Below are 103,810 nucleotides of genomic sequence, written 5' to 3'. Positions count from 1 at the left end.
TATAGGGCTTTTCACAATACACATCGTTTCAAAGCAGCTTTACAGAAAATGCATGAGTCTATATTACAAATTAGAGTGATCTGTAATCAGAGGTGACTGTCTAAGTTATGTATTTCAGAAATGTATAAATCACAGTAAGCTAAAAATGTATGGTACCACTTTGCAATAAGGTTCATTAGCTAACATTAGTTAGCATGGACTAATAATGAACTGTACATATACAGCATTTATTAATCTTTGTTAATGTTAATTTTAACATTTACTAATACATTGTTAAAATCTTGTTACCATTAGTTAATGCACTGGGAACTAACATGAACAAATAATGAACACCTGTATTTTTATTGACTAATGTTAATAAAGATTAGCAAATACAGCAACAAATGAATTGCTCATGGTTAGTTCATGTTAGATTATACATTATATTTGATATTACAATAACTAATGATAACTAATGAACCTTTTTGTAAAGTGTTACCAAATGTTTAAATTTAAACAATGTAATAATTTAAGCTCCTGAGCTCTTTGAAGTAATGAATGGTTGTTAACAAATGATTATGACACTTAGAAAAATGTAGCATTGCTGCATGTTGATTAAGATACTTTTAACTTGGGCATGTCCTAAGCTTGCAGTTATTTACCCGCTTATAAAGAAGGCACAACTTTGTTTCGGCTCATGCATTGTACATGTAGATCCATCTAAATCTTTTATTTATGTATAATTTGTGTCCACTATGCTGTTTGTTCAGAGAAATGGTATTTATAAATCATTTGATCCGGATTTAGCCCACATCAAGCAGCACACAACATGCTTCTGTCATATGAACGTGATTGCATCTGCTACTGGTTGTGCTAGTATTATGTTAGCTCTTACTGTGCGTTCACACCAGACGCGAATTGAGCGTCAAATTCGCGTCTACCGCGCCGCGCTCTACGCCTGATTCGCGCCGCAGGAATTTTTTACGCGCGTAACGCGTATTTGCATTGACTTAACATTGAAATTACTCGAGCTAGACGCTCTATTCGCGTCAGGTGTGAACACACCATTAGTGTTGTGTTTCACACCAGAAATCATAACATCGCCTTTAATAAGATTGATTACAATGACTTTAGTGGGCAAGGATTAAACATGTTTTGATCCCACATGTCAGACTAGTCTTATTTTGTGTGTCAATGATGTATTGTAAACACAAAGTGAAGTAAATGGAGCACCACAAGGCTTAGTCTTCGGTCCTCTTTTATTCATTGTACATGCTCCCCTTAAAATAATATTATCATGAAACAATACATTTTTATGCTGAAGTTACAGTTAGCTTTACATGCATCCTCCAGATGCAATTTCACAATTGTTCAGATGTGTTTTAATGACATTTTAAGAATGGATGTCTAAGTTTGCCCCCCAATTAAATTCTGAAAAAAAGGAGAAATTATTCATGACCAAAACTTCAAACATACACTGTTAAAATTATTAAGATGGTTGATGTTGTCATCTAGTTATGTCATGCTTGGCAGCTTTTTTTTATTTTTAGAAAACCACATTTCCAGTTTCCTAGAAAGCATTTTTCTGCTTTAGAAATATTTTATTAAACATGAAATCTCTTTAGCCAGGCAAATAATGATTTACCTTGATATATGAGTGCACATGAACTACTGATATGTTTAAGCATTATAAAATGTTCATTAATGACCTATTAATTATTCATTTTTAATTTTATCGGTCTATACAAGTAAATGATAAACCCTCCAACAACAGCACCTCTGTAGAAACAAAAAAAACAAACACAAATGCAATAGGAGATATTTGAAAAACAGTGAATTTATGAGATTTTAGTTAAACACATGACTAAGTGCGTTTGCTTATTTTAGGTGAGAAACTGTTAAATACACAATTATAAAATATAAAAGCAGGACAGATTCAGAATAAACTGAATGCAACAGGAAAGGCAGTAATGGCAAAAACTCAAACTGTTCATGTATTTGATCCATTAATAAAGTCTTTATCATTTCTTTAAAACAGTTCTTTATAATTACTCTGATTATTCGTTGATAGAGACAACCATTTTAATTAACCAATTCTTCCCCTGCAAATAATTTTTAATCTAATAATGTCTGTATACATCTGGATGGGAATTACATCAACAGTAATTTGGAACAAAAGAAAAAAAAAATACATTATAAAAGCAAAAATGGAAATATGGCTTTTATGCTTTATAAAAGATATACTTTTGATAGAAATATCAGTAGACCAAGTTGTCACAAACGCAAACATTGACACTGCAAAAAACATGAAAAGGAGATACTATTTGTAACGTTTCAAAGCTTTATTATTCTTTTCTTTAAAAAATGATATGTTTTCTCTATGAATTGTTTTAACGCAAAGTTAATGATTGCACCACTGGTCCACATTGCCACAAAAAGAAAGAAAAAGAAAAAGGGAAAAACGCTGTCGACTGTGTCAGAAGAGCAGAAGACACCCTCTAAAAGGAAAACCGAGAAAGTCCAAATGTTGTCTCGGAAAGTTTACCAGACATTACAAACACTGTTTGGCCCCTGCCATGATCACAAGCGTTCACAACTGCTGATCTAATTACTCTATCTAATGCTGAAAAAAAAATATATTTTATAGAAATTAAAAAGAACTTGCATATGTGGCATATTTCAAAATACAACAAAACAATAAAGCTGGCATGGCAATGCTCATAAAAGTGACTTTTAAAATAGACATCCTGATACATGGTTCACTTTTTACGCGTTGCATATGATGAATGATCCTCATCCTCTGGTGTGTGTGTGTGTGTGTGTAATGTCCCGGATCAGTCTCACTGCTCCTGACCGTCCTCTCGGAGCTCCGACGGCATGAACTTGTACTGTTGCTGTCGGATCATGGCCAGCCTCTTCCGGGCCTCTTCCAGCTCTCTCTCCTTCCTCAGCATCTCCTCCTGAGCAGCGATGATCTGAGGACACACACACAGACACACATCCAGATCAACATACACATTAACTAAACAACATTCATAAGATACTTCATTCACTGCATGTCTTAATCAACTTGAACAAGTAAAAACGGTCCCACTTTATTTTAAATTGGTTTAAGTACTATGTACTTGCATCGAAAATTAAGTACAATGTACAATTATTGCGTTGATGTTGTAAAACACTTAGGACAGGTGTGTGTGGTGTGGGTCGGTTTAAGAGTAGGTTAAGGTGTAAAGGATGGGTGTAATTATAAATGTAATTACATAAATGAATTACAGCTGTAATTACATGCAGGTATTTTCAAAATATAAGTACAATGTAAAAACATGTATGTACACAGTAAGTCCATTGTATCAAATTTGAATGTTAGTACATAGTAGTTAAAGCCACTTAATATAAAGTGAGACCGTAAAAACAGACAGATACAGGGAACTTAACGAGCAAACTTGCACTGTAACGTTCAATCATTGTGCTGGAAATACACACAAAACACACAGTAATGAGCCTCTAAACATGCTATCGCTGAGGTTTCACTGATGATCTCTTTACCTGAGCAATGCCGCCCACCATCTTGCTCTTCACTATCACAGCCTGATCATCTTGAGCCTCGAACGCAGCCTTCTGTGCCGCCTTCACCAGGTTATCTGATGCCCGCTTTACGGCATTACCAGCAGCCTAAAGACAAAAAGACAGCAGAGCACTCTTCTGAGCATTCAACAAAACACAAGATCCACCTCATCAAACTCACTCTGTCTGAACTTCAAATACCATTCCTAGAATATCAATACTTCAATATTAATAATCAATACTTAAATACAAGAGTAATACTAGACACACTGACTGACATTTAACAATTGTCATCTAGCTCTATATTCACAGCTGCTACAGCGTTCTTGTCTTGGTGTTCATCATGGTATATTCGCACATACACTGTTTGTCACACGGCAAACCTGTGGACATTTTAAATTGTGACTTTAAATTGTGGCTAGCAGTGAAACTACGTACACCTACTTTAATTTTTGGCTACAAGTAAACTACATTAATTCGACTACAAGTGAAATTACAAGTACGACTTTAATTTTTGGCTACAAGTACTACTACATTAATTTGACTACAAGTGAAACTACAAGTACAACGACTTTAAAGTAGTTTACTGGTAGCAAAAAATTATAGTCGTTATACTTGTCACAAATTAGTGTAGTTGTACTTGTAGCCACAAATTAATTTGTGGCTACGAGTGCAACTACAAGTACAATTACTTTCATTTGTGAACCCAATGAAGTAGCTTTTAGCAAGCAGGGGTTTGTAGTCAAATCCCATGTATCTGTTGTGTGCAGGGAAGGCTCAGCCTGTGTCTGGACTCCAGGGATGGCTTTAAAAGGAAAAGCAGCTGTGGAGAGAGTAGCCTGAACTAAACACATCCCCGGAGCTCTTCTGGCAAACGTTCCAGGAATTTTTTTTTCTTTTTTATGCCTTTTGAGGCATTGTGCATGGCTGAAGGTGTGATTTAGGGATGAGTGTGTTCAGCTGTCAGTAGTCTGATTCATCTCTGCAGGACTGGCCTGCACTTTATACACAAACTAGAATAGCTAAGAGATTCTGCATTGCTGCCACAGAAGACATTTCACATCACTGTGCACAGCTCTATTAGTACTAGGGACCAAAGGCACATATTAGACACTGGGGAGTTGATAAAAAAAACAAAAAAATTAAATGAATAACGATATTCTTTAACTGATAAATCTTCCAAGTAAACTATTCAACTGTGAAACAAACCCATTTTACAAACCTCTCAAATTTCAATTGGTCTTGTATCATAAGCAGTATTTGGTCTTATTTTGAGCAGGTGAGGAGACTTCTCATGGTCAGACAGATATCAGCAGAAGTGGATGGTGGAACGGGGAAGGAAGTATATCACAGGTAAAAATATTTTTTTTAAAAAAAGACCTGCTACATCTGAAAATGTAGTGTGGGCGGCAGCAAAGGAATGATTGGCCGGATTGATGTGGCCAGTAGTAAAAGGCGGCTCTAAGATCTGATTGGCTGGAGTAGAAAGCGGATAGAGTTGTGCTCCCGTTGTGCTGTAAGTAATGTTTCAAAATTCAAAAGATCCACAAATAAATTCCATTCCACACCATTCCACAAAATGTCAGTTTCATTGTATACTTCATTTTGAGTGAATCTCAGAATGTGGCTGTGCGCAACATAATGAATTAAACAAAAAGTAAAGTCAGATTTTTTTTTAATCTAATGCAAATGATGGCAGTCATTCCGTTGGTGAATGGATGGGATGTAGAAAGTTTGACAAATAGAGAGTCATGTACACTTTCCATATCCCTCAAAATTGTGAACTCTCATCCCACAAAATATCAGCTATTAATATTTCTCAAATTTCCTGATCCATGCACCACTGGTTGTAATCTAAATATGAATGCAAATTAATAATTATAAAGGAGTGTGTTCAAGAGCGACTTAAGTGTTGCTCTCAGTGTCTCTAGTGACAAATGATCTAATAATGTTCAATTTCTAAAGCAGATTTCTGAGGACCATTTATTAAAAAACTCCCAGCAGCCACCAGCACTGCTGTTATCACAAGCCCTCATCAGAGCATATAACAAATCCGACAGCTGGACTGTGTAAGACAAGATGATGACACTGGGTCTATTCCTGCTCCAGCATTACATTCATCTCACGGCTGCACAGCTAAAACACAGCTAAACTATAGATCTACAGTATCTGATGTTATGGGAATCTCAGCAAAGCTCCATGTTTAATGTCTGAATGTCATTTCATTTGTTTGAAAACTCAATATGTTGTCTCTGCCTATCGTAATGACTAATATATAATGGTGATCTCAGAGTTGATCAGGTTTTAACTTGAACCCCCAGCCTTCACCCTGCGCAGGACGCCAGCTGTCTCACTGGAAGCAGGAGGGGTGCGTCACTCAATATTTAAAGGCTTTGTTAAGAGGCGGACACAAAACAACTCAGACTCTTCATTGCTTATTCGTGTCAGGCCACTGCAATTGCAAATGATGAGAAGAAAATGATGATCTTTCATATTAGGATTCTGGTCAATTTGACACATTTTGATTTTTTTTAACTGTCTGTAATACTGGGTAATTATGATATTCTCCTTGAAATTTAGTGACCTTTTATCATTTATTGTCATTAACATATCTGCAAAGTGTCGACACACTGATGTGCGGTGGAACGAGCGTACAAAATTTATATGATTATGATATTTGCAGGTCACTTTAAGGGCATTTTCATTTATGGATTTGTCAGATGTTGTTATCCGAAAAAACCTACAATGCATTGAAGGTACACCCTTTTTTTAAAGTATGAAGGTATAAATCAGTTCACATGTTCAGTTCACAGAAAAAGTGCTTTTCTACACTTCTGGTTAAAAGGTTTAATTCCGTTTTTAAATATTTACAATACGGACACGATATTTACAGTGAAAACAAAAATGTTTAAAAAAAAAACTTTGTTAAAAATACAATTTATATGCATGTTCTTGTTTTTTTTGTCAATGTGTGAGAAGTGAGTATTAATATCAAAGGTCTACTGTTTTTACCTTATTCCTTTTTTTGTTTGTCATAGAAAAAGTTTAGTGAACTGTATTGAATCCACAGAGTCAATTTGACCCCACTTTTACGATCATGCACTCTTACATTGATTTGCACCAATGGTTCTATGAAGAAACTTTAGCATCCATGGAATCTTTCCATTACACAAAAGGTTCTTTATGGTGGGAAAAGATTCTTTAGATTATTGAAATGTACACACACACAGGTTATTTTAAGAGCGGATCACTGAAAGGTTCCTTGAAGCAAAAATGGTTCTTCAATGGCACCCCTGCAAAAACCCTTTTGGAACCTTTATTTTTTTTAAGAGTGTACCTATTTTTTAAACTCAATACTCGGGTCTATCAGAACATGTAACTCAAAACCTGTATGAACGTCCTGAAACACACACAGACACACACTAACCTGCAGTCTCTTCATGGTCTGGGAGTCCTGGTCCGCCTTGACCTTGCAGGCCACGAGCAGCTGAGCTGTAGATGCTGCCACCTGTTTGGCTGAAGAGATGAGTTTCTCCTCGCTGGCGTGACCCTGAACGGCGGAGTTGGCCGCCTCACACAGGTTGTTAGTGGCTGCGGCCACCATACGGGCCTAGAGCAGATGAATTCAGGAACAAAATATGTGTTAAACATCCACCTCATCAAAAACTACTTCATGCGTATATGCGTTGACATGCAACCTCTGAAATCCATCAGAAGAAACTAAGAAAGTTAAAGGGTTTAGTTCATCCAAAAAAAGGGAAATGATGTCATCATTTACTCACCCTCATTTCGTTCCAAACCTGACTGATCAATAAAATTTTGTATCAAACAACTGAAAATTTTTTCAAAATATCTTCTTTTGTGCTTATAATAGGTGTAACAGTAACAGTAAAAAATCAAATCGTACTGCTCTCCATCCACAATTCAGCATGCACTTGCACCGCGGTTCATCTTTAATATAGTTTGTTAAAAATAACAACGCATAAAACAGACGGACACAGCTCCTAATGTATGTTTTTGTTGATGGATACAACAGCAATGATAAAAAAAGGTGGATAAACCAGTCACTCTTTGTAAAATGTTCAATGCGAGAGCCTTATGCTGTAATATGATCAGTCAGTTAGGTCATCATCGAATGAGAACTTGCGCAGGAGGAGGTTTGTGTGTGCACCCATCTGAAGCACGCTCACGGAAACACGTCTCAGACGTCATGCAAATATTGATTTCAATTTCAGTAGAGAAAGGCAAAGCATGTGTACAGTATCAGTGCACTATGTCTTAAAGTGACAGCAGCCTAATATTCCTGCAGTGTTTTTAATGTTTCAAACAACAAAACATAAGGAAATCGCTCACTGCTCTTGATTTAATGGCTTTTGTAACTTTCATAAAGATTAATCTTTAATTTATAGTCAAATATACAATGTTATTTTACACTTTATTTTTTTAATTCAATTTCTGTTCCTTATTTTTGCTGTTGCTTGTAGTTTGATTATTTTTTTCTTATTCTATTAATTTATATTTGACAGTAGTCCATTTGTCCCTGAAAATAGCACATGAATCGTACAGAAACAGTGAGAAACCGTTAAACCCCAAGTATATAAATGAGCGTGAGTAAATGATGACAGAATTTTCATTTCTGGATGAACTAACCCGTTTAGCTCAATTGAGAAAGAAATCAGTGAGTTTGAAACAGACTTACAGCTGAAATGAGACCCTGAGACCACTGTCCATCATCCACCGCATTGGCTGGAATCGCCCCGACCTGAGAGAGAGAGAGAGAGAGAGATTGGGTTTGGGTAGGACTGACTTATCTTAATTAAGCTGAAGAAAGCAGATGAGGTGTTGTGTATGAAGTTGAGTGGGATGTGTGTGTTTGTGTTGTACCTTCCCCTGGGCAACCAGTTCTCTCTGAGCGGCAGACGCAGCTTTGACCAGAGCGCTGGTGGCGGCTGCGATGGATTTGGCTGCTTCCAGAATCTGCTCCTCAAAGTTCAGACTCTCATCAGCCTCCTGTTAAACACAACACAACAAACATTCATTTACATCACCGTCTCAACATTGAGACTAAACTTCAAGGTTTTTTCCACATGCGTATGAGCACAACACAATGCTTTTTTTCATTCCAGTATCCATGAAGATGACAATGACGATGATGATAGTAATTCATGCTCAATGATTGTGGTCGTGGCTACATTCATAATTCGTGTTACCTTAAATCCAAATCCAAACTGGACAATGCAAACGGGAAGAGTTATACAAATGTCATATAATGGTCAGCAACATTAGACAGGGTGTCTACAGATACAGTATAAACAAGTTGAATGTAAGACTTTTTAAGACCTTTTTGTGAAATTGAAGACCAAACTTGTGATGGAAATACACATAATATTACATACGTATATGTAAAATGTAATGTTTAACCCAAGTAATTTAATATTTGCTACTTGTTTATTGAACTAAAATCAATGTGACATTTGCAATCATGAGAATATTCAGCAAAATCGCTCCCGTCATGTTATGTTACTTAACTATATCATATGTTCTAAATAAAAAACAACATTTTGAATTTTTGCCTCAGTATGTTTCTGAGTTCTTTGAGGTTTTTTTATGTGTGCTGTTATGCTCATTAGTTTTGATTTCTCACTATAAAATCTCTCACAGTCCCAACAGCGCTACCAGAAATACATTATCATTATCAATCGCTATTTATGTAATAAAATCAGAATAATTCTCGAGATTTGATGCTTCACTGGTTATTTGACAGACATTGGGTCCGTCACACTGGAGAAATTTTAGCGGTAATGTGACCAGAAATATTTAAGACCCATCGAATCTGAATTTAAGACATTTTAAGGACCCGCGGCCACCCTGTTAGATTAAGAATATATGAACACAGTGCAGTTTCCAAGCTCAGTGTGAGATGTGAAGTAGTATAGTGTGTCAGTTCAGCTGGTTGAGTCCCGAGGGATGTGGGTAACCGTTTCCTCACCTTGGGCTTGGCTCGGGGTTTGAGCTGCTCCAGTTTCTTGGCGGCAGCTTCAATAGCAGCTGCGGCTCCCAGCAGCTCGTTTTCAGCGATGACCGTCGGGTCCTCAGGGTCCACCCACTCTGTGCCTAAACAAAGCATCAGATCCGATCAAACGCATCTCCAGGTCTTCTGTACTAAAAACTACTGCTTTATTCAAACTGTACAGTTGTATGAAAACATCATTTCACCAGAAGTTAATTGTAGAAGTCGATTCTTTAACACATTTACTCAGTACACAAACAGATTTAAAGAGAAACCAAAGCTTGGGCTTCCTCGATCTCCTTTGTATTCTTCCAATTGTTTCAACTCTGATTTGAACACTTTCTGCATTGTTTAGATTTTTTTTGTTACATCTTTACAATCTTTTTTTTAAATAAATCCTGAGGTTCTGAAAGTTGTGTGAATAATTTTACAATATATTCTACAACATGTTCACAAGTTTTTTTTTTGCAAAAAAGAAAAAAAAAGAAAAAAGAAAATAAAGTGTACTCAGTAGGTGTGACTTTCAGACCTTGAAATGCCCTCTTGGTTTCACTATTCAAAGAAACTACAAACACAACACTATACACTTTACTGAATATATAGTAAAATGTAATTTATTCCTGTGATCAAAGCTGAATTTTCAGCATCATTACTCCAGTCTTCAGTGTCACATGATCCTTCAGAAATCATTCTAATATGATGATCTGACGCTCAAGAAACATTTAGGATTAATAGCATATTTTTGTGGAAACCGTGATACTTTTTTTCAGGATTCTTTGATAAATAGAAAGTTCAAAAGAACAGAATCTATTGGAAAAATAGATTTATTTGTAACTTTATAAATGTCTTTCTCACTTTTGATCAATGTAATGTATATTTGCTAAATAAAATTAATTTCTTTACAAAAAGAAAGCAAACAAAAGAACTGACCCCAAACTTTTGAAAGGTACTGTAAAAGCACATTTTCCATATGTGCAATAAAGCTGACAGTCAAAGACAACAAACAGCAAGCAGAAATATCCTATTCTCTTCAATATCTCTTTTCTTAAATATTATTTTGCTCATATGGGCACTAGATAGGTGGAAAGCCTCAACTTCGCTTCATTTCCTTCCTTTTTATATGAATTGGCACCTATAAATCCTCCTTTAAACTCTCTCTCTCTCTCTCTCTGTCTCTCTCAGACACACCAGAGATTCTCCCCGTCTCTCATCATGTGTTAAATCAGGGTCTGGGTATTATCAGCCCGAGCTCTCAGATCACTTTCAGTGATGGGTGGCAGGGATTATCCTGATAAATCCTGCTTGGATTCCCTGCTCATGATGCAGAACTGGAAGTGGACACTGGACCTGATCAGATGGAGAGGACAGGAGAAGCCCAGGATCTGGAGAAACATGACACACACACTGTACCTTTCATGGCCTCCGCAGCCTGTATGAGCTCGGTCACTGAACCGGCCACGCGTTTGGAGTAGTTGGACAGCTGCTGCTTAAGGTCATGAGTGGGTTTATGGATGATCTGCGGATGGAGAGCACAACACTTCACACAAATGAATGTATTAAAACGGAGATTGTTAAATCAATCTGACACTGATTCAAGCGCTGTTAGTCACTCGTGTGATCAGTTTGTAGTAGTGATTTCTGAGATGTGTGTGTGTGTGTGTGTGTGTCCTCAGCGTGTCCTCCAGGGTGGTGCTGGTGACAGTGAAACAGGTGTGTGGCATTAGCAGAGCTGTTCGTTGGGAACAGACGGCTAAGAAAAGACTTGGCCATGAGGAGGAATGCTGGGAATGACATGGACAATACCAAAAACACACACACACAGACAAACATATGCCATCTGTCCGTCTGTACAAACCCTATAAAAATCACAAAGGACAGTCTGTCTCTCTCTTCAGAGTTTTGACCAATGGATTTCAATAACTGTTCCAGTCATGTAAGCATTATGTGGTGCATTTCCCTTTAAATGTCAGGTGACTATATGTGGAATAAATAAAAGTAAATGATCAATAGAGCACTACTGTTTCCAATACGATGCTCAATGGACAGACTAATGTTTCACAAAAAGTTATGGATAAAATATTTAAGAGCAGAGTAAAACTGGAAATCAACATTTCCAATATCATTTAATTACTCTATTTAATCACCCATTTATTGTCATTCGCTTCTGATGCTCTCCTCCCAAAATGTTAAATGCACATGATTCTCACACACACACACACACACACACACACACACACACACACACACACACACACACACACACACACACACACACACACACACACACACACACACACACACACACACACACACACACACACACACACACACACACACACACACACACACACACACACACACTTTTTTTTTTTAAATCTCCCTCGAGTCCTACAGGCGATCCGAGTTTGTATCATATCTCTGGAACCAAGCCGAGTTGGGGCTTCATACTCTGGGCACATGGGATGTCCATAGAGATACCATTCAAATGTTGTTTCATTCAGTATATCTGAAAACTGTAACAGAACACTGACTAATCAAGATGCCATACTTATTTTCTAGTTAAAAGGTCTCAGAAAGCATCCAACTGTCAGCTTCAGGAGACATAGATACAACTGACCCTTTTAGAGCAATCACACCAGTTACAGATCTGACTAGTGCTTCTCAAGTGGTTTTTACTTCAAGATAATGGGTATAAAGTGCATAAGAATAACAATCCATCAAATATTTGCTTCGTTCATCAAATGATTGCAGCTTTGTTTTTTGCGCCCCCTATGGGCAGGATTTCACAAAATATAGCACTCATGGTCAGAATGTCCAGCTGTAGTTTGTTGGCTGGTGAATTTTTGTTTAAAAGATCTGTCAGTTAGAAAAATGTTTTGTTTTTTTGGTCATGAAAGTGTATAGATGATACATGCCAATATGGTTCTACAGAAAAGTTCAAATGGTTAAAATAATTTAAAGACGGAAATGAAAATAAATATAGAGCTGCAACCCACCAGTTGAGACGCACTGCAGCATCCACTGTTATATAACTTTTGTCCCATGTTAAAAGACTGTGCAAATATACACAAAACACACACACACAGCAGAGAGATTCACATGCAGTCACCTGTAACTCACCGGCTATCAGTGAACCAACACATACACACACAAACACGCGCACACACACACACGGAAAAAGGAAGAGAAAACAGAAAATAAATAAGGAAATAGCAGACCAACATAGCAATGATCTGCTTTGTTACAACTAATCACAAAATCCTTCATTCAACAACTCATATGGACCTTTACAAATAAAAAAAATCCAGTTATCCACCTGTAATGTTGTATACTATTTTATCTACATTTTAAGCCCTGTTTGGACAGTAAATGTTTCTCATGAGGACGTGTGGCTCCTCCGTGATCTCTCAAACCTCGTAATGCACTATTCATTTAGTCAATCATATGTTCAACATTTATTTAAATATCCTATTTAATAAAAGGAAAAATGGACATGTAAATGGTTTTCTTGTGTTGCCTTTTAACTCTCAAATTTTCATAAGGTAAACATTTGACCTGGGCTACTTGGTTTATATTTTATATATATATATATATATATATATATATATATATATATATATATATTTATATATATATATATATATATATATATATATATATATATATATATATATATATATATATATATATATATATATACATATATATATATATAATTGTATATAATGCATATTTCAAAATTGCATTGCATACTTTTTGCTGCCATAAAATGCATAAATAAAGCATGCAAATCACCCCAAAGCTCCACAGTTACCACACGATGCTTGGCAGAGGTTAAAAAGGATTTACAAAATGACTTTTGGATTGATCCCATCTTATAAACTCAAGAGATGTGGATTCAGACCGTTATTAAATTACCACATGACCTTGGTGTTTGTCAGAAATCTAAAGTAATACAGGGAATGGTGGGAGAAAAACACTGACATTTTGGATTCGGACGGCAATAAACTCACAAACTAACCTGTGTAAATAAAAATAAAAAATGCATTATGTCCTCATGAGTAACAATTACAGTCCAAATAGAGCTTTAGAAACATTTTACAGTCACTGTTAGACCCACTGAGTGACAAACATACTGTGAGTTCAGCCACTAAGATAACAGCAACAAACGCAGCGGAAGTTATTTCACACAGTTTTAACCCCAATGACCCCCCATAAGGGAGCTCAAGAAGTGAGTGAGTGTGTGTGTTTATAGGATGTAACAGGGTGGTCTGACAGACATGTGTAACTCACCACCAGCACATGCTCCAGCAGGCCCAGGTAACCCGTGGCACACTCCGAGCCGAAGCGCAGCGCTCGAGACTGAACGTCACGCTTCACCTCCGGGTGGAAGGCCGCTTGCTGAACAACACATCACAGACATCACACGCTTACACATGGTGACTTGACTATCATTTAAAAATAATAGATCTTTCATCCGTCCTTTCTAAACTTCAGCCGTTTTTACAGTATTTTTATTAATTTAAAGGGTTAGATAAAAAAATAAAAAAAATCCTGTCATCATTTACTCACTCTCAAGTTGTTACAACCCTGTACGATATTTTGAAGAATATGGGTAACCGGACAGTTGATGGACCGCATTGACTTCCATAGTATTTGTTTTCCTACTATGGAAGTCAATGGGGTCCATTATCTGTCTGGTTACCCATATTCTTCACAATATCTTCTTTTGTGTTTAACAGAAGAAAGAAACTCATACAGGTTTGGAACAACAAGAGGGCGAGTAAACAATGACAAAATTTTGGGAAAACTGTCCCTTTAATGGGCTACATCATTGCCACAACAAACATACATTTACCATTTCATATTCAATGTCTTTGTTGCCTAAAGAGCTTAATGAAGCTTAATTGAAAAGAGCCCAGTTTTACAAAATTGCATTCCTGTTTGATTTCAGAGGATTAGTGTGAATCTGATGCGTGTGAAAGTGGAGGTGACAGCGCAGATGCAGTCGCTGATATGTCTCAGGCAGGGGGGGGTCACCTTGCAGGAGTGCAGCATGTCAGCGATGGCTCGTCTGCTGAGGTTGGCGGTGGCGATCACGTCCTCCTGGCGGCAGGAGTTCCCAGCAGCCACTGCTTTAGCCGTGGCCAGTGTGATGCCTTTGGTCATGCGGATGAACTCCTCTGGGGTGGCCGTCTTTGGAGGAGGATCTGCACTGCTGAACACCTGATGGAGTGGCACAGGACATGTGATCAACACTAACATGGAAAGCTACACTTCACTCGCTCTTCTTCATCCGAGTGGCCTTCGACTTAATCAAGTTTAATAATAATAATTTGTTTTTCCCGTTGAATGCAGTGCTTTAAATGTGTCTCACAGCCAGTTCTTGTTTGATGTGCTCTATGGTGGCCTCTAGTGCTCTCGTGCCTTTAGTGGCCTCGTCCTCCACGGCCTTCACCGTCTTCAGCAGAGACGTCACGTTCGTCACCATCACCTGATGCCAGACACACATCAAACATCAACATTGCTCAAACACTTATGACTTATGCTCTGGCTCAAAGTACTTCGTAAAGGAGAAGAACATAATCAGTTATAATAATAATATAGGGACGCACCGACACAGAAATGTTTAAGCTTAGGCACTATTATAAATCTATACTGCTTTGCCTAAGGCCTGACACAGAAAAAGAGTTGGAAACACTTTTTTTTCCCATTCAGATACTGACCTAAAAAGACCAATAAATTGAAAATAAACAAGTTTTAAAAAATCCAAATAATGGCCAGTACTGATCTGGTCATCATGTGTAGCAATAAGGATATAAAATTAAATAATACTCTATTTTTGCAATACATACATGTTTTATAACAAGATCCCATATGCATCTATTCGTGAAAAAAATATATTTTCAAAATAATAAAGGCACCTTTTCAACACAGCTTTTCCCTAAAAATAGAAGCAGACATAGTAATAACTTCCTACAGACTTTTGAAGAACACATAATAGCCAAATAAAAAGCACATTATAATTACTGCAACATTCAGAAGGTCGCTGAATTTTATATCACCAGCAAATAATCATACATTTATGATTTATTCAATATATATTGCCCAGCCCTAACCATTAGATCTATTTAATTAAGTTATTCATAAATTAAGTTTCAAGTATAAATATACAATTTAATACAATAATCTAACTTGTGCAAGTGATACGGCATGTCCTATATGAAATACTCTTTGTATTTGTTTGTGTAGATTTGTGCATCTTTGAACAATCTGAAGTCAGTTATTTTAGTATTATATATATTATAGTGTTTATTTAAATTAATTTAATCAGTTTTCATTTGACTTTTAATAAAATTTTTATAACATTTCTATTTAGCTTTAATTTGAATTAAGTTTTACAAATTTTAGTACTTCAACCTAAACTTATTTCAGTCTCATTTTCTTTTTAAGTTTAACTTAAGTTTTACCATCTAATATTAATATTACATTTATTTCAATTTTATTTCAATTCCTGAAAAACTTTTAAAAAGTTTTTCCTACAAATGTTTGATACTTTATGCTTTAGTTAACAATAATTTAAGAATAAATCAATAATGAATCCTCAGCAGTTCCTCCAGCTGACTCCTGATTTCAGGACAGCTCATAATAACCATTGAGATCAGTGTGCAGAAACAGACCGACGGCTAACCGGAGTGTGTGTGTGTGTGTGTGTGTGTGTTATACCTTAGCAGAGTTCTTGAGCTGTAACATGGCGGGATCGTCGTGAGGTTTGCCGGCCGCTGCTTTCGTGGCGCTGATCAGATCACCCAGAGCTTTAGCCACGTCCTTCACCGCGTTGATCAGAACCACCTGAGACACGACCACAAACACATGATACCACTGCTGGAAGATGCTGACATCTAGTGCTTACTAGCTAGTGTGCTCCCTGTATAGGCACCTGCCCTCAAACAGAGATGCACACTCATGAATGATACTGGTAGTCATCTGTATAGGCAAACATGCTTTGTACAAATAACAGTCCTCATCCTCAGGCCGGCTCCAGCATCCTGCAAACCTACAGAGGACAAGCGCTTTGGACGGATGGATGGATTAAAAGAAACATTGAAAGAAAAAACCTGTTGCTCCATCACTGCACCGCAAACATGGGCATAATATTAAACGTGTGTGTCACAAAACGTATGTATTAATATGATAAACATGTATCAGAACAAGAACCACACAATAAAAGGAAATGAATTCTCACAGTAAGCTGTTTAGTTTTTTTCCAACTAAAAGCTGTGTGTGTAAATATGAAGGCTAGTTAATGAAGAATCAGTCACATCATAACATCATATACCCTAACTAGCAATACTAAGTACAGAAAATGCCGTATGGATATATAAAAACAGCTGCTGCATGTGAATAAGATCTTACAAATACTGTAATGGAGATTTCACTGGCTTAAAGATAACGTTTTTATCACGTTCATGAACTTGATGCAAGTGTAATTAAACCTTGCCTCAATGTCTGCATTTCCTTGAAAGATACAGCCATAACAAGCTTTGAAAATATGCCGTGAATTATTAAGTGTTGCCATAGGAACAGCAGAAACTCAAGAATTGTTGCCAAGCACCACACACACACACACACACACACACACACACACACACACACACACACACACACACACACACACACACACACACACACACACACACACACACACACACACACACACACACACACACACACACACACACACACACACACACACACACACACACACACACACACACACACACACACACACACACACACACTCTATCTCTCTCTCACACACAAAAGACACACACACTCTCTCTCTCTCTCTCTCTCACACACACACTAACACACTAACACACACACACACACTTTCTCTCTCACACACACACACACACACTCTCTCTCTCTCTCTCTCTCTCTCTCTCTCAAACACACACAAGACACACGCACGCATGCACACGCACACAGCCCACACGCACACACTGAACTGAAGAGGCTCCTGATTGGGTCAGGACGGGGGAATCAGCAGTACCTGTGTCTCAGGGTCTTCAGAGCCCAAACTCGCAGCTCCCAGTTTGACCACATCAGCCAGTTTGGTGATGGTGTTGACGGAGGACTGCGCGGCCTGAGCCAGCTTCTCCTGACTCGCTCCGGCTCCAGACACCAGCAGCTTCGTGTCCTCCACCAGGACTTTAGCCGTCTTCAAGATGTGCTCTCTGACCAAACACATCAATATTACAATGCAGCAGCAACAAAGATATATGTAAAATAATGTGTTATAAGCAAGTAATGTGTTACATCATCAGAAGTAACGAGTAATCATTTCTTTACTTGAATTGACAATTTGGTAAATATGTTATAAATGTGTTAAAACATGTTAGCTACGTCTAACAAACATGCCAAAACATGCTAGCTAGCAAAAAAAAGAAACATGCAACAATGATTTCTGATTTTTGATTATGATCTTATGTTTAATTGGGTCAGAAAAAGTTCACTGGGGACTGAACTGGTTTTATATGGTTTCTTCTAATGAGGTCAAATGAGTTCTGAAGTGGTGGTCTGTCAGAAATGTATTTGTTGTCCTGTCTTCATCTGATTCCACTTCAGTCAATCTGACAATAAAACCTACAAACTTAAAGCTTTTAAAACTATTTCCTACTTTCCGGCCAGTCTCCGTCAAGTCAACATCAATGTTTGTGATCAAACTCTTATCTGTCGAGTTCAATTTGACATTATAATGGTTTTTATTCTGTTTTAAAACGTGATCAAAAACTTTGTGAGCTGATCGGAGCCACAGCTTAAATGTCACATACAGTTAAATGAACGATTCTGGATCTTTAATGGTTCTATTAACATCTGTGTCGATATGCAAACTGCTTCCCATCAATCCACAAAAATATCCTGGGCCCTTTTCAAATCTGAGATGTGAACGACCGGTGATATTTCATGACCTTTTTAATGAAATGGTCCATTAAATGTGGACTGGGCATCTTGGGTGCTGCTGGAAGGACACATGCAGTGGAGTACCTGTGATCCGCAAAGGTCTCTGCATTCTCTCGGTTGAGCGAGCCTGCGGTGGCAAACATGATGGTGGTGTCCAGATCTGCGATGATGCCAGACACGGCGCTGGCAGCAGTGATGCAGGCCTGAGTGCCACGATTGCCCGCCTGAAGAGCCGCCAGCACATGAGACACCTGAGAGAGAGAGTGAAGGTATCAGGAGTCTGAGGAAGACCTGTACAACAACCATGTCAGATAAGAGAAGAAGATCCGCTGTAAACCTTCTCGGAGACTTTGCGAGCGCTGTCGATGAGCTCCTTCTTGGTGTAGGAGTCGTTGGGACTGCACTGAAGCGCTCCAGCTTTACTGACCAGACCAGTGCAGCTGTAACCCAACTCGCTCACCTGCTTCTTGATGTGAGAACCGATCTGAAGAACAAACCACTCAACCTTGAAGTACATTCAGCTTTGTAATAAATGTAATAATATTTCACAATATTACTGTTTTTAAAGCATTCAAAAAATCTTAATGGTAGTGTTCATTTACTATTAATACAAACATTTATTTTTTTATTTGGAATAACGTGCACTGATGAATTGCTCTCAGTAAGAACAATAATGTAAGCAGTAAGTAAATGTGGGTCAATTTGATTTAATGTGAACTTAAAGGTTCAGTTCATCACCGAAGGCAATTTGGGAAATTAATAAAGATGTAGTGAACTGAATCTTTAAGTTCACATTAAATCAAATTGAGTCGGCAAGCCACGAAATCCAGCCAGAAGAACAGAAGATACCTCGTGGTTTTCAGCAGTCATGGCGGCACACTTGGCCTCTGACGCCAGGTCACCGAACTCTGTGGTCAGCTGATTGGCCAGACCGCCCAGCTCATCAGGGTTGACGTTGGATTTGGTAACCTGGGAACACAGCAGTTTAAAGACACACTGTCAGTCTTTTCTTTTGTTTATAAATACAGCATTATTCTCCCTACTGGGAATCATTTTAAACCATAATATCAAAAACCTTTAAAATATATACAGGGTTCAAAGCAAGCATTCGTAAGTGAAAATGACATGATGTGACCGTGGAAAATGATCTACATCTAATTTATTGATATAATACAATAAAAATAAAAATGAAAAAGTGCTCTTTGGTGCAGATGTTTTACTCTGTCCTTCTCTTCCGTCGTCAATTTTCAATTTTACAATTGACCGCCGTGTAAAAGAATGCAAAACCTGATTAGCGCCCACCTCTGTCTTTCAACCAATAGTTGAGGCAGACAGTACAAACATAATTAATATTCATGAGCAAAACCCTTCACCTTAGTAGTATTTGTACAGCAAACAGACATTACCGGCTTTAATTAACCAGCTTTTTATCAATATCATTTCAATAAGAAAAATATATTTTATTCGTTTATAAGTATTTCAGTTTTTTTTATTTGAACATTCATAAACTACTTTGTATATACAACTACGTTGTATAATGTTTATTACTGAACAATAAGTTGTTCTAAAATTTGTATTTACTTAGATTACTACTAGATTACTATCAGATGTTCCTAAGGTGATTATTCAGGGCTGCTTCACAGGTTTAACTATGATACTTTATTTATTTCCTAGCGTATCTTATATTTCTGAATTCTGTACCAATCCTTAAATCTGTTTTCAATGCATGCTTGTGCATATGTGTGTGTATTTTGATTCCCAAATCTGCAGTCACTCAGACATTACCATCTCCTGAACGGTGACAGCGATAGCTTTGGCCGTCTTCACCATCGTGGTCTGATAATCCACAAACGTCCCTTCAGGTTCGAACCCGGGCTCGTCCTCCATCTTGCTCATGGCTTGAGTGATGGAGTTGACCATTCCTCCCACAGCTCCCGCAGCGCTAGCCGCCTCCGCCAGAGTCGCAGCCAGATCGTCCACCGCCTCCTTCATCATCTGAACCGACTCCTCCAGAGCCTCCTGTGTGTGAGCCGCCTGAGGACACACAACACACACACAGGTACTAGAGCTGCCCTCTAATAGTCCACTAACCGTTAGTCGACTAGAAAATGCTTAGTCGACCAAGATTTTATTAGTCGCTTAATCACAGAAAAAATAAAACTCAAAATCACGCAGTTCGTGACGGACAGATCGTTAAGGAAATCCAAACATTCGCCTATCAAATATGGCTTATCACTAGAAACATGTAAGTAGTAGACACTTTACAAGTCCGCTCGCAATTAGGGCTGGGTACCGAGTTCGGTACTTTTAAGTTACCGACCGAATTGCCTCGATACTACCGAGTATCGAAACATGTCTTGTTTCTGTACCAAGTTTCGGTACCTAAGTGGTTAATCTCGTCAATGTCAGTGAAACAATAAACATGCAGCATGATTGGCTGTGGCGGAAAAACACTAAGTTACGCGGCTGCCCAGAGACGTGGCTCGTCGCACGTGAGGCTGTAGTGTGTGTGTGTTAAGCGTCCAACCCAGATAGATAGAAAATATGTGGAAATGATCAAAAGTGTACCTATGTACCCGACTCGATGCCATAAGCACACGCTGCAATATTTTCGACAAGATAATTGCTGCCAAGACCGGTAACATGGTAAATATGCACTTAAAAGCGCACAGAATACACTCGAGAGTAGAAAGTTTATCCGCCTTCGACTACAAGAACTGCAGCGCGTCACATATAAACCAAAACTCAGCGTATAGGATACTTGCCTCACAGACATGAGAAATAGTTCTATACATGTTCAAAATATGTCTACTTTTAAACGAAACAATTAGAAATAAATAGTTTGATTTCCTAATCCATATAGGCGCGCGCGCGTGTTCACTACTGCGGGGATGACGAGTCAGCATCGCAAATTCGCAATAATCATCTTTGCAGCCAACACGTTTAGTAAACACTTATTCATTAATAAACAATTAAAATATCTCCTTGCTATCGTTTCCCGACACATCCATAATCATTAGGCTACTTTTGCCAGTGCTTTGCGCAAGCTTCATCTGTGCTGAGCGTGAGGCATCCCGCACCCCAGTAGCCTATATTTATTTCAATTCACATTTATTTGTATAGTATTTTTCACAATACATATCGTTTCAAAGGAGCTTTACAGAAAATGCATGTGTCTAAATTACAATTTAGAGTGATCTGTTATCAGGGGTGACTGTGTGTAATGCATTTCAATTAATTTTCATTCAGTTTCATTGTTAAACAATGCATTAAGTTAAGGCAGAAACAATGAGCTCATTGAAGTAAAGAATACATGTTGTTAAATGATTAGGAAACATAGAAAACTTTAGCATTGGTGCTTTTTTACAGACTCAAAATATGAGTGTAAAAAAGTCAACAAACTGAAAAAATAAAAGTTTTTTTTTTTTAGGTAATGTTATATTGATAAAATTGGAATCGAAAAAAGTATCGTTCAGGAACCGGTATCGAAGTCAAGGTATCGGTATCGAACATTTTGTTACGATACCCAGCCCTACTCGCACTAATGTTAACCTAGATAAATGTGCACTATTATTAGTGTTTGAGTGGAGAGCGCGTTCACTGCATGACACACGCCGGTGCGATCACTTGCTTAACTTAAAATACTAATTTTTGGTCATACAGAAAAGAGTAATGCAAACTGTAAAGGATCTACTTTTATTTCTGTAAACTCACAATAACAAGAAAACATTGTGCTTTTGTAAAATAATGAAAACAATCAAAATGCGCTTTTTGACGTCTCAGTGAACTTCGAGCATGGCACAAAAATGATCTGAAACTCAGTGTACACTTGCCTCACAGACATGAGAAATATATCTAAAGTAAGCTTGCAATGTCTGCTTTAAAACGAACGAATTCAAATGGAAAATAATTATTTTCAGATTATCTAATCCATATGAAACATGCACATAGGCACATGCACTCCACTACACTACTGCGGAGATGACGAGTCAGCATCGTCGACTTAATTTCTGCAGCCGAAAACATCAAACAATTATTAAAATGTTTAGACAGTCTCCTTCTGTTTTTTTTTATGACACACTCATAATCATTACATTTGCTGTGCGCTGTGGCAAGCTTTATGTGTGCGTTTGAGCTTTGATTAGGCTATGTGTAATACATAGGTAATTAAAGGCTCATTATTAAGATTTATGGCTTATTAATATAAACGCGCAATTAACGGTTTAAATGAATGACTACTAGTCGACTAGAAAAATCTTTAGTCGAGGGCAGACACAATGAATACCATCATCATCAGTATCAGTGTCTGCTTTGCGACTCTTACCTTGTGGTTTCCTCCAGCCTCTTTGGCCGTGTAGAGCATCTGTAGCGCAGACTCAGCCAGGGTTTTGGTCTGATCCAGTACACTCATCTGCTGCTGGCTGTTATGGATCTTAGACGCTGTCCCGATGGCAGCCATGATGAGCGGCTCAAAGTAACTGACCATCTGAGACACCTGTGAGATGACAGCACACATTGAGCTTCCCATAAACATCAAGACTGCTGAGACACAGTTAGAAATGATTTTGCAGTTAGACCTTGTGTCCCAGCTGAGAGGCATCGGCGCGGGCTGCGACGGCCACCGGTTCGATCAGGTTACTGATCTCATGCACAGACGCCGCCATCTGCTCGTGAAGAGCCTGCAACACAACACAATATTACAATAATGCTTTAGCACATTAATAACAATGATAACAATCATTAGCAGGCCCACATGAAATCTGCGCCCTCAGCTTTATTCCTCTAGTTTATGACTATGACTATCTCTAGACTATGGAGGGTGGGGACCTCGCTTCCTCTAGCAGAAGTCATAAGAAAATGTTGTACATTTTAAAAGGTAAATATCAACATGTGGCACTTGGAGAGAGAAAATTAAGAGCTCCAACCCATGTTCAGTGTCCAAATTGAACGGAGTAAAAATTCTGTGCATTGACTTGTTAAAGTTGACTCAACCCTCTTTTTTAGTTATGATATAGTGTCTTGTCTACATTAGCCTCACACTGCTGTTTTGGGAAGACAAACAATTAAAATATAATAATAGTTTTCATAATTATTATTATTATGATCCCTAAAACAGTAATATATTACTATAGTAATCTAACTGCACTGTAAAATAAGTTTCAATTTAAAATGTAAATTTCAAAATAAGTATATTATTTGGTTACACTATTTCAGCGGTCCACTTTAAACATCCTACAAGCAATAAGTAACCTGTCAACTAACTCTCATTAGAGTATTAGTAGACTGTGAGGTTAGGTGTTGTAGTTGAAAAGTAACTTACAGTCGGTAGAATGTCTGCTGAGGAGCATCACAATGAAGTGTTAGCAGACATTAAGCAGACGGTCTACTAATACTCTAATGACTGGTAGATTACAAAGTTGAAGAGTTACTTAATAGTCAGTAGAATGTCTAAAGTGGACCACCAAAATAAAGTGTAACCAATTATTTTACTTCACGCAACAGTAGGAAAATTACAATACTTTTGTCTTAATTTCCTCACTTGTAAGAGTTAAACCCTCAAGCTTTTATTTTGGTGGAAAACTGCTTCTAAATACATCTCATTACGAATCCAGTGTAATCATCTGCTGACAAAAACATTGTAAATTAAACCAAAATGAAAACAAAGCATAACCGGTGCCCACAACGTTCTCAAATCTGCATTAAACTCATTGAGAGATTGAGTTCACTGCATTCATTCACTGTAAACCGGATCACCCGCTGATCACATGAGCAAAAGCGCACTCGTCACTTTGAAACATGCAGCACAAACAGACAATCCCCTTGCTGAATTAAATCGCAGTCTTTTGCAATTTAATAAGGGCACAAAGCCACAATACGCTTCCAGAGTTGGTCCATTCCGCAGATACTTTGCCAAAGCAATGGTGCAAAACGACGTTAAAGACCTTTTAATGTTATTATGAGTAGTGTAAACATATTTTGGGTTCATTATGAGACGGCACAGATTAGGTAATGAAAGGGAAGCACTGTTGTAAAGCCTCACCTCATGGGAAATGTCGTCTCTAGGCGTGAGTTGCTGGCTGATGGCTGCCAGCGAGGCCTTGTCCACCTCACGCATGCAGTTATTGAGGACCTCGATGGCCTCATCACACTCCCTCTGCCCTGGAGCCTTCTCCCTGACAACATTCACACGAGAGTGTGTGAGTATGATGCATTCTCGTTCATCAGAACGGCTCCACAGACACAGAAGTCTTGTTTCTAGCTGATCACTGAATGAAGGACATACCTCATGTTGGTGATGAGTTTCTTGATGGAGTCAGACACTGTTCTGGAGTGTCCGGCGAGCACAGACCACTTGGGCGGGTCTTTGGGGTTGACGGCCAGTGAGCGTGCGGTCTGGATCAGGCCAGTGGAGCTCTCCAGCATGCCCTTCGCCGCCGCTATGATGGGCTCCATCGCTGACAGACCCTGCACTCACAGACAACACAACATTTTCTATTTCAATTGTATATAGTCAGAAAAAAATATGGAACGGTATCAAGTGTAATGGCATTTAAGGATTAAAGTCAACTTCAAATGTTGACTACTGTACTTGAATATTTAAAATACAAAACATTTTAACAGTTTATCTATTTTGTGATAAACAGTAGAGCACAAAAAGTTTTTTCTGCTCAACATTAAAAATGTGAAATAGTATTACAATTAAAACAGCTGTTTTCTGTGTGAATATATAGTAAAGTGTAATTTATTCCTGTGATCAAAGCTGAATTTTCAGCATTATTACTCCAGTCTACAGTGTCACATGATCCTTCAGAAATCATTCTAATATGATGAGTTGATGCTCAAGAAACATTTCTTGAAAACGGTTATACGGCTTCATATTAATAAACTCTCTGGCCCCAACCTTCAGTGTAAAGTGTAGTGTATACTTGACTGAGATATAAAGTCGTACCTCCTGGCTGATCTGTGCAGGAACGCTAGCGAACTCTGGGTTTGAAGCGAAGGCAGTCAGGTTATCCACCGCCTCAATGAGCGGCCCAGTGGCTTCCTTACACTTCTGTCTATTCTCCTGGTTAAAGGCCCCATCCAGAGCCTGACATTACAGCACACACAAACAGTGTTTCATTCACCAGAACACAACCAACACAAACACAGTCGATCAGAAACAGTCTCAAGACTCACTTTGATGGACTTGACGAGGTTGGCTGTGCTGTTGGCCACCTCTTTAGCGCTCTGGACGAACTGTCTCTTAGCAACCGGGTTGGATGTTTTAGAGGAGGCGAGTCGGCAGGCATTGCACAAGGCTGAAGTATGTTTGGCAACAATAGTAGCGGCAGAGAGGACCTTGGGAAATGAAGGTGCACGGACATCAGAAAGAAAATATTCAGATGTAAAATACAATAATTAGTGCAAGATTATTTACGTCATTCTGAGTCTACTGGCAGGGACATAAGAAGCATCAAGAAAAAAAAAAAAAACTCAAATATTTTGTACGAATTATTGTATAATTTTTTTTGCGAGTTTACTAGTCGTATCGGCTATTTAAAAATCCTTATTAGTAAACCACTAATAATAATAATAATAATAAAGCAATATTATTAAGCAGGGGAGGACTGGAACGGGTACCTGGGACTGTGTGCAGGCCGGGTCCACGAGGTTCTGACAGGCCATCTGGATCGAGTGTTTGGCTCTGGCGAACTGAGAGGGGTCCACCAGACCCTTCTGCCCCGCATGACTATTCGGGTCAGACACACCCACCAGATACGCCCCCTGTGAGAGACACAACACCGTCACTGCTGTTACACACACACACCTGTGAGAGACACAACACCGTCACTGCTGTTACACACACACACACACACACACCTGTGAGAGACACAACACTGAGAGTGTAACAGCAGTGACACTCACACACACACACCAGATACACCCCTGTGAGAGAGACACACACACACACACACACACACACACACACCTGTGAGAGACACAACACTGTCACTGCTGTTACACTCTCACTCACACACACCAGATACACCCCTGTGAGAGAGACAACAGCGTCACTGCTGTTACACACACACACACACCAGATACACCCCTGTGAGAGAGACAACAGCGTCACTGCTGTTACACACACACCAGATACACCCCTATGAGAGACACAACACCGTCACTGCTGTTACACACACACACCAGATATGCCCCCTACGAGACAGACGTCAGCACAACATCGTCACTGCCGTTACACACACACACCTGTGAGAGACAACACTGTCACTGCTGTTACACTCTCACACACACACACACCCACACACACACACACCCCTGTGAGAGACACAACACCGTCACTGCTGTTACACACACACACACACACACACACCAGATACACCCCTGTGAGAGACAACAGCGTCACTGCTGTTACACACACACCAGATACACCCCTATGAGAGACACAACACCGTCACTGATGTTACACACACACACCAGATATGCCCCCTACGAGACAGACGTCAGCACAACATCGTCACTGCCGTTACACACACACACCTGTGAGAGACACAACACTGTCACTGCTGTTACACTCTCACACACACACACCCACACACACACAGACACACCCCTGTGAGAGACACAACACCGTCACTGCTGTTACACACACACACACACACACCAGATACGCCCCCTACGAGACACATGCAAACAAACACCGTCACTGCTGTTACACACACACACACACACACCAGATACGCCCCCTACGAGACAGACATCAACACAACACCGTCACTGCTGTTACACACACACACATCCCAGATACGCCCCCTCCGAGTCAGACGTTAACACAACACCGTCACTGCTATTACACACCAACACACCCCAGATACGCCCCCTACGAGACAGACGTTTACACAACACCGTCACTGCTATTATACACACACACACACCAGATACGCCCCCTACGAGACACATGCAAACAAACACAGTCACTGCTGTTACACACACACACCCCAGATACGCCCCCTACGAGACAGACGTTAATACAACACAGTCACTGCTGTTACACACACACAGACACGCCCCCTACGAGACAGACGTTAACACAACACCGTCACTGCTATTACACAGACACACACACACCAGATACGCCCCCTACGAGACAGACGTCAACACAACACTGTCACTGCTGTTGTTTTTACATAAAGGCAATCATAGAATATAAAATTAAGCTAACATTTTGCATTTTTTATTTTATTTATATTTTAAATATGAATATAAATATGTTAAATATGACTCACTGCCCATCAAACCCATTATGAATTACTTTTGCACAAGTGTGTAAGAGTGTGTTCTTAAGCCTGTAAATAACAAAAGCATGAAGGTGTGTGTGAAAGCACAAGACACTCAAGGAAGGTAAACGTGCTTGTTCATTTAATATGCTCCTGTAACGCCAGATGTTTGACGCATCATAGCACTGGTGCATTTTATCACGCACCGCCTCTTTAGGTCAAAGCAGCATAATTTAGAAGAGAGGTGTCACACACACACACACACACACACACACACACACACACACACACACACACACACACACACACACACACACACACACACACACACACACACACACACACACACGTTGGGTTTCCATGTTTTATGGGGAATTTCCATAGACAATGGTTTTTATACTGTACAAACAGTATATTCTCTCCCCTTACACTTAACCCACCCATGACACACACACACACACACACACACACACACACACACACACACACACACACACACTTTTTACCTGAGCAGCTGCCTCAGTGAGACCACACAGCGCTTTAGACGCTGAACTGACAGAGTCTCCAAACTCTGGCAAGTTACTGTTCTTGGCATTATGGGAAATGCCAGCCATGGCCTCTCCTAAAACCTGCACACAACATCAACATTACACACAGCTTTAGCTCAGCACTGGGACTCGTGATATAGGTGAAATATATAAAAACTGTGATCTCTGTGGCACCTTTGAGTTCTCCATCACACTGTCAATACAGTCAAAATAGCCCAGATCATTGACGGCTTCTGTAGGATTCTCCAGCATTCCTCCAACCGTCTGCGGCACACACACACACACACACACACACCAAACAGATGTAAGGGATGCAAGGCAGTTTTTGGTATGTTCAGATTTTAAGATTTTAGTTCTGTCTAAATTCTTGTTGAGCCTTTGCTGAAAAGTGAAGCTAAAGCATTTGATAGCCCCCTGGTGGCTGTCTGCAGTATAGCTCATAAACTCCGCCCTCTCCATGTAATCGAATGGGATGTGAGACAAAACAAAAAACAAATCATCATTAAGATGGTTTCTGTCATTTTAGGTAGTTCTTATTCATGTTCAAGTGTTTGTTTTTCCAATAAGTTTGGTATTAGTTAGTTATTTAATGCTATAAAATGGGATGTGAGGTGATGATTGACAGCTGTGTTAGCGAATGAGAGTGCAGGCGTGTGAGTGTGGGCGGGACCTTGACACCGCTGCTCCACTACTGCACAGACTCAGCCTACGAACTATGGAATCGCCGCAAGATTATAATAGTTATTTGTGGGTTTATTTGGCTTCTTTTTTCTACATTGGAAGGAAGTAGAGACATGTAGTCAATCTTTTTTTTTCTATGGTCTGAATAAAATCAGAAATAAACTTGCATTCATTAGTTTATTAAGAATCCAGTGCTGTTTAAGCCCCTTTTAATATATGAACATTTCGTAATGTGTAATCATTTAAAGTTAACAAAAAACAGAACAAAAACAAAAAAAGAAGTTTGGGGTCAGTAAGTTTTGTTTTAGTCAGTAGACAAAAAAAAAAGTAATTATTTTATTCAGCAAGGATGCAACAAATATTAAATTGATCAAAAGTGACTAAAGTGGTTTATAATGTTACAAAAGATTTCTGTTTCAAATATGAACTTTCTGTTAAAGTAATGTTCTAAGTCAACAAAAATATGAAGCAGCACAACTGTTTTTTTTTAACATTGATAATTATCAGAAATGTTTCATCATATTAGGATCATGTGACCCTGAAGACTGGAGCAATGATGCTGAAAATTCAGCTTTGATCAAAGGAATAAATTACACTTTATAATATATCCACATAGAAAACAGCCGTTATATGTTTTAATATGTTTGTGTGGCAAAAATATTTCGCTGTTTTAGCTCCATTTCTGATCAAATAAATGCAGCCTTGGTGAGCAGAAGAGACTTCTTTCAAAAACATTTAAATATCTTACAGACCCCAAACTTATAAGCGGTAGTTTAACTGGTCTTAAAAAACAAATCCGAATGGATTCTGTACGTTTTAGTTGAATTATTGTGGAAAAGAAAGATCAAAACAATGCTGCCTTTAAAACACGCACTGTTGTTTTGCTTTGATTTCCAATATCCTCCAAAAACAGCACACTGCAAATTCCTGCAGCTCAATATCAAACAGGATTTCAAGTCATGCATATAAATATATGAAAGAGGATGGTATATACAAACTAAGTATTTTTTTTCTAATGAATACTGTAATTAAACAATTTAGACTGAAGTTATGGCACAAAAGGAGTGTCATCCCTCGCCTCATAAACACTGTTCAGATTGAGACCACTGCTGAATATGAGAGAATGCAAACGCTTCATATGAGAGTGAGTCACTCACACAAACTGATGAGCAGAGAAGATGAGAAAGGAGAGGTAAAAGAGAGAGAAGAAGCACCTCAAGCTCACGGAGAGCGTTGTCACACTCCTTCTGTCCCGGAGCCTGCTGGGTACACATGCTGATCAGCTGATTAATGCTGTCTGTCACCGCGCTACCGAGAGAGAGAGAGAGAGAGAGAGAGAGAGAGAGAGAGACATTAGAGTTTGCTGGAAAGGGAAGGAATAGTGTGAGAGATCTATGAGGAACAATCCACCCACGTGTGCTACCACACACTGACACTCTCTCGCTCGCTTTCTCTCTCTCTCTGATGCTCTGTGAGGGAGTTTTAGGAATGCGAGCAGTGAAAAGCCATTAACTGTTGTCGTGTCTTTCTGTCTATTTCTCTCACACACACATCAGAGAACAGCACTGATACAAACACGTTTTGCTTTTGTAGATGCCCATTACATAACTGTGCTCATTCCAACCTAAATGTGTATAGAAGCGAGCATGCCACTTATGTAATGTGTGTCAATAGCTGTGTGTGTGTGTGTGTGTGTGTGTGTGTGTGTGTGTGTGAGTGCACAATTTCATCCTTACTATCACAGGCTCTGTTAGGATAGTATGCCATCACAAAGCGCAACATCTGACTCAAATCTCTACAGAAATGCTTCAAAACACAGTGAGCTGCAGTTTAGAGGCACTCCTGACACAAAGACAGTTTCAAACAGTAGGAGCCTGGATAACTACGTATACGGTTTAAAACAGTAGGAGCCTGGATAACTACGTATACGGTTTAAAACAGTAGGAGCCTGGATAACTACGTATACGGTTTAAAACAGTAGGAGCCTGGATAACTACGTATACGGTTTAAAACAGTAGGAGCCTGGATAACTACGTATACGGTTTAAAACAGTATAGTTATACTAAATTGTTGCAATTTACTGTGATAACTGTGATATTTAAAACTGAAATACTGATATCATGTTAATAGTACATGTTCAATAATGTAAATAAATAAGCTGGTTGACACTAACATAGTAGGTGGCGCTATTGCACCGCAACGCTGCTTGCCACCCGTAGTAAAACGTAAAAAAGAAGATGACACAGGCTGCGTCTGAAATCGCACACTCTCTTGAGTAGGAACTTATTTTGAATAAGTAATTACTTCACTACTGCTAAAAAGTATTCAGAATCTCACTAGAAGTAGTAGGAAATCGGAGTACTTTTTGCTGTGAATTCGGACATACTTCTACATACATACTACTTGTTTACTATACAGTAAGTATGTGATTTCGGGACGCAGGCACAGTGTGTTGCTACTACTGCCGCACAAAATCATGTCGGATGATTTATGGTAAGTTCATTTTGTTTGCGATTACAAACTCCTCCGTTCCCTCCGAGTCAACCTTTGTTTATTTTGTATTATCTCTTTTTTGGCCGAAGTTAAAAAGGATTTTACTGATAGCTAGCATTTTTTATTTACTATAGATAATGCAAAAACATCATTATTGTGAATTGTTTTGGCCATGATAACGGTGTGGTGAAAGTCTGATATCGTGACAGCCCTAGCATGCACCCTTCACTGCTGGACTTGTGGGAAGGCTTTCATTTGTCCTTCATCTTTTACTACATTTATGTTTTCAATGGAAGGTCCCACTTTATATGAAGTGTCTTTAACTACTATGTACTCTCATTTTAAATTAAAGGTGCAGTAAGCGATATATGAGAAACACTGTTGAATGTGGATCGGACTGAGCAGGACAATACACTTGTAGCCAATGGCTGAGAGACATTACAAAAGAGAAAAGCTCAGAGGAATATCACTGGAAATAAACGTTTATGATCAGGCAAGAGCGTTAGGATCCGCGTTAATACTAGAAAAGCTGCCCAGCGCTGGAGAGAGCTCAGCAGGAAGGCCTGAAAACGTACACTAGTGTTGTTTCTACTCCATACGCGAGTAACATTGGTTTTGCTTTGTTTCACAGAACCAAGATGTGCAGTTGGTGTAATGTTATCTCAAGGAACAGGACAGTTTGAGTGTCATTGAAGCTTCAGATATGATAAAGAACATCAAGTGTTTCTCAGAAACCCTCACTGCACCTTTAATCATTTCATACAATGCACTTGTTGTGTACATGCAGGATTTTACATTGTACTTAAATATTAAAAAAATACCTTTTATTTATTTCTGACCCTTCCCTTCGGGCTGCATGTCCACCAAAGCGGTTATTCCTAACCTGTCCTAAACTCCCCTGTATCCCACCTCAATCACGGCAAAAATATTTTGCAAAACATCAACACAATAAATACATTTTACCAAACAATTATTTTTGATGTAAGTGCATTGTAGTTAAAGACACCTAATTTAAAGTATGACCAAATGGGGTATTACCAAAGTCATCCAAACCTTTCAATCACTATTTCATATTTTTGTATGTAACCATCTATATTGGAAACAGTTTAATGTCAAAATGGTAATTGAAAAACAGGAGACAGATGGCAGAAGTCTAACCGAGCGGCAGCAGCGAGCTGGTTTTTCAGGTTTGGTGAGTTGGGGTCTGTAGACAGAACTTTAGCAGCCAGCAGGAGTTTGCTGGAGGACATGGAGATGGTCTTCAGGTTGGTGACCACTTGAGTCTGGTCCTCTTTAGACTATAGGAAGAGACGAGAGGAGGAGACATCATTCACCTATCTACTCATTCATTCATCCATCTATGAAGTCTCAAACGACTCTCTCAGGACCTTGTGCTAATGAAAGAATAGTTTAATGTAATGTAATTTAATGTATAATACACAGCATACATGTGATTGTCCAGCCATGTCCACTCCGGCCTGCAGGAAGTGGTTAAAGTCTTGTCCGAACTTCCCGGAGGCCTTGGCCAGGTCCTGTGTGTTTCCCCGGGACGCCTGCACCAGCTCATTGGCCGACTGGTTCAGGCCCGCCGCGGCCACGTTAAGATTACCCTGAGCCTCCTGGAAACTCTTCCCGCTCACTGGGAACTGAAGACACGGCACAAACATCAGAACCACTATTTATAATAGGAACAGTAACTGTAACATTAAACAGGAAACTTAGTTTTTGGAAAGCCTGGATAGGAAGTTTGAAGTAGAAGTAACTTGTGATGCAGCCTGAATCATAATCACACCGTGTTCGTGGTTTCGACTGAGCCTGGCTTCTCCCATGTTTTTTTTTCTCCATTTCTGTCACTGATGGAGTTTGGGTTCTTGTCACAGTCACCTCTGGCTTGCTTAGTTGAGGACACTTAATATATTGATCTGACTGGACTGATACTATTGGAAGAGAACTGAACTGAGCTGGGCGATGACTTTTTTTTTGCAGAGCTGCTTTATAGATGAAAATAACTAATTTAATAATTGATTATCTATACAACGGAACTGAATCAACACTAAACTGACTGTCATTATTTTCCTGTTATCTCTGTAAAGCTGATTTGAAACAATCTGTATTGTGTAAAGCGCTACATAAATAAAGGTGACTTGACTAGTAAATTGTAGTTTGAACGTTTGAGATGGACAGATGACAGATGGATAGATGGAAGGAGAGATAAACGGATGTATTGGATGCATGTCCATGGGTAGATGGATAAATTGGTGGATCAACGGATGGATAGATGAATAGATGGACTGATAGAGAAGAATAGGCGAATGGATGGATAGATGGAAGAATGGACAGACTGATGGATGAATAGAAGGATGGATGGATGGACTGATGATGGATGGATAGAAGAATAGACAGAGGGATGGATGGACAGATAGGTTGAATGATGGACAGATTGATGGATGAAATGGACAGATGGCTGATAGACGGATGGATAGATAGATGGATGGACAGATAGATGAATAGATGGATGGAAGAATGTATGGACGAACAGACAAGAGTCTGTTGAGATTTTTGTATTCATTATTTTGTTTATCAAACAGGGTTCTGGATTCTTCTTCTGATATTCACTTCTGCTTAGTCAAACAGTCTTGAGCGCCGCCAAGCTGTAGTTTTATGCAACAGCAGTTGCTCTTGGCATGTGACTAAAAGCACAAATCTCATTAGGTGGCCAGTTTTCCTCACAATAGGATGGTAAAGAGATCAGTACGCGTCTCTGTTCGGACTGACAAAAAGATTTGCATGCCGTCAATGCAACGTCTTCACAGAAACTTTTACAGCTATTCATTAAACTTCAAATGTTTGTTACAGAACAAACATGTGTCCGGGTGTGAACAGGCCTTTAGAGCTGGACAGTTTTTGTGTGAGCATGTGAGTTTGACCAGCCGACATTAATTACGTTATACAAGTCACTTTAGACCATCCAGATGACAACAATATTGCAAACTAGATTGTAAAAAAATACTTTGTGAAATGTCTGAAAGGACATTGTGAGTGTTTGCATGGCCTTGAGGACTCACTTTATCGGACAGGAGTTTCTTGCTGGCTTCTCCTACAGTTCTGATGGCATTATCCACGTCTCTCTGCCCCGGCAGACAGTTTACAGAGCGGTTCAGTGCCTGAGAAACAGCCTTAGCTACCTGAAGACACACACACCCACACACACTCCAGCCATCAGCACAACATTAAGATGCTTCTCCAGTTATGCTAATCATAGACAAACAACAGGCAATTTTCTTTTCAAAATAATGAGCGTTTTAACCTACAGCAGACCAAATCTCCCATCAGCAATTAACCCACTCTATTGAGCGTTTCTTATTAAGTGTTGGTTTAACCTGGGCCAATCTCTGCTGGGTGTCAGGGTCTCCTGGTTTGGCAACGGCTCTCTTGGTCTCCTCGATGAGGCTGGCAGATTTGTCCATGACATCCCCGGTGCAGTCCAGCATGGCGTTTCGGGCATGAGGGTCCTCGGTGTTGGCGGCCACTCCACGAGCAGCTGAAGCCAGCGATCGCAGAGCCTGAGCCACGTCACGAGCAGCCATACCTGCAAAAACACACGCACACAGACTTCAGGAGACTGAGGGAGCCCGCGGTGAGCAGATTAATGCAGTTTATGGGATTCAAACATGAGTTGTGAGCTGAGATCCCTGACCACTATGGGCCCTATTTTAACGATCTAAGCCCATGGTCTTAAGTGCATGGCGCAAGTGCACTTAGAGTAGTTTAACTAGTTTAACGACTGGAAAATTGTCTGCGCTCCCGGCGCATGGTCTAAAAGGGTCGTCCCGATTCTGTTTTCCGATTGTATGTTTTGGGCGTAACGTGCAATAAACCAATCAGAGTCTCATCTCCCATTCCCTTTAAATGCCAGTTGCGGTTTCGCCATGGCGGATTCGCTATTTACACGGAGGAATTTGCAAGCGGGAAAACTGAACGCTTTTGTCAAAACTAGACTGTGCCATTGACCAACTGAAACCTGGTCTAAAGTCGATGGCACAGTCTAGTTCAGTTGCTCAAAATAGCACCGCGCCAACAAAACGCCTGAACACACCTCGTTTTCAGACCAGCAGCCAATGGGCGCTGTAGTAGTTAGTGGTGTGTGAGGTTGAGGGGGTTTTACCTGTGTAGTTCTCATTGCCTTGGGTGGCTTCACTGAGGAGCTGAGCAATAGCAGAGCTCACGGCTTTAGTGCTGGAGCCCAGATCCTGAGAGCACTTCTCTAGCTAAACACACACACACACACACACACACACGTGTCACAAAACTGTGTTACAGGAACCCCATGTTTCTATTTCAGAAAGCATGCTTGCACAGGCCTGAGGCGAATAATCAATGATATCAGCTAAAGGAACTCAGTGATTTTTACTCACACTACATTATTACAACTGAAAATAAAGCCGAATTACATTGGATGTAAAACTACAGTACACAATATCTGGACAACAAATAGTCAGCTGTGTAAAAGCCAAGTAAAAATATCCTAATTAAAAGGCCTAATTCTTGGCTTATCCTCATATATCCAGGCTATTGTAGACTGTGGGAACCCTGGCTCTTCAAAAAATAAAATAAAAAACCTGAACTAAATAAATAAATAGAAATATATTGAATTATATTGTGTAATTGTTCAAGATTATTTCAATGGTTGTTTTGTCTTATCTTAAATCATTAAGTTATTTTGAGCCTTGGAAGTTTGCAGAGAACCACTCGTTGAAATCACTTCCTCAAAAGATCAACAGAAAGACAGTCTGAAAGCCATCAGATTGTGCTGGATAAGACCATTAAATACCCGTTTATGTGTGTGTGTGTGTGTGTGTGTGTGTGTGTGTGTGGGTGTGTGTGGGCATGTGCGTGTAGTGACTTGTGTCTGGAAGTTGCTTTTGTGACATGAAGCATCTGGTTTGTAGGTTTAGGTGTGAAAATGAACACAGATAAAGGTCATGTTTACACAGAGTTTGCACAGAGTTTGAACACACACTCATTCTTCATTACTACTGTAATAAATGTGGAGAATAGTGATAAAGTCATCAAAACATAACACCAAAGGAAGTAGGGAAATGATATAGTGACTAAAACGATCTTGGTCCAGTTTCCAGCTGTGCTCACTCAGGACATTCTCTGCTAACAGAACTGAAGGAGTTTGCAGGTGTGCTGGACTCGTGTTGGCCGCAGGTGTGTCCAAACTTTGGCTGAAGGTGAATGCATGTAGATACACATAATCTGTGTATCTATGGACTCACCGTTTCTCCAGGCAGGGGTCTGAGTTTGCCCTCAGCAGCTGAAGCTTTGGCCTCCTGCATGTCCCTCTCCAGCCCCCGTACCACTGTGAGAGCGTTATCAATCTCCAGAGGACCACACGCCTCCTGAGCCTGAGTCAGACACACACAGACAGAAAAATGAGATGAAATTGCATTTTGGCATTAAATATCAATCAGTAAGCGTGTCATTACCAGGCCACAAAGGAATCTGTACCCACCAAACTTCATAAAAGTGGAACGTCCATCATTTTCAACATGCATTCACATTTAATTTTTTTGTGAGCAAATTAGATAATCCTCACAGATGCTAATAATAGCATTTTACACTATTTTAGCACATTTTACCTCAGTTTAAATCCATTTTGTAGAATTCAACAGACTTTCCCCAAAAATACAACACAGATTCTGTCCATGTTTAATTATAATAATGTAAACGATATAAGCTAAAGGAACACTTGGATATTATTATTTCTGTAATATTATATCTTACAGTATATAAGGTTTGTCACTCCTATAAATTTTTTTTTTTTAAATGTTTTTTTTTTTTTAAAGAGCTGAATGCTCTTCAGGGATCCTCGCATTTTCAAATGCATGTTAAAAGCAACCCACATAAAAAATAAAAAATAACTTTGCACAAAAACAGCCCCTGTAACTTGTCTCCCAATGAGCCGGTGTTACCTTGAGAGCGGCCGTGCGGAGATCCGCTAGAGCGCTGGCCAGGTTTTTAGCGCACTGACTGAGCTGCATGGCAGACGCCTGGTCACCGATGGTGGGAACTGACGCTTTGGCCGCGGTCACCATTTTCGCGCCGGGCTGATGAAGAGAACAGACATCATGAGCTCAAATGAGGTTTCTAACAGGAAGTGAAGGTCTGAAGAGAGCGCACCTGCAGGAAGTTCTGGCTGGCTCCGATCAGGGCGAGTTGAGCGCTGGGACTGTCGGGCTGAGACTGACTGCCTCTCACACCCTGAACCAGCTGAGGGATCTGATCCGCCACCGCCTGTGGAGCACATACACATGTGGGATATTCCTTTAGGCCTATTAACTATTAACTGTTTGACTCACAGGATTACGTGAATGGTCACCATTTTTTCACCTTTGTTGCCATTGGCTTTTGGCTTGCTTAGTCGGGGATATTTAATTTAATATTCAACAATATTATTGATCTGCCTGCATTGACAACATTATATTAGAACTGAACTGAGCTGGACGATGACATCACTGTTTTCTCCAGAGTGGCTATATATATATATAAATGTTGTTTTACAACAAAAATGAACCATCACTGAACTTACTTAAGCTCGACTGTAACGCTATTTTCTTCTGGAAACAAACTGTTTTGCATTATTTTATATCACTGTAAAGCTGCTTTGAAACAATCTGTATTGTAAAAAGTGCTTTATAAATAAAGGTGACTTGACAGAATGATGTTTAATGTTCGACGTCTCCTGACCTCAGTTATATGAGTTTGTGAGGCACTTGCTCTGTGAAGCGCAGAAGAGGCGGTGTGTCTGTACCTTGCAGCTCTGCACGAGCTGTTGCTGGGCCGCTGGGTTCTTGTTGGAGGAGGCGGCGTTCTGGGCGGCAGCGACGGTCTGAGTGGCGGCGGCCGCGGCCTGTTTCGCTGCGTTCTGACACACACACCACACACAAACATTATTGTGAAGCCAAGAATCTTTCAAGGAAAGTCCGTTTGTTCAGTGGCCATATTTGCAAAGCCTCCGGCCAGCTATTTCGATTAAGCAAGACTTGAATGGGGGTTCTTGCCAAACTCACATTTAAACATTGTATTTCAAATCAGCAATTAAATCTGACATGAACTGACCCATTAATGATTCTTTCAATCCTCAAATAGGATAAAAAAGCCAGTGTGCATCTGAAATCTCAGGATTCAAAAATGTAAGTGTGCATCTCAGGACTGTTTCTGTGGAAACCAGGCGGTGGGACTTATTCTGCCATATTGCGTGTGGCACTTTCTCCCATTCATAAGTAATATGAGTCAACCGTCTTTGTATATGTACACTACCGGTCACAGTCTGGAAAAATTACAACTTGTTTTAATGCTTTTGAATGAAGTCTCTTCTGCTCACCAAGACTGCATTTAATTAATAAAAAATACAGTAAAAAAGGGTAATATTGTGAAATATTATTACAATTTTAAATATCTGTTTTCTATGTGAATGTATTGTAAACTAATTTATTCCTGTGATCGAAGCTGAAGTTTCAGCATCATTACTCCAGTCTTCAGTGTCACATGATCCTTCAGAAATCATTCTAATATGATGATTTGCTGATCAAGAAACATTTCTGATTATTAGCAATGTTGAAAACTATTTTTGCCGTTTAATGTTTTAAACCATGATACACAAGTTTTTTTTTTAAATAAAATAAGTTAATACCTTTATTCAGCAAGGACACATTAAACTGATCAATAGTGACAGAAAAAGATTTTAAAGCTGTTCTTTCGAACTTTCTATTGCTTACATCTGAAAAAAGTATGATTTCCACAAAAATATTAAGCAACAAAATCTGTTTTCAACACTGACAATAATAATTACGCATCTAATCATCATATTAGAATGATTTCTGAAGGATCATGTGACACTGTAGACTGGAGTAATGATGCTGAAAATTCAGCTTTGATCACAGGAATAAATTACACTTTACTATATATTCGCATAGAAAACAGCTATTTTAAACTAATAATATTCCACAATATTTCTGTTTTTACTGTATTTTTTATCGAAAAAAATGCAGCTTCTGTGAGCAGAAGAGACTTTTTTAAGAAGTTGTAATTATTCCAGACTTTGACCAGACAATAGCCAGATTATATTACTGGCTGTATGGTAATGGTTCATTCATATCACAGCTGAGTTCACAAAACAAAGGATTAGTGTTAGATCATAAGACGACATTTTTTCATTCAACTATTTATGTGTGAAATATTCATTAAAACTCATTTTAATGTTAAATTGACAAAGAAAATGTAGCGACAGATAGACAGTTCTAGTTGGTTGTTAGGGTATTTTGGTTGTATACTAGACATTGCTATGGTTTTCTAGCTGGTAGATGCTAGGCTTTTTTAGAGCTAGTTCTCTAGGGCATAGTTGGGTTTTCTGGAAAGTTACTAGAGTATTTTGGCAGGAGGCTACAGTGTTCTGGCAGTTTCCTGGACAGGAGACAGTTAGATAAAGAAACACACAGATATCACAAAGAATTAAGCAATAATTCTTCAAAGTCTTGCACTGTTCTTTTCACTGCATCTAATAATCAAGTTGAAATGCTATAAAACACAGACACGGGTCTGTGGAGTTTACAAAACCTGCAGTCAAATAGTTCTTTACTCTCACAGGTTGCAACAAGTCACTTGTGAAACTGCACCTCTGAGCTATACATACTGCAATCTGTGAAAACTTGCAGTCTTTTTCCCTGTAGCCTTTGGCAGGATTTAACCTCATGAGCTGCAAAACATCATATAACTTTACCCAAATAGGGCAGCAAAGAGATGTTATAGTTGGCAACACTTCCAGAATTCATCTCAGTACAGGCAATGATTTTCAAAAGAGAGTGTGACCTAATGTTGTCAAAGGTACCGATACCGATAATTTCGGTACTGAAATTGAAAAATTGTGATGCTTAAGAGCACTGTTGAGCGGAATCATAAACACCTCTGATTGGTCATTGTGTTCACGCGCTTACCGAATTTGTCTGTGATTGGCTACAATGATCTTCGCTTCAAAAACATGTTGTAAATATACATCAATGAGAAGAGCGTCATTGAGCGTCAAATTCTAGGCTTTCCAGACCTTCACTCTTCACCTGCTTGTGCTTTCAAACACTCCCACACACGTTTTTTCAAACACTTCCGTGTGCTCACAAACGCTCCTGTGCTTTGAACATTGTAGCCAATCACAGACATATCCGATGAGCACGTGCAAAGGCCAATCAGAGGTGTTTACGATTCTGCTCAACAGAGTCAAATTTTGAAACTTTCAGTACCGAAGTCGGTACTTTTGACAACACTAGTGTGACCTCACAAACACATCTCACTGTTGGTGAAGGTTTGGGCTTGTGTGGTTCAGTCCTCACCTCCAGTTTGTTGACGAGTCTCTTCTTAATGGCGTTCTGTGCGGCAGCATTGGTGGCCATACGCAGACCCTCGGCAGCTTCACGCAGCTTCTGCTGCTGTTCCTCACTGTCCGGGTTAGCAGCCGCTCCCTGCCGATACACACACACCACAACCATCACACTCCACTCAGACATTCAGTCTTAAAGCACACACTGAACCGTCTTCTATCCCACCTTTGCAGCTTCCACCATCTTGGCCGTGGCGTCCGCCAGGAGTTTGGCGGCAGACAGGAGTTTGCGGGAGTTCTCCAGGTCCGTCTCGCCCTCCGCGTCGGCCTTGATAGCATTGACCAAATCTGAGGTGGCCTGAGCGAGGATTCGCGCCTGCCGCACCATCTCCCCTGACACACACAGCAATGCATTTTGTTTGTGATTTATACGTACGTCAACATCTCAAAGTGAATTTAGCACAAGTCTGAAACTAAAGTAAACTGTCTGGGTCTGAGTCTGGATCATCTGCAGAGGCTAAGTCATGCTAGCTGGAAGGCTGGCTAACAAAGCATGGCAGTAGATCAGTAGATTCAGATGGCACGTCGTAGCCACAGCATTGTTTTCTTGGTACAGAATCTGGCACCATCTACCGTCAGCACTAGTCTCTGTTGTTTGTTTGTGGTGTAAAACAATTTGCTTAATGACCTAAGTCAAGGGACTTTCGCACCGGAGGAACCTTTTCATAGTTCCTAGAACTATAGGCGGAAGTTCACGGATTTTGGCGTGTTCACACCGCAGGAACTAGGAACGATTTTAGTTCTAGGAGCTCCATTTGGAGGAACTAATTTATCTTCTACTTCAGAGTCGGTCTAAACAGGCGTTATAGACCTGTTTAGCCCCTATGTAGCCCCATCCCTTTTCAGCGCTGCGATTTAAAATCTTCCCAGTCTACAGACATTTGTTAAGACATCTGCTTTAAACATTACAATGCTGATGATAACTTTCGTTAACTTTACTTTAGTAAATCCACTTTATCAGCTAATTACTCTTCGACAGCGATTCAATATTCTAAAGATGGTCTATATGAACTATCCTTGCCGTTAGTGTTCGCTTATTGGCCGAACGCATGCAAAGCACCAGCACCCGCCATTTAAAAAAGAAAGTTTTGTAAACACACAGATTATAGCCTATATATTTGCTTAAATAGTTTAAGAATGTACATATATGCCTGTATATATGTATGTATGCATGAATATGCATGTATGTGAACAATTTAAATTTTAGGGCTACTGTTAATTAGGAAAACTGAAGAAGAACATTTTACACTAATCTATTAACAACTTTTTTTTCTCCACAAACCGATGCGTTATGCTCACGATCAGACTTAGCACTATATCAAATATATGCTCCCAAATATTGCCACTTTATGTTTGGAGCCCTTGGCTAGAGAAATATGGCCAGATAATGAAGAAAAAAGCTTAAAGGCCCAATGAAGTGCCTTGGAACGCACAGCCAATAGCGTTCAGTTTACCTCAAAGACTGCAAGTCGTACTTGACAGCACCATGGAAGTAAATTTGAGTGCTGATGATATGTTGGATTCAATAGTAGAGGTGTGAAAAAATTCTAGCCATTTCATTCTTAACCAACATACAGTTGCAAAACGGAATAAAACTCGAGTGTCTGAGCAACCAAACACACACTCCCACCCATATTGCTCCTTAACGTGTCAACGTTCGCTTTGGCCAGGTGGTATTTATAGCATAGGGGGCGGAGCTTTAGATTCTAGAGAGCATTTGATTGGACAGAAGATGTGATGAGAAGCTGAAGTCCGCGGTGATGTCAAAAATCTGCGATCCATTTTAACGGAAGTGAGAGACTGTAAGTTTTCTTAAATGTGATATCTCCAAAATGTGAATTTTGTCATTGTTTTGGACCCCACCAGTTTATGCATAACCTTAAAGATAACATTCATACTAAAAGCTAAAAAACATAACATTGTGATTGCAGGGGGCCTTTAAACACGTTCCTAGTACCTGCGTCTCCCATGGAGCTGAAGATGTTATCCGTCACATCCAGGATGCGGTCGGTAGCCTCTCCGTGCCGCCCGATTGGCTGTCCCCCGCTGGCGTACTGTCTGATGTGCTGGAGCAGCTCGTTGAGAGCCTGAGTGACACCTGTGGCGGCGATGCCCACCTGTTTGAGCAGCTGCTCGTCATGAGTCGCCCCCTGCGACGCCTCAACACAGCCCTCCACAGACTTGGCCACCAGCTTCCCAGCCTCGATGAGCTGCTCCTGACACCCGGGGGAGCTGATGGTGGGAGCCACCACCTGTCACACACAGATGAAACACACACTTGAGCGTCAGGTGAGGTCGGCGAGTGTGTGAATGAATGGCGTGCGAGCGCTCACTCGTGTGCAGGCCACCAGCTGTGATGTGGAGAGGGCGCACTGGGTGGCTGCAGCAATCACTCGGTTCTGCTGAGCCGAATCTTCTGTTTTCTGAGCCACATTCTTGGCCTTTAACACCAGAGCCGCTGCTGCATTAGCCACAGCCTTCGCCAACTGCATCAGCATCTCCTGCATACACACACACACAACATGAAAGTTAAACACACATCATATCATAAATCAAGTTTTCTTTTTTCATTGCAAATGGTACAAATTATCAGCAACAATTCGAGTAAAAAATGAACTGTACAATGAATTCCAGAATTTCTTTGTATTTGTTACGTGCCCCTTGAATGACAGCTGGCTTGTGTAAAACGATACTCGGTTACTAACGTAACCTCGGTTCTCTCTAGAGAGGGAACGAGTATTGCGTAAGTTTAGCTTACGCTACGGGAAAGATTCATCTTCTCGAGATACTGAAGCCAAAAAATTATCCTTAATTTTGTATACCTTGTCAACGCAGTGCAGCAGCTAGCAGACCTAGAGCAGGCCATCTCGCGTGCTCATTGGCTGCCCTGCGGGCAACTGCTGCAGCCTACCAGTGAGCCCGGCGTGACGTCACGCCCAATGAAGGGCGCCCGCGCCTTTATAGCGTCACAGCCCGCCAGATAGGCGTGGCTTAGCGTATAAAATAGGGGCTGTAGGCTGAATTCTCTGGTTTTTCGACGACTGAAGCGAAGTCGCTCGTGGCGCGAGCACGGCCGGTTACGCAATACTCGTTCCCTCTCTAGAGAGAACTGAGGTTACGTTAGTAACCGAGTATCGTTCTCTTACGAGAGGTTCTCTCGTATTGCGTAAGTTTAGCTTACGCTACGGGAACACTTTGTCAACGCCGTGCGCGCCAAGCATCCACATGAGACCCCGAGCTTGAGGGGAACCCCATAAGTGAAAAAAATAAGGTGGCCAGCCACGCGGGCCATCACTTGTACATAAGCACACATAGGGAATACAGAGCAGCGCGCCGGTCTGTATAGTCATATGGCACATACCCTACTTAGTGCAGCTCAACCAGGAGAGCTGAGTCATGAGAGTGATCTGAGCAGGAGATCTGGGCAGAATACACCTCTTTTTCACACTGACAACAGTTTAGCCTGCAAGGCAGGAACTTCTAGGTTATAAAACCTGACAAAGGTAGACGGGGAGCTCCAGCCCGCCGCTACACATATGTCATGGATAGAAATTCCACTGGACCATGCCCACGACGAGGCCACGCCTCTCGTGGAATGAGCCCTGATGCCCAGAGGGCATTGCAGACCTTTTGACGCGTAAGCTGCCGCTATAGCGTCCACTATACATCTGGACAGGCTCTGTTTCAAGGAGGCGAGCCCCTTGGCGCGCCCACCAAACGAAACGAAAAGCTGTTCCGAACGCCTGAAGGAGGCGGAGCGCGTAATGTAAAATCTCAGCGCTCTGACAGGGCAGAGGAGATTCACATCACTTTCGCTGTCAGATGCTGGGAGAGCTGACAGCGAAATAACTTGCGCTCTGAATGGCGTGCCCATCACTTTAGGGACATAACCATGTCTAGGTCTGAGGATGACTTTAGAGTCATTTGGTCCGAACTCAAGACACGACGCGCTGACAGACAGCGCGTGCAGATCCCCTACACGTTTTACTGACGACAGTGCAGTCAGAAAAACGGTTTTTAGTGATAGATATTTCAACCCCACGGAGTCTAGTGGTTCAAATGGAAAAGCTTTCAGGGCCTCGAGGACCAATGAAAGATCCCACATGGGAACCGACGGCGGGCGCGGCGGATTCATCCTTCTAGCTCCTCTAAGGAAGCGGATGACCAACTCATGTCTTCCCAGTGACTTGCCGTGCGTCGATTCCGCGAACGCTGCCACGGCCGCCATGTATACTTTGAGCGTGGATGGGGACCTTCCCTTATCCAACAGCTCTTGTAGGAAGGTGAGCAGCTGCGCCACCCCGCATGTCCGCGGGTCCAGACCTCTGTCGGTGCACCATCCAGAGAACACCGACCATTTAGACGCGTAGAGCCTTCTCGTGGAAGGGGCTCTAGACTGCGTGATCGTGTTCATCACTCCTTCTGGCAGGGCAACGAGTACCCGTTGATCAACCATGCATGCAGAGACCAGCGCTCTGGATGGGGATGCCAGATCGTGCCGCGAGCCTGAGAGAGGAGATCTGCCCTCACAGGAATCGGCCACGGTGCTGTATGTGACAGCCGTGCCAGTTCTGGGAACCAAGTCTGATTCTCCCAACGCGGGGCTATGAGGAGCACCGAGTGGCGCGTTTCCTTGATCCTCTTGATCACCTGTGGCAACAGAGAGACCGGAGGGAAAGCATATAGCGGGAGGCTGGGCCAAACCTGGGCCAGCGCGTCCTCGTCCTTCGAGAAGAACGTCGGGCATTGAGCGTTGTCTTTTGACGCAAACAGGTCGACTTCCGCTCTGCCGAATAGGCGCCACAGTTTCTGGACCGTTTGGGGGTGCAGGGACCATTCCCCTGGGGGAACATTGTCCCTGGACAGTTTGTCTGGGCCGTCGTTCAAATGGCCAGGCACATGCGCCGCCCTCAGCGAGCGCAGGTTAATCTGTGACCAAATAAGGAGGCGTTCCGTCAGATTGCAGAGATTTCTGGATCTGACACCGCCCTGACGGTTTACATAGGATACCACAGATGTGTTGTCCGAGCGAACAAGAACATGCTGGTTCTGTATGAACGGGAGGAAGCACTTCAGCGCGTTCTCGACCGCTATCATTTCCAGACAGTTTATGTGAAAACCCTTCTCCTGGTCTGACCACTGGCCAAAGGCCGGTCTGCCCTCGAACAACGCGTCTGTCGAGATGACCTTCCGATAAGAGATGGTTCCCATCATTACTCCCTGCTGGTACCAGTCGGCCACTAACCAGGGCTGCAGAGCTGTTATGCAGGTCTGAGTCACTCTGATTTTCTGGCCGCCAGACACCCAGGCTCGGCGAGGCGCGCGAGCGTTCAACCAGCGTTGGAGCGGGCGCATGCGCAGTAGGCCCAGCTGGAGCACCGCTGCAGCTGATGCCATACAGCCCAACATCCTTTGAAATGTTTTCAAAGGGAGAAAGCTGCCCTTCTGGAAAGATGCGGCTAGGTGGCGAACACGGCGCGCGCTGTGTCGATAAACGAGCCGTCATGGTCACCGAGTCCAGTTCTATTCCTAAAAAGGAAATTGACTGGCTGGGCAGTAATGAGCTCTTGGTCCAGTTGACCGTGAGACCCAAGCTTTCCAGATGACTGAGAAGCACTGTTCTGTGAGATAGTAGTTCTGTCTCTGACTGTGCCAATATCAGCCAATCGTCCAGATAGTTCATTATGCGCAGCCCCTGACTTCTCAGGGGGGGCGAGCGCCGCGTCCATGCACTTTGTAAATGTACGGGGTGCCAGGGACAGGCCGAACGGCAGGACGGTGTATTGATATGCCTGACCGTCGAAGGCGAATCTCAAAAATTGCCTGTGACGGGGTACTATCTGAATCTGAAAATAGGCATCCTTCAGATCTAGAGAAATAAACCAGTCCCTCGTGCGAACGTGCGCGAGGATTTTCCTGGTCGTAAGCATTTTGAACGGTCTTTTTGCAAGCACTTTGTTCAAATATCTCAGATCTAGGATAGGTCTGAAGGCTCCGTCCTTCTTGGGTACGAGAAAATATCGGCTGTAAAAGCCTGACTCGCTCAGAGAAGGCAGTACCTTTTCTATAGCCCCTTTGCACAGCAGCTTTGCTATTTCTGCGTGAAGTAGGTGTGCTTCTTCCGCATTCACTATCGTCGCGGTCCGGGCTTGAAAGCGCGGGGGACGGCGAATGAATTGAAGTGTATAGCCCTGCTTTATTGTGCTCAACACCCATTCTGAAATCCCTGGGATAGTTTCCCACGCAGCTATGTGAGCCGCTAGGGGGCGAATGGCCTCCGGGTTCAGACCGCCGCCATTTGCGGGCTTGTGAAACTGAACCGGAGCCGAGAGCGTGGCGCGCGCTGACTTATGTGAGATGTCCCGATCATAAGGGATGGGGAACATACTTTTACCACACTTTGACGCGCGAGCAACGCTCTGGGCGGATGAGCTCTCTGTAAGCGTGAGCGCGCGCACGCGGGCACGAGACTTACAACTGTATCTGACGCCCCGATCATAATAGATGGGGAGCGCTTTATTAACGCCCTGTGTTTTGTGATAACACTTAAACGCGCAGGCGGGGCCCGGGGGGAGGTTTGTGTTAGCAAGCGTGAGCGCTCTCTGGCGGGCACGAGACTTACGTTCATAACCTGCTTCTTTGATCGTGTAACAGAGCGGGCAGATAGTGGGCACAGACCTGTGGACACATTTCTTACATTCAATACTCGAGCAGCTTTTCTGCGCTTTATGAGAGTGTGCTCTGTGAGTGACACGGGATTTGGGGTGCTTATGTGTAGGGGTGAACACTGGGGCGTGGGCACATTCACTACACTTAAAACACTGACGGCGTGAGCCGGACCAGACATTATACTCTTTTTGAGATTTCTCTGGGTCGCCGTGAAAACGGCGTTTGTGTGCAGGCGAGATGGTGAATAAACCGGCTCGTTGGCTGCTAGTTGAACCACTGCAGTAGCCTGTTCGAAGGGGACTGACAGGGAAATGAACTTTGACGGCGGTCCGGCCGCAGCGGGACACGTGCGTCTTTTCTCTCTCTCGCTGTTAGGAGGGCTTCGCGTGCTCGGACTTCAGCGTGATTCTTTGCCGAGGCCCTCTGGGGGGCGGCGGTCTGTGACGGCTGTCTGAGTGCGATCTAGGGCGGCCGCCCTGACGTCGCTGCGAAGGCTGAGGCTGTGCTGGACGCTGGGTGCTGGTTCGCACAGGAGGCTGGCTTTGTCTCTCGCGAGAGCGGCCTGTGGCAGAACTCGAGCGTCGCGGCAGGAAGAGGTTCATGGCCTGCGTGGTCTTTTGTACCACAGAGAAGCGGTCAACAATCCCGTTCACCGCTGGGCCGAAGAGACCAGTGGGGGAAAGCGGCGCGTTCAGAAAGGTGGCTCGCTCAGTTTCCCTCATATCCGCAAGCGTTAACGAGAGGTGCCTCTCCGTCACGGTCAACGCGGCCATGGCTCGTCCGATGGCTTGGGCTGCAGCTTTGGTGGCGCGGAGAGAGAGATCCGTCGCGCTTCTCAAATCCGTAACCGCAGCTGGGTCCCGGCCCTTCTCATCCCATTCACGGAGGAGGTCGGCTTGCAGGATCTGAAGCACAGCCATCGAGTGTAGAGAAGACGCGGCCTGGCCGGAGGCGGCATAAGCGCGGCCGACCAAGGCGGAAGTGGCTCTGCAGGCTTTAGACTGGAGGGCTGACCGTGACCGCCATCTCGCGGAGGGCGGGCAAAGGTGCGCTGCGACCGCCTCTTCCACAGGGGGAATCGCTGTGTACCCTTTCTCGGCGGCGCTGTCCACTCGGGAGAGCGACGCGGAGGCCTGTGACTGAAGTCTAGCAGAAAACGGTGTATTCCATGACTTCGTCAGCTCCGCATGAAGTTCCGGCAGGAATGGAGCGGGCCTAGTTTCTGAAACTGCGCGGCGGCGACTTTGAAGGAAGCAGCCGTCGAGCCTGTTCGGCGCGGGTTCCTTCGGCAGCGACCACTCGAGCCCGAGACGGTCAACAGCTTGCGTCAGCAGGCGCATAAGTTCTGCGCCAGCTCCAGCGCGGGTACGGGTGGATTCCTGGATTGACGAGGAGGCGGAGTGAAGCGACCATTCCTCGCTGTCTGATGCCAGGATAGAGCAGCAGTCTCTTGTGACGCGTCCCTCGGACTCATCCTCCGAAGCGACGGCAGTGAGGCTCGCAAGTGGCAGCTGCGCGTCGGTGAGGAGAGGTGGGGAAGGCGAGAGCGAGGCTCGAGGGAGGCTCTCCGGCGAGCGCGTCGCTGTGGCCACAGGTTCCGGCTGTCTCAGGGAACGGCGCTTCTTTCTGCGCGGTCCCACAGGGGGCGGAGTGACTGCTGTGGTGTTGAAAGCTTCGAGTCCAGCCCGCAGGGTCGACAGCGGAAGCTCCTCGCAGAGCTCGCAGCCCCCGGACGCGAGGGCGAGCTCTGCGTGTTCCAGGCCCAGGCAGAGAGCGCAGATCAGGTGGCGGTCTCCGGCGCTGAGCGGGGCTTTACACGAGCCACAGGAAGTGCGAGGCATCTTTAAAAAGACGCTCGCTGCTCTTTTAGTAGGGCTGCAACTAACGATTATTTTGATAATCGATTAATCGGACGATTATTTTTTCGATTAATCGATTAATCGGATAGAAATTAAATTAGATTTTTTTTTTATTATAACTAAATAAAACCGTAAATCAGGGTATTTATGTGTAAAAGTGTACTTTAAAAAGTGCAAAAGCCACACATTGAGTTTTACTAATATCAATATTTGCATTGTTTTTAATGATAATTGCTGATGGCAAGTTGACAAACATGATTATTGTTAAAAAAATGATATCCAACATATTGTTTTAACACAATTTTTGTTAAAACAAATTTACACAGACATGTTGTTCAGATGTGAATATCTGAACTAAAAACAAACTAAAAACATCTAAAATATATAATTCATTTAATTTTTATTTAAAATTAATTATATATAAGGAATATAAGGATAAAGAATATAATATATATTATATGTAATATATAAAAGAATAATATAAGGATAAATTGATTAAATAAATATAGAAAGACTGAAAACAATTGTGTGAACGTAGAGCCGCAGTAGATCGCGTTTGAAAAACAATTAAAACTTAGTAGACAAATGCTATAAAAAGAGAACGGAATGGAGGTAACGTTACCCAGCAAGCTAACAGGCTTGAGTAAAGGACAGGAGAAATTATGCATTAGTGCACAAGCATTCGCTGAAAAACACTGAGTACAGTGACTAAAAAACAATATTTTACTGCTGCTGTTATTAACTGCCTTTATATTTAATGCTTCGCTTTGTAAAGACCGTTTTAATTTAACCTATTTCTGCGGTAGCGCTATTTTAATCCATCACTTACGTTGCGAGCGAACTGATTGCGCAACCTGATGCTCGAGACAAAATACAGACATCCCAAGATCCCGGAAGTCCCGGGAGTCTCCCGCATATTGATTGCGGCTCCCTGATGCCCGCGAATTAGTTCAAACTTCCGAAATCTAGAGCGCGCAAGCAAGAGCGCGCTTGCGAGACAGAAGAGACTGCTCCAAACCGTGTAGCGCGCGCGCTCGGCAGAGCGCCTGAGGGAGAGAGACCTTGCGTGTGTGTGCGTACCAGTAAACGCTCCCCGTGACGTAAGCAGACCAACTAATCGATAATGACATTCGTTGACAACGATTTTCATAATCGATTATAATCGATTTTATCGATTAGTTGTTGCAGCCCTATCTTTTAGGATAATAAGCAAAAAAGGATACGTCGCCGGATAGCGTAGCTCGCACGGATGGCTGAAGGTGGCAAAGACGGCCGGCTTCCTCAGCGCTGTCCTAGGCTGGCTGTTCGCTGTTCGACGGCGGCGGTGGCTTCTCTCAAATCCAGCGATGCGAAGAGCTCGCTGAAGAGTCGAAAAATCAGAGAATTCAGCCTACAGCCCCTATTTTATACGCTAAGCCACGCCTATCTGGCGGGCTGTGACGCTATAAAGGCGCGGGCGCCCTTCATTGGGCGTGACGTCACGCCGGGCTCACTGGTAGGCTGCAGCAGTTGCCCGCAGGGCAGCCAATGAGCACGCGAGATGGCCTGCTCTAGGTCTGCTAGCTGCTGCACTGCTTTGACAAGGTATACAAAATTAAGGATAATTTTTTGGCTTCAGTATCTCGAGAAGATGAATCTTTCCCGTAGCGTAAGCTAAACTTACACAATACGAGAGAACCTCTCGTAAGAGAACCAGATGATTCAAGTTTGCAAGCACAGTGATTTTTGCAAGCTAAAAAGTGGTCAAAATAGTTAGTTTATAAAAAAATAAAAATAAAATTTGTTCTGGGCAACAAAAACAAGTGGTATTTTGTGTGTTTAGAATATAATTCACATTCATTTTCCAATGAGTTCCAAAAGGTTCTGATGTCACTTGAATTTTACAATGTGAAAACATGGAAGAAAAGCCACATACACTTCACAAATTTTTCAGAGTTGCAACACTCTAACTCAACAAGGTGTAGATTATTTACATGCAGGATATGGGGTCATTTAAAATATTAAAAATACAGACATGTCCCTTGAGTTTGTTATGAAAAAGATTTAAAATAAAAAAAGTAATCAAGTAATTTTGGGTTTAATTTAATTTATGGGTTTAATATAAAGAAAGTTATAATACATTGATTTTAGTCTGATCGGTGTTCTGCGATGAGATCAATGCCATCTTAGACAATTCAGCTTTTATTAGAATTAAAATGATTAAAATAAGAAAAAATACTAAAGCAAAGAACACAAATCAAGTTGATTAGTAATAATGTCAAGATGCTATTGAATACTATATATTACAGAGAGCTGTAAAGTTGTCAGATACACCACTGGAATCTCTACAAAGGTTTAAAAAAACAAAACTATAGACTATATGAATAGAGGCAGGGCAGAGCTAGAAATATCCTGTTCAGTTTGACTTCTGTTAAACATCACCTTTCTTAAATGCGATTAAGTTGTTCTGATAAGCATTCCATCCAAATAAGGACATTAAAACATGCACAAGACTGTAGCAGCTTCCCCTTCAGTTAGACTGTGTGGAGAGTGATAAGACATTCAAATAACATTAGAGCTGACGAAAGACTTCACTAACCCTGACTCTGAGAGGCATCTGTATGCTAATCGTTCAGGTTCATCTGTATGCTAATGTAATTCGAAATATTGACAAAATTAGCGTATTGAAGATGGATTTAAAGAGCCCCTATTTATGCTATTTTGAAGGTTCCTAACTTTGTTTTGGAGTCTCTAACAATAGGTTTGCATGCATCTAAGGTCAAAAAACACTTTCATTTTCTCAATATACATTGTAGCATCACCTTATTTATCAAAGAGTCAAAGAGTGAAAATGGTTTGTTCCAAACTTCGGTCTCCCGTCTTTTCAGCGAGCAAACTCTGCTCTGATTGGTCAGATGACCCAGTCTGTTGTGATTGGTCTACTCTGCTCTGATTGGTCAGATGACCCAGTCTGTTGTGATTGGTTTACTCTGCTCTGATTGGTCAGGTGACCCAGTCTGTTGTGATTGGTCTACTCTGCTCTGATTGGTCAGATGACCTAGTCTGTTGTGATCGGTCTACTCTGTTCTGATTGGTCAGATGACCTAGTCTGTTGTGATCGGTCTACTCTGCTCTGATTGGTCAGATGAGCTAGTCTGTTGTGATTGGTCTACTCTTCTCTGATTGGTCAGATGATTCAGATGCTTCAGATGCTCATTAGCATATCTGAAAACATTTTTTTTCCAATATTGTGCAGGCCTAATAACCATTGCTAGTGGTCTCCATCACTAAAATTGCTCTCTGAAAGGGATGAGCTCTTCGATCTGACTCAATGCAGTGAGAAAAAACTACACCAATTCAAAGGGAATTTAAGACATTACTAATGGTTACAGATCTGTCTACACAATTTCAGAATTTTAAGACTTAATTATGATATAATTAAATGATGAAATCTGTCATGCAGAGAAACTATGCTGATGATTGATTTCCTGAGAAGGACCCGTCACCACACCATGATCTTACACCCTACAATTATGACTATGGAATTACTATAAAACATACATTATGAACCAGGTCAAACCGTGATCATTGAATCATTGATTTGATAATGATTTGGTATGATTTTCATTTGAAAATGAAAATGATTTTCATTTGGTAATGAAAAATATTTCATTACAGAGACATTAGTATGATTGGCTGGTGGATATTAATTGTTGTTTCTATGCATTGTTACCAGCGTTTGACTATAGCGTGTCCGTCTGGAGTGTGTTAACGCTGCTGTACCTACAGACTGATGAGAACACAGGTTAATGCACTACAGTCACAGCGTCAGTGTGTGTAGCAGCAGGCAGAGTGAGTTAGTGCGAGTGTTTCACACACCTGGAAGTGCTGATCCGCGTCGGACTCTCCGATATGCTGCAGGAGTTCACCGCTGGCCTGACCCACATTACCCGCTGCTTGCAGGAGGTTCTGTCGGGGCTGAAGACATCATAACAGTCAATATTACAGAAGTATTTTCTTCCAAAAATAACTGTTAATGGAATCTGAATCATTAACCGAAACTCCTTCCCACTCCTACTACTAACAGACCAATGAATGCTCCACATCGGATGCATGCAACATTCCCAATCCCATGTTGTGACTGGCTATGGTGAGGTAATACCTCAGCGGTGGCGGGCTGAGCGGTCTTGAGCATATCAGACACGGCACACGCCAGGTTCCTGGCAGCTCCCAGCAGCTGTTGGCCATTCCCCCCCTCGTCCTCCATCAGCGCCGCCAGCAGCTTCACACCCTTGGACATCTCCGTCAGGTTGGAGGAGATGGTGGTGACGGCACAGCCCACAGCGGTGTAGTCCGTCTCTGCTGGGTCACCTGAGAGACACGCTACACTATATCACATCATCAAACTATGTGGGAAAGAACTACTGCAGGATTTACTGAAGACACTTAGCGCTGAAACGGCGTGGATACAGTTATTAGTTTGTGGCTGACCTTATTGCATAAGCATTTGCAGCAGTTTCCCTTTCAGATGCAAAATTGATAAGAAGGAGAGTTTTTATTATTAATCATGCACCAAGATTTACTAAGGTTTGCAGTAGTCAAATTTGTGGTATTTGAAGTGGTGGATTGTACTAATATTATACTTTTTACACCCCTACATTTCATAAAAACATGTCTTTGCTCGTTATTTTGAAATGAAGAAATCGTCGCCCACTCAGAGACGCGTCCGTTTCGTGAACGACCCGAGCCTTTTGCAGATCGCAGAGGACGATTCATTGGTGAATAGGAGCTATCCGATTGTATCTGTTCTCGAGTCAACAACTCACTGATTCAAATGATCCGGTCAGAGTGAGTCTCCAGTTTACAATTCACTGAATTCAACAGACTAACCCAAAATGAGCCGAGAACTGGAGATCCTCTGAGATTGATTTCACAGGAGGACAGTACGTTACGAATACCGAATATTAGGATTTAATTTTTACGCAAGGTCACGACTGTCAGTTGTTTGTGAACTAAATCTGCTGTAAAAGGGCAAGCTGTTTAAGCTCACTGTATGAAATGCTTGAATGTGGACAAGGGTTTTAGGTAAAAACCTAAACATTGTTAAAATAACGCAAATGAATCCCATGCATCTTCCCCACTGCCGTAGCAGTTTAAAATGTTGTAAAACTGTTATGATTCCATAGCGTTCTTAAAATGTTGACATCTTGTGATGTCTGTTTAAATATTGTTTGTTTATATTTGTCAACACACATTTAGTTTTTACTCATTTCTATATACTAGTGGGTATATTTTGTTATTTTCAAACTTGAATCATCAATAATTATCGGCAGTAGTTATTAGTGCATGGCAAGTTTTGGTAATAAAATAAAATGTTTTCTTACAGATCAATACATATTAAGTTTCTGCATAATCTTCCTCATTGACTAGTAATGGCTACTTGACAATTCATAATTCATAATGATGACAGACTGAGCTGTATCCTAATAAAGCTCTATCTGTGTGTCTAATACATTATACACATTCATCAGTCATTACTTTTTACTTTTAATACTTAAGTACATTAAAAATCAAGAACTTTTGTACTTTTACTTTTAAGTAAATTTTAAAAGGAGCACTTAATACTCTTACCGGAGTAATATTTTATTAGGGTATCTGTACTTTAACTCAAGTACTTAATTTGTGTACTTTGTCCACCACTGGGTATTTGCGCCATTACTTAACGCCGAAAAAAAACAATGTCTTAACCCATTCAGTGCTTGACATGCTGCCCTAGTCACTGCTAGGAGGAGGAACCGCAGAGAACAGAGAGCTGTGATACAAGGGAGAGAATTTCCTCCACTCATATTCATTACGTGGAATGCCAGAGGAACACATTGTCTGAACACTGCTTGTTTGCGATGCCCGTTTAGTAAATTGGCCCTAAGTGTCTTTTGATCCCCAACTGATCAAGCCAAAGGGATGCTGAAACAGGCTGAAGGGAACCTGTCGTTGTGAGTGTGTCACCTGCAGTCAGATTGACCATGGAGGCAGTTCCCGCAGTGATGGCGTCCACCTGAGAGTGAATCTCATGTTTGGACTCATCCATTTTGTTCTTTCTCCAAGCTTGAGATGCCTAAATGTTACAGAGAGAATGTTTGATACAAATACTGAGCACATTCAGGGATGCATGCATCTCTTTACAGCAACGTCATAAATGTTATTATCATTATATCATCTTCGCATTCAGACTTGGTTTGGCCCAAAACTTTTCAAAATTTCTTTCTAATAGTTCATTTAACTAATATTTTTTTATTTCACCTTCTGCATAGGATCGAAGTAAAAATCTGAATTATTTTAACCTCCAGACTAAGGATAAAACAAAAGAAAACTACTTTAGAGACGACATCTTGAAAATCTTAACCCTTCTTAGCCGTTTAAAATCAGAATAAGAATAAGCTTTATTGCCAAGTATGTTTACACATGAGGAATTGGTGTTGGTGACAGAAACTTCCAGAGCTAAAAGAAAATGACATCTGTTATGCTCAGATCAAAAATGCTCTCCTATTGATTTTGAGCATGAAATGGGTATGCTTTCTATTTGATACAATTATTATAAGATACGTGTCTACTGGTGCAGAGTGAGCAGGGCTTTTCAATTCATTCCTATAGAAGCCAAGCTTCATGCTCAAGCTGTGAATTGTGGGTTTGATTTGATTTAGACTTGATTTAGTGCATAAGTCATAGTGTTTACATATTACGGTTTCATTCAGATTTCTAATGAAGTTTGGACTTGTTTTGACTAGACTGGCCGGAGCACACAGACATTTTTAAGTTCAATAAAAATATACAAAAATGATATAATATTTTGGAACTTTACATTTTTGTTTTTGCAAAGTTGTGTGGAAACCATTTCCAAAAAACAAAAATATGTTTTCACGGTTTTTATGTTTCACCCGGGTCAAAAAAGACCCGGACAGAACACCAGGCTATACAAACACTGCAAAATAAAAAAGTAACTGAGAAATTTCAAAGAAATATTCATATGAATAATGTATCTCACCGCATCTGTGCCCAGTGGAGGCAGGGCATCAAACTCATCGAGAGAGGCCTGAACTGCCTGCACCGCCTGCATGCTGGAGTTAATGGTGCCAGTCAGAGCCTGCTGAGCTGATGTCTGCAACAGAGACCGAAAACACAGACACCTCACCGAACAGCCAAAACCAAGAAGAGTGATTACAACAATATGCCTTCAGAACAGAGTCGTTCCTGAAATGCTGTCCTGGCCCATGGTGTTTGTGGTAGTTTATAGTTTGAAAGGTGTTATTGTGTATGTCTATATCTGACCAGAGGGGGCATGTGTCCTCTGTGCATCTGCCCGCTGGTGATGTGCTGTTTGGCCTGAGGCATGGAGCCCATCTGGAAGCTCTCTGGACCCCCGGCACCAGAGCGGATGATGGCGGGCAGAGCGACGGAGCCCGTCTCCACCTTCCCCACCTTATTAAACTGCTGCTGGAGAACTGTTGACCTGAAGCACAATACAATCAGATCTAATGCCACAACTGAGACTTATAACAGGGAAACAGCTACTGTGTTTGGAGTAACACCAAACTACACCCCAATTAACTCTTCAAAGAGGCTTACTTTTTGGGAGACACCGAATCCTCCAACATGGTTGATTCTTCATCGCCCTCCAGGCCGAAGTGATCTTTGCTCTTTTTCTGCAGATAAAGAGGTTTTCAGTGAATTGAGGAAAGATACTTGAGAGAAGGACCTGAATGAAGCACTTTGTTTCCAGAGCAGATTGTGGCTTTCTCTGGAATGGTCAAACATCAAGGTTTGCTGAGGAATTCCTCACATCACAGAGAACCAGCGGAAGCAGTTTCACATGGACACGATACTCAACCATGAAAAATAAGACTGATATGATAAGAAAAATATCTGTTTGTATTCCTCCAATACTTAGGAAATTATCTAACTCAGACTTCTCATGATATACATTTTAACATTGATCATGGCATATTACCTTTTTGAGAATGATGTCAATGTAACCAGCGATAAGTTGTGCGATCTGTTCTCCTTCAGTGGTCTGAACAGAGTAGTAACCATCCTGATAGTCTCCAAAGTCCTGAAGAAGAAAGACATGAAACTCAAAACACAAGTCACAGTCTAAATAATACGTCAAAGTATAAAACCCGTTACAGTAGTGTGGATGATTAATTATTGCAGAAGTGCACGCTGGGAATCATAGTCCTCCCTTATTTTGCATTTAGTAATTAAAAGTGCTGTTATTGTTATACTTTGCATTCATTCATTAGGCTGTATAAAATGACCAAATTTCATCTCAGGTTAAGATAAGCAGGACACTTAATGTTTATGATGAAATTACAAAGCAGACACATGGAGTCATTGATTGAGTGTATCATTGATCAAAAAAGAAAGAAAAAAGAAATCATGTCAAGTATATTGAGTTTGTCTGAGTATGCAGTTACAAAGAGCTTGAGGACAGAGCAAACGGTCAAGTAATTATTGAATCGATTTAACATGATCATGAGTCTAAATCCTGAATTACTGCTGCGCTCCAGGATGCATTAACATCTGGTCAAATACACATCTCTCTTCCCTCTTCACGGAGCCAGCGTTCAGCACTGATTACTGCTTCAGCTTTACAGTTTATTACAGCAAACAGGAAATAATTAAAGGTCTGTCGCAGTAAGCTAGGCTTGATCTTTCCAGTCGTGTTTGAAGATATCATTGAGCGTCATATGTTTTCCAAACTGGGGTTTGTGAGGGAACAGCAGGGATTTGCAAGTCGATGAAAAGCTAATAATGAATTAAATCACAAACATTTTACATTAAAATACATAAATCACTTTTAAAACTAAATATGTCATGCGTTTACCTGCATAACATTGACTGACATCAGAGAAAGTGAACATGTTAAATTATTGAAATGTTAACTTTATGGGGCTGGTCACAACAAGAAATCAAGCCACGACCTAAATTACATCAATTTTATTCAGATGTATATTCTTTTATATAATAAAAACATTAGACCCCGGGTTCACAGTCAAGGCTTAAGCCTTGCCAGCATACCTGGACTAAAATGCATGTTTGAGCTGTTTTAACTGAAAGCATATCTTAAAATATTGCCATTGTTTTGTCTCAAGATTCACACCAGTAATGTTTTTTTAAGACACGTTTAAAAAAGCTACTTAAATGTCCTAATCGAACTAAGGCCTAATCCTGGCTTAATCTAAACCCTGTATGTGAAACCGGGCAAGCACAAATGTATACTAAGCCAAACTAAGGAACTGTATACTGTAGTTCCTGTTTTTTTTTTTGCTGTTTTTTTGCTATCGTTGCTTCATCCTACAGTAGTTGTTTTTCTAGCTATCCTTTGTGCAGAGTGTGCTGTCCTGTAATAGTTTTGTGATGTTTCCAGTGAATTGTTACTACTACAAATTACTTTATTACTTAATGTCTACCTTATGATTCAAATGTCGACAGGAAGTTTGATTCACGTCATGAAATATTTTTAGCTCTAACATCAAGGGCACAATTACACACAAAACTCTTATGATTAAGTTTGTGTATGTGACGCGAGTTACACTTCATTAATGAGCACTGGCTGTTACTAAGAAGCAGTTTTTTTCTTCAGGAAAGAACAGACCACCCTTATATCAAAGACTTTACTCTCTAAACAAGGGATTCACAAACTTTTTTGTCGGCCAAAGCCATTGCAGTGGCTTCTGAGATTTTAAGAGATTAAGGGCCAGATTAAAACTGGGTAATTTAGCATGAGAGCTCAATCCCATAAAAGCGCTGATAGAGTGGAAAGTTCAGCGCATGATCTACTGACGACTCGCAAATTAAACAGACGCAGACGGATCATTTCCATAATGACCAACACAATCTACAGTTAGCGTCTGGATTAAGGCGTGCTTTTTTTTGGGCAGTAAATAATGGCGTAAACACCAGTAAATTGACAAGCACGAACCTTAGTAAATCACCTTGCGTGATTCATTTAAATACTCTCCTCCCATAGCCTGGCAAGCCAGACCTATCAAGATGTTAGGTCTGGGAACTCACAATTGGCATACCTCAATCCGAGGGGCGGGATAAACGGTTGTCTTTCAAATTCCCTCTGCACGCAATAGGACAGCGCTACAACCAACCAGAGTAACGAACGGCTGTGGCTGAGTGAGTCCATGCGTTTTTCCACCAGCGGAGCTAGTTGATATACCGGTATTAAACTTTTGCCGTATCCGGTCATCCTGACAGTAGTTTAACGCCAAAAGAGGGTTTGCGCTGGTAAAAGTTGTTAGTAAATCTGCCCCATATGCTCTTCGTGAAAACATCACTTGACATCACATCTTCACAGGATGGAAATACATGATGAAATATCAAAGATATTAGATATTATAAAGATAGATATTATAAGATAGATATTAAATATTATAAAAGATATTATAAAGAATATTCCAAAGATGAATAAAAGTCTGAGTTTGGAACGAAACGAGGCAGTAAATGATGACAGAATTTTCATTTTGGGGAAAACTAACTTTTTAATTAATACAATCTAACCCTAAAGAGACTGAACAAATCACAGTGTTTAGCAAATCAAACCACAGAATAGCACAGAACCATGATGTAAACTATGAGAACTGTACACATCATATCCACCGTGTCAGCAGTTCAAATGTGAGTTACTATCAGAACACCACAGAAAGCAAAGCATGTGTGTGTAAGGAGTTTGTTGGTACCAAGGTGAAGCTCTTTGGAGAAGCTGCCCAGCGTTTGATGTTGGTCAGACTCCATTCCTGTATCACCTCTTTAGACTTCTCATCCACTCTCATCACACACTCTTTAGTGATGCCCAACAAACGTGGCACAAGCTTATTCTTCCCTTTCATTTTTTCCTGTAAAGGAACAGACGTTACCATTGTCACAAGGAGGCAGGATTACACTGTGCCACTTAGTTATATTAGAGCTCAAACATCGAATGAGTTTGTTACCTTGACTAAGAAGAAGGACACTCCGTAGGTTTTCAGAGATCTGGCTAGTTTGACGTAGCTGACTTTGGCTTCAATCTCGGTCATGTTTTGGCAGTTTTTGTGTGCCTTAAAGAGAAGGGTTTATCATGAAATTTCAGTTCAATTTTACTTCACTCAAAAAATATGTATTTTCTTCATTTTATAGACCTCTACAGACACAGGCCAAAATAATAACACAAACAGGCTAGATGTCTTTTTTGAGCAGTATGTTTTAAGCCTAGTGCTATGTCATATGTCACATATGCTGGGCAGATGAAAGGAATAATCTCATAAAGGATCTAGGAATAACTGGATTGCCAAAACTGTGCAGGCCAAGAATGGACAGATGGTCGTCTTCACTTATGTTGCTGTTGCCTGACTGGGAATAGAATAGCTGCTGGTGAAACCCCTACATTTTACATATAGCACATAGTTCTACACCTAACATGGGTATGAAAAACAGGTCCCATAATGCATCAGACATAACCTGCATAACCTCACCTGGAAGATCCTTTTCTCGCCCTTGTTCTTGACGTACTCTTTTGGCAAGAATTCTTTCACACTGGATGAGACAGACAGGAAGCAAGAATTACTTATTGTTTTTGGAGAATTAAAGCAATTTGGACTAGTGAATTTAACAGTAGGTTGTGCTGGCAAGTGAACAGGGCTGTCAACGTTTTTAGTTATGGAATTACATGCAAAATTACAACAAGTTTTAAAAAGTGATTTTTCACTATTATTTACAACAGGATCTGCATTTTCATGGGTTTAAATCAAATATTTCTTTTTAATATGCTGTCCATCGGAGAAGATAACGTACATAATAAATGCACACGAGTATAAATGTTCTTCCTCGCTGAAATTGAATGATCAGGGAATGGAGTGAAATACTTCACACTGCAGCTAAAGAGAAGAAACATCAATCTAACTGGAAAACTTCACCGGGTTAGTGAACATCCTTCAACAGGTGTTTGTTTTGACAGACATTTATCACAAACTACGCAATCTGATTCTGGCATTCCTGATTTTAATATTTTCAACAATTTTCTATTCTTGACTGATCTTTTCCCCCCCATAATTTTGGCAACAGATGTATTTGGCCAATTTGACTGATTTTGAGGTGATTTTTCTGAATGTAGTTTGATCACTTCGCAGTTGTTTAAAAGATTAGTTATCAAAATTTCATAAAATGTTTTTAATTTTCCAATTGGATTCCAAAGATCCAAGATGGCGCCGCGGATGGCTGCCTCGGTGTGGAGCTCTCCAGCTATTGTGTTGTTTTTGTTCGTTTGTTCTGCGTTTAGTCATTCTTTTCCTATCAGTTTCACCAAAGACGAACTACTGGACATAAGGAAACACACACCAGAAACCTTTTCTACAGTTTGTGATTATTCGGACGTTTTGCTGGACATTCTCGTCGGAGGGGCAGCGTTGTTGTTCAAACGCGCGTTCAGACGCAAACGCGGGAAGCGAGCCGGCGCGCTGGTTAAACTCCGCGAGCGCGGCCTGCGCACTGCACTCCCCAGCATTCATCTCGCGAATCTCCGATCTCTTCCTAACAAAACGGATGAACTTCTTCTCCTCACCCACACTAACAAGGATTTTTTAAACTCTGCTGCTTTGTGTTTCACTGAAACCTGGCTGAGTGAAGCCATACCGGACAACGCAATACATCTGCCGGGCTTCCAGCTGTTCCGAGCGGATCGCATCGCGGAGCTAACGGGGAAAACGAGAGGTGGTGGATTGTGTTTCTACATTAACGAAAGTTGGTGTTCAGATGTAACAACACTGAAGAAGATGTGCTCTCCTAATTTAGAGGCACATTTCATAAACTGTATACCCTTCTACTCGCCTCGGGAATTTTCCTCTTTCATTCTCGTGAATGTTTACATCCCTCCAGACGCGTGCGCGAGCGCGGCGCTACAACAGCTGGCTGAACAAATATCTGAAACGGAACAAAGGTACCCAGACTCTCTTTTAATCATTCTTGGGGATTTTAACAAAGCAAATCTTTCCCGTGAACTACCAAAATACAGACAGCACGTTACATGTCCCACCAGAGACAGTAATATACTGGACCACTGTTACACCACAATAAGAAATGCATATCACTCCGTCCCACGGGCAGCTTTGGGGCTCTCTGATCACTGTTTGGTTCATCTCATACCGACCTACAGGCAGAAACTGAAATCAGCTAAACCTGGAATAAGGACTGTGAAAAGATGGACTAATGAAGCAGAGCAGAATCTACAGGCCTGCTTTGATTGCACTGATTGGACTGTTTTTGAAGCTGCTACCAATGATCTGGATGAGCTCACAGATACTGTAACATCATATATAAGTTTCTGTGAGGATACATGCATTCCTACCAGGACATTCTTATCATTCACTAATGATAAACCATGGTTTACTGGGAAACTCAAACACCTTCGTCATGCCAAAGAGGATGCTTACAGAAGTGGGGATAAAATCTTGTATAACCAGGCCAGAAACAGATTAACAAAGGAGATCAGAGTTGCTAAAAGGAACTACTCTGATAAACTGAAAAACCAGTTTTCATCCAACGACCCATCATCAGTCTGGAATGGCCTGAGGAACATTACCAACTACAAGTCACCATCCCCTCGATCTGTGGACAATCAACACCTGGCTGACGATTTAAATTCATTTTACTGCCGGTTTGAAAAGCCCTCATTCACACCACACACCCGGTCTGATCTGCACTTCACACATTCAGCATCACCTCCTGTTCTCCAATTATCACTCCCCCCTCCTGCCATCCAACCTGAGCTTAAGGTCTGTGTGGAGGACGTGAGCCGAGTCTTCAAAAAACAGAAGACTAGGAAAGCCTCAGGCCCAGACGGCATCTCATCTGCTTGTTTAAAAGCCTGCGCTGACCAACTGGCCCCGGTCTTCACGCAGATCTTCAACAGATCATTGGAGCAGTGTGAAGTTCCCTGCTGCTTCAAACGCTCCACTATCATTCCTGTCCCCAAAAAACCCAAAATCACTGGACTTAATGACTACAGACCTGTCGCTCTCACGTCTGTGGTCATGAAGTCGTTTGAAAGACTGGTGCTGGCCCACCTGAAGGACATCACTGGACCCCTGCTGGATCCCTTTCAGTTTGCTTACAGAGCAAACAGGTCTGTGGATGATGCAGTCAACATGGGACTGCATTATATCCTGCAACATCTCGACAGACCAGGGACTTATGCAAGGATCCTCTTTGTGGACTTCAGTTCGGCCTTCAATACCATCATGCCTGGTCTTCTCACAGCCAAACTGACCCAGCTCTCCATACCATCCTCGATCTGTCAGTGGATCACCAGCTTCCTGACGGACCGGCAGCAGCGAGTGAGACTGGGGAAACACACATCCAAGACACTCACAATCAGCACTGGTGCTCCCCAAGGGTGCGTTCTCTCCCCACTGCTCTTCTCCCTGTACACTAATGACTGCACTTCTAAAGACCCCACTGTCAAGCTCCTGAAATTTGCAGACGACACCACTGTCATCGGTCTCATCCGAAACGGTGACGAGTCTGCTTACAGACTGGAGGTTGAACAGCTGGCTACCTGGTGCAGTTATAACAACCTTGAGCTGAACACGCTCAAAACAGTGGAGATGATCATGGACTTCAGGAGGAACAGCTCAGCACTCCTCCCACTCACCATCATGAACAGCACTGTGGAAGCAGTGGAGTCATTCAGGTTCCTGGGCACTATCATCTCTCAGGACCTGAAGTGGGACAATCACATTGACTCCACTGTGAAAAAGGCCCAGCAGAGACTGTACTTCCTTCGCCAGCTGAGGAAGTTCAACCTGCCACAGGATCTGCTGATTCAGTTCTACTCAGCCGTCATTGAGTCTGTCTTGTGCGCTTCCATCACTGTCTGGTTTGGTTCAGCTACCAAATCAGACATCAGGAGACTACAACGGACAGTCCGGACTGCGGAGAGGATTATTGGTGCCCCCCTGCCAAACCTCCAGGACCTGTACTCTTCCAGAGTGAGGAAGAGAGCAGGTAAAATCATCACAGACTCCACTCACCCTGGACACCACCTGTTTGAACTGTTACCGTCAAGACGGAGACTCAGATCGCTGGCCACAAGAACATCTCGGCACAGGAACAGTTTCTTCCCACAGGCCATTTCCCTCCTGAACAGTTAACACTCCTCCCAAGGCATATGCCTGTAAGTGCAATACTCCCACTGTTTAGTGCAATATCCCACAACTCAGGTGATACTTATATGTAGATTTATTTATTTATAATATTCAAAACACTGTAAATAGATTCATAATCTGTAAATCTGAAAATGTCTATTCTGACTAAACCCAACTGTGATCGTTTTATTCTCATATATTTATATTTTTATTTTTTATTCTTATAATTTGTAGTATTATGTTTAATGTTGTATTTGTATATGTCCACTGGAAGCCTCAGTACCAAAACAAATTCCTTGTGTGTGCAAGCACACTTGGCAATAAAGCTCTTTCTGATTCTGATTCTGATACAAGATGAGAAACGTTAAGGTTTGTTGTTACCCCTTAGCTTATTTTTGCCTCAAGTAAAAGATGATTTTTTTATTATTATTATTTATAGATAATTTATAAACAGCAAACCAGATAGGACAAGAGGTTGGGGAGTAGAAAAATAAATAAAAACTTTGTTAACATGTAGCCTTTGTTGTGCCAAGTCTGGATTACTGTAGTCCTAAATATAGACTACTGTACAACTCAAAAATGATAGATTAATGATGTTAGCATGAATGACATACATATCATACATGAAAATAGTACTTGGTTACAAATTTAAATTTTTATGCATAGAAAATAATAAATATTGGCTATAATGTTAATATTGGCTATTAGACAATATCAAACCTACATCCAAATATGAAATGGAATAAATTTATACAAAATGATAACAAATAGGATGGATAAAAAATATATATATGATAGTGCCACTACTGGAAGACTTTTAACAAAATTCTTGAGTTTAACAAAAAAAAGTTTTGAGTTTATATGCGATTAATCATTACGAAGCTCAACAAGTGAAATAGTGAAAAACAGAGGCACCATGGCAAAAATATTTTCAATACAATATATTGTTTAGGAGAATATGATGAGGAAAAAGTAACACTGCAAGCAATTGGTAATGTAATAACCATGATTTTAGAGGAAGAATAATGTAGAAAGAATTGATGGAATTATTTCAATCATAGTAAGTTGAAAATCAACCCCTTGTGCTGAATGAGCTCAACATGCTTTTAGTTTTGCTATGGTATGGTATACGGGGCCCTGGTGCAGGTTGTTGCTGTGGGCCCTTCAAGAACTCACTCAAGGAATCCAGGCTTGTGTTTAGACTCATTGTGGTCTCCAAACTGGATCTGGCACTGGTATCCGGCAAACTCACAGGCCTTATCAAAGGAGACGGGATGGGAGCCGTTCAAGATGTCATCACGGGCCTGGAATACAAAAAAATAACATTGTATAAAAGTGCAACTGAATCTGAACCAAATTAGCAACAACCTGATATAACAAACCAAGCAGTATGTGATATATTTCTAGCAAGAAGTATTTTTTCTGTCCACACTGAAAGCAGAAAATATGCACGAAGCAGCACAATACAATCAGACCATATTTGATGTTTAACATACATTTAGAAGGATTTAGACTAGTACATTTCAATGTGAATGAGGGTTTCCCCCGTATAATGCCACAGAAACATTGACAGAACGTCCTGCCACTGAGGATATCTGCATTCGATCCAAGAGAAACAAGCTTACCTTACTCAGAAATGTGACAAATGTGAGATTTAATAAAGTCCCCAACACGTTGTAGAGATGATATTGAGTTTACAGATAACACAAGGACATGATAATGATGTAAAGGGGACGTTCTGCGGTGTTTACCTGCACATAGAGCAGGTTGAGCTGTACAGGGTCCCTAGAATCCACATTCTGGTCCGAGTAGAAGAACTTTCTCCTGAGAAGCAGCATCTCAAACTCCTCGACACCCTGCTCTCGCAGCGTACGCCCATGATCCAGCCAATTCACTGAATATGTGTTAAAATACAGTTCTGACATCAGTAAAAGATATCATCTAAATGCACATGTTTGGACACACCTGAATTTCTTTACAAAACTAAAATTTGAATTATGTATTTTTTAACGGATTAGCTGGAGCGCACAGTCAAGAAAAGCAGGCAACAAGAGTCCAGATTATGTGAGAATATACATTTGGTCACTACAAAACTCTTATGATTTTGTTTGTTTTATGTTATAGTTTTACTATTATACTACAATGCAGAAAATAGTAATAATGAATAATGAACAGGTGTGTACAAACATTTGACAGGTAGTCAACAAGTTGAGAATATGTGTTATGACCTTCTAAACTAGCAATATTTTTTTTATTCATGGTAAGCAGAATGAGACATACACTCATCATCTGTGTGAAGTTTCTGTTTGAGTTTCTCCATTTTTTTCTCATCCCTCAGGAGGGTCTTGTCTTTTTTCAGAGTTCCCGTGGTCTCTTCCTTCTTTTCCTCTCCCACATCACGCACCAGTGAGTACTCGTCATAGTTTGTGATGCCTGAGAAATCAGAAGCGTTTTACTACCTCAATGCATTCAAATTGTTTCTCAATGGTCATACTAGTACAATTAAACATCTGAAGACCATTTTTACCCACAATAATCACTGTCCTGTGTGACATTTACAGTATAAATGCAGTCTATATACAGTATATATGCATAGGAAACTCTTGTTGCGCATTCAACACAGACAGTTTTTTACACTAAAAATGCAGTGCATTCACAAAGTTACTTCTAGTTAGTAGAATGTCTAAAGTGGACCATCGAAATTAAGTACAACCCTGGTTTATATTATACATTGATAGCTGGTCTTACCAGGTCAGCTGGGTTAGCTTGAATATCCTCAACACTGGGGTACCACAGGGTTCAGTGATCAGACCACTGTTTTTCTCTGTCTACACTATCACATAGGATAATCATCGAAATCTCAAGGGCCTTGTTATTACTTGGTATCAATATGTGTTTTTGGTCATCCAATCACAAGCGGTCAGTGTTAAATACGGGTGGAAATGGGGTCTTAAACATTTTGTGAAAAGAATAGCTTGTCAAAAGCGTTTGTGACCACACTGCATTTTCAGTAGAGTGTCTGTTGGGAAGCATCAAAATGAAGTGTTAACAGATATTAGACAGACAGTCTACTAACACTCTAATGAGAGTTAGTTGACATGTAGTTACTTATAGTTAGTGGAATGTCTAAATTGGACAATCTAAATAAAGTGTAACCTAAAGCAGGAAAGCTCCGGCCTAAAAATGTCTAAAAAGCAGTCAGATTAGAGTTCACTTTCAGGACTGGTTCGTTATATGAACATAAACTTACCTATCCTGGCACAGATGGTCATTAACATGTCACTGACGATTTTTGAGTCATCCACCATAACTGTTTTCACAGTCCCATCCAACATGCGGATCTTCAGGGGTCTCTGTTTCTTTTTGTACTCCAGAGTGTCCTAACGAAAACATATCCTTATGAAATATCCTTTATATCAAATCCGGCATATTATCTACACAAGTGTTATGCATCTCTTAAATAAGGGTCCATTTTTAATGACTGACTATCACATTAACAATAGATTTCTACAAATAATGTTGCCATTTACATTTTTTTTTTTCATTTGACAGATGCTCAAACAATTTCCAATTACATTTCATCAGTCAGTATGTACTGATAAAAAAGCTTGCCGTTGCAAGAGCAATGTTAGTCACCAGTTACAGGTACTTAAAATTGCATGGACTGATTTTTTTAATATTTCAAACATATTTAAAATATGTCAGTCTTATCAAATCAGTCCTGATGCATTATGCAGTCATCGCCCATGAATTCCACACCTTTCTTTCTTTCTTTTTTTCACTCATTTGTGATTTCTAGACAAGAAAACATTTAACTTAAAGACATTCTTCTCACAATGAACAATTTCAAGTTGATGAAATATTCTACACTCACCCCGTTTCTCAGCATGTAGTAGTCCAGAGCTTTGCCTGCTTCCAGCCAGATGCCCTTTTTTGGGTCTTCATCTGACAGGAACAGGCCATAGTCACTGGCTGCAAATAGACAGTAGAGATAGTGTGCGGATCAGAGGACGTCAAGATCACAGGGTGCATTAACTGACCATTTTCTGAATCATTCCTAATGCCGTTCATCTTTCTGACACAACATCAGAACGTCAGATGCAAAGCAGTGGAATAAAAAATAAGATAAGAGATGTGTGGTTTAAAACTTCTTTTAAATAGAGCGCCGTGTTTTTAGAGCATTGTGTCATGTTCGAAAAACTGCAAAAGATGTGAGTGCAACGGGCAAAGATGTGGGTCTGTTTGTGTTCACAGAAAAACAATGGAAAAGCAGCGCAGAGGAATGCAAAAACATCTTCTGTGTGAACTGCTCCTTATGGTTGTTTTTTGTCCTTTATGGAAGTTGATGGTATAAATCATCATCCACTTCTGTTGTGAACAAGAACAGCTTAAAAATTCTCCTTTTGTCTTCCACTGAATAAAGATATTATTACAGCCTTGGAATGACATGAGGGGGAGTAAATGCTAAAACTGTTTGCTTTAAGTTTAAAGAAAAACCAGAGAAATACATGTCAGTTGACGCACATCTAAGAAGAATTTCGAGACACATGTCCAAACTCATGAGAGGTATGTAATATGTACTCTTGAAAAATTGCAAAATTGCAGCTTATCTCTGCCCTGTGCAAGTTCCTGTGTGCACACTGCTGTAGTCAATCAAACGGCCAGCCAAACTAAAGGCCTTTTCAACACTTCTGAAATTTACATGGATTTATTATAAATATATAATTAAATGCTACAACTCTTTGGTGGTTTAAATTAATACATTTTGGACCATTCCACCTACAAAAAGCAGGGCTCAATGTTCATATTTTTTTACTGTTTTAGTGCTGTTTACTTGTCCTTTTTAATAATATTTGAACTAGGCCTAGTTTGTTTTTGCTGTGGTATTGAAACTGGAATTGAGTATTGTCACTTGCCCGACTAGGCTCTTGGAAAAAACTTCAAACTGGATATTGACTGTGTTATAAGTTTCAACCACTAGAGAAAAACGTTTTGAATTTTTGTCCTCAAGTGATTGTCAATTTAGGAATAAAGAGTTCTGCTCAGTTTATGTAAACTATGGTGACTATAAGACTAAAACTTTGAAATGGTGATGGCAAGAAATATTTTGAGCTTCTTCTCTCATGGATTAGATAGTGTCTTCCAAACGTAGTGTGGCAACACTGACAGACAGGCTATTTAAGACTTTTTCACATCCCACATAAGCTGTTGAGTTTGGACGAGAGCAGTCGGTCAAAGAGACGAATGACTCACAAGTTAAGACAAGTATGTAGAGCGGTTCTGAGGACTGTTACATAACAGCTGGGACCCAGCCGCACCCTGATACTGGCCCATTACAGCGCCGCACAACACACTACATTTACACTTGATTTCTGTGGTATGTTTAGGTACTTTTTTTCACTCTTTGGAGAGAAGAGAATTTCGGGTGGAGCAAATACTAAAAAGGGAAACTAAAATCAGAGATATTATGTTGGGATTTTAGCCAAAATGGATCATTTTCCTAGTGTTGCTGCCGATGACAGCTATAGGCTATAAATTAAGAAGTGTTTATGAAAAAAAAAACAATATTGAATGTCTTAAATGTGGGAAAATAGGAAGATTAACATTTTGCCCCATTCCTCCTGATTTGAGGAATGGGGCAAAATGTATGTCTTCTACAGATATCATATAACTGTATCGCTTCTCACTGGAATCGCATCGCATCGCGTCTGGTTAAGACATGGGACAAGGACTCTTTTTTTTTCTTTCTTTCAAATTTTTTTTTTTACATGGTGTAATATGATACAAGTTTCAAACAGGGCTTTAGATCCACTGCTTCGTCTTACTGAATTTTGCAGCTGATCAATTTAATTTCGAGCCGTAAACATTTCATTTCAGCCATTGACGTCCACAAGAAAACTTCAAGGGCTTTTGAAATTTTTGTACCGCTTTTCGACATCAGTAACTTGCTTGCCTCATAACATGTTTCTGTTGAAGACCAACAAGACCAACTCCTTATAAACAAATCTACTGTTAGGAGCAGAAAAGTGCATGTTTGGACACAGGAGGGTCCTGACTCACGCTGGCCGAGCTGTGCCTCTGGGACTCTCTCCCGGATGATGCGACAGGCGTCGTACACCATGGTGGAGGGCTCGAACTGCATGGTCTTCACCACGTTCCCCACCCCGATCTTCAGCGACAGCGCCACCATGACTGACACTACGGGACTGTGCCACTGCTACTCCTGCAAGACAAATAAATATGCACCAAACAAACCATCAGCACTGTTCAGGCAAACATGGTGATGCTAGTAATGATGAAGATCATCTATGTTCACTTCTAAAAGCATCACTGATGTATACAGTACGGTGGCATGGCAACTTCAGCTGTTATGCAACTGAATTAAGAAACAGATTGCTTGACGTGTGATAGTAACTATTTAAAAAACAATTAAGAGTTCATCCTGTTGTGTAGATTAAATATTTATGATTTTTAAAAATTGATATGTAAAATATATTGTGCTTTCTTTCCATTGTTCGGTTTTTAATGCAAACAGGATCTGTTATATGTGAGAAAAAGATACAGAAAGGCTGAACTTCCCTCTTGCAAGGGGATTTCACTCTGAGATTTGATCAGAAACAAGGAACAAAGTAAGCCAAGTCCTTTTTCACTTTTACTCAAGATCTATTTTAAATAACAGTCAAGTAAGGCAAAGACACACTATCACATGCTCACAATCTCATGTAAATCTACTAATACCATTACAAATTCTACGTGCTTTGCAAGGAAACAAGTCTGTACGTCAGGAACGAAATGAGATGCAATCACACAAACAAAACCACAACAGAGAATCCAAATCAGAAAGAACATCAATGCGAGAAAACAAGCATACGAGTCTTCTGCGTGAGTCAATGTCCAGTAAAAGACTGTTTAAAAAGTTAATCTATCATATCCTTTCTTGTACATACCCAAGAAAAAAAGCTATGGGAAAACACCTCGATGAAGTAGAGGAATACTGACGAAGAGGAAACAACAGCAATGTGGGATATGAACAATGATATATCAAAATCTTTGGAAAATATGAACTATGTTGAGATGAAGATGAGCAGTCATTGGACGAATGCAGATATTAAGGTGTAGAAACTACTGTTAGAGCATCATAGGAGTCCCTCACACCAAATGTATAAAAACGAAGATATAGGGAAATGAATGTATTTTACCACTGTTTTATTATACAACAGTTCAGTAAACAAGAGCTTAATACGGAGCAACTTACATCTCAGACACAATGTTGAGAGTGACTTATTTTTGCCCAGAAGAATTAACCATTGCATGTCTCCAAGTAACACAGCAGCGTGATACTGAAAGTTATGGCAGGGCCATAGGGACCAAAAGTCCTATCTCCGCATTTTCCACTTTTAGGCACACCATGGGTAAATTAAACTTTGCGGTTTGTCTCGGGCAGAAGATATTTCAACGTTGTGAAATGTTCACGGCTGAGGCCCGGGGTTTCATCCGATTGTCACCAACATTAGGCTAAATTGTAGTGAACCAACAAACCAAAATTTGGCAATCGAATATGTATTTTTAGTTCTTTGGCAGTACGTACGTTGATTAGTACTTCGAGCGGAATGATATATTTTTATTTAACCTGTTGTCAGCATTTAATGCGTGTTTGAATAAATCTGTCATGAAATCAAGTTTTAACTACAGCCACAATTTAAATACTTATGTTTCAACAATGAATTAGAGTAGAACCATAATTATATCATTAAAAAGTTTATATAAAAACCACCTTATGTGTAATTTAAATGGTTTACATAAACCCTAAGTGTTGATTACTAAATAAATTGAATGGATCAACTGATTAATCAATAAATATTATTTTAAAATTTTGCGTCTAAAATTGTAAACTTTGTGTTTCGATGTTTAATAACACAAAAATTAAGCAGATATAAATCACAATTATACTGTGAAAGCAATTGCAATTTCCATCATTTCTAATTAGCCATAATAATTAGAAAAAAAGTCCCACAAATCCTGGCGAGACTAATTGTGAAAGTTACAATACGTCACATAAAACACATGAACTGTTGGATTTTCTTTTTTGAAGTCCTGCATTCCATGATATATAAGCCCTTCAAATCTTCATCAGATGGTATTTTGTCATTTCCTGTAAGGTTAAGCTAAAAACACTGTCACCAGTGTCACAACTGAGTCTGAACGACAGTGTTGAGGTCAGCTGTGCGAGAGGACACACATTCCTGAGGAGGCTGTGTGTGTGTGTCTGTGTGTGTGTGTGTGTGTGTTCTCATCGGGACACGCTCTTCTCTCTGGTGAGGAGACTGGAAGTCTTCCAGTGGCCCCATCCAAGCTGTGTGTTTGTGTGTGTGTGTGTGTGTGTGTTGGGGAGGAGTTGAGGAGGGACACTTTTCCACATATTTCCAGCATTCCCTTCATAGCCCAGTGTAACGCTCCTCCCAAAACAAGGTCTTGTAAAGGAAGGAAACAGCGTAATACTGATATAACAACATAGTCCCAACATAAAGCCACTAGGAATTTGCAAAACATGGCTAGGTTCTCTGAACGAGTTGGTGACATGCATCATTTTTATGGCAGTACAAATTAAATTGCAAAAATAGATACTTTTCCAAATATCAGCTATTCATTGGAAAATATTCATTTTCCACATAATACACATATTCCTGTTCAAAACTCACTTCTTGACAGAATTTATTGTCGAAGGTGGCGGATGTTACACAAAGCACTACCTTATGACGGTGATGATAAAATGACATTGATAAAAGCGATCTTTCCTGGTAACCGGCAGCAAAGACAAAGGAAAGGGAAGTAGCTGCATATGTACCGACAATGAAAAAATAAAAAGAAGAAGCTCAGAATGAATGCAAAACGTGTCCTGTGGATGATCAGAAGTCTGCTTCGGTTAGTTGACCAACTCAACTGGATGTTCCCTCGACGGCTGTAGGCCAGTGACAGGCTCATGGTCAATGATATGGAAACAAAATCAAACCATATTGATTTCTAAGATCACAAAAGTTTGATCTTTTGATAAAAACATGAGTTTTGAGATCATGGTTTATAGTATGTGTGTGTCTGGACTGAAGGAAATGAAACTGCTGAACAGCATGTGATTACAAGCGCTACTCTATTCTATTCACGAGACATCGTTTATTATTTATTCATTTTAATAAGTCATTTATTACTTTATCATTTAATACTATTAAGAAAGAGCAGATGTGGTTAGTTTTATAGAAAGGGAAAAATAAATGTAAAATTAATAGAGGGGTGGTAATATATTTTGTATTTCAGTCAGGAAGGTGAATTCAGGGCAAGATGAGGACTTGGCCAAAAAAAAAGAAAAAAGAAAAGAAAAAGCAACATCCTAGTTTTGGAAATATTTTGGATACAGAAAAGATGACGTATCAGAGCCAAGTAATCTGTAAAACCTGTCAAACTATCATTGCGGCAAAACAGAGTATTAAGGGCCATTCACACAGAATACGTTTGTAGTAAAAAACACGAGGCGCAGGTCTAGACACCTCTGTTACTCTGAGCACTGCGGTGAAACCAAGTGTCATGCACGACATGTTAAAGACGTCTGTCCACCACATTTACATAGAAATATGTATAATAATAATAAAGAAAAATTTGACACCTTCATGTATCATTTCTGCAAAGACATGGGCCTGCAAATATCGTTAATAAAGCTGGCTTCCAATAAGAAAATGATACAGACATACAAGTATGCAAGGAAATGTTAATGAAGGCTTATTGTGTCGGCGTGTGTGCGATTGTTTTTTATTCATTATAAATAAAAATTATAAAGCCATGAGTAAATAAAGGCTTTTTGCACTTTTAAACCTTGAGTGGATTGGCCTTGTTTCTTAAACAACTATGCCTCATCCAAAGAGCACGGGGGGGATACAGGTTGTTTTACTCTCGTAGCACTCTCTGCATTTCTTGTTAGTTAAGGAAATATTGTTTCAAAATTGTGATTAAAATCGAAATGACAAAATTGATTAGTTTTTTGTTGTCCATATCGCACAGTTCTACTGTAAAGTTGTGGTATAGTGTATTTTATGCTCCTCTATGGCTCAAAGAGAGTGAATGCACAGACACACACACACACACACACACACACTAACACCCACTGAGCTAAAGTTACCAACCGGCCCACACCGTGTGAGAGTGCAGCGAGAGATGTGTGAAGCACCAGCGCAGAAGAGTCAGAACTGAGTCACGGACAAGGCAAGCTGAAATGCAACAGGAAACGAACTGAAACATGCATTATGAATACACTATTCTGATTGAGTAAGAGCAAATATTAATTTCTATAAACCAGCTTGAACCCTGCATGAATTGAAGTCGCATGCGCTTTAAAGCAAGTACATCAGCACAGTTGCTTTTATGCTTCATATACAAACTCTGTCAACACTGCCTTTTTTAATAGCATTATCACATCTAAAGATGGTATGGCTATGAAATTTCCACGATTACATTTAATATACATACAATTTTGATTAATGATTTAATTGTCGGTTTAGTTCATGTCACGTACAGGGTAACCTAGGGGTGTAACCATTCACGATAAAAAACAACAACAACACCTAACGAACCGTAACATTCTCCACTACCATTTCGGCACACAGTTGCACCGCGGTTAATCTCAAATCTGACGACGCATCAATAATATGGCTTGTTGAATAAAAACAATGCGTAAAACAGATTCATAAGAACAGCGTTTATTTGAAATAGAAATTTGCTGTAACAAAGTAAAAAAGTCATACTGTCACTTTTGATCATTTTAATGTCCTTGCTGAGTAAAATAATTTGAGTCACACTTTGGTTTAATGTCTAAGTCTCACTATTGACTAGCTATTAACTATGAATTTTGCCTAAAAAAACTCCTAATTACAGCTTATTAACAGTTAGTAAGGTAGTTGTTAAGTTTAGGTATTGGGTGGATTATGGGATGTAGAATACGGTCATGCAGAATAAGGCATTAATATGTGCTTTGTAAGTACTAATAAACAGACAATATCATAGTCATGATATCACAATATCATTCGTGCTAATAAGAATCCTTGAATAGATGAAGAATGCTTGAAGAATTGTGAGGCTAGCAGCTCATACCGTATGCTTATTTTACCGTAGCGTTGTGATTGTTCAGATTAAATGATCATGTTCATCTAGAAATGTAGTGTTTTACCGTTCTTCTTATTCATAAACAGTGATGTGTTGGTCCAAAGATCAGTAGTGAAGTAGGGCTATTTGCCCATTTCAAAACAGAAGCAGCTGTGGAAAAGCGATAGACTGATGTTCGCGAGGAACATATTAGCACTGTCACTCTTCACCACTGATAACAGCCACAACGAACACTAAAATAACTCCTGTGTAATTCCTGTGCCGGACTCCCACGCATTTCACAATTACAGTAAGCTCACAAATTTACCAGCCACTTTTTAAGTGACCTAAAATAACTCAACCCTGTGATGGACTGGGACAGACTCCAGCGTCACGCGACCCCTTCAGCGGACAAGCGGTTTGGAGAATGGAGGAATGAATATAATAACTTGTGATGTATATGAAATCATACAAACAGACCTTAGTCGGGGTAGGCACCATATTTAATTTTAAACGGATGAAAAAAGGGGCTTTTGCACCGGTTAATTGTAGGAACTCACTTGTAGGAACGAGCCACCAGGGTGATTCCTAGAGAACTAATGCTTCCCTTAGGAACATTTTCCTGGTTGCATTCGCACCGCCAGTAGGATCTCTGAAGTGACGCAAGACACGCTGCTTGTTGTGACTCTTATTTTGATGCCGCTGAGAACACCAGAGCCTGAGCTCACAGCGCTCGCATTCTGCGAGTTCATTAGTTTATGATCTCTAACAGTCCTGTCTAATACGTTACTAGATAGAACAAAGTAGACAGTGTATGAAAAGTTATTAGCGTATACCGTGTGTTTGATGTCCAGTGTTGCGGAGCAGAAATACATAATCATGTTTCTCTTGGTCCCCTCAAAGTCACGTTGGATTCTCTCCTCAGCTTAAATGTTAAGAGGTTCATCTATCGCTGTTTTCCATGTTTGTAGAGTTAGTTTCTGGAGTAAATATATAAGCTAATAATCTGTGTGCTTACACAGCTTTTTTTTAAATGGCGGGTGCTGGTGTTTTGTGTGCGTTCGGCCTGTCTGCGTCACTGTAGTTCCTATAGTGCTGGTTTAGACCGACTCTGAAGTAGAAGATAAATTAGTTCCTCCAAAAGGAGTTTCTAGAACTAAAATCGTTGCTAATTCCTGCGGTGCGAACACGCCAAAATCCGGGAACTTCCGCCAATAGTTCTAGGAACTATGAAAAGGTTCCTCTGGTGTGAAAACCCCTATTGAGTCTGTTAGGGACAGATGAAAGGCATGTTCACACCAAGAATGATAACAATGACTAAAACGATTATTAACATCCACGGCAAGTTCTGTTTATTTGAAGCGCGCGCTGCATTTGTCGTCTGCTGCTTTAAAAGGCTCAAGCTCTTTAAAGTCGGGTGGATTCTGATTGGCTGCTTATGTTTTATTGTTTATCAGCTGGAAAATAAAAGTTTCGAAAGTGATTCCAATTATATTGCTCCTCTGTGCCGTTAACGTTATAGCTGTTCGGTGGACTTCCTTATTCTCAGAGTTGAAACGATTTTTAAATCTTTATAGTAGTTATCATACTGTAGTTTTCTTCCTTGGTGTAAATGGACCTTTACAGTCTTTTGTGCTTTATAAAGGTTGTAGATCACATACACATTTCCTAGATCGACATAAAATGTGTCACCTTTACAAAAACTCAACTCAGAGCTTTTTGAAGAAAAAGAAGAGAGGAAGACAAGAGTTCATTTTGAACATGCAGATATACCAAATCGCTTTGAGGCCCTAAAAGAACAAGTGTGAAAATACCTCGACTACACATGTACTACGAAAAGCATTTGCGCTGCGAGGGTGAAAATACCAGTCTGAACATCCAAACACAGACAAACAGCTACCGGTCTTTAATCTGTTCTTCAAGCTGCTGTCTCCATGTTACTAGGCACTGAGAAAAAAAATAAAAGACCAATCCGAGACATGATTGGTAGAGAGGGTCTCCTTTAGGCCCCGTCCACACTACTGCGTTTTCGTTTAAAAACGGAGAATTAAAACGAAAACGATCTCCGTCCACACCAGCGTTTTAGCTGCGTATTAGAATTGATCTCCGTCCACATTAAAACGGCTGAAAACTCGGATCACGTGACCATTCTCCAACACTGTGCATGCGCGTGCCGGTGTAAACAGGAAACGGATGGACTATTCCTCAGATTTGATGAGGAAGCAAGTAACGTTAGCTACCTCTGCAAAGATTAGAAAATGTCGAAGACCAGAGATTTCTTTTCATGGACCGCCGCTGCACACGGGAATTGTCATAGATCGCTCGAATAATAGTTTGCCTCCGGCGCATGTAGGCAGTTATAGCATTGTAAAATGCAGAATTTGCTTGCACAACAGCTGCTAACAAAGACATCAAAGTCAGTAACGCTTGTAATTCGTTATCCATGTTGCACTCACTAACATCAGCTACGTAGTCCAGGATGTTTTTGTTTGTTTTTTTCCCGTGACGGGACATGTGATGGGTGGCTGACGAATCAGGGAAGGATACGTCATGGGTGATGACACCCAATGATAGAGCCGAGCGTGACCTTCTACGTCATCGTTTCTAAACTCCTCCGTTTTGTCCCGTCTACACTAAAACGCCCTCCGGAGATTCAAAACGAAAAACGGAGCTGCAGCGTTTCTAAACTTCTCCGTTTTGGGTCTTCGTTTTTCCCGTTTTAGTGTGGACGGGAGGTGCAAACGTAGCAAAAGGTCTCCGTTTTTAAACGAAAACGCAGTAGTGTGGATGGGGCCTTAGACACCAAAACTGGGAAGGCATGTTAATTGTTCTGTAGGTATGTGTCCCTGAAACAGCGGTTGACCAGCATTCATAAGAACAGACCCTTGAGAATGGTAATGATGACACCCCTTTAATTAAGGGGAAAAGACAAGTTCTCACCTGTCTGAAGGCTCATTGCCTGAAGAGATAACCGGTCCTGTGGCCAAGTGCTGACAGCTGCCGTCAAAGCTCAAGAGGTCTATCCACACTTACACCGGCTCAGATCAGTCAATAACTGGGCCAACTGGCCTTCGTCTATTTAGAGAGAGTGATGTTGACTCAATCCAATCATAAAGCCAACAGACATGAGGCAAGGTGTGATTAATAACCAGCCCAGATCTTTCACTACTACACCACAGCATACTGGTGTAATGCAAATGATAACTTTTGGAAAGACGACAAAAATGGAAAATAATAATTTTTAGGGGCCTATGACATCCGCAATGCGGTAAACAGACGGAATCGCGGAGTTCAGTCACAAAAAAGTTACTTATTGTGCAACGCGGAATTAAAAATTTTGATTAATAAATTAAAAGTAGGGCAGTACAATTAGTCAAATAATAACATAGACTAGTGTCTGTGATTGTTAAAAGTTCAAAAAGACTACTATTGAAATTTGCGTTTCTTTACTACACATACTCAAGTACATGTGATGCTTTTGGTGTTTTCACTGGGTTTTTTCTGTAGTAAAAGTATTTTGCTAGCCACCAAAATTAATCTTTGTCCCCCCAAAGACTTATTTGATCATTTAATGTGACGATACCTGTGGTTCTGATAGCCGGCTGCTTCAAAAAATTCTTGTGAGTGTTTGTCTAAGCACTCTACGAAGATTAAGATTTTGTGAATAAAGTGGTAAACGTTTTTTTTTTTTTTTTGCACAAACAAAGCATTCATAAATTGAGGCTAACCCCTGTAGTCACATGGATTACTTTTATGAAGTCTTTACCACATTTCTGGGGTTAGAAGGTGGTAGTTGCGTAGCTATCAATGGAGGGACAGTAAGTTCTCAGATTTCATTAAAAAGATCTTAAAGGACAAGTTCGGTATTTTACACATAAATAATTATGGCCAAAATAATTATTTATTTTTTATAATTTTATAATTAGACATAGAAAACCTACTGCCCTTTTCTTGCAAACATATACAAACAGTCAGTCTCATTTAACATCCTGTTTCCCTCAAAAATAAGGTACATTACAGAAGTAACCTCGGTTATGCTTTTTCAAGCTGACTTTATCAGATGTTGATGAATTCCCCATTCCTTGCTGTGATGTTTCTGTGGAGAATATTCCCAACAGGTCATTTCCTGACTGAACCCAACACGTCTTGAGCGGGTGTAAATCTGACTGTTGACTCATGTGTGTGTGAGTAACGGCTGAGACATCCCTTGCTTAACTTTAGAAGCACAGCAGACGTGTGTGTGTCGTACTGACGTCTGGAACCAGACAAAACACACACAAATACTCCTGAAGAATGATCTTTTCCACATGCCGGGGATTTTCATCCCACTTCTCATGGTTCATCATTCTGTAGTCTTCTTTCACTTTTAGCACAGATCTCAATGAATCAATTGCAATCCTGATTTGGTTTGGCTTCCAGCGTGTGCCGTCTCTCAGTGGGGAATGCAGAGCTGTAGAAGCTCCCTCTCTAGCGCAGCATGCAGTGATGTCATTTCCTGTTTCAAAGGCTCTTCACTGCCATAAAAGGGAATTTCTGCATTCATTGAGCATGTGCTCACACACACACACACACACACTCCAGGAGTGCTGCATCCTGTGCAATTACAGCTGAGCTCAGGAAGGGAGGGATTGTTTAGTTCATGGAAAAGCATGGAATACAAATCACAAGCAAACACGGATGAGTTCAGATACATTGTGCAAAGAAAACAAATGAACTCACTGACTTATTAAAACCTGTGGGTATGACTTGCATTCAGCTGTCTATTAATATTTCTGCACTCAAGACAGTCTTTATAACTCTAAGATAACTTCATGAAGTACATTTACAACATGTATATTTCTTCAAGTTCCAGCAAAGGTCTCATCTTAGCACAGATCAGAGTCACTTCTTGGCTTGAGTGTTATTTGTCTCGCAATGTTCCTTCCTGTAGCTGAACCCTCCCGGTTTAGACAGACCCAGATGAGGAAGTTCCTGACCAAAGCTGCAATTACAACTTCACTTCCGCTACGGAGACGCAAAAGGCCCAGACTGTTCATATAAACACTCATATCTGATATTAAGGCCCATAAGTAACTTCCTAATCAACGTCCAAGATAAGATTATGGAAAAAATCATAATCACAATTATTTTGGTCAGTATTGAAATCACGATTATGTAACAATTATTTCACATGACTTTGCATTTCACTAGTTCACACTTACATACAATCAGAGGGAGTACGTTTAATGCATATCTGGCGTGCTGTCCGGGGGAAGGGCTTCGAGTGCACAATAAAGTGCACTTCCACAATCTCTTGAAAACAAGTACGCAACATTTTGGCAAAAAATATTCAACAAATTCCAATCCAAGAATATTAAAGGCTCACCATCAGGCCCCAGCATTAACAGCAAATAAGTTAACTAAAATTTAAGACAAAATAAAAATGATTGGAGGCATTTGGTATTTAAACAGAAATCAGCATGAATATAATGGATTGTGAGGCTAAAATATGGCTCCATGGTTGGGCTAGACTATAGATCTGTTGTGATTGTGGAGTATTCTGCTTTGGTCATCACCTCATTAGCCACATCTGCATGGCATTTGTTGAACAAATCTGGCAGAGCAACTCTCGAGAAATGGTGTTGAGATGCAAAGCCAACGTATTGAGCATTTTCTTGAATCCAGAGTTGTCGACTGTGCTAGTGGGGCGCATGTCTTTAGCTAAATGATAGGCAACGGAATCAGTTATTTTTTTGTGCCTTTCCGAATTCAACAGATGGGGAGATGCGCTGTAGCGCATGTCTGTTATGGATGCCTGGGTTACGGAGGGTATTGAGGGGGTTGTGGATTGCGGTTTCTGTTTCTTTATTAGATTGTCATAGGTCACTCTGTGTTTAATTTTCGAGTGGTTAAACAAATTCGTGGTGTTTCCTTGTGTTGCAGCCACTACCATGTAGCAAATCTTGCCCGTAGCATGTTTCTGCTCGTCGTCGGATTCCTCGAAGTTGGTTTTGCCTTTTTTGCTCACCAAACACTGCTGTGGCTGCCCTCCGTCTGCCATCTTTACTCGCGCTGAGTTTTTCAATTCCTGCGGACGATTAGCACACGAGTTTATGGCTTCGGGAGGGGCGGATTTGCGCGTGTCATTCAGAAGACAAAATAAGAGTGTTCTTGCAAAACAGATAATGGTAAAATAATTGTTTTTACTCGATTGCACTATTTTGATGATCGTTGGGATCCAAAATCGAAATTCAAAAAATTGCACAGTCCTAAGATAAGACTGGCTTTATTGTCCCGAAGGACATTTTTCTTGGACACAGACAGTGCATCAAGCTGTACTGTTCAATTTAATTACACAAACTCGCATAATTTTCTCACAAAATCTCTTCAGTGCCACAGCAGACACTAGTCTAATTAAATCTTTGAAAAGGGCTGACTTTTCTGATTAAAATTTGCTATATCAATACCACTATAAAATAATAAGAAAAACAATTATTTTTATTGCTGTTGTTGTTTTATTACTAAATAAAATATTACAAAATGTCATTATGGTGATATTTCAGTGTAACTAAGTGTTTAACTAAAAAGAAGTACTTAAAGGGGTCATATAATGCCATTTTTGTACAAGTTTATATGAATCTTTAGGGTCTAAATGAAAACTTTTTAATATACTTTTATTAAAAATTCTCATTAGTATTGTAAGAAAACACAAATTTTACCTGGTCAAAAACAGCTCTGTTTTCAGTACGCAGTTTCAGTGCATATGCCTTTAAATGATAATGAGCTTTGCTCACTCCGCCCCTCAATGCATGTGGAGTGTTGCCTTGACAACAGTTGAGGGTACATTTTGGAACAAGAATGGCAGCGGGAGTCTCTGAGGACACATCTGTGCAACCGTACCAATTTGAACCGGAGTCGGACCAAGATGACGGCCCCGAAGAAGTTCGACAATTAAGTCTCGAACAGGACGTTTCTGAATGGTTGGTTAACGTAATGTCACGTAATGTACACCTGCGTAGACAGTTTTTAATAACACATTAACCATAACGCGTTGTTCATTATAAACGTGGGATTATGAATTATATTGAGAACGTCGTAACGTTACATATAAAACATGCCGTAATGTACCCTGAGTGTAAGCATTAGCCGCATTCATCGTGAAGCATGCAAGCGTTTTGCAAAGATTAATATTTAAAGGTTAATAAAACGTTACACTCGTTAAACGTTACAGCAGGAACACGAATAGTTGGTACCGATTCTTTTTTCAGGACCAGCTTCTTAGCAAAACCAGATTTACACTGACCCTCGTTTAGAAAGCAGTCTGGTGAGAAATGATGGTTGATCGTTGGGAATATTCCCTTCAAAAATAAAACTCAGCCACTGCGTCTTCAGCGGTTCGAATTTAGAAAACCAAAATGACTGCTGTGTTCCTTATTACAGCCAAGAACAGAACACCACAATCGCTTAGACGCCATTCTGCTCCAGTGTATCAACAATGGCGGACTACGATGAAGAAATAGAATAGAAAAATTAATATAGTAAAAATAATTATATTTTACAGTAAAATTGTAGAATTACAATACTAATATGTATGGCTGTCTTGAATTATTTTCAGCAGTTACAACATCAAGCTCTTATTTTGGCAGAAAATGGCAGTGAGCCTGTTATAAACTCACAGCACACGCAGAGATGAGCCGCTCTGAAACACTGAAAACACCAGATCACGAGCTGTGAACAACTCTGATATTATCATAGGTGAAACATATTACACGTCTCTATCAATGCAAAATAAAATACATCATATACAAAATATACGAATATGGATGCACCAAAATAGAAAGTTTGGCACCAAAGATAGCTGATGATTTTTTTGTTATCACTAATAATACTATGCTTGAATGGAAAAAAAACCCAATGTATAATAGAAAGGCATTTGCATTCAAATAGTTTACTGTCTGCTTCTGAAGCCAAATATATGGGTGACCAATTTAATCCCTACTGAAGTATAAACTGATCAGGTTTGATCACTTTTTGACAGGCTTGTTTCAGACACCACTAGTGTAACACATTTAGTCATTTAGCAGACGCTTTTATTCAAAGTCTTTAAAAAAAAACACACACACATTCACACAGGCGGTGTTTGACGTTTCCTTTCTCACGCTCCAGAATGCATATTTTGTGGTATGCTGGTATTCGTTTGGTTTTACTCATACCTAGCCCATGTTAGGTAGAGTTATGCTGTGCGGTGCTGCAAACTAAAGCCCAGGCCTCTTGAACATCTGAAATCTCAGTCTTTTGATGTCACAGCAGACAATGCAGGACACCAGATCACAGTCACAGATCCTGTAATTCAATACGTCTGATTGCTTTAGTCAACGTGACTTCTCAGACACACACACACACACACACACACTTTCTGTAGGTCCAGAACCGTAATTGAGCATGTGCAGCAGAGAAGGGAAGGATCGTCAGGAAGGTCAAAGGTCGTTCTCACAGACCTACATGCTTGAGTCTTAAAGGACCCACAGAAACGCACATGACCTCATGTGACCTCAGTACAACTAGCTCTAGGTGGAATGGCAATATATATATATATATATATATATATATATATATATATATATATATATATATATATATATATATATATATATATATATATATATATATATATTCAAATGATTCACCCTCTAGACATTTTGCTTTATTTATTCTGCAGAAGAGATATTTGTGAAGCTATCTTTGGACAACACCGTTTCACATTATATCAAGTCAATTCAAGTCAATTTTATTTGTATAGCTTTTTACAATACACATTGAAGCAGCTTCACAGAGATCCATAATATTAATGTTTTATTATATTAATGTCTCAGTCACGTAGGCTACAACATTTGCATGCTGTGTTTGACTACTTTCATATGTCGAACAATTTGGATAAATAAATGTGTAAAATAACACGTTAAGGTATATTGTGAATACTTGGCTCGTTATTACAACTTAAACCTACTAGTTTTTCTTGTTTCCAAATTTTTTAAACCTTAATTCTCTAATATTATTCATATTTTCTTTTCATGGGACAGCTAGAAACGTACACCAGCAAATGTGTTTTCCAAAATTATTCTCTGGCTATTAATGTCTACTGTAAATTTGTCGTTGTTTGCCAAGGATTCAGAGAGGCCATTTCGTCTATATGGTCATGTGCATAAGCGCCTCACACTCACAACTCAGCACTCACACCCATATCCATAATTGCCAGTGTTCATATTTGAATTGCTGAATCCATAAGAATCTTAATGACTTGTCCGTGACTGGATCATTTTAGCAGATATCACTAGTGGAATGGCACATTTCCCACATCATAAAGCAAAGCAATTAACAATTCAAGGATTTCAAAGAAAAAGACTTCAAGGAAAAAAAGACAGGAGATTGAGAAATGGGAGTTTCCCCATGATTCAGCCAGCTCATGTAATTTTTCCTCTTGTTGCAAGCATTTCTCCACCATGACTTCCACACCCAGAGTAGACGGAGACTTGATCAATGATCTATCCCAGCATCCTCTACCACAGCATCTCCTCCCAGATCTGATCTCTCACAGACCTTATGGTACATCAACAACGGAGGAAAAACCACAACACTTAAACAAGAGAACTGCTAATGAAACAGAAATTCTCACAGGCAACACTGTAATGCAGGATAGACCACGAAACAATTGCATGTCAAGCACTGCATTAAAGCAATCGAATACGACTACAAATCAATAACTCTAATCATGTGGAAAAGAAGTTCAGAGCAAAACATGAAGGCTGGTCGCTACAGCAGGGTTCATGAGGGGACATTATACAGAAATGCCTTGTGTCTGTAATCGTTTGATCTTTGATGTTTAAGTAGCTGGAGCATTTCGTCGTTTTCAATAGATTAAACAAATCCTTACAGTCAGAGTTTGAATTCATCCTCAAGTTCAGAAAAATGTCTAAAAATAAGCTTGAGAAGTACAGTTGGTGTCTGATTAACTGACACTAGGAGTAGCATTGATTTTTAAGAAGTTTGAAGATTCTTTCTCAATATTTGTTTTAATATTAATTAAAATGGATAATTACAAAAAATTTAAACCACATATCAGATCAAACGGTGTTGACGTGGAAACCAGGAGAAACATTGTGCCATGAATGAACGAAGTTAAAGAAAGCTTTGTCCACAAATCACCAACATTCACCATGGATTTAATGTAGTAACGCTGACTGTAACCATAGTATTGTGGCAGAAACAGTCAAATGTTTTTCTGACATTACTCATCTCAGGATTCATACAACCTTTTGTGAATTCAAGCTATTTTCAAGGGCTTCCAAGTGCGTCTGCTTAATACTTTTCCCAGCACTTTAAAACTCTAAATATTATCAATAATGTCGTTTTTATAGTGATGATTTGAAAAACTTAAAGTTTAATGGGGGAAAACTGACACTTTGCAGCAAACAAACACTTTTATTAAAAAAAGATAAAACACATGAAATTGCCTCTATAAACAGTAGATTATCGGCAGAGGAGCACTTATTGACGACTTATCCATTTCCACTCCCTAATATATGGGAAAACAATAGGAAGTCTCAAAGTCTCATGAAAACATGAATTTTCAAAGTGTGACTGAATTAAACAGTCGCAACAACGCAAAACAATAGTCAATTTTAGATTAAATCAACTTTATAATTAAAAATCTCCATTTGTAGAACTTAGTGGCACTGGTGCTAATGCTCTCAAAAGTTAGTCTGGACTGGAGACCTGTAAATGGTTATAACTTTTTCAGAAAAAAGTTCCAGAACCCAAAGATGCTTCTCCAGGTGTTCAGTCGAGTCAGAAACACATGTCTTTATACAGTCCTATTGTGATGCTCTGAACAGTTCAATGTGGACTATAATTCAACAGTGTGTAATGTGAAAAGCACTAAACAAATAAAACTGACTTGACTAGGATGAGTGATTTCTTCATGTAGCTGGACTGTTAGCTCAATATTGACGAGTGGTGCCACAAACACATCCTGAGGTGAGATCTGTCAGCAATGCACTGTGAAACAGCTCTGTGAACTCAATGACCACTGCTAACATACACTGCAGAGTCAAAGACTTCAGAACAACCGTTTAACCATGTAGTGTTAAGTGTTCATGACACCATTTCTATCTTTGTTCGCAGACGGCAGCGTCTCCGATCTGACTGACATGTCGGTCCAGTACAGGATGAGTCGGCTCTCATGATAACTTTGCATGTATTAATATCATGTGTGTAGGGCAGAGTCTGATGGCCCGTCAAGCATTGGTTGTGTGAGTGTAATACAGCGTTCACACCACACACACACCCAGTCAAATCATGTGGAACGGCTGGATGTATTTACACAGCACACAAGTCTGGTGTCGCAGATCTGTTTTCTTGTACTCAACCAGAAAAAAAAAAAATGTAAGGGATGATGACTGCTCAATTGTTAAAAAAACAACAACACCAGGTGGATATTGTGCCCGCTACATTTCTCTGTACGGTTTTCAGTGCGGCAGGGGTAAAACAAACCATCGTTCATTGAAGTCAGCCAAGTTAAACAGACTCGCTTGCTGTCAGAATAATCCTTTATGCAAAATGGAAATATTTGTGTGAATTTGTAACATTTACAGGCAAGTAGGCTATACAACCGTAAGTCAAGTCACGTCACCTTTATTTCTATAGCGCTTTTTACAATACAGATTGTTTCAAAGCAGCTTTAAAGAGATAACAGGAAAATAATGCAAAAAAGTTTGTTTCAAGAAGAAAATAGCGTCACAGTCCAGCTTAAGTAAGTTCAGTGATGGTTCATTTTTGTTGTAAAAAAGTTATTCATTTAGTTCATTTATATATATATATATATATATATATATATATATATATATATATATATATATATAGCCACTCTGGAGAAAACAGTGATGTCATTGTCCAGCTTAATTCAGTTCTCTTATGGCTCGTTTCCACTGAGCGGTACGGTACGGTACAGTTCATTACGGTACGCAATTATTTGCGTTTCCACTGTCAAAAGTTGTGAATGGTACCAAAAAGCCGAACCGTACCGTACCACTTTTTGGGTACCCTTCCGTTGGGGTACCTAGCACAGTGGTACGGTACTAAAGGGAGGAGCTAGACTCACTGCAGAACGCTGATTGGTTGACAGAGTATCGTCACTTGCGCGAGCTACAAGGGGAATGGCAAGATAAGAAGCGCCATTTTTTAATATACAGTTGGAATATAATACTACGGTTATTCTTTCACGAAATGTAGTTTTAAGAGTTTTTGAGGCGAGAATGTAGTTGTTTAAAGCTCAAATCTGTGGTTTATTTATAATGATTTATGATAATTTGATCCATTCCAGGCGATCACCGGGCGCTCGGCGCTCATGTTCCCCACCTGGAACAGCCTTTCCTCGGCTAGTCGTTCTGACGTTTGCCGCTGACTCTGTAGTGGTAATTCGTCTTGTGTATATCTAACGGGTTGATCTTTGGTCTCGTGAATCGATAATTCGTTCCCTGGCCAATCGTTTTGGCTGAGGGCTAAGTGAAGTTTCATATATTTAGGCTATAACTTTTCCGTTGTAAAGTTAACGTTAGACTATCACTGAATTTGTATATTTGACTGAATTGTTTGCTTTATTTCTTATTGTATAGCTTCTTGTAACGTTACCTTTTACTTATGATTTCCATTACACAAGAGTAGATGTTAAAACTTTGTGCTGATTTGTACTCGGCTTTCGCCAAGATAAGCACCAACTAAGACGTAGCTTTACAGTAACCTATGCTTCTCCATCCATTTACGCTTCTTTCCATCTGGTGACGTGAATCTCCTTCTGTCTGGTGTTAATAGTGTATTTGCGCGTCAGCACACACAACGGCTGCAACCACAGTGCGGTCCCCCCATAACAACCCTCTGGATTGAGCGGAGTAGGGAACATCTCTAGGGTCTTCAAGTGGGCACCTTCCGTCCTCAGTGTTTCGTTGACTAGCCCACGACACCTCAAGAGGGCTCGACAGTGACTCTGGCGTCCCAGAGTCACCCCCCTGCGTCCCCCACTCAACTCAGCCCAGCTTACCGACCTCTACTTCCCTCTTGCTGCTGAGACCTAACCACAATCTCACAATCTCTCCGCAACCCAACCATACGCGCCAACCCGTTTGACTAAGGCTGTCGAGCCCCACTGGTGCGTTAATATGCAGTTTCAGTGGCAACGGTTCCGTATGGCATACCACCTACCGCAAATCACAATATCTGCCCAACCACCCGTCATTCACGCAATATACAGAGGAACGTAATGACTGTAAATACTATACAACCTCTACAAATAAACCAACAGTGCTGCTGAGACCTAACCACAATCTCACAATCTCTCCGCAACCCAACCATACGCGCCAACCCGTTTGACTAAGGCTGTCGAGCCCCACTGGTGCGTTAATATGCAGTTTCAGTGGCAACGGTTCCGTATGGCATACCACCTACCGCAAAACACAATATCTGCCCAACATCCCGTCATTCACGCAATATACACAGGAACGTAATGACTGTAAATACTATACAACCTATACAAATAAACCAACACCCTTCAAGTTTTCAAGAATTCTACGAAACCGTAGCATGGCGGCCTGTACTCAGCCAGCTAGAATCTTTCCGTCTCAACCACAGCCAGTTGCTGCTCCTTTCTGCTGCTTCAGATAAGTTATTTACTGTGCGACGCAACTCTTGACCACTGAATCCGACGTCTCTGAGGAACCGGGTTGTAGAGTGTGCCACAAAACCTCGACAACCCACTTCCACTGGATAAACCTGGACTCTCCATCCTCGCTGTTCTGCTTCAGTGGCCAGATGAGCATACCGCAATTTCTTCCTCTCATATGCCTCATCTACCAAATCCTCCCATGGCACTGTTAACTCTATCAGTTGAACAATGCGTGCTGATCCAGACCACAAAACAATATCTGGTCGTTGGTTAGTGGTGGCAATCTCAGGTGGAAAAATAAGCCGTTGATCAAGATCAGCCAGCATCTTCCAGTCCCCAGCAGCTTCCAGTTGTCCTGGGCGAGAATTGGTGTTAGCACCTTTTCTTGGTGGTTGCTCGCCTGGGCGGAGGAATATTGTCTTCTGCGTGTAATGCTAGAACAGGCGGCAACTTATTGGTCATACTACGCTTGCCTTCCAATGCTAAAGCCAAACATCGCAATACTTGGTCATGGCGCCAAGTAAACCGACCTTGGCTAAGAGCCACCTTACATCCTGTCAACACCTTACACCTTACATCCTGTTATACTTTTATAATGGCTATTATTGATAGAACTGAAATTTAACAAAAAGAGATAGGGTTGAGTTTTGTCATTTTTTATTACAAGATTATCACTGTAATGTTGTTTATTGCAACATTTGTACAAATGCACATATTGCCTGGAATATGTTTCATATTTTTTTTAATTTAAACGAAAAGATGCAGGGTTGTGTTTTATATTTCGTTTTGTTATAAATAGGCTAACGTTAAACATGTATATAATCAGGTCTATACATTGCCTGAACCACATTTGTGTGCCTATAATGTTTAAAATTTATTTAAATGAAAACGAAAAGAGGTAGAGTGGTGTTTTATAACATTTCATTTTATTGTTGCCTAAAATGTACATGCAGAGCGAGCTGAGTGACGCTTTCAAGAATGCGCTGTTCCATTTGGAGAATTACCGGACTCGAGTCCTTGGGAGTCCTTCTGCTGAGAACTTAACATAGTTGGTATTGAGAAATGCCTAATGTCGGCACTTGTCTTCTTGTGACAAACATGCCGAGAAGCAAGGACAAGATCTGCTGTATGCCATCCATTGGTGTTTACTTTGTCGCTTTCTTCTTCGCACGAAAATGACGTTGATCGCTACTTTCCGGCAAAAAACACGCCTATTAAGTAGGGTACTGTTGGCGGTGGAAACGCTAGCTGGATCATGGTTTACTGACCCGACCCGACCCGAACCGTACTGTACCGTACCGTACTGCTCAGTCGAAACGAGCCATAATAATAGTGTCAATGAAGGCAGATCAATATTATTGTTGAATGTTAAATTAGTAAGATATAAGTTGTGTGCTGAGGAAGACAATTTCTTAAACAACACACAAATCTGACAGTAGGGAAAGCCATGTAGGTTTATGATTTCATTCATACCGCTTAATATTAAGCACGTCTCATGTTTCAGAGTTCCTACTGGCGGTGCGAATGCAACCAGGAAAATGTTCCTAAGGGAAGCATTAGTTCTTGGGTAATCCCCCTGGTTGCTCGTTCCTACAACTAACCGGTGCGAAAGCCCCTACTAGTAGTTCCTACTGTCCTGGGTTAGACCCTACTCTGAAGTACGAGCTAATTTAGCATTAAAATAGTACCATAATTTAATAACTAAAATTAAAGGTTCACAAAATAATTTTTGTGGATATTCTGCATGAATGACCAAGACGACAAACAGCAAAAACATTTTTCCACAGCTCGTTTTGCTCATGTTTATCAAGGGTGGCAATTAGGCTTGCTGCGATAGACGGTGTTACTAATGTTACAGCAATACTGGTTACATCACTTGTCCACCGCGGCACCGCCCCCACCGTCATTTAGATTTTTTGTAAAAAAAAATCACTTAGTCCGGTCAGAGAACAAACATTACAATTAAAAACTGAACGCATCAGCTTATTTCAGCGTGAGCCGAACAAGAGTCACAGCAGGATTCAGATTTCACCTCACTTCGCCCATTACGCCTCACACTTGACTGACAAAACCATGGCGTAAGATTTGGTTTCTAAGCGATATTAGGTTTGTTGTGGTGTTTTTCATTAAGAATAATAATGAACCCACCATTCAAGCAAATTGCCGTGCCCGAATTGCCACTAATTCTAAACTAATATGCGCACAGCCGCACATGAATCCATAATGTTCTGTGTCCATTTTCATTTCATTCCTATGGAATTTCACACATCGATTAACCGGTGGGAACACTTCCTCACCCTCACATCCCTAGTGCAATATTAAGGAAGGTCACTGTATTGCTAGATGTTCATGCAGTAAAGGACCAGACACAACAAACCTACAGAAACAGCTTTTATGAAAGTGATGCATCTGGGCCAACGCTTGAACACCATGAGGACTACAGCAAACGGCCAACTAGCATGTATGTTTTGCTCCTGTGTGGGAGGAAATAACTCTCTATACCAGCTGGAGTCTGTATTCATCATTCAGAAGTGGAAACCGGAAGAGCTAGGACTGTGGATACACAGGCCAACAGGCTCTCAACAACAGCCAGATATTAGCCAATGATCTGCTGATGTGGCGCGGCCTTAAGCCATCAAACTGTGAATTCCCACATTGGTGTGTGAGGTCTGAGCATCGGATGACTTTTGCAGGAAGGCTGAACATCTGTTGGCATGCAATCTGGAGGACAAATCCAACGGCTTTAATCTTACTGGACACATTAGCACATAATAGCTTCATCTAATGCCAGAATTATCACATAAAAGCCAGTCCGAAAACTGGCTGAACCAATGTGAGCGCAAATTATTGAAGTGCTGTTTGAAAAAGACAACACTTTAAAAGATGACATGAAGAGGCAAAGGAAGATTGGCCACTGAAAATAAGGGCAAATGTGAATAAAGAAAACAACCTTGACAGACAGAAAAAACTAATTCTGACATGAAGAAAAAGCATTGTGTGTGTAATCTGATCGTGGTTTAATCATATTTAGTGTAAACGGGATGTGATGACGATATCTTGCAGAAGAGAGCCTGTATTTACATTTGATGAGAGGCGCGTGTCGCTCTGATGTGTGATGTGTGTTCAAATGCTACTGCAAAGAACTAGTCTATGTTTAGCACTGCAATGGGAAAACACAGACTGCAGATTAATAAACTTTTTAAAAACTGACACACACACACACCATTGTTTTTCATTCAACCAGTAAAGATATCCGGCTTTGTCATGTGACATGTCTGTTTTTATTACGTGATAATAGTGTTTTTACTGCATTTTGATCAAATGATCAAATAAATGCAGGCTTGGTGAGAAGAAGAGACTTCTTTCAAAAACATAAAAATCGTAATTTTTCCAAACTTTTGACCGGTAGTGTATGTATTCAGCATTATATAGCCATCCATTAGCCACCCTGTTCTCCCGAGATAAATATCAGTAAATGATTAAAAGCCATATGTGTTTATCATCAACTACTGTGAAATAGGTTGAAGTTAGCAATACCACAAACCTCTTCACCCAGTCCAGAAGCGCAGTGCATTTTCTGCACAGCTCACACAGCTCTGACAAAGCCATGGTCAGCTGAGCCAGTGACACACCTTCATCATAACACACTTCAGTTAGGGCAGTCTGTGGCTCTACACTCATGTGTCCATCTCTGTATGCATGCTTACAACCAACATGTTGTCCATGTAACTAAGGTTAAATGGTATAGCCTACTCATATACATTTTCTCCAGAGTTTGAGGATTTTAGTGATGACTCAATTAATGTAAAATTCATCAAACTCAAGAGAAAGAAGAAGCACTGTTTTCAGTTGTACAGAAGCAAATCCACAGAAAAGCAGAAGTACGTAGTTTTTTCTGTGTTATAATTCTTTCTCCTATCCCTGCTTAATTTGGCAAGCCATTTTTAGATTTAATTTCTCAAAAACGCAGTAGCCGTTTTTCCACTGTCGGGCCAATGCGAGCCGAGGCTAACAATGTGCCGTGCGACTAGCCTCGGTCCTCGAGCCGCGAGGCCAAAATCAAGCTGTGTTTCCACTGTCCCACAGCGCTGCCCTGAAACCCGTGTTTAAAGCCTGGGACACACCAAGCACACTTCACAGAGGTAGCGCTGACAAAAATTGTGATTCTCAATTCATCCAGAAACGTGCAGCTCTAATGACTGCTAAGGTGGTACTCTGAAAGCGGTTTTGAAACCGATGTTTATTTTTGCAGTTCAGTACTGCTATGATAGCATTACATGCTTCAGCTTTAATGGCAGTAGAAGAAAACAGCAGAAAATCTCTCACGAGTAGGGATGAGTCGCGATCTTCGAATAGTCGAACTGCGTTCGAAATTCGATCATAAAATTACTTTTTCGAATATCGTTATATTTTTGCGCAATTCCAATGTGTCATAATTGACGGCGCGCCAACTGTCACAGATCGCGCAGCAGGGTATTTTCCTGTCGGGGACACAAGGTGTCACTAACATGAATGAAACCCCCTACTGCGCGATAGGATGCCAGTGTTTTATGCATAGTGCAACCAAACAACAGAAGAAGAGCACCGTGACCGTTAACTCTGCGCCCAACAGAGGTGGGTAGTAACCTTTACTGTCTATGGTAGTAACCGTCTACAAAGTAGGCTACATTTACTTCCTTGCGTTGGGGCGACGTTCCTCTCGTTACTTTATTTATGCAATACATGCTGTTAAATGCATAGTTTATTCCAAGCGCGCTGCATCTTTTTATGGGCATGAGCAATGCTCAATTCACAAATGAATCACTCTTTTGAGTCGATTCTGTTCAAAGACTTCATCAAACAAGTTGGCAGATCTGTCTTAATCGGTTTACAAATCAGTTTGAATGGTCTGTTCAGTTTCCTGCACGCACTGAATCCTCTGAAGCGCTTTCAATTCACACTCGGAGTCGTAACAGGAAGATTTAAGAACATCAAGAGTGTTGGATGAAGTGGCCGTGGGCCTAACAGTTACAGTTTAGTCTAGTGAAAGCAAATCTGCAAATGCATCATATTTTTGCCAGCGATTAAGATGTGTATTAGTTGAACATCTTCGTAAGCTGTCTGTGAATGAATGATTCCACAGGACGATACATTCGAGTTCATTTCATTCAGGTAATACATTTTACAACCAAACAGATTATTACGCGACGATAGCACTACTACAAGTATGATGACATTATCCGTTTTTTGAACATGTTAATTTATAGGCTACATTAAATAAGCTACCATTGTCCACAGTTTATAAAATTAACACCGGCCATCCCGCGGTAATGTGTGTGTATTGCGCAGTGGCATCACACGAATAGTTTTCATTGAAACTAATTGGTTTAAAAAGTAGGCTATTGCAGTAACAAGGCAGGTTCGCATAAAATTATTATGACATTATTTTTTGATCTAACGAGCATCTGGTTTGGCGATGCAAAAACTGACTGTCGTGCTTATTGTTTTTTTCTTCTATGTTAACTATGTTTAAAAAAGGACGAAAACATGTTACTTGTTCAATTAATAAACAGTTTGTTTGATGCCAAATCGCTAAAGATGAAATTGGCCTCCCTTTCTGTCATTGTGAGTGTGCGTTTTTTTTCCGATTTTCGAACGATAATCGACTTTTGCTCCTCGATTTTCGAATGGCATTTTTGGCAGTAATTCACATCCCTACTCACGAGTGTGTTTGTCCACTTGTCACATTGAGCTCATGTGCTTAATAGTATGCACTCAGTCTGATAACGTATTCAACTACTGGAAGAACACGTATGCAATATGTATGCAAAGACATAATACAGAAATGCTGTGAACAAACGTTAGCACTGAAAATAGAATACCATGGGAAATATGATCTCTCTTGTGGATAAAACATTTGAACACTCTCCATCTTTTGTTGGGAGGAAACATTTGGCCACCATCCCCACAATGATGAAATACACACTGTTCAGCACAAGATACTTTATTTCCCTTCAACAATGTACAAACAAAAGGCCAAGGTGAAAAAAATCTCCAGGGAACCAGTGGCGAATTAAGTCTTCCGGGTTCTGACGTCATCCCCACTCTAATGGCCTTTTAAGTACCACCGTTTCCATGATAACGCAATGTCCAATTTCAACGTGAGGCAATGTGAGGGTTTGAGATTTTGAATGATACCTAATTTATGTCCCTCTACTGGGACACTAATAGTAAACAGGCTATAAACAAAACACACTTTCGAGCTGTTCGAAAAGCTCAATTAAGCCAGGAATATCATGTTTTTTTAGATCATCATCACTCCAAACTTAATGAAACTAGAGCCTATACTGATCTACAACCACAAATGTGTCTGTAGTGAGGCGATTTCTCATGGATCATGGGAAGAAATGCCCAGTGACATGAAGCCACATTCCTCCGGCCACTTTCCCACACAAACAGGAACCCTTCAGTCGCTCTTCCGTCATGTGTCGGTCTTATATTCAGCTATCTAAGAAATGCAGCTGCTGTCTCTCTCTAACACACAAAGAGCATCTGCTACAGCACACACCAGCTCTCCTAACACTCCTAACACACTGCATGTCACAGCTCTGGCTAACATGACCAGAACAGACATGAGGCAGTCAACACAGGCTGTTTTTCACAGCATCATTGACATGCCTTCCAAATAGGGGTGTAACAATATATCATGTCACAATATATCACTAAACAAAAATGCAAAAATATGTATCGTGGATAGAGACAATATGTATTGTGCATATATCAGTCTTTTAGTCAGATCAGATAGTTTTAGTGTCAGTCCTACATTATACTACTTTCTAATGTTGAATATAATGCATAGCCTAATAATGCAATGAGGGGGAATATATATAATGCCAAATGTCTTGTTATGAGTAAAAAATGGCCTACATTATTTTAAATCTATAATTCAGTATTTTCAGCTCCAGAATCATGAATATTGTTATTCTGGTGCCTCTACTGTCCTGTGCTTTGGGTTTCCAGCACCAAGTCCAAGCTTATTCATTTACACAAACATGTAACACCAAATTTAGCATTTTAAACAACAGTAAACAAAAATTGTGAACCTTTTATCATAGGTCTTGGAGTATCGCAATAATATCCTATCGTGAGTTCAGTATCGTGCTATGTATCGAATCGTGACATGAGGGTATCGTTACGCCCTCTACTTCTAAATGCATTCCATACCATAATAATACCATAAGCATAGCAACAAGCTCATTCAAGAACTTCAATGACGACTATAAATTAAGTTCTATACAATTCAATACCAAAAAGTAATGTAATAAAAAAATCTGTTTTATGTTGCTGTTTTTGATTATTATTCGATTAACACACTGAAACATGGTAAACTCTTAAAACCTAATTGTATTGTAGCATATTTTCTAAAATTACACTAGAAATAATTCACAAGACAAGCTCCATCCTTTAGACAGTAAGATGTGTGGTATTGGAGAAAACACTGACAGAACACTTTTCCAGCTCTAAACCTGTCAAGAACTCAGCAGTTCCTCCATTCACACATATGCAGCTCAACATGACCATGTCCGGCTGCTTTCCCAAGCATGTGCTCACACTGCAGTTATGACATTTTTGTCAATCCTGAATTTCTCACACCTATCCTGATCCAGACACTCGACGCTGCTCACTTTGTGTAAACCAGTCCACTAACACATGAGCACAAGTCCAAGCCGCCACTTCTCATGTTTGCAGATGTGCAGGATCATTAGTGTGTCATGAACCGTATGTTAACTTATGTTAATCCACTGTTTACCTTTAAGAGTTCCTGTAACAGATATACTGATAAATTCGGATGTTGTTAGAAAAAAAATCTGCTTTTATTCAAGGCTGTTTCCCGAGCAGAATTTGATCAAATGTAATCAATTTAACCAAGACAAAAAATGCTTTAAAATCAAATCTTGTATCACCTGTGCTACCCGCAATGCGATCTGTATGCGGAAGTGTCTTCAAAAAGATTTAACCCTAACCCTACATGTACTACATAAAATTTTACTTACTATTTTTGTACATTTTTTCCATTTTATGCCATCTTTGGAGTGTATCTGGACTGCAGTGTCATCATGCAAGTTTAAAATATCATGTTATCATCAGTTAACAGCAAACATCAATACTACTCGACAACAAAACACCACTATGGCAATAATGCTGACTATTCATTGAGATCTACTTATGATGTTTCAAGCTAATTTAACTAAAAACACTTGACAGAATAGTTAGTATTTGTGTGTCTCAGCCTTCTCCAAGACGATTATTCGCTGTCCAATCTAATGGGGTTAATTGGCATTATAAGACATAACAGTTTCCAGCCAATGAATTCATCAGCATTATGGATAAAAAGACTAAGTCACTGTTTTAGACGCTGAGGCAATAGAATTGGCCTCCAAAGGATTTCTCTTGCCACTGAAATAACAGACCAAGTTGCTTTGACCAAATATGGCCGCTTCCAAATACTGGCAAGAGAGACAAACTAGCAGTCCAGATCTCCTAAACAGGAGCGAGTGTAGGCCACCTCGCGAACGCTCGGGTGTAAATCCAGCACCTGTCACCTATGCATATGGCCAAACATGTTCCAGCATTTACTGGACCAAACTGTGGAAATCGTCAATTAGTGTATGGGAATCGTCAATTTCATCGATGATTAAATGCATAAAGACACCATGGCTGAAAGCCACAATAATAGGTGCCACTAGATCTTGTGTGTTGATTTGAGAGTTACTAGTGTAGTTCTTCCTCAGGGAATGACAGAGCACATCCTGTTCTTCCAGAAGAATTCAGCACCAGTCTCTTGAGGAAGTTACCATGTTACTATATAGTTACTAAGGAGTTTCTTTGCTTAAAGTCCCCCTGTGGTGAAAATCCAGCTTTTAGATGTTTAGATGTTTTAAGATGTTGTTTATAGGTCTATGTGGTGTTTTTAATATGCTTTAAGACAAACCATGTGTAAATTCATAAGTCAAGAGCATTGCTGAGTATTTTCTCCTTAAAACTGCAGTGAACCAAAGACAGTCTCAAAAACACGGTTTGAAATCGCTGGTGTTTCTGACGTCACAAACGACCTTGTAACCAATCAGATCAACGTGTGATCGTCTACGAGTGGATCTCTGAGCTGGTGTGACTGAGTGGAGGCGGGGCTCATTTGCATACTCATAGAACTGCGCATACTAAATGAGGCAAGGGTGTCGAGTTATTTTAAGGCATGAAGAAATTTTTTCTCAAAGAAAAGCATTTAAATACGTCATTTTGGTGATCGAAGGAGAGTTTTAAGGGATAAAATGATTGACTACAGGGGGACTTTAAAGCTTAAATCCTGAATAAAGGACAGTTCACCCTAATATGACAATTGTTCCAAACGCACGCACACAAAAGGAGAAGGATGTAATGGTCACTCTTTTACATATAGTGGAAGTGAAAAGGAGTTTCAAAATAACCACCAAAAGTTTAGTCCTTTTACTAAACTAAACTAAAAAAGTAGTCCAAACGACTTAGTGTGCTCAATGGACTGAAATTAACCAATGCATCCATAGCCAGTCAAACATGACATAATGATGTCAATGCATGAACAACATCATCACTGACAACCGCATGACACGTGACCAATCACAGCGCGGCAAGCATGATTGATATATGACAGCCACAGCGGGAACAATTTTAAAACTTAAAGGGTTAGTTCATCTAAAAATGATTATCATTCACCCTCCAAACCCATAAGACTTTTCTTCATCCTTGAAACACAAATGAATGAAACCGGATGGATTTCAGTCCCTCCAATTAAAGGCCATTAACCCAAAACTTTGAAGCGTCAAAAACTTCATAAAGACATTGTAAAGGTAATACACAAATAAACACTGATAAAAGCACATAGAGCACATTAAATATCGCTTGCTTGAAGCAAAGGATGAATGAAAGTTATGGTTTTGGAACAACACGAGGGTGAGTAAATGAGGACATGATGTTCATTTTTGAGTGAACTATCCTTTAAGACTAATCACTGAAGACATCCCAGTGACTCAGTCTTAAACCATGGAGACTGTGTGTGAAGCGTCCGACTGTGGGCTGATCAGAGTTATCTGGACGAACAGGTCACCATCGCTCCGTCTCTACACCCTCTCAGACCCTGAACACAAAGACTGCCTTCATTCTGAAGCCCACCACAGTTCTGCCCCGAGTGCCTTCAATGGCAGGCTTGTTGCACGGTTGGGACGAGTGGGGAGAAACACACTGCTCCCCCCATGAAGCCCGTCTGCATACAGCACTGCACTGTGTGTGTGTGTGTGTGTGTGTGTGTGTGTGTGTGTGTGTGTGTGTGTGTGTGTGTGTGTGTGTGTGTGTGTGTGTGTGTGTGTGTGTGTGTGTGTTTTCATCTCGGTGGGGACTTAAACCTGAATGCACACAGACTCATGGGGACTTGTCACAGTGGGGACCTAAATTGAGGTTCCTATGAGGAAACAAGCTTATAAATCATACAGAATGAGTTTTTTTGAAAATGTCAAAATGCAAAGTTTTGTGTGATGGGTGGGGTTAGGGGTATAATTAGTGTGTGTGTGTGTGTGTGTGTGTGTGTGTGTGTGTGTGTGTGTGTGTGTGTGTGTGTGTGTGTGTGTGTGAGTGAGATGGGTAGGGTTAGTGTGTGTGAGTGTCAGTGTGTGTTTGATGGGCAGGGTTAGTGTGTGTGAGAGAGATGGGTAGGTTTAGTGTGTGTGTGTGTGTGTGTGAGATGGGTAGGGTTAGTGTGTGTGAGAGAGATGGGTAGGGTTAGTGTTTGTGTGTGTGTGTGTGTGTGTGGGTGTGATGGGAAGGGTTAGTGTGTGTGTGATGGGTAGGGTTAGTGTGTGTGTGATGGGAAGGGTTAGTGTGTGTGTGATGGGTAGGATTAGAGTGTGTGTGATGGGTAGGGTTAGTGTGTGTGTGTGTGTGTGTGTGTGTGTGTGTGTGTGTGTGTGTGTGTGTGTGTGTGTGTGTGTGTGTGTGTGTGTGTGATGGGAAGGGTTAGTGTGTGTGTGATGGGTAGGGTTAGTGTGTGTGTGTGTGTGTGTGTGTGTGTGTGTGTGTGTGTGTGTTTGTGTTTGTGTGTGATGGGTAGGGTTAGTGTGTGTGTGTGTGTGGGTGTGTTTGTGTGTGTGTGTGTGTGTGTGTGATGGGAAGGGTTTGTGTGTGTGTGTGTGTGTGTGTGTGTGTGTGTGTGTGTGTGTGTGTGTGTGTGTGTGTGTGTGTGTGTGTGTGTGTGTGTGTGTGTGTGATGGGTAGGTTTAATGTAAGGGGAAAGAAGTTTGGACATATGGACACTGGACAGTATAAAAACCATTACATCTATGGAGAGTCCCTAAAAAATAGCAAACCAGAGTGTGTGTGTGCTGACATTTAATAAAGAACACCACAGACATGTCTTAGGTTTTAATGAGGACAATACCAGGAAATATATGGAGACATCCTTGTCCAAAGCGGCACAAGAGACTCAGCAACACCTGGATTTCTAAGGTCTCTAAATTAACAGTGTTGCTGAAAACTAAAAGCCTGTTTGACTCAATCTACTACAGGCCTTCTTTCTTCTGATTGATATTTACTTTTTAGCAAGTAAAGTGAAGTTAGTATAATTGTAATTTGATGCATGTGTCTTTATGCTGTGAAATCTTTATTGATATTTATGTAAGATTCACTTTTATATTGTTCTCAGTACTTCAAGATGAACAGAAGCAACTTTTACCTAATTATCCATATATCATTTTTTTTCCTCATAAAAACCATGTTAAAATGTGAACGTGATCCATCAGGCTTTTGAGCAACTTTTATGAAGAGCTTTCATCATAAAACTAAGCATTGAAATATCATCTTACTGGCAGACAGAGTGATAACTGATATTTATATTATGCATTTTATGCAAGTAGTCTATGACTTACACCACAAGCTATCAGAATTTCTTAATTGTTGACCATATAAATAGCAACATCTGCACCATATTTTGCAAATAAATTAATGGATTTTTGTCTCAAGAACGAGTTTCATATTCTCAATAATATGAACCATAAAAGCTTGATACATCAAAAGATAAAACAAATGTTTGTTTGTTTTTTAGATTTACTTGTCTAAAGATTCAATAAATTTTCAATTTCAAAGCATGTTTTAAACATTATTCTATGTCAGGCTTTGCAGAGCTAAAGCAGCTTTTGCTCTGACTGAATGTTTCCACATGCAGAGGTGGTGTGCCATCTTTTAACCCATTTACTACTTCACAAATGAATGGGTTGTCCAAACATGAACTGTGACTCTGAGATGTAAATGAACTGAATGCTCTTTCAAGCACTAACACACACACACACACACACTGCTGCTCAGAGCAGAAGCCTTGGGCTCAATCCCTCAATATCAACATGCTGACAGAACTAGTGCAGTATCTTCTAAAACTACACGCAATGTCACTCTGCAGAATATGAGTGGACACTTAGGTTCAATCCTGGATAGAATGAGAAACAACTTCAGTAATCTCATGCAACTGCTTCTTCCTGCAGTTTGCATGTGTGTGTGTGTCTCTCTCTCACCACACCCGATGTGAGCTCAGTTATGCCCTGCCTGAGGGCGCATATTCCTCAGCACTACTATCAAAACACACTTCACATCTCACACACACTACAGAAGAGAAGCATTAAACCAACACAACTCCACAGTAAACATAAGCATATAGAATAAACTGACACGTGTGTGTGTTTAGGCATGATCCACATTAAAACATGACAGGGATTACAGCCCATCTGTGCACTGCTGAAGAAGTGATGAGCGCGCTCACGCGAAGTCTCTGTAGGCCGCGCGCTTCCACTGAAGTTTTACAGTTACAGTCTCTCTCGCGCGCTTCATTCCTTCCGTGACGTGCGTCTGTTACACTTTACACACATGTAGGCCATAATCAATCACTTTACACAACTGTAGGCCATAATCAATCACTTATGGGAACGAACGACATCACTGATCGTTCAAATGCAAGTTACTTTGATAGCGCTTTTTTTTAGAGTTAAACGCCCCACCTCAGCTTCTTCCGTTATAAAAGAATTCAGCAGCATATTCACCCGAGTCTCTCAGAGAGAAATGTCAACTTTTATGTGCTAAGGTCGCGTCTAAAGACTTATTCACCGCGTCTCTAGATAACCGTCGAAATAAGGCGTTTTAAAAGTCCAAATCTCGTTTAACCCACGAATTCATGTGGTATTGTTTATCATATCTGGAGTTTTTAAGGTCTTCGCATCGGAAGGAAACTTTCCACCCTTGAAAAAGTTTAGCGGCTTTAGCTCAAGTCTGTCAACTTGTGAAAGGGAATAGGTTTTTGTTCTTACCTCGGGTTTCTTGGATCTCTAGTTGTCCACCTTCGGACAATAACCAATATTTTACCAACCCCTGTCCCCCAGCAGAAGGTCCCCGTAGAGTAAACGCTGATGTGTGTGTGTGTGTGTGTGTAATGTCAGAAGTGATTTCTGCACCGTTGCTCTGAGGCGGTGTGTTAAACTCCACCCTGCAGCGCGCACGCGCACACGTCACTGCTTCACAGATTGAGGTATCTGAAATTAACGTTATTTGTTTACGTTTTTAATCTGCCTTGAAACGGCTTTACTACGTTTGGAACACGACCCAATGTAACATGTAGGTAATTTAGATCTAAACTGTAACACTTTTTTAACACTTTTGGCCTATGTAACGAGGATTAACATTGTCTTTTTAACGGGATTTAATTATTCAGAGGAATTAAAGAAGTTTTTTAGTCGAATAATTGGCCTACTTCTTTATTTTTGTTTAAATGGGGGAAGCATTATGATTTTAGCACCATCTTGTGTTCATCATATGTTTACACTAACCTCAGCTCTGTTCAAAGGGCCGATTTATAATTCAGACCTAAATGAGTCATTTTCATTACTTTAACCCTCTTTGGGACTATTTGTGAAATCACCGCTAGAAAAAAAAACGTGTTACTTAATTAATTATTAATATACACAATTAGTTTTCTACATCTGACTTTTTACCTTCTTTTTTTTAGGGTGCCATCATTTATAACTGACTTTGTCCTATAGGGTAAATTTGTTTTGACAAAATTTCTGAAACTTCACACACATTCAAATGCATTATCACTATCTGAAGTAGTGAAAATGTCTTAGTGTTTGATTACCAAATGTTAAATTATTACCATTCCATTTCATCATGTGCTATATTTCATTTGGAGCATGTGAAAGTGTCAAAAACTTGACTCAAATTCAGATGCAACTTTGCTGCCTGAAAAGAGAAACCATGTTATAAAAAGCATATAAACATTGTTTCTTTCTTTGAAAGGCAATGAT

The 103,810-nt window shown here is 40.4% G+C and overlaps 1 protein-coding gene across 2 annotated transcripts; it reads right to left on the bottom strand.

Moving 5' to 3' along the window:
- Positions 1-1,220: 1,220 nt before the first annotated feature.
- On the bottom strand, positions 1,221-102,995 carry tln1 (talin 1). Of its 2 annotated transcripts, XM_077243310.1 has the most exons (57): positions 102,818-102,995; positions 70,706-70,868; positions 68,520-68,617; positions 67,896-68,025; positions 66,926-67,078; positions 66,397-66,539; positions 65,822-65,949; positions 60,980-61,040; positions 60,461-60,565; positions 60,209-60,364; positions 57,469-57,570; positions 57,087-57,163; positions 56,790-56,970; positions 56,506-56,619; positions 55,470-55,578; positions 53,626-53,834; positions 53,343-53,441; positions 53,197-53,253; positions 43,290-43,457; positions 42,914-43,208; positions 41,123-41,289; positions 40,910-41,038; positions 38,338-38,451; positions 37,707-37,820; positions 37,499-37,633; positions 36,803-36,931; positions 35,686-35,788; positions 34,901-35,109; positions 34,586-34,705; positions 32,969-33,166; positions 32,679-32,818; positions 30,242-30,335; positions 28,521-28,610; positions 28,305-28,427; positions 26,144-26,287; positions 25,700-25,861; positions 25,470-25,610; positions 24,804-24,985; positions 24,561-24,693; positions 23,098-23,199; positions 22,845-23,015; positions 20,306-20,554; positions 19,370-19,489; positions 18,858-19,004; positions 18,605-18,771; positions 17,610-17,793; positions 16,280-16,405; positions 14,931-15,047; positions 14,594-14,779; positions 13,847-13,954; positions 10,964-11,069; positions 9,533-9,657; positions 8,428-8,553; positions 8,243-8,305; positions 6,971-7,153; positions 3,526-3,651; positions 1,221-2,954 (listed from the first exon to the last, which is right to left on the bottom strand). In XM_077243310.1, the coding sequence occupies exons 2-57, from the start codon at positions 70,833-70,835 to the stop codon at positions 2,820-2,822; spliced, it is 7,683 nt and encodes a 2,560-aa protein (XP_077099425.1). In that variant the 5' UTR covers positions 70,836-70,868; positions 102,818-102,995; the 3' UTR covers positions 1,221-2,819. The 2 variants fall into 2 exon arrangements, with proteins under 2 accessions (XP_077099425.1, XP_077099426.1); XM_077243311.1 differs by lacking the exon at positions 53,197-53,253.
- Positions 102,996-103,810: the final 815 nt, after the last annotated feature.

This window comes from Siphateles boraxobius, unplaced genomic scaffold (genome assembly GCF_051911475.1).
Source record: "Siphateles boraxobius isolate OS27281-9 unplaced genomic scaffold, OSU_SipBor_1 25, whole genome shotgun sequence".
Classification (NCBI taxonomy): domain Eukaryota; kingdom Metazoa; phylum Chordata; class Actinopteri; order Cypriniformes; family Leuciscidae; genus Siphateles; species Siphateles boraxobius.
This window is presented reverse-complemented; position numbering and strand designations above follow the sequence as displayed.

Bases quoted from the DNA above. Each gene is read 5' to 3' on its own strand.
- tln1 (XM_077243310.1), bottom strand. From the start codon at position 70,835: ATGGTGGCGCTGTCGCTGAAGATCGGGGTGGGGAACGTGGTGAAGACC. The intron at 53,835-55,469 runs GTGACACACTCA...CGTGTCTCTCAG, and splicing joins CATGGTCAATCTGACTGCAG to GTGACCCAGCAGAGACGGAC. The intron at 35,110-35,685 runs GTAAAACCCCCT...GTGTTTTTGCAG, and splicing joins AGGCAATGAGAACTACACAG to GTATGGCTGCTCGTGACGTG.